Source organism: Rousettus aegyptiacus, unplaced genomic scaffold, assembly GCF_014176215.1.
Source record: "Rousettus aegyptiacus isolate mRouAeg1 unplaced genomic scaffold, mRouAeg1.p scaffold_m13_p_2, whole genome shotgun sequence".
NCBI lineage: Eukaryota > Metazoa > Chordata > Mammalia > Chiroptera > Pteropodidae > Rousettus > Rousettus aegyptiacus.
The window spans coordinates 112,530,373-112,674,551 of NW_023416295.1; the positions used below are offsets into that span (position 1 = coordinate 112,530,373).

At 36.3% G+C, this 144,179-nt stretch overlaps 1 long non-coding RNA gene, 1 other non-coding gene and 1 pseudogene across 2 annotated transcripts; 1 reads left to right on the forward strand and 2 right to left on the reverse strand.

The window, feature by feature from the left end:
• Positions 1-31,645: 31,645 nt before the first annotated feature.
• On the forward strand, positions 31,646-116,832 carry LOC107500338. The gene is made up of 4 exons (XR_004955550.1): positions 31,646-31,793; positions 95,695-95,853; positions 111,995-112,070; positions 113,089-116,832. It is a non-coding gene; the product is annotated as an uncharacterized LOC107500338 (long non-coding RNA).
• On the reverse strand, positions 37,955-38,102 carry LOC118614498. Its single transcript, XR_004956087.1, has one exon. It is a non-coding gene; the product is annotated as a small nucleolar RNA SNORA57 (small nucleolar RNA).
• Positions 99,998-100,116, reverse strand: LOC118614865 (annotated as a pseudogene).
• Positions 116,833-144,179: the final 27,347 nt, after the last annotated feature.

The following is a 144,179-nucleotide window of genomic DNA, read 5'->3' on the forward strand; positions in this document are numbered from 1 at the left end:
ATTGTATGTACTGGTCACCAAGCGAGGTGGTTTATATACACTGCCTTTTAGAGCAACCCTACAAGATAAGCGTTATCATCTCCATTTTACAAACAAATAAACGGAGGCTCAGAGGACTGAAGAGTCTTGTAACTGTTGGCAGAGCTGAGATTTATAGTTTGCCCCACAATAAAGCTTATTTTCTTCCTGCTTTACCATGTCGTCTTAGATGTGACGTAAATAGAACCAGGCATAGACAAAGAATAAAAGAAGTGAAAAATATTAAATAGAAATAAAATACATTTATTTTTATTGGAATAGGTTTATATGAACTTATTTAAGAAATTCATGATAGCAAAAAGGAATCGGGTTAAACAGACAAAGTAGAGCTGGACTAGGACGATCTCCCTCATCTTTGACATCTCTGTGCCTTGAATACCCTTTTTACTCCTAACCTCAGGCCCTTCATCTGGCAGATTTCTACTTGTCCTTCATTGCTCAACTCAGACATCATCTCTGGGAAGCATTTCTTCCCCCGTGAGTCTGAGCTAGGTAACCCCTTGTGCCCACACAGTACCTTTACTCACTCTGACCTGTAGCACTCAAAATTATGTTGTAAGTGTTTGGCTCTGCATTTCCTTTTTCCACAAGGCAGTGTATATGAACATGATAGAGATAATGGTAGTGGAAAAGAGCAAGGCCAAGGCCAGCATATATGGCCATGCTGGTTACACCTTACACAAAACACTTTCTACAAACAGAGTTAATGAAAATCAGACTGTGGTTGCTGGCCAAGTATTGTGTCCTGACAGGACACAACCTTCCTTGGGCCCTTTATTTGGCCGATTTCTACTTGTTCTTCAGAGCTCAGCTTAGTTATCATCTCCGGAAAGCATTTCTGCCCCCTAAGCCTGAGCCAGGTGTCCCTTTGTGCCCACACAATACCTTTACTCACTCTGACCTGTACCATTAAAACTGTTATGTCTGCCTTTGCATCAACCTTTTTCACAGGGCGTCCACTTCTCCAGGACAAGAGCTGGATCTTATTTACTGTTGTAGCCCAGAGTCCTTTCATAGCACTTAACAGTCAGCTGGCAACATAATTTGCTATTGGGTAGACACAAAATCATTCAGTTAACTATTCCCGAAAATGTGAAGTTTAGGGATGGGGAAAGAAGAGTGGAAAGAAAACCACTTTCTGGCTTGAAGATGTTGAATGTTTCTGTGACAACCTCCCCAAGAGGATCTTGATCCACAGTCTTCCCCTTCTTTCTCATTCTGGGATGGCACTGGAATTCAGACTATTTTCCCACACCTGCTTCTGTGGTGTTAAGTGACCCTAAAGGAATGAATCAATTAAGCAAGGAGTAAGCCATTAGAAATAGCTCTGATGGTGTTATTCCAAAAGGGTCTGCATTTGGAAATGAATAAAATCTGAATTGAGCTTTTTTAAAGTCTCATACAACCATTAAATCAGGGAATGTGGCCAATCAGAGGCCTGCAGGTGGGATGGTTGATATTTAAAACACTGCATTTTGGAATTTTCAAACATTCCTCTTAGTGAAAGAATTATTGCCCACAACAGGGTATTAGGGCCCTACAGGGATTCAATTAGTTCTCCAGAGCCAGAAAAAATATATGTTTTGGGGGGGAGGCACTTAGTAATCAGGACCTAAGTGAAAACAGCATCCACTCAAATCCCTTATGTTTCCCTCTTCATATCTGAACCACCAGGATAATCCTCCTGCTCTCATCTTTTTAAAAACCTGCCCTCTGTCTTCCTAAGTGGTGAAATCAATTGCCATGAAACTGAATGAAGGTAACTGACTCTAGTCCCCACTCTGCGAAGACTATACTGACAACATGACATGTGGGATGATAGAAGACTGTTAGCACCTGTTATGGGTACACAGGAGAGAAATCATTTTGTTCAGTTCTTTCTTTTTTGCCTTCATATCTCATCAATTGCAATTCCTTTTCTTTTTTTACCATGTGTGTTTTTCTCCCTAGAATACGGGCAACAAACTTTTTCTGTGAAAGGCCAAATAGTAAATATGTTAGGATTTTCTGGCCATAACAGTCTGTTGTAACTATTCAACTCTGCTGTTATGGCACAAAAGCACCCATAGACAATATGTAAATGAATGGACATGGTGTGTTCCAATAAAACTATATTTATAAAAATTGAAATTTGAACTTTATATAATTTTATCATGTTGTGAAATATTATTCTTCTTTTGATTTCCCCCAATCATTTAGAAATTTAAAAACCATTCTGACTTGACAGACCATAAAAAAACAGGTGGTGAGCCAGATTAGGTCTGTGGGCTGTAATTTGTTGGCCCCTGAATTAGAATATCAACAGGAAAATGACAGGATTGGATTTGTGCTTTCAGCCACTTTGTCTTGAACTTAAATGCACCCATGAATCATCTAAGGGTTCTGTTAAAATTCAGGTTTTGTTGTGAGATTCTGCATTTCTAAGCAGCTGCCAGGTGACACTTGCTGCTGCAAGGTGTAATTAATGCGCCACACTTTGAGTAGCAAGGCTTTCAAAGATCACATGGTTGAATACATTGTTGAAAGAGAGCCTGAATTGGAGGGATACTGGGTGAAGGTAGAGAGGACAGTGGTAAAGATTAATTTGCTTTTATAATGATCCAGGAGTGGACTTGATTGCTGAAAGGGCTTGGGAGCTGAGAGAGAGGGAGAAGGTGAGGGTAATGACAATGTTTTGTTGGTTAGTGGCACCTGTAGCAGAGATCTCAGTGATCTGTAGGGAACTAGGCACAGAGTAGGTGATTGAAAAATATTTATTGAATAAATAGAGAGGCAGGGAGAACAGATTGGGTTGGAAGGGGATGAGACAGGGTAAGATAATGACCTCGATCTGGGGTAGTTTGAGTTTGATTTGGCAGAAACCAAGAGAAAGTAGCAAGCAGGTAATGTTTTCAAGGCAGAATGCTGGTCTGAGAATGGGTTGTTCTCCATCAACTGAGAGCTCTACCTAGACCAATGGCACTACTAGCCAGGAAGAGCATAAACTATACTGAAAACCTTCTTTTCTTAGTGACCAAAAATGGGCTAGGGGCATTCGTCACCTGGAAAGTATTCTTATATAAATGTTCAACTTTACTCTCATTTTAAAATAGAAGTTTATTACCAAAATTCCCTGAAGAGTCAGAATTTTCTTGCAAACATTTTAAAGCTCTAGCCTAAGGATCAACTTAGCATGAAAATTATACCATATGGTCTGTTGTCTCAGGTTTTATTATCCCTTATGTCTAATTTAGTTGGTTCTTTTACCGAAGACACTAAATATCTTTCATATATCAAAGGAATTGGTTCTTTACATGCTATCATGGAGTGCTTTCTCAGATGAAACAGGTTTTTGTTCCTTTTTTTTTTTTTTTTAAACCTACTTTACCTTTGCAAACTGATGAAAAGAATGTACTGAATTTTCCGGTGATCTGTTTGTCATTGGCCGTAAAAAAAAAAAAAAAAAAAAAAAAAATCCTTAAGCAATACCCATTGATGTTTAATCAACAACATTAAAGGTCTCTCTTAGTCTCTGGTCTCTTCTTCTTTTAATCCATTTTGCACACTTTTGTCCAATATTTCTGAAACGTATCCTCAGTTCTATTATCACCTTGTTCAATAAACTTAAATTACTCTCTGTGGTCTACAAATGAAGTCCAGACCTTTCAGTCTGCTTTTCAGTCTGCTTTTTTTTTTTTTTTTTACCATCATATGATTTCCATATATGTTTCCAAAAGATTTTCTATTACTCACTTTCACCCACCCCACCCCATGAGCAAATCGAACTCACTGCTTCCTTTCAAGCCCTGTCCTTTCTTGCCTATGGGCTATTGTGTATGTTCCACCCACCCCGAATCTTACCACACGTCTCTGAACCCTGAGGTCCTTTGAGATTCAAGTCAGACTTTCCCTTCTCCACAAAGGCTTTCTGATTTCTAAATTGAAAGTAACATTTTTTTTTGAAATTCCAAAGCTCTTTATTTGTGCAGTAAGGTATAGTAGAAGGGTATGGGTCTCTAGAAGGTGAGCTCAAGGCGGAGCTTACATTTCACTCATTGCTATGTTCCTAGTACCTAAGCAAGTGCCTAGTACATAGTGAATGAATGAATAAGTGAATGAATGAGTGAGGGAATAAATGAAGGTATGAGTTTACTTAAATTCAATGGTATCATCACATGCAAACAAACACCTAGGACAATGTAGGTACTTAATATGTTAGCTTCTATTCCCTTTATTCCTTTTATTGGAAGTTTTAGATTTCAAATATATGTATTTCTACAGTGCTTGGAACCCAGTGGGAGAAGGGAGAGAAGTAAATCTATCGAGCACCTACTGTCCATCAGGTAATACACTGGATGCCCAATATTGACACCTCATGTTAATCCTCTACAAGAATTCTCTATGGTAGCTGTTATTCTATTTTATGAATGGTAAAGCTAAAGCTCAAAGAAACCTGTTCAAGATCACAGATCTAATAAGTGAGCAGAGCTAAATTTTAAAGCTGAGTCATTTTGACTCGAAAACTATGCCCTTAACAACCATTTATACCAGTGTAGGTTATTAGCTAGTAAATTACAAAGCAGGATGCAAAACCATGTTTACTGTACTTGAAAAATCCACATTCTAGCTACAGTATTATAATGCCTCTCACTATGCCACTACATAACAAGTGCTTAATGAATAAATTTTAAATTAATTAATTTTTAAATAAGTAAATCAATTTAAAAATAATGAATTGCTACTGAAAAAAAAACTAATGAGTTACGGAAGTAATGGATTAAGAATAAACCACTTTTCTGGTAGAGAAAATCATGAGGTTGCAATGATGTCGGTTAGTATAGAATCAACAACTGCTTTTGCTCAAAGAACAAGGTTATTGACAAAATGGAAATAAGCACCTGTTGCAATACTCCCTTGCCATCTTGGTGGGAGTTGAGAAGTTCTGCAGCAATCACTGAAAGCTGCACTCTTAATTACAATCCCTGCCATGCCATTTTAGAGCCTCTGGTCTATAGCTGCCAGACTGGATAAGCAGCAGCTACAACCTTGTTGTTTCAAGCTGTCATCTTACAGCATAACCCAGACCATGGTAATACCAGCTCCCGGGCAAAGTTCAAATCAAAAGCCTCTCTGAGCCATCGCTTCAGGCTATTCCAATGCAAAATTAACAAAGTTGGGGGTAGAGGAACTTTCAGATGAGAAACTATTGAGAACTTCAAGTTATTCACATGCTATCATCATGAGTTATCAAACCATGATAATCAACAGTGATTCTGCCACCAAAAATATCTTCTAAAACCTTGAAGGCTGTGTCTTATTCAGCCAATGTGTGACCTTGGAAAGTTGCTTAACCTCTGTAAACCTCAATTGTCAATTATGGACAACAATGGATGCCTTTAAAAAGGAGTTGGGCGGGGGAGGAGTATATAGCATTTTAAACCATGTTAAATAAGGGTTTTAATTAAAAATATGATGTTGTAGTGACTACACTACTGTCAGCATGTTTGGGGATTTCTCCTCTAGTGTCACTGACAGTTGGAATTAATCCCGATGTTGAAAGACCCTGGTGTGCATTTTGTTTGCAGCACGATTGCAAGGAACTAATATCCTGAGAGTCTCTCTCAGGTGTAAGCAGCCATTCCCAAATCCTTTAGAGGACCTCAGAATCTCTTTCAGGTATTTGCAGTACATTGTCTATGAGTTACGACTGATTTTTATCTGATTTGTATAGGAATAAATTCTGATTCTCATTGTTAATACAATAATAGTAAAAGTTACCTTTTATCAGGCACTGGGTGTTTGGTATGCATTATCTCATTTAATTCTTATGTTTGTAGGGTAAAAGTTATTGTCCTCACTTGCAGATGTACAACTCGGACTTAAATTAGTTTATGTGACTAAGTTGCCCGACAGCATAGACAGGGAGTGACGGAGCTGTGCTATAAGCCTGGATCTGACTGATTCCAAAGCATGCGCCTTTCTGTTGAACTCCACAGCTGCGGCACTCCTAAATACATGGTCATGATCCAACATATTCATCTGATTATTAAGTGATGAGTGGTGTAGCAGTGTGAACCCCTCTGCTAAGAGGTATGAAGATAAACAAAGCATGGTTCCTTAAGGATTTAACAGTTCAGAGGGGAAAACAAATGAATCAAAAAAAACAATCAGCCCTTTTTACGGTGTGAAAAGGGCCCAGCTGATGTGTACTTGGGAGGGACTGGATTAGGTAAGATGTTGGAGGGAGTGGTGATTCCTTAGCTGAGTTCCGAAGAATGAGGAGGCATTCGTCAAGTGAATGAGCAGGGCCGGGGTGGGAGGGAAGGCACAACATATGCAAGATCCATAGGGAGAGAAATGGAGGCCCTGCAAGCAGTTCGACATGTTTGGAATATATAGAGAGAGGGAGAGAGAGTGGAGAGCATGAAGCTTTAGGGTGAATTTAAGGAAGTTGGACTTTATCAGAGTGTATATTTATATTGATACAGTATGGGATTCAGTTTAGGAAATGAGGGACAAGGGAACTAGAGTGAGGTAAAAGTCATGGACCAGGAAGGACAGGCTAGGTGGAAAGTGACTGAAGGCTGGAAGAGGCTGATGATAATTTGAAACTGTGACTCAGAAGAGACTGGGCATACACCTTGCTAGACTCTCATTGCTCCATGTGTCACATCCTGGCCCACAGTGGAAGTGAATGAGACACTGTTCCATGGCTTATTATATTTATCTCTCTCTGTCTAGTCTTAACCGAGGACTTATAACACAAGAACAGTTTCTAAACCTTGTTTATTCAGAATCTTCACTAATTTTTCCCAAGAGTTAGTCTTCACTAGAAACTGTTGAGTTGTACTCACTTTGGCAGCACATATACTAGAATTGAAACTGTGGAGTTGAGCCAAGGTGAATGCCTAACAGTATGAGTGAGATCAAAACACCTGAGTCACTGAAGATCCAGAGGGCAGGTGACCTGACGGGAGCTGAATGAAGAATCATTTTCCCTTCAGAGGCATATGGCTTTTATTTGGGGAGGAGAACTTCCCAGGATTCACTAGAACTTTGTGGGAAGGAAAGCAAAGATGTCTCAGTTCCAGATGAAGAAGAATTACTTTGTAGTGCTACCACATCCTTTAGAGCAGCAAGGAACAACTTCACAACAAAGGTGTTCTTTTGCTAGTAAAAGGAAAACGCACCAAAACAAAAGAACTCCGAAATGATTTGCTAAGGGGAACGCTATGGGTCAAACTTGTTTTTACTCCTTATAACTTATTGTTGCTATTTTGTCCTTTTTGAGTTCCTGTACTTATAGGATATAGTAACTTGGAACATGGATGACTTGGTTCCATCTGTCACACTTATATAGAGAGCACTTACATTATGCCCAACGCAGTCCTAAGGACTTTCTATACCAACTCATTTAATTCTCTTATAATCCTATGCGTAGGTACTACTATTATCATCACCTCTAGTGATTCAGAGTAATATGCCCATGGTGAAACTGCTATTAGCAGAATTGAATTTTAAACCCAAAAACTCTGGCTCCGGAACCTATGCTTGAAACCTAGAGTTTCTAAGTTATAATGCGAAGTACGAACTTTAGGGAAGTGTGTTAAAATGCAGAATCCCAGGCCACATTCTCAGAAATTCTGATTTAATATGTCCGGGAAGAGTCTGGATATTTACACTTTTAAAACTGCCCCCTATGCTTATGTGTAGGTGCTCCTCAGAGAAATACTCAGAGAAATACTGTTCTAATTCATAACATTAGCCTGTCTCTTGTTGCTGTTGTTGAAAGTCTGCTTGTCCTCTGACTGTTTCTTACTATCCCAGTATACTTTTAATGCAAAGAAAAACAATGTGAAAATAATGACATTTTAAGAATCATCTAGCCATCCATTCATCATTTATTTGTTCATCATATATCTTACAACATTGGTTCTGTCTACACATATAAAGCATTCAGAATGAAACTAGTTTTAAATCAAGTTTTTAAAATTCCGTATGATTCCAAGTATCTCTTTGGACTAATATTTTAGCCATTCATTTCCATGCCCCACAGACCCATTCAAAAATAAATTTTGTGATGACTGTAAGAGGAGAAAACTGAATATTTTTGCAATCAAAAGGTGACATTCTTTTATAAAGTTTTAGAGTTGGAGTGAGAACTAATGTTTGCTGCATTTCAGTCATTTTATAATGTCCTTTTAATGCATGTAGCTATGTTTTGAGAATGTGAACTGAACTACAGCATCTTTCTATCCATTCAAGAATGTCTAGTATTTCTTGAGTATTTTACTATACTTCTGTTAACTCTCTACCATAATTCCTACAGAATTGTGGGGAAAAAAAAGATATACTGTCAGAGTAGAATGAATATTGATATCAATGTGAAAATGATCAGTTGAAAGATACTATTTGGAATCTCATTTTTTTCTATCTGAAATAAAGGAGTATCTTTTTACAGTCTTACCTTTATCTAAATTTGGGTATTCAGAAAATGTATGTTTTGGGGTTAAAATTAAAATTCACATTTATTTTATAAAGAAAAAACAGTAGAAAGTTTTATTTAATCAAAAATTTTCACCAGTTACAATTGAACCCTTTAAAATGATAAGGTCCTAGATGGCTTTATCCTCTCTCTTAAGGCTGATGCCCTCTGATCTATAATGGAGGGCAGCTTTCCTGGACCAATTTGGCCACCCCGCTAACTGTAACTCACTGAGTAGGAGCAATGTGTGAGAGACAGGAGCTTTTGCTTGTAAAAAACGGGAGAAGGACACAATATTAGCTACAGACTAGAGTAAAGACATATTAACAAAAGCAGGAGAAGCTCAAATTGCTCAATGACCAAAGGATACAGCAATTAGAGAGTGAGAAAGAAAGGAAGGAGCTTTGAATGAATGAAGAGTAAATTCCTTTTCGATTTTCCTTTTTTTCTTTAGTAGGCCCACAGTTTCATGTTGTACTCAATGTCTCCTTGGAAGCTGCTTTTCTCTGCCTTTCTCCATGTGACCATGTTCCACAAAGTTCTGCACTTCTGGGCCTGTGCACTGAGGAAGAACCATTCAGTTTTCCTCATTTTCCAACAGAAGATTTGTACTCTTTGGGCAGCCTGGGTAGATCCTCCTAATTCATAAAGTTTTCCTGTAAGAATACAATGATTTTATTTGTTCTTACGCATTAGATTGAGGGTGTGATGTAGAAATAAACACTTTCAAAAAGAAGTAATTGAGTCTCTTCTGGCCTAGATAGAGGAAAGGAGCCAAGTTTACCCTTTACCCAGAAATAACAATCAATCAATCAATCAGGCAAAAGATAATTTAAAAAAGGTTGTTACGACATTCGAGGTCGGGCAATGAAGAATAGTGATACCTGAGGGATGAGGATAAAATAAGGTAAGCACTATAATTGCGCCAGTTTACTTACTTAACCCATTTCCCGCTTGCCTCAAGAATACTCACCGGGGATGCTTGTGGCTGCAGTGTTTACCCTGAGGTAACTCACAGTTTACAGTCCGAACTTTACCCCCAAAGTTTGCCATGAAATATCTTGCTTTTATTATTTTCACATTGCTCTAGTATATCGTCAGTTTTGGAAACAAATGACATCATTCTATTTATAGCATTCTGTTTTCAGTAATGTTATTTCCATTTACAAAATATAGTAATTCTCGATCGCTGAAAATGTCAAATCCTAGATATTTCACTTGTTGTCGTTCCATGCTTTAAAATTTACTGCACACACAAAAAAATTATTAAATACTGATCATCATTTCTATTACATTAAGATTAGAGACAAGTTCTGTTTAGAAATAACTCCAAGAACAGTTTTTATATTTTATTTTTACGTTGAAAACCAGTCAGATTCGCGTCAGCCTCAAAAAGCATGTTTATATAAAATGAAATTAATGCTGGCAGTGAGCTGCACTTTTTTCCCTAATGGGAAATGGGTTAAATAAGTTTCCATGTCACTGTGCAGGCACAGGAAACCCAGGTGGGGCCAGTGGACCCTGCGGGTTGAGGGACCGAGAGGCTGGGGAGAAAAAGGCAGTAAAAGTCTGCAGGGAAGAGTTCTGGAGAGAACTGCAGAGAAAAGAAGCTCAGAAACCTGCTGAGGAGCCTTTTCAAGTTTTAAACACATTTTAAAATGTTGATCAGTACATGTGTCTGAGAAAACTACTCTTGGCTGTGGGAAGAACTTCCCAGAAAGGTTAGAAGAATAAGTTCCTAGGAATAGTGCTTGTTCCCACAAACCAAATTGGAAAATTTATAATTCATAAGGCATTGGATAGTGTACTTAGAAAGACATCGCCTTGGTAATGGAGAATAATTAGCCTCAGACTAAATGCCATTCTGAGCCTGCCTAATGAATCCTAAAAAATAGGATTTGATAGTGTCAAACTTTTTCCAAGTAATGTAACTGTGTCTCAGAACAAAACTCAACAATAATTATAGGAATGCAAAAATATTCAGTACCCACCAAGGTAAAATCCAAAATGTCTGGCATCTATTAACAAGTTACCAGGCATGCAAAGAAGTGAAAAGATATGATCCATACTGAGGACACCAAATCAGAACTGACGTAGATGCCATAATTGGCAGACAAGGGCATTTAAAAAGTTATAGTAACTGTATTTCATGCTCCAAGAGCTAGAGGAGAGATCTGGAAGATAAAAAGGCCCAAACTGAACTTACAGAACTGAAAACTATGTCTCAAAAGAAAAACACACTGTGTGGGATTGATATCAGATTAAACATTGCAAAAGAAAAGATTGGTGAACTAGAAGATATTGCAATAGAAAGTATCCAAAATGAAAGATAAAGACAAAAGAAATAAAAAGTAAATAAACAGAGGAGTGGTGAACTATGGGACAACTTTAAGAGCTAAAAGCATGCATCATTTACCTATTAGAATGGCTAAAATTAAAAAGACCGAGTACACCCAATATTGGAAGTTTCTTAAAAACAGAATAGTCTGGCCATTCTACTCCTAGGTATTTGCCCAAGAGAAACGAAGACATATGTCCACACAAAGGCTTGTTGATAAATTTTGCTAGAAGCTTTATCTGTAAATAGCCCAGACTGGAAACAAACCCAAATGTCCATTAAGAGATGAATGATCGGTATATCGATCCATTTGTATGGTATAGCCATAAAATGAACACTACTCAAATAAAAAGGAAAGAATTCAGACAACGAAGAGTAAATACTGTATGATTTCATTTATTTAAAATTCTAGAAAGTGCAATGTAATCCATAATAACAGGAAGAAGATCAGTGGTTGTCTGATTCCAGGGCAAAGGTGAGGGAAGCAGGTAAGGGTAATAGTGAGGGATTTAAAAAGGGCATAGGAAACTTCTTGGATGGTGGATATATGCATTTTCTTAGTGGAACTGATGGTTTCATGGATGTATACATTTGTCAAAAGTTAACAAATTGTACACCTCAAAGATGTATCACTTATTGCATGCCAGCTATACATATAATAAAGCTATTTTAAAAAAAGAAACAACTTTTTCCAAACTATAAACCACATATCTTGTAGAGCAAACTCTAAAATCACTCAAAAATAAGATAAAATGGGAAATGTTTCTTCCTCGATAATTGCTAAGAGTAGTCTTTTCTTTAAGTCAAAACCCTTTGTCTGAAGAGCTGAGGAAGGGCTAAAGGCAGAATCTCTAGGCTCTGCAAGCTTAAACTGCCCCCTCGGTCAATACCCAAGAGACAGTCTCAGGGCCATCTTGAAGGGGACAGTCACTGAGGGAACTGAGCAAATGTTGTGCCAGGAGAGAGGAGACAAGAATAGACCAGAGAATAAATGAAAAGGGTGGTGAACTTGAGGGGAATATCGATCAGCCAGTGTGCCACATGAGAAGCGCCAGAAGAATCTGAAGGACAGTGTGAGGAGGCCAAGGAGCTGAAAGGGATTAAATAGAGGTAGAAAGAGACAAATCCACACTCAAGCCAAACGGGGATCCTCTAGTGAGTCATCCCTTTGGACTTCCTCTGGTCAGTGTTTAATATGCTCTGCTTGTAGGAGCCAAAGTCTGGAAGCAGAAGAAATGCACTTATTCAAATACCATAAGACAGTACATTATTTATAAACATCATTTTCTTGTATAGGTTATAGCAACATCTAAGTTGAAACTCTTGATGGATGTGCTGGACAAGAAAAGGAACATGAAATTGGCTTAAACATCATTGGCAGAAGGTACTCAGAAAGAGTGTTTTCAGGTCTACCACAAGGTCCCGCCATTTTTTTTAATGGTCTGGGCTATGAAATAGGAAAGTTTTTAGTCTATTTGCCAGCTGGGACTTGGTGAGAGTGTGCAGTTAGCTGTGATAGAAATTTTATTAGTACTGCTTTATATTTGCATAAAATTCATATATATTTTTTATCTTGCTCATATAGAGATACCATTTTTATTAGTGACTAATTATTACACTGATAGAGATTAAAGCTATTCATTTATACCAAATAACTTGTGAAGTAAATTTCATGGTAGGCAGAATAACAAGAAAAAATCACTACGGGTCATTAGTTAGATTTAGAAATCATCAAAACAGGACTTTTAGTAAGGAACTTTAATAAAAATTAAGCCTGCACTGTCCAATACAGTAGCTACTAGCCACATGTTTGCTTTAAGTTTAAAACAATTAAAATGGAATAAAATTAAAAATCCAGTTCTTCAATCATAGTACATAGTGCATTTCATGTGCTGCTCAATATGGCTAGTTACCATCATATTGGATAGCACTAATACATAACATTTTCTTCTTTGCAGAAAGTTTTACTGGACACTGTGAGTCCAAACTCCTCTCATTTTCAGTGGCTGAAAACACATTTGATAAATTAAGTTTAATTTTAAGGTTGAGGAATTTGAGGCCCAGGAAGATTGAATGATTTATACAAATTCACACAAGAAGAGCCTACAAATAAACCCAGATCTCCTGACTTTTGTGAAAGTGATCACTTTAGCACCTCCAAACTTTTACTTGTATGTCTGCTCTTGCCTAAGAGAATGTTAGATACTTCAAACTGGCAAGTAATCAAACAATCATTTAGGTTTTCTAAATTTGTATTCTGTACTTATATTTGAAGTTAGTCCAGAAACTTCACTCAAACAAAATAATGATGTCACGCTACAAAGACATGGTTTGGAGAAACTTGGGAGCCATCCAGTGTGCCTGCTCTGTACTTTTATACAGTCCCTGTTCAATCCGCTCTATCCATGCTGTGACCAGACAGTTTGTTCATAGGTTAGCAGAAAAATAGGCAGAGCTGCCTCCTTTTAAAACATCCCCAGAGAACCAGGTGGTAAAGGGCTTGGGTTTTCAAAAGCTGCTCAGCAGGGCTTTGAAAATTAAAGAGAGCCAGATGAAATGTGGGGAAAGCATGCAATTACATTTAAGAAGGTGCAAGCTTTTGAACCGGGGGAATTCTTGATGAGATGGCAAAATGAGTCATTAAACAGTAGGTTGTCAATGAAGCTGAGACCCAGATTTGCCTTGAATCAGCTGCAATGCCTATAATTTACCAACCCCCACCACAAAAAAAAAAAAAAAAACACCATGAATGGACCCTGGGCAAACCCTTGGACCTATTTTTATTACAAGTTTATAGCTCTTATTTTTCTGAAAATAGGTAAAGAAAGGAGCAAATATATATTGAAGAGTTGCTGATGAAATTCAAGAGCTCTTTAAAAAAATAATACATTATGCAGGGTCATATTGGAAGGTTAATACTGTATAGGCCCTTTACTGGCTTCAGGGGAAAATGATCATGTTCACATTTGAATTTTAGTAAAAGTTGTTTCTCCTGGACCACGATTAAATTTCATCCAGCTTTTGGCAGTAATTTCCTTCCTGGACCCTGTTGGAGTGCTGGCTGACGTACTGCATCTTCCAGGGTGCAACAACTGTTCTATCGAATTCTGGGAGAGCAGCCTATTTTTGTTACCAGACGCTAGAGGATGCGTGACATGTCATTAGCCTTCAAAACTGGCTTTGCACAAGAGTATTGTCAACAGATGGTGACTCTGAGGCGCACGTTCTTCTCTCTCTCTCTCTCTCTTTCTCTCTCTCTCTCTCTCCCTCTCTCTCTCTCCCCCCCACTCCTCTCCTCTCCCTGCCTTCTTCCCCATCCCCAGGATATCTTCTGGCATAGAATACTCATTGGTTCCAAGGGGAAATTTGTGTGTGAAACAGATATTGTGGAATGTGAAACAAAGACTGGAACAAGTTTTCTTACATTTATAACTGAGGATTATAAATAATAAATGGGCAGAATAAACTATGAATGGTGTTCACCTGTAAAGACAGGCTTAGCAGTGATGAAATGAACATCTATGCTGAGAGGCAGGCTACTGAGTGCCAGGGAAAGATAGCTGGGCATTGAGTAGAAGAGCTCCAAGTCCGCATTGGACTTAAAATTTGGGTCTAGCCGTTTAACTTTTAAAGCTCTCATTTTGCCTTTGTCAGTTTTATCAGTGGAAGTCAATAGTAATTAGGACATTAATTATCAACCAACCTGCTTTTATCTTTGGAAAAAAACGTCGACTGATTGTTTAAGCAAATATGTATAGGGTGTTTATGATATACCAAGCACCATGCTAGGTTCTAGGGATAAAACAAGAAATGAACTAAAATGCCTATCCGCAGGAGAAAGACCAGCAAATGGATAATTATAATACAGCTCTAATAACTTCTGCTGGAAACACCTGTGACCTATGACATGGGGGTGCCATTGGGTGCAATTCCAGAGAACACAGAGGACCATGTGGTAAATGTGTCACATTTTCCTAAAGCGTCAATTTTCTTTGGTTAGAAATGTAAATAGTTTATCTTAAAATAAAATGTTAAAAAAGTAGAAATAAATGTTCAAATAACTTTCTTTCATTTAGCCCAGAATGTTTCACTTTCCATTCTCCAATGAAGACTTCTAGGGAAAAGTTGGAGATCACTGGTCTAGGCCATGATCATCAGCTTTTTGTTCAGAAGTCAATGAAGCTGTAGGAGGCCCTTGGAGTGCCATTTTGCCCTCAGGGTTAAAGGTGTCAGCAGTAAACTATTTTACATTTATATGGCATTACATAATTTACAAAGTGCATTCAGTGGATTTTGTACCTTACAGTGAATCAGCATACCATTTACCATAAAAGCAATGAGGAAATTGAAGCTCTATGAGAGTAATTCATTCAGTGACAGTCACAGACCTGGTAAGTGACAGAATCAGAGTTTACCTTGGATTTTCTGACACAAGATGCATTATTATTTTACTAAATCATATTGCCTCTCTGTCTAATAATTAAAACTTGAAAGACCTTGGTCAAAGATCTCTATCTAGACCTTCTGTGGCTCCTATCCATTTTCTTGCTGTGTCTTTGGGAATGGAAAGTGAGAGTGAGAAAGAGTAGACATTGGGTGATGCTGACGTGAGATCCTGAGAGGCTGGGCGAGGCAGAATACTTCGCTTAATAACTGAAAGTCTTAGGACAAACTGCATGAGAACTAATGAAGGGGGAGCTTGGCTAAGTAGAGAGTGCAGTGGTGACGAATTAGGGATCTATTATGAAAGACTTCAAGATCTGTTGCAAGATTTTAGTTCAGTAGTTAGGCGACCATTGCATTTCTTGTTCTCACATTGATGCCTCATGACCTTGGCTTGCTGTTTTGACTTTCCCATTCATCAAAACTAAAATACGATACTATATGCACTGCTGACATTGCTGACATTTTGGAAGGATATATCATCCCGAAAATGTTTACGGTTCCTCATCTTAAATTAGGTAATCTGGAAGCACCATGAACCTTGTCGATACTTACTGAAAAATAAATGAGACTATGATACATATTACTAGGCAACTAAATTCCCGAATTGCTAATATATATTTCACATATATCTCTGTCATCAGATAAGCAAGGCATTTGCTTGTAATAATTGCAGATTTGATTAAAATCATAAACCCTGTTTTAAGATTTAAGAATTAAATGACTGAAACTAAGAAGTAATAAACTAGAGGAAGCCACAGTATGCCTGCCAATTATTCTTGGCAGGAAATGAGATGACTCATCCTGAACATGTGCTTTCATCGTTCAGGACAATGGAGTAAAATGAAAATGTTCAACATATTGAATATGGTGAACATTTTTGGCATTCAGTTTGTAGGAGACAGTTGAAATACAACCACAGACTCATAAAAATGCCAAAGTGACCCAATACTTTCATGTTAGAAAACTGATGATGAACATTAAGAAAAAGACATGGACTATTTCAAAATAATCAATGGATGTACTATGTACTAAAAGAGACTGTGTGTGATGGATCCCAGGAAAGTCCAAGTGAAGAAATTCCAGAAGTGAAGAAGGAAACATAATACTGGGAATGGGAGGCATGACCCATTACCAAGAGGGAAGGAATAGGATTAATTGTTGGGGAGAAGTAAAAAAGTATATTTTGGATGTAGAAGAATGGGGATATTTCTAAAGTTCTTTCCAGTTGTGACCCTGATAGGATACCCTCTCCTGTCTGTTATCTCATCTTATAAAAATATCTGACAAATAGAGAGGGGAAAAAGGTATTAATTTGGTTTAAACTACATGAACTAGCCCAGAGCTACTAAGCAACTTAAAAGGACCGGAAGGCATGTGTGGGGACAGGAAGTGTATGGGAAATCTGTACCTTCCACTCAATATTACTGTAAATCTAAAGCTGCTCTTTAAAAAAAAAAAAAAAGGACTCAGAGGTGTTGGCAAAGTCTGCAATCAAGGCAATCCTGATTTGGCCAGAACACATTAACTAAAGCTCAGGTTTATTTCCTAACTGCTTCTGTAACCTGAGGTAAGTTTGCCTTTTTGGGCCTTTTTGTATTTTGTATCTATTAATGAAATTGTCCTCAGGGTCTCTTTCAGCTAGAAAATGCTGTGATTCATGTGAGGAGAAATATCTGTGTACATACAACAGTCTTAGAAAAAGTGCAGTTTTGCTAACAGATAAATACGTTGAGTCAGTTCGCCATTTCCCCAAGGAAATTTGCACTCTGTTATTGCAGGTTGGCAATAACAGGTGTGCTGTTGGGGGTGGGACATAAACTAAAGGAAATTGTGAGTGGGGAAAGAGGATATGGGTGGAGAGGATTAGCCATGAAGATTGTGCTGGGGATCATTTTTCACTGTAACCTTAGCCACACTGTCCGCAGGGAGATCATAGATTAGCATTTTCTCATTCGATTCATAGCCCAGAAAATGTTTGTTCCGTTCATGCTCCCTTTATGAAAAGAGTGCTACATTAGTCCAGAATCGTAAAAGGAAAACCCAAGAGGTGGGTAACCAGAGCCCTGTGGTTTGTTCTACAGTGGTGTGGATGTGGCATGCACTGCCCCTTCAAGGCATGCCTGCCTTTCCCTGCATGAGTCCATAATAACACCACAATGAACATTGCAGGAAAATGCTGCAGTGTGAAGAAACACCAAAGGCATAGAAGCCTTTTGGAAACAAATCCTTGCTGCGATCTTGGACAGTCTCTAAATATCCTCCCAGTTCATTCACTTAAACATGAGAGCATCTGTGCGTGAGCCAGCAGAGCTTTTCATTCGGAATCATGACACTCTGCAAGCAGTTACCCTGAAGGGAATCTTTTATCTCAGCTTTCAAAAAGCTCCATTAGGCAGATCCGTTTTCCTCTTTTCCAAACAGCCCCCTACTTATTTTGGAGTAGGTATGTTCTCAACAAGTGCTCTTCCCAAAAGCACTGCATTGTAATTCAAACCCAAGTAACTTGACCAGCTTTCGACATTATCAGATGGGAGAGAGGAACACTTCTGCCTGAGGCTCTGGTCACAAAGGTGAATGTTAAGAGCAGAGCTCTGCAGCATAGCTTCTCAGTGGGTCCTCTCCTCTCAAGGGCTCATTTCAATTTTTATGTTAGAGCTACATGTAGAGACCTATCGGATAGCATAAGAAACAGATGTTGGTTTCTTGACTCAAATCTCCAAGGTTTCAGAATATATGAATACTGGTATTCATATGACATTTATCTTATAGTCCCTGGGATGGTCTTGATTTCAGATTATTTTTCTTGGTCTTCGATATTTGAAAATGTGTTTTACATTAGTGGTTCTCAAACATCAATGTACAGTAGAATCCCCTGAGAGTGCTTATTAAAAATGAAGATTCACATGCTCTTATCCCAGAGATTCTGAATCAAAAGATCTGAGATGGGGTCAGACATTTCCATTGATGTTTAAAACTTTTTATTGAGTTGTCACATACCCATAGTAAGGTGCTCTTACCTTACATGCATAGGTCAATGAATTTTTTTAAGACTTTATTTTTTCGGAGCAGTTTTAGGATTACAGCAAAACTGAGAGCGAGTTACAGAGATTTCCCGTATTCCCTCTGCCCCCCCACACACAGAGCTGCCCCCACTATCAACATTATTCACCAGAATAGTACATATTTTACCAGGGATGAACGCCCAAAGTTCATGGTTTACCTGAGGGTTCACTCTTGGTGGTGTACATTCTGTGGGTTTGGACAAATGTATAATGGCATGTATCTAACATTATAATATCGTACAGAGGATTTTCACTGCCTTAAAAATTCTCTGTATTCTTCTTATTCATCTCCTCACCCCTCGAACCCCAGTAACCACTGATCTTTTGTTTTCTTAGTTATACCTTTTCCAAAATATCATATAGTTGTAATCACATAGTATATAGCCTTTTCAAATTGGCTTCTTTCATTTAATACGATGCATTTAAGATCCCTTTATATCCTTTCATGTCTTGCTGGCTCATTTCTTTTTAGTGCTGAATAATATTCCATTGTCTGGATGTAGTACAGTCTATCCATTCACTTACTGAAGGCCATCTTGGTTGCTTTTCAAGTTTGGACAATTATAAATAAAGCTGCTATAAACATTCATGAACAAGTTTCTGTGTGGACATGTTTTCAATTCCTTTAGGTAAATACCAAAGGTCTTTGATTGCTGGATTGTATGATAAGACTATGTTTAGTTTTATAAGAATCCACCAAACTGTCTTTTAAAGTAGTGGTGCTATTTTGCATTCTTGCCAACAATGAGTGAGAGTTCCTGTTGCTCCACATCCTCACCAGCATTTGGTGTTGTCAGTGTTCTGGATTTTTACTATTCCAATAGGTGTGTAACGGTATCTCTTTTTAATATGCATTTCCCTGATGACAAATGATGTGGAGCATCATTTCACATGCTTATTTGCCATTTGTATATCTGTTTTGGTCAAGTGTCTGTTAAGGTCTTCGGCCCATTTTTTTTTTTTTTTTAAAATTAGACTTCTGTTTCCTTATTATTGAGTTTTAAGAGTTCTTTGTATATTTTGGATAATAGTCCTTTATCAGATATGCCTCTTACAAATATTTTCTCCTAGTCTGTGGTTTGTCTTTTAATTCTTTTGATATTGTCTTTTGAAGAACAGAAGTTTTTAATTTTAATGAAGTCCAGCTTATCAATTGTTTCTTTCAGGAATCATGTCTTTGATATTGTATCTAAAAAAGCATCACCATACCTGGGGCAGTTTTCATCTATGAGTCTTTGTGATGGTAAGCTGGGACTCCCCTGTTCCCCTATCTATCTCTTCAATCCTGAGGCCAGCAGTTTGCACAGTTTGCCCTGTGTCCTCTCCTTTCTAACGGATCCAAGAAGAGTTATTGATTTCTTTAGTGTGTCCAGCTTTTTACTTATTGTTGGGATGAAATAGCAGCTTCTAAGCTCCTTACATGGACAACCAGAAGCCAGAAGACGGCCAGTTCAATGAATTTTTACATATTTGTACATCTGTGTAGCCACCGCCCAGATAGAGCTGTGAATGTTCCAACATCCCAGATGTTTGCTCACTTCCCATCCTAGGCCAACCCTACGCTGACCTGCCTGAGATAATCACCATTTTAACGATTCCAAGAGTCTGTATTTTTAACCAGTTTCTCAAGTGATCCAGATGCATATGCTTTTCTTCATCTTTTGAAAATTGGTGGTTGTAGTATGGATGTAGTATGGATGTACCATGGTCAGGAAAAACTTACCTGCAGTTCTGAGGTTGAAATTAGTAGAAATAGTCACATAATGAATAAACTTAATATCCCTGCAAATTAACCTTCCCCTGAGATTTAGGAAACTCCAAGACCAGAGGTGGCTGCCAGCCACAGAAAGGCATGCCCAGAATGTGATTGATGAAAAGGAAACTGTAGCCCCATTCAGCTAGATTGTAATTTGCCCATCATGATGCTAGGGTACTCAGTGATGTTTTATGAAAATAATTTTGAGAGTAGAGGTTTTAATGTCTGTCAAGTACTACTATCTAGGCAAAGGATTTTTGATTCCCTAAAACCTATTTCTTTAGCTAGAGACAGTAATAGTTAATATTGTTTGAGCATCTCATTAAATTTTCATGGCAACCCTGTTAAGATAAACTTTTATCCCAGAAAACCAATATCAGTTTTTAAAATAGGAATATAATAATGGCTAACATTTATTGACTATTTCCTATATTTCCAATCATTGTGCTTAGTACTTTTTAAAAGTATTATTACCATATTCAGTAGAAGAAAATAAGCATTGGTGGGTGTTCCCAAAGTAACTAGTAGGTGGTAGATGAGCTTTAAACCCAACCATAGTCTCACTAAGATCCTAATCACTTAGCTTCTGTGCTGGACTGTTTTCCTAGAGAAATACAATCCATTTAGTTCTGCACTTGGCGTAATTTTGATGTCTTGAGACACAAGACATCAGCTCCTTGATTTTAATTTAAGCCTTTTGATGAATAATTTGGAGGTCTGAGTATTCATACCCATGGGAAGACAAAGCTCCTACCAGGAGATAACTTCTACCATAGATTTATAGATCGGCATTCTGGTTTATACATCAGAATCTTGTGAGTTTTGTCATTGAGTAAACTGGCCCCTATAGGACAGAAAAAGCTCTGTGTACCATTATAAATACTAAGTTTCAGAACTTGAAAACCTAAGGATAATGGCCGACCCAGGATAATTTCGCCATGGTATTACTAGCAAACTCAGCTCTATTTCCTAATCAGTTTTATTTCCCTATACTTTATTCTCTCCAGCCTCAGAAGATTTCTGCCTTAAAGGATTCGTATATTCAAGTTTTCTTACTTGAAAATCTCAAAGAAGGAAATTAGATTCAAGAGAAAATTTTATTTTTTCTTTGTTTTTGTTGTTAAAATATACATACAATGACGGCAAATACTAGTGTTGAAAAGTCTGATCCCACTGTTTTATTAGTTATACAAAATTTTAGTGAAAAAAAAAATCACCTCAAGGATATATTTCTAGGCAGGCTTAATATCTTTTAGAAATGAGAGTTACAGGTGCCAAAATCTCCATTCATGAATAATTCCATTTCCTTTTGTTTACTTTTGGTAAGCAAAATCCAAGTGTATTCTCATAAATGGCTGACCAGTCTTCTTTTATTTTGTAATCACATTTAAGCACAGAGAACATCTGGTACTTTTTAGATACATCTGTTATCACTTACAGAGAAGTAACAAATGCCCTTTTCACTTTAATACCTTCCCTTAACTTTAATCTTGAACTCCATCTATGAGATCTGGCTTTCATCAGTGTAAAGGGCAGTTGATCTCAATACCAGCAATAATCGTAGAGCATGAAGATACTAATTCTTATGGGTCTACCCATGTTAAGGTAAACGTACTCTTGCGGCCTGTGAAGCAATGCAATAGGGACTTGGGGGCTCCCATATTCATTTAGAATTTATTTAGCCATCTAGCTATTGTTCCATGCTCTCCATGAGTATAGGGATTTTAATCTGCTTTGATCGCTCTATGTCCCCTAGTGTCTGGTACATAATAAATGCTCGATAAATATTTATTGAATAAATTGATCCATTCTTCCAGCCACTCATCCATCCATTCATCCATCTATTGCTTTATTTCCTCTTGCATCCAATGTTTACTACCCATCTCAGCTAAGGTAATAATATATCTTTAGGTGCGTAGAAGGAAAAATGCTGGCTTCCCCTAAGGTGACTAAGAAGCAATTTCCCTGCCTGACATTTTATATAGCTCTGGTTCAAATAAGTACTGAAGTATATCGGGCTGCCATATTGATTTTTCTTTATTTAACCACCCTGCTGCCCAGGAAAGTGAATTATTTTTCTGACATAGATCATTTGGACTTGGACTGTATATTTGCTAAAAAGCAGTTCTTGGTAAACTTTCACTCAGCAACATCAGTTTCTTCTTTTAATTCCAGCTTTCATTCATTAAAATACCAATCCATTTGTTTTGATATCCAGTAATCAAGGGAGTTATTTATCCCTAAAATGAGTATGATTTACTAATAGGATAGACAAGTCATGAACAGAGGAACTAATCCCTAAAAGGCCACATTTGCATTGGATAGATATTGAAGATCAGATGGCTTAAAGGAAGGATTAGAAGATAATGGCAGAGAGAACTTTTGTGCATCTGAAGTCTCATCCAGGTTTGTTTGCCTAAGGAGTAGCAAGCGATGATGGTGATCATATTTCCTCTCTTCTATGCATTACTATCAGGCCAGGTCATAAGCGAGTAGAGATAGACGGTTTAGCTGTGTCTGAGTCTCCATGAAACAGTTTTGATCATGAACTCTCTCAACACTCACTTTATAACTTCAAGCCCATCACTTCCTCTGGTTTATTCTTTATCATATCTCATTGCCACTCTGATACATGCCACCCTGTGCTGTTAAATTCTGTGCGGGCCTGGAAAATAAGCATATTCTCAGATGTACTAAATGATTCTGCTTTGAGCAAACTGGAAGTGCCCAAGGCTAGACGAGAGTGACAGGGTGATGGGAGTTCTGTAACTCCATGCCCCTACTGGTTGTCATTGAAGCACTGTTGCCACAGAAACAGGGAAATGCTTCAATCCAAGTCTCATTTGCAAATCCCAAGGGCTTTTCCTTCAGTGCTAGTGGAATTAATTATCTCAAAAGCTCAGAGACATAATCTTACAGAACCTTGCAGCCATAGATAGTCAAACTCCTTGCAAAGCCAAATCTTCATGGATCATTCAAGTTAATTAATACTGAGTGATAAATGCCACTAAAAATTCAGGGCCTTGTGTATGGCAGAATTTTATTTTACTGTCATTCTGGAGTTAGGTTGATAGATTAGCATGCACTGGGATGTGTTATTCACAGTGACGAAGTGAATGCAATGAACTGGAAGATCGGAACATTATTACCATAGAATGTTATTTCAGCCTGCCAGCAAACATAGTCAGCCTCAGTGTCACTTTAGTGACCCTGTGGGGATTCTGCTCTTGCTGTGTGCAGATAAAGCATCTCTTCTGGAACAAACTCCTATTCTTTGGATTCAGGTTTCACCATTCATGGGAAGGGACACAGCACCAGGCTCACAGTCATATTCATAGGCCACAGTGTAATGAGTAAAAAGTCGGATGCTACAATAAGGCTGCCCAGGGCTCTAAACTGGCTCCCCATTTGAACTAGCTGTGTGACCTTGGACAAGCACCTTACCCTCTCTGAACCTCTGTGAGTAACATCTGTAACTCAATAATAGTACTTGTTTCATAGGATAAAATGGGATAATACATTTTTCATGCTGGGCATTGTATCTGGAATTCAGAAAGTACACAATAAATACTGGCCATTACATTATTGTTGTTCGTCGTGGAATAGAACCTGAAAGAAAAGTAGAGCTAGAAAAAAGTGAGCAGAATTTTGGGAAAGACATTTGACAATCTGTTCTTATAGTTATTCATTTTTCTAACTAATATGTATTGAGCAATTACTCTGTGCCATGCACTATTCTATGCATTTAGAATGTGGTATTTTTGCCCCTGTGGAACTTATAGTGGATTTGGATAGGGCAGTTGTTAAGCAATAAACATAATAACTAAAGAAATTTTATAGTATGTTAGAGAGCGATAAGTGTCATAAAAGAAAATAATGAAGTCCAGTAAGAAGAATCAGGAGCACTGAGAGGTGGGGAGGGGGACTGGGTTATATCTAGCATTCTGTTCATAACCAAAGTGGAATAACTCTGCCGTTCAGAGCCCTTAAATGTGAGCCCTCGAAATGATTGGATTTGCTTCTGTCAAGAAAAAAAACCTCAACTGAAAATTTTCTGTGTCTAACACTATTCTAAGAGCATCACTTATAATACTTTAAAAGTGAAATCAATCAGACAGAGAAAGACAAATGCTATATGATTTTTATTTATTTATGAATCTAAAAAGAAAAATAATAACCTAAGGCCAATGTGTTATGATGAATCAGTTTTCTGACTAGAAGGAAAAGAAGGTAAAGAATATGCTAATTGACGATGTCTATTTACAGAGAAGGCAAGGAAAAGAGGAAACAGGAAAAGAAAATAAAGGGGGGAAAGAGTGGTAGGGAATAGAAGCTGTGGCCATGGTAGTGGAGCAGAGGAAGCTGGGTGGCAGGTTGCCCGCGGGGTTGGGGGAGAACGGAGCCAGCAAGGAAAGCAGAAATGGCAGAGGACTGCTTCTATTTGACTGCTGTCTCATCAGCCCTTGTAAGAAGAGGCATTCAGCATTTTCTACTCCCTGGGTTGGGTAATATCTAGAGACGAGAGTGTAGAACATACCTCTGCAATAATAACATAATTCTCTAGTCAGTGTTTACTATGTGCCAGGTGTGTTTAAAGTAGATTATCCCTATGTTGTAGGTGCAGAAATGGAAGCTTAAAGAGGTTAAGGCCACTCAGCAAATAAGCAGAAAAGACTCCAGAACCTCCTGTTTATTTATTTCCTCCCTCCATAGCTCTTGATTCTTTAGTCAACTTGTTGGTAACAGGGAGACAGACTATCAACTAGGACAACTGACCGTAATTATGTCACATAACAGAAGTTCATTATAGATTTAAAACAAAAAACACTGCTCTTTTATTTTTCTGTTTGCCAGAATGAATTGAACAACCAACTTTTTAAAAAAGTCAAAAAGATAGCATATCAAATGCAATAAATCTGGCATTTGATAACTTTCAGTTAATTATGGATGACATTTGTTTGACATTTAGGTAATTTGAAAAGAGTTATTGCACATTAGCAGCACTAGCGGCAAAGGTTTTTCCAAGCCGCTGGAACTGTGAGTCAAGGTAAATAAAGTTCCCTTGGTTAGAAAAGGGCACAAATAAAGCTCTTGAAAAGTAGTTCAATTTGACTTTGACATTTTATACTTGGGAACTTGCCCAGTTTCAAGGTGAGTCTATTGTGATAGGAAGTACAAACGATATTACAATTTATGGGGTTCCAGTTAAATTATCATATAGAAAGGCTGAAATTGTAAGGAAAGTCAAGTATGAACCACAAAGATAAAGGAAAGAAAAGTTAGAATCAGTTTTAACTTGTTATTCTCAAGCCCTTCCTACTAAATCCTACTCAGAGAGTAAATGGCCCAAGTAATAAATGTATTTCCCTTGAGCATTACCTAGCAAGTTGTCTTGTATGCACTTAAAAACAAAAAAACAAAACAAACCTCTGAGATACTGATAACATGTTAATGAATTCTGGCCAAATTACATTGGTGTTAAAAAATAAAACCAATTACATATTGCCTGGCTGATTTATGACATTTTTCTACCTAAACAATGAGCGTTTTGAGAAGCTGATATGTTGCCACACAATAAAAAGAACTCTGGTATGAAGGAGGGAAATGCTGCATGTGAAGGATCAATAGATAATTTCTATGATCCAACTTTTATCTCCCTATTGTTTCCAGTTTTACTTTTCAGATACTAATCTTAGCATCAGCTTCTTATTTTTGTTGACCAGACAAAAGAAATTGGGAGCTTGCTGGAAAATCAAAGTCAAGAAAGGAGGACATTTGTAACATAAGTAGGAAATGCTTGCCTCCAGTCAATCCAGCCTGGGTTTTCCTTCCAAGCAGAGCATGCATTAGTCTACTTTCCCTAACTCGGTTCCAAGTAACTTTCTAAACATTTAGTTTTGCAGAGAATACCTTTCTTACTCCACAGTGGAATACAACTATGTCTGAGATGCCAGAAACAGATTCTTTTCCTCCCTCCACATGGCTAGAAGAGCAAGATTTTTTTGTAAGCAGATAATTCAGCTGTAGTGGTTGGTTTGATTCAATTAGTAATGGGGCTAACTTCAATTTCCACATTCCAGAAGGAGGGGTTGCCCTTTTCACACTGAGGCCGCAGACCATGATCCTGACGAGTTTCGTCATTTCTTTGTAATTAGAGTGAGGGATCAGACAATGATCCATGAGTAAGGAGTCAATGCCTGCATACACAAATAAATTTGTCCAACTGACCACTAGCCAGCAGAGAGCAGCCGAGCCAGGAAATATTTAGCAGGTAGAGATGTGCCAAGCACGAAAGTAGGGTGTGTTTCTTTCATAAGTACGTGACTAATTCACTGGACTCAGCGTCTAATGTCTAGAGACATTTCTCATATACTTTGGGACATTTCAAGGCATTGCTAGACTAAACTATTGGCAGATTGGAGATTTGTGGTGCCTTCTTTTCTTCATTTACCCACTAACTCAGTCTTGTGGATATATATGGAATTGAGGACTCTTCCAAAATTATTAGATATTGGTGTTTGGATAGCAACTCAAGGAAGAAAAAAGCAGCCAGAGCATTAAATACACACATGCCACAGTAGCAGGTAGGCCATAGGCAGAAAGTTAGGGTGTATAATTCTCATCGGTATTTGAATGTTTAACTAGACAACAAATCCCTCTGTAGAAAGTAAAGATCAACTCTTGGCTGTAAAAGGGCATGTGCAAATATATGTATTAAGAAGGAAAGGCATGAGCCAATGACTGTGTACAGTAGCATAGGACCTAAGGGCTAAAATACCCCTGATTTCCAGAGTGGATGACTAATATTTTAGAAGACAGCTTAAAGATACTGGCCTCTCATGCACTGGGTGTGGAGAAGTACCGAAGACTTTCTTAGGTTCCGCTGCCAGGAAATCTAACCAAGTGGGCCAGCCGTCTTTCTCAGAGACCAGCCCTTCTTTAGGGCAGAAGAATGAGTCAGTATAATCACAATCACCTGGAAATAAACTGCAGACAGAGCTGCTTTTGTTCTCCAAATGAAATCTTCCAAAGCCGATGCATTACTTCCCTAGCTCCCTTTCCAAAAAAAGAACAGTTTTCTATCACATTTGCTGCACAATTTAGTTGTAATTTTCTGAAAAAATGTCACTTGTGATTTTATGAACATATAAAAATAAAGACTAGTACCTTGCTTGCCCTCCATTCTATGACAACACCCATCTCTCCTTTTTTAAAACAATTTGTCCAAAGATCAACTTTTTAAATATTAAATGTATTGGAGGTGACATCGATTAATAAAATTATATAGGTTTTCAGCGTGTAATTCTATGATACGTAATCTATGTATTGCATCATGTGCTCGCCACCCCAAAGTCAAATCTCCTTTCATCACCATATATTTGGCCCCCTTTACCCTTTTCTACCTCCCCTCTTTACTTCTGTTGTCTGTGTCTACGAGTTTCTGTTCATTTGTTCATCTTATTTGTTTGCTGCTTTCACTTTTATACCCTACAAATGAGTGACATCATATGGGTCTCGACTTTTCTATCAAACTTATTTCACTAGTATGATAATCACAAAGTCTATTCATGTTGTCCCAAATGGCAGTATTTTATCTTTTCTTTTAGCTAAGTAATATTCCATTGTATATATGTACCACATCTTCTATGTACAATAATCTATTGAAGTGTAGTTTGGGACAACACTCTTCTCTTGACCTCTTTGCGTTAAATACTTTGACAGTTTAAATGAGAACAGACATTTCCAATCCATAGAGGTTCTGCTACACTTAAAACTTTAGTTCTTTTTAAAGTACTTCTTGGAAGTAACTCATCATTTAAAAAATTCCAAAATTTATAAAATTTGGTCTGAACCCTTACTATTTTCAAAGCAAAGAACTGATTACTTTTAGTGCCCAATTCTCTGGCTGTCTGTCACCAGCTGGATGGAGTTCAAGCCACGAGGAGCTCTGTGCCTGGAGGGTGAGGGGAGGAGCACGGGGAAGATGGGGACAAATCCTTGGAGAGGCGGTACGGAAGAGTATGTCATTTTTATAGGCTCTGATGATTGTATTATACATTATAGCAGCTTTGCATCCACAACTGAAGCTCATGTTTGTTCCTCTGCCCGATATAAAGGCCCTCCTTTGAATATAATGAAAAACTAGTGCCTCTGACTCACCAGTTATAGGACATGTGTTAGAACTTTGTATTTCTGGCAATGATAACAATGTACTAACCCCTGTTCTCTGCGTTCTACTAGTGACCAGTAGGGTGAGTTTCTAGGTTGACCATGGAAGGGGAACTTTGAAATTTAGGTCTATAAAAGAGAAAAATTGGGCAATCGGAAGGCATGATCCTGACTTCATTAGCACTGTGCTTTCGTCCTTAGAAATACCTGCAGTGATTTCAGCTTTAATTTGGTCCTAATTCTGGGATGAGTTCAACTCAACTAACTATTCAAGGGGGTAGAAATACAGAATAATGAATGTTCAGAAATCTGCTCTTTTCTTTAACATGTCAAGTTCATCCTTGTTCACCATAAAGACTTGGACCAAATTTCCTCCTGACTTTCTTCTATCTTCTTTCATTGTGATTTTAAAAGCTGTTTTGCTACACAGTGAAAAAAACACAGGACACTAAAGTCAGAAAGGCTTAGGTTTGAATTTCAGCTTTGCCGTATATTGACTATGTGACTTGAGGCAAACTTTTCAATTTCTTAAGTTACTATATTCACATTTGTAAAAATGAAATAAATAATGTGACATAGAGGAGAAAATTTTAGAAGCAAAGAAAATTAGTTTAAGTTCTAGTTCTTTAACTTCTTAGAGCCTAAAAGATGTTAGTACTTATTTCATTGGTTGTTATGAGGATTAAGTGCTCTCTGCCTTACGAATTCATAAGTGTTAAATGGAATGAATAGGTGAAAGTTTTCAGGACTATGTCTAGTGTACAGCAAAGAGTACACAAATATTAATTTTATTATTTGTTATCTGGGCAGTTTTGTGGAGGTCAAAAACACCTTTGTTTTCCAGGAGCCAAGGAGCTCGGCTCATATCGTCCTCAGTGTTTTGAACCAGAGGACTGGAACAGGTAGCACACATTTATCTGCTTTACTCAGTGGAAGAGGATTCTCTAGTATCTTAATCCATTTGGGTAGCTCTTATAAAATACCACAGACTGGGCTGCTTATAAACAATAAAAATTTATTTTTCGGAGTTCTGAAGGCTGAGAAGTCCAAGATCAAGGCAATGGCAGGTTCTGTGTCAGGTGAGAGCGACCGTCTAGTTCACAATTGGCTGTTTGTTTGTTTTGCTTTGTCCTCACATGGTAGAAAGGACAATGGGCCTCTTTCATAAGGGCAGTAATCTCATTCATGAAGAAGTTTCCACTCTTATAACCTACTTAGCCCCAGAGGCCTCATCTCCAAACACCATCACATTGGGTATTAGTATTTCAATGTATGGATTTCGGGAGACACAAACATTCAGTCCGTAGTATATGGGTTACAATAAAATCTTGGAAACATAGGAAAATACGCATGATATGGATATTATGGATATCCATAATATCGATATTACCTTATAACATGTGATTCATTCACTGTCTTTTCTCATTTACAAGGTATAAGTTAGTGTGCTATGCAAAATTGCAATTAACATGGTGGACAACATAGCTTTTCCATCAGTCTTTGCACAGGCCTCCACTCTGGAGTGGTGAAACATCCTGACAGAATCACTCCGGATAACATTCTAGTCTATCAACTAAAGGCGTTATTTAGTCACTTAAGTATGGCAAACATTTGCCTATGTTTCCAGACCATATGGCCACTCTGTGGTGAGTTTCAGCATTTGAATAAGATGACACCTCCAGAGTTTGCTCTGCTTTCTGTACTGTAGAAATAACAATGTCATGGTAGCAGCCTGCTCTCCCAGAGACAGGAAGGAGCAGAGTTAACTCCTGAGTGCTATTTCGGATACAGTTGCTGAGAGGACCCCTGCTAAGAAATATTGTCCCTAGTACACTCAATTTACACATAATTAGTGATTTCCTTTTTGTTTTTCCTTAAGCTGATAAATGACTGACATCCGGCACAATGAATTACAGAGAGCTCTTGCAAATTCACTATAATACTTAGAGGCTAGACAGATAAAGTATAATGAAGGACTGTGAGAAGGATTAGACGGTGAGGCAGGAGAAAAGGCAATAGGGTGTGAAGTTCCAGAACTGAGTGAAGAAAGTGTTTTTCAGAAAGAGGGAGTGATCCATCATGCCAAATACTGCTTATAGGTCAAGATGAAGATAGCAAACTGAATATGGATTTGGCGTGACTTAGTAGAGACTATGATAAGGGCAGTTGTCCGTGTTGGGACCAAAAGACTTATTCAAGAGAGAATGGCTTTTAAGAGAGAGAACAAGAGAAGAGGACATTGATTATAGACAACCCTTTGAGTTTTGCCATTCTTTTACTTGTGTTGTACTCAGTGTAAGATTGTTTATTAAAATCATTATGTCAATAGACATTGTATTTGTGGTATAGAATCAGTACTATCTCTGATTTATATTTTCTTTGATCATAGTTTGTTAAATTACAAAGAATACATATCCTCAGCCAATGAATGGAAGTTAAGAGCCTAGATAGCTTCTAAGATCCCTCCCAAATGAATAATTGTGGAGCATTGCATGTCCCTGGGCTTCTTGCCATAGACGGCTCTTATTTACTTTAAGCTTGTGAATCTAAGGCATAGTTTTTACAAAATTATTTAGGTATATGTTTTAAGGATCCAAGAGGGCAAAGCAAGGGCTAAGGGACTTGACACAGTCGCAGCTAAAAGAGAAGCAAATATCCAGGATGGATGTTTCTAGGTGCCACTCTATTTTATCCTACTAAACATCATCCTATTAGGCCAGATGGAAGTGAGTTGTCTGAGGGGCAATATCTTATAATAGCATCACTTTCCACACGGGAAACCTACTTTAGAAAACCTTTTAAGGTGTATCTTTATACATTTACCCCAGAGATATCTGCAATTACATGATTTGCCTGCTAAGAAAATTCTTTCCTTAATTTTTTGGAAAACTCTATTGAGGAAGCTGTGGCTATTGATAAAGAACATATTTTCTCATCTGTACTGTATCTGCTTATGTATATTTTTCCAAATATTTCACTCTTTCATCCCACTGTACTTTTTTAATATCAGCTTTTCTAAATACAGGTCATGGCATTCTGTGTTATGTCATTGTAACCCCGACTGCTATGTAAATGCGGGTTCTGCAGTGTAGGAAGCCTGATTACAGTCAAGAGATAAATCTGTTTTCTGGAAACTGCATTCCACAGCAGCCCCAGCCTATATGATTCTTAAATAATCTCTTTGTTTATTCCCCAAACAGAAGGCAGTCAAGTCAACCAGTTTATTCTTCCAGCATTACAAGAGGACTCCCATGCATTTTCCAACTCTTTTTTGTCTCCCTTTGTGCTGCTGTTGTAAAAGTTTAGTGTGTTTGGGATGTGTCATCTCATATTTCTTAAGGGTCAACTGAGCTGAGAGAGAGAAGGTCAACCTAAATGGTTCTCAGATTTCATTTCGGGAAATTCCAGGCCCCAGCTCAGCTTGTTCTGTTCGTGTCCACCTATCAAGGCTCAGCACTCTGTTGTTGCAGCTGTTGCTGAGTACAGAGCCCATTTATTCCCAATCAGCTGGAGCTTCCTGTAAGTGTTACCCAGACGCCTTTTCCTACTGCTATTCAATTAAGATTTTTTGCAAGACTTATCAAACAATTTGAGCTTCCTAAGACTTTTGGAATTTATACTTCTAATGTCTGATGACTTCTCAAAACTCAGAGGCAATGCTAGTGGCAAAGTATCAGAGATGTCAACAGTCTTAATTTAACCTCCGCCATTTTCTAGGTGCTTCCATATAGAAAGGGGAAAATGAAATGAGTTAGAATGAACATGTTGTTTCTTTCATTATACCTCTTACCCCAATCATGTTGTAGCTGAGACCTAGATAATCTTAAGACTGAAGGAGAACTCAGAATTGGAGCTTTGACCTGAGCTCCCTTGTCCCAAGATAAGGTCATATAGCTAAAATGCCATTATCTTATAGTAGTATACATTTGGTTTTGGGAAAAGAATCTCAAGGCGATGAACAAGGAATTCCTTTTCACGAAGAAATTTTTTGTCCTTTTTGTTATTTATTCTAGGGGCCGTGAAACATTGTGTTCAATGGTGATAGGTTTAATATGATCTGTTCTTTCTGACTTGTCAAAAGTCTACATTTTGATAAGATAGAAATATGTGTGTATTCTATATCTATATAAACACTCATACAAATGCATGTGTTTTGCTTCTATTAATAGTTCCTTTGTCTGCAGGAACAAGAGGCAGACGTGTCTGAATTGACACAAAATGAAAACATCAAAGTAGTAAAATAAACTGACCCAATATATACTATATGAGGCATTTAAATTCTGATAATTTATATCTGATATAACTGCAAGAATATGAAGCAGTATACATTAATCTCCCCCTTTTCATGAAAGCTGGAGCAAAAATGATAATATTCTAAAATAGGGGAATGTCATTAAAAAATTCAGGCCTCATCTCTTACTCATTCTTCCCCCTTTGCCTGATAAAATGCAGTCCTCTTACTGATCCTCATGATTTTGAATCCTGTGATTTAAAAATCTCTGCTAGTTTCTCAGAACAGTACTCATACCGTTTTTGTTTTTATTATCTTTTAGAGACATTGGATCACTGGGCAATTCGAGCCCAAAATTATTAGCTGTATCTTTTAGCTTGCTGGTTAATACTAACTCTAAGAAAGAGCTGGTACTTTGCTCACTTTTCCCCCTAGCTCCCTCCAGAGCATTAGTCAATTTACTTCTTAGTGGTTGATAAAATGTACTCTGGAGTCAGATTGCATGAGCTGGAATTCAGGCTCTACCTCTTGTTAGGTAGGCAATCTTGGGCTAGTTATTTAAACTATCTGAGTCTCATTTTTCCATTTTTAAAATTGTGCATAATAATAGCATCTCTCACATTGGATTGTTGGGGAGTTCAAATAAAATAGTCCATGTAAAGTGATTATTCCTCGCTGCAAATTAAAAGCTTTATAAAAAGCTGATATTACTGTTTTTATTATTATTATCACATATGAAATTAGGTATTTTTAATCTTAGAGAGATGGAGAGGGTCAGATTACCTAGGTTTTCCAAAAGGCGCACCAAAATTGAACAATGGGCTTCAGGGCCAGCCAGCAAGCACAGGTGTTCAGAGTTATTCTGTGGACCTGTCAGTCATTGAGTTGTTATTCTCTCCTGCTCTCTTGACTTTCAAAGGACTAAGAAGAAAGCCCATTGTTAGCCACTGAAAGATATCCATTGGTCTGAGTATTTCTGACCATGGTCTGTTATGGAACAAAAAAAATCATTCTTTATTCATGTTCTAACTTCCCCTCCAGGAAGTTAAACAATGCAATACACAACAACCTTTTGTCTAAGGTGAGTTCAGGCTAGATAAACATATAAATAGACAGAGCTGTGCCCAGTTTTCTTTTTTACTGTCTACCATTATTACAAATGTATAAGATTGTTGATAGGATTTCCCAAGGGTAAATGCCCTTTATATACGTTTAAATTTCACTCATGCATCTTTCAATAAACCACTCATCATCCCCAAAGGTGACAACTCCTCTGATTTTTTTCATTTTGTATTCGTTTTCTAGAAATTCACATTAATTAAGTCATAAAATATGTTACTCTTTTGCGTTTGGCCTTCTTCAGACTCTTGAGAGAGTTCGGTGGCATGATTTATGCAAAGGTACCAACTGTGTGTTACTAGTTTATCTTTCTTTCCTTCTGCTTCCAAATGTCACTGCTAGGTAGAGCCACTTCTGTTGAAAGGTTGAAATATGTATAAGTGGTACTCAAAATACATTCTCCAAGAGGCAAGATGACAGAAATTTTAGTCAACTGTAGTTGAAGTATATCAATAGTATATTATTCAGATATCTTAGGGATTAACAGGCTACAGTCTTGGAATCTAATAGCCATGGACACCGGTCTATGATTTAAAAATGAATAGGGCATCTCAGCCAATCCAGTAGCCAGGGCAATGGTTAGGAATACTCTGGTGCACCCTGGTACCCCTATATATCAGTTGAGTTGTTTAATTGTTTGCTTACCAAGGGTTAGTTACTTGAGTTTAACTTTGTTCTCAAACATATAGATGTCAGGTGTACTATAATTTTAATTACATACTTTAACAACTATATAAATAATGAAATGTGAATGTAAAAAGAAAGACACTTACTGATTTTATGGCAACTAAATTTAATATTATGGAAAGGCACAATAAATTTAGGTGGCTAAAAAAATCTGTCCAATTAAGTTTAGATAAGACAAATGTTAAAGGGAAAATTCTATAGGAAAAATCATAACAATCTGAAACTCTGCACAATAATGACTTTACATCTATCTTTATCTTTCTACTTGAAATGTAAACAACTAGAAATGTATGACGTGATTTCTGTAACAAAGACAAAGCAAAACCAGAGAACCTGTGATTAAAGAAAAGGCTACTACTTTAGAAAAATTGGTGAATCTATGTATGTCATTTCGAAGCTTTTTATTGGGAAAAATGTAAACAAATACAAGATAAACAGAATAATATAATAAACCTACATAGGCTTATCACTCATCTTCAATAATTATCAACATTCTGCCTTTCCAGTTATTGTTATTAAAACATCCACCTACTTCTCCCAACTCAACCAATCCCATTATTTTTCTGCAGTTCCTTTTTTTTTTTTTTTTCGAGGTAAACTTTATCTGCTTTGAAATGCACAAATCTTAGCTATATAATTTTGACAAATAGATATACTCATGTAATGCATACCCTTAATCACATGTAGAACATTTCTATCTCTCTCCCAAATTTTCTCATGCCCCTTCCAAGGGTATCTCCCCACCCTAATGGCTCAGATATGACCACTTTTCTGATATTAAAAAAATTTTAATTCATTTTCCAGAATTTCATATAAGTGATATCATAATCTTTTTGCTTTAAAATCTATTTGATTAGATATTAACATAGCTAAGTTATTTTTTGTTAACGTTTGCAAAGTCTTTTTCGTTTATTTTTTATTTTTCTTTCTCTCTCTTTTAGGTATGTCTCTTGTATATAGCATATAGATTTTTAAAATTTAGTCCAATAATATATCTTTTAATGGGAGCATTTAACATTTTTTGTTCAATGTAATCTCTGATCTAGTTGTATTTAAATCTACCATCTTATTATGTGCCTTCTGTTTTTCTGACTATCCTATATTTCTTTTCTCCTTCTTTTGGATTGATACTTTTAATTTTTTTCCATTTCCCTTATCCATTGGAATTTATATACTCTTAGTGTTATCCTAGGGATTGTGACATGCATCCTTGACTTATCAAAGTCTGACATTAATTGTTACGTTTAACCTATTTTCATAAAATATAATAATCTTAGACCATTTTAGTGCCTTTACCACTCTCACCTTAAATACTACTTGTGTTAATTTTAACTATTATTTTATATAATCAATATTAAAATAAATTTACTCATAAATTTACCACTTTATTTTCTTTTTCTTTTTTTTAATGTTTTACTTTTCACCTGGTTTCATTTCCTTCCACCTAACAATGCCTTTGAATATTTCCTTTAATACTGATCTTCTGGTAAATTCTCTCAGTTTTTATTTTCCAAAAATGTTTTTATTTTACCTTTATTAGAATTATAAATTAGCATTTATTTCTTTCAGTGCTTTAAATATACCATCATTCTCCGGCTTCCATTTTCTTGAGAAGTCAGCTCTCAGTGTGATTATTGCTCTTTTTGAAGTAATCTTTTTTCTCTGCTGTTTTGAAAACAATCTCTTCTTAATCATAATTAGTTTTACTAAGATGTGCCTAAGCATGGATTTCTTTTTACTTAACGCACTTGGGTTTGTAGTGTTTCTTGAATCTGTGTCTTAGAATGTTCAGTTTTGGAATTTTATCAGCTGTTGTTGAAATATTACTTCTACTGCATATTCTATCCCTTCTTTGTTTGGGACTACAACTTACAGCCAGTTTAACCTTCGTATTCTATTCTTCACCTCTCTTATCCTTGCTTCTGTATTAAAAAAATTTTTTTGTCTCTTTATGTTTCTTTCTAAATTGTTTCTTCTGGTTTATATATCACTTCACTAATTCTCTTCATTGCATCTAAGCTAGTATTAAACCCATCACTGAGTATTTAAATTTGTCAATTGTATTTTTGATTTCTAGAATTTCGAAGTGTTTTTAAAATGTACTCTGTCCTTTTTCACTGTATCCAGCTCTGTTGAAATTCTCAATTGTATCTTTATAACCTCAATTATAGGAAGCATAGTTATTTTAAAATCTGTGTCTGCTAATACCAACACCTACAACCCCTGTAGGCTTTTTAAATTGCCTGTTGTTTCTGCTGGTTCTCATTTATTTTATCTTGTCCTTTCACATGTGTGGATGTTTTTGGTTGTGAGCCAGACATTGTACTTAAGAATTGTTTGTACAAATTGTGTCTTGGTATAATATCTTTCACTAGAGATGATTTACTTTTGCCTACAGTTGCCTCTGGGCACTAGCATTTAGGATCACCTCAATTTGATTTCTGGTATTAAAAAGATTGAAAGCTTGGCTGTAGTTCCAATGAAGGACCACTTCTGGTTTCCTCTTACTCCCGTGTAACCCTTCAGAACTCCAACCCAAAGTGCGTGGGATTTATCGGTCCTCCCTGTATTCCCAGGAGCTCCTGGACTCCAGCTTTTGTCTACCTATTCCTGGAATATTGTTGAGAGCACTGCTCACCTCAGCCCCTTAGAAGTCTCTTTCAGTATTAGCCAGTGCCCCAGGGAAAAGCAAGCTTAAATCCTAACCGCACCTCTCTTGATTTCCCTAGTCATTGAGTCTCCAGTGCCTTAAAGCAAATGCTTGTTTATATTTTGTACAAGATTGTCTAAATTCGGGACTCTGTCATTACTGCAAATTGAAGTCCAGAGCTCTGTTAGCATCTAACTGTATTACAGTTGAGGAAGAGAAGTGCATGCCCTTGAACAGCTCACAATATGTTTAGAAATACAAAATGTGTGATATAATTAATTTCGTTGATTATATATTGATGGATTCCAGAGTACTATCTGAAAATTGAATATAAAGCAAAATAGATTTAACCTGCAGGATGAACCCCATTATTAGATTAATTAATCAGTTCATAAAAATTAGCATTAAAAATAAAATGGCAAATATCAAAATATATCTTATGTATTAAGGTAATTATTGTGTGTCAAACATTTTTTCATGTATATATATATACACATATGCAAGAGTGTTTTTATTAGGTCGTGATATAAAATGTGCATCATGTGCTGTGAAAATTAGATCTTGATCTTGTTCTTGGAGTGTGTGTGTTTGTACAACCCCTTGTAGAACAAATAGGGACCTGGAATGTAAAGTAAGCCTACAGAAGACTGGATTTGAAGATGGAAGAAAATAAAGATTGAAATACATAGACTGTAAATTATACTTTATTATATTTAGCTTAGAAAGTGTAGCACTCAAGGTAACATTAATCGGGGGGTGTTTCATGAGCACCGTTAGGGTTTCCTCTGGTTTCTTCAAAGAAGACGTGTTTGACACATGGCTGTTGTCTTTCATTTCATGAGGGAGATCATCCTATGAGGTTGAAGGAAGTGCCAAATAGGGACTTGTTGAGCTTTTAGTACTACAGTCATGTCACTCTAAAATTACAGAATAACTAATTACGTAAAAATTGCTTCTGGCAATTCTTCGCTCTGTTTTGTTTTGCTTTGTGCCCTGTGTCCCGGTGCTTGAAGAGAGAATTGGAGAACTGGAAGCCGCTGGCACCAAAGGTATGACGTCAAGGCGGCTGGAGCCCTTTCCCTCTGCCTCCGTACAGTATGGGGATTGGGAAACATGCCCCATCCCCGCCAACAAGAGGAGGGTGCTTTCAGCAAATCTTGTCACTTAGATCTAATATTCAACTTTTCCATTTTCATTTTCTTGCTGTATCACCAGTGCATATTGTGTCATTAGCCTCAAGTTATGTAAGAGTGACTAGGTAACACACAGGTACATTTTCCTTATGCTATTTTTAATCTGCAATGTCAAAAGTCCTAAAAGCATGGTAAGCTTGGCTATAGTCCACCTCAGAGGCTAAACCCAGCTTGGACAAAATTATCTACCTACTGTCCTTGCATTATTCCAGTCAACACAGCTCAGACTGGAAACGTGCTGGTGAGAATATTACACTCTATGGATTGTCCAGAAAGGAAAGGAGATGGGTTATAATACCCCTCTCTAGATACAAAACAAACAAACAAACAGTACTTCAAAATGTGGGGGTCCATGAAGTATAAGACTTGAGACAAGTCCCTGTTTGCACAGATTTGAGGACAGTATGGCTCCATCCCAGCCTTCATTAATCTCAAGTCTGAGTTCTAGTAAAGGGGTCTTTGCAACAAATATGTTGCATAATAGTCTTAAAATAGCTTTCCTGAGGCATGGAACCATAGATCTATGATAACCCAAAGCAAGGTGAGAAAATGTGACACAAAATTATCAAAAGAGGTACTAAAAAATAGGTTGTGTGATAATGAATTTACCATCTCAAAGTAGAATTACTGATATGTTGGATTGGACCTGTCGTTATGGACTGAATGTTTGTGTTCCCCCAAAATTCACTTGTTGAAGCCCTAACCCCAAGAAGATGATGTTTGAGGTGTGATCTTTGGAAGGTAATTAGGTTTAGATGAGATTTATCAGGGCGGGGCCCCGTGATGGGATTACTGTCTTTATAAGAAGAGGAAGAGATCAGAGTGAGCTCTTTCAATCTCTCACCCTCCCTCTCTCTCTCTCTCTCCTCCCCTCCTCTTTCCTTCTTCCTTAAGGAAGGAAGAGTAATGAGAAAAGGCATTAGAATTAATTCAGTAGAGGTCCGTGCGAATCCACTACTACTCCTAGCTCCCTAGAATTCATCCTCGATCTCCTCCTTCTTCTTCTTCTTCCTCTCTTCTTCTTCTTACTTTCTTTTCTTCTTCCTCTCTTCTTCTCTTCTCTCTCTCTCTCTCTCTCAAAAATCTAGTCCTGAATTTCTACTTGGAGTATCCTTTTAAATTGTTATTTGTTTGTTTGTTTATTTATTTATTTATTTACTTACTTACTTACTTATTTTTAGCACAGGGACAATTATTTATACAGTTTTATTTTGGAGCCCTGAAACATTCATTGGCTGTTTAATGATGGTGGTGGTGATGATCAAGCTAAATAGCATAAGAGTGGGAATCTTTTCAGACAGGAAAAACTGATGACCTGTCCCTTTTACACGTTTATGCTCAGAGGTGACCTTTTCCCCTCACATAGCTAATAAAAGCTATAATTTGCATTATGAACTCCCTATTACATGAATTCCTAAGAGTTGGACCATCTCGACCTTTAAATTATTAATGTCTTTTCTCTAATTACAATTATATTCTTAACACCTGTCCTACTAACTGGCAATTTTCTGATAGATTGAGTTTTCATTCTTCTCTACTTCTATACCATATAATAATAGAATCTTCAGAACAGCACTTTGCCAACTGCAAAGGTTATCAAGTGCTAATGAGCACTTTTAAATGGCTGTTAACTCATTACAAAGCTTTTCAAAGTCCCACATTTCTTTTACTATTTCTCTATTCTTCTACACATTCTTTTAAAGTATTCCTCAAGATGATTATAAATATTCTTAGAAAAAATTAACATATTTAAAGGTCCTTTATATGTCAAGCATGTCCACATGCTTATTTTATTTATTCCTTTCAACAAGCCCAGTGAGTAAGGTGTTCTTGCTCCTCTCTAGTAAAGGGAAGCAAGGACAAAAAATGATAAGTGATGCGTTGAAGGTCAATGGTGGGGTAAGGATCTCAGTGCAAGTTTTTTATCCTCAAAACTTATGTTCTTGTCTTTACTGCAAGAAGCTATGTCAAATGTTTACTCTAAAAACAAAATAAATGGGGAAAAGCTGCCATTAAATAACAATGAAAGGCCTTTTCCCTGTCAGGTGCCATCATGGCTTCTTTCATCATTACTATCTTATTTCACTTTTTTTCATTAGTCTACTCACTTCTTGACTTTATTCCTTCAATCAGACATAACTTTGAATTCTTTTCTTTTTTCCAATTTGTCAGGTAATATGTTGGAATTATGTAGGAACCATTTAATTATCCAGAAATTCATCCATAATGTCCAAACTTACTTATTACCATTCTATCTCCACTAGATTTCATACAATTTGAATTTAAACATAACAAAAATACCGCTTTAGAATAGTTTTTGTACAAACTGTATAAACTGTATCACTACCTGGGGTAACAATATAATCATGTCTTATTTTTACAATTAACTGCTCAGGATGCTCCTTTGCCCTTCAGCAATAATTCTACATGTTCTTATTGAGACCTCCAGTGCCCTCCACCCTAAATTGCCCAAGGATTCTGAGGAATTGAGCCTGGAGTCAATGGAAGGTAGATTGAGAACTAACATTTGCCTCTGTTTCAGCATTATTGTAAACTGTATCCACAGAGCAGATGCAATTTTGTCCACTGCTGTAGATTGACCCTGCTTATCCGGATCTTGAATCTTCCACATTTGGGCACTGAGATGACAGTTCTTTCAGTTCATTTTCTCATGCTTAGCTATTGCTACTTAAGTGGACCATAATGTCAAAGAGACTGGGTAGGGATGAGCGTGCAGCTTTGGTTGTCTGCTATGTTAGAAACTGCCTTCCCCCTGAAACTTTAGTTGAAGAACTACCCAGGTCACCAGTCTAGACATTTCTTTCTCACCTCTGATACCCTTGGTAATCTTTCTTGCCATTGAGATAGACGGGGGAGTTTCTATAGATAAATGTGTTATAAAACCTTAGAATATAATTAATAAAAATAATTTTTTTATGATTTTCATTAAAAGGACTAGATATTTCATGTTAATTATTAGAATTTTTTGAAGTACTTTTTAAAATTGTGTTTTTAATTCCTTGGTTTACTCTTTTTAGGAAGGTTGTGAATTTGCCTATAATTGTCATTTATCATTCAGCAAATAGGTCATGGAAGTTTCCTCTAGCTTTGCTATAGTACATTGGTCATCTTTTAGCCTGTTTAGGTTTACAACCCTCATTTGTGAAATGAAGGGATTGGATTAATGTAGCACAATCTATCTTAGGTGTCTTTTTATGGTTCATAAACTCTTAAATTCCTTTTAGTTTTTAAAAACCATTTCGTCATCTTATATATTGTATAATAAATAAATAATTTTAAATTTAAAAACACAGATCAATATATTATTACATTATATTCTTAGTATTATACCAAAAGTTCTGGTTTACTCAAGATAAGTCTGGATTTTATATATTATTCTAGTGATTATGAGATGTTCCTTCCACTCTCAAAACTGTTTTAGTTTAAATTATAAATTATATGGTTATCTTAATTATTTGGTTGTTTAAATACATTGTTATTAGTAGTTGTATAAAGATTTATTTTTTTCCTAATTTAACAAGTAATATCTACTATTCAATTTTTAAAAATTTATTGTATAACTAAAAGCATTATTAAGAGACCAGAAATGTAAAATAACATCCATCAAGTTTAGTTAGGGACTAAATGTATATTAAACTGCAGATATAAACTTAACTATGTGTGGCAATGTCAACAAAACTGCTTCCTTTTAAGATAGAACTTCTTACACTTTGCTGTTAAAAATATGAAATGTCTTATTTACATAATCCTGTTCCTACAGTAGGAATTGAGACAAGAATTTGTTGTTATTTGTCAGTCCTTGTTCTCAAATAAATATTTTGTTATGGATAATCTTTAATCCCACTAAACAAACAAGCAAAAACTCAAAATTCACATTATTGGTAAAATGTCTTCCTTTTAACGCTGGTTTTTGCAGAACTAGAGACGTCTTGATCTATTATACATTTGGTCAGTCTAATGCAACCTGTGTGTTTGGTAAAGAAAATCTTAAGACAATGTATAGAATTTGTATTTTAACATTGATGTTCTTTAGCCTCCTGTCTTTAACCAATGATATCTACCACAGACATATATTAAGCAATGGATAAGAACAAAAACAACTGAAAACTGTGTTCTGATGATACCCAGGGTGAGGTCTGACTCATGAACCACTGCACGTGCTCACTCAGCATTTTCAAAAAGCCATTAGGCTTGTTCTCACTATTCACTAGTAGAGCAAGAGCTATCAGTAGGTCCTCATGACAAGGGCAACTGCAACCACTGGTGCAGATGCCAGTTGCTCTGAAATCTATCTACAGCTGCTCTTTGTTGCTGCAGTGCCTCTGTGAGAACATCATTCTATGGGCACAGTTTTCTTCATCCATGATTGCTACTGCCAGTGCCACCCTGGCCTTGGGAAAAGGTAGACTATGCTATTGGACTAGTGCACTCCAACTCTGGGTACTATGTTTTCCTTTAATTTCCCTCAGTAAAACAGAGGTCAGGAAGTACATTTCATTATTTTATGATTTTCAGGACTTTGAGCATTTTAAAGATTGTTCGAAGATAAGATAAAGTTTTGTTGATGTTGCCACATGTAGTTAAGTTTATATCTGCAGTTTAATATACATTTAGTCCCTTGACTAGACTCGATAGATATCATTTTACATTTCTGGTCTCTTAATAATGCTTTTAGTTCCTTTTTGGGCAAGTTCTTGCTCCTAATAGCCAGGGATGGCTACTCTCTACCAAGACAATAGAATCACTGTTATAATATTCAGGCTTCAGTGTTCACACAAAGATGAGTCCCTAACCTTAAAAACAAAAAGGTCCCCTTTGTCCTCAGGGACTGAGGTGTATCTCTCAAGCTCTCCATTCTTGTTATAGGATTGACTGCTTCACAGGATGATTGGCAGTGAGAACATCAAATTTTTTTCCAGGGGAACTTCACTCACCCACATTGCATTATATTAAGGACTTGTGGCTATATTCAATACACCCATTTCCCTGTATCAGAGTAGCATAGTCACAGATAACACCACTTTGGATTTGCTAAAAGTTCAGTCTAGATGGGACTTATCCAAATTCAGTTCAGTTTCTTTTTCAGTTTCTCTTCAGTAAAGAGTCAATCTGTATTGGGATCTAGTTTTACTTATGTAACCTTTAACAATACCCAGAACATGAGTTAATCATGCCAAATAAGCTTTTTCCATTGTCATATTGCCAAAAACATTCTGGTTATCAAAAAACAGTTATTTTCATGTCCTTTAGTGGCAGAATGTAAATTTGGTTAAAATCAGGCAAAGTTTACTTTCATAATCTTCAAAGTATGATGACTTTTTGTGGAATGTGTAATCTGGTGGATTTTTAGGAGACAACACTCCAGTGGAGAGTGCAGAATCTTAGAGTTCATCCACTTTTTTCTCCTCCTGACATTTAATTCCCTAAACAACTCCCCTGCCAACACAACCTCTGAGACCAACTGTGTTGCTCAAGGCTGTTACTGTATGGATATAGACACAGAGACCCTTCGGTGGACACAGAGGGATTGTGTGAGCCCAAGGGAAGAAGGTAAACTTATGGACATATGTGCAAAAAACAATTTTAAATATATTGTACTAACAAGCTCATAATCAGTAACTCTTTTATGAATGAAGAGAATGCACATCTATGTAAAATTTCTTTTACAAAATGCAGAGGTCAAAATAGTAAAGAGTTCTGTGGAAAAGGAGCTTGTGTCAAGAAAATGTGAGAAAACTTAAGAGTGAAGAAAAAAGTAAAAATAAGTTGGATTTAGGAAAAAGATTTAAAAGAAGTGGCCTAGGCTGAGGCAAGGAGAAGGACAGGGGAGTTAAAGAGTAATGCGATTCAGCCAGACCAGCCCCCGGCATGTCATCTTAAGGGAGTAGAAGTCTAATGGGATTCAAGGGAGTGTGCAACTCTAAGAGCTCCTGAACTTAAAATATCTGCATTTGCTTGGTTAGGGCTTAAAGTTTTCATCAGGGAAGAAATTCTCCATAATAGGAGATAAATAATGTAAAATCAAAGTGGAGAATGGAGGACACAAGTTGTATCCTGTTAGTCAAACAGTCTGTGCAATTATTTTTAGGCCACTATTATCTCTTCTGGATTATAGTAACAACCTAACTGGTCCCCAACTTGGCCTGAGTGATTTTTCTGAAACTCATATCTATTCATGTGTTCCCTAAATAAACCCTTTAATTGTCATCCAGTTGTCCTTAAGATTGAGTTCAAGCCTTTGACATGGCTGACAGCACTCAGCGAAACGCAGCCCCAGCTTCCCAATCCAATCCCACCTTTGCCACTGCTTCCTCTGCTCCTTCTCCCACCACCTTCTTTTCAGTTCTTTTAACAGGAAAATCTTTGTTTTTGCCCTTTATGCCTACTGCTTTCTCAAATACTCTTTTCCCATTTCCCTATTTTAAGTTTTAGCTTAGAGTCTTTTTGCCAGAAGCTTTTCTACTGTCTTTCCCAGTGGGAGTTAGAGGTGGCCAAGGCATGCTGTTCTCATCTTAGCTCTTATCGTGGTATTGTAAAAGCTATTTTACTTGTCTATGTTTTACACTAGATTGGGAGTTTCTTGGAGTTTCTTATTCCCCCATTGTATCCCCCAGACCTAACATAATGCTGGCATGGATTAGACACTCAATAAATAGTTCTGAATGGATGACCAGGTGGATGAATGGATGAATGAATGAATGAATGAATGAAGCCTTCTGTTTAAACTATTAATTATCCATTTTTTTCCTCTGTTTCCCTCTTGTCAAACAAAATAAAGCATAAAATAAGAAGGTTAAGCAGAGTGTTATTTGAGGGTTCCTTTTAGCCTTATATTCTATGACTTGAAATGAGTATTCTATACATAATAACACTAAATTTTTAAAAGATTCCCACTAGTGTTTAATTCATCCTTCTGGTTCATGGGCTGTTATAGTTTCGTGGCTGTTTCAAGCAGTGTTTTCTTTCCTCCTTTTTTCATTCCCATTATTTTTGTATTGGTCCAGATGTACGGCTTCTACTTCAATATATCCACACTTGTCTCAGAATAAAATGTTTAAAATCTACCCAGGAACTAGTCCTTGCTAAAAGCTGTATTTCCTACTACAACTATCCAAGATGGGTGTAGTAATTGTGTTATGTAGAGCTAAGCAGGTGTTTTGTTGCCAGAAATATTTTTACTTGCTTCTTGGCTTTTAAGTTGATGTTCAGAACACCTACTCCCCAGTGCTCTGCCTGAAGGAAACACAGTTTACTGTTCTCTTCCTAATACTCAGCAAAAAAAAGGCCAGTTCCAATTAAACGATCTAGGAAATTTGAATTGAATAGTGAATACTAGCATCTTTCAAAGCTAGACCACCTGCCTTTAGGCAAATTGTGGCTTTCTATTCTTGTGCAGTACAAGTAACAGACATTTAACAAAACAAAAAAGAATTTAGGAAATAAGGATGAAACATGATTCCTTTTCCAAGGGGGGAAAAAATCACTTAATTTGAGTATCTGCTTAGTTTCATTCCTATATCTGATCCTTCAAGGAGAAAACGTGGAGCAGCTTATCCGCAATTTTACCTTCCATTATTTGTTTATTAATTGGCTCTTTTGTGTGTGTGTGAGCAATTTTTATTTGAACCGTTAATCACTATTTGGAATATTTCTTCTTAGTTTTCTACAAATTGATAAGTATAGCTATGGGGGTATCTATGTAGAAGTTCTGTTTTCAAAGGTTTGACAGTTTTTCTTTAATTAGCCTTTGAGGTATTTTGGGTTTCACTAAATTGTGTTTAACTAGATGGGAAAAATTTTGGCCGCAGCAGGAACATTCTTCTGTTCCCAAATCAGAGAAAGCCATAACCTAAACACTCAGGTAACCCTCTTTCAAATACATGCAACGAACACCAATGTTCATAGCAGCATTATTCATGGTGGCCAGGACATGGAAGCAACCCAAGCGTCCTACAATAGACGACTGGCTAAAGAAAATGTGGTACATATATACAATGGAATATTACTCAGCTATAAGAAGGAATGAAATACTGCCATTTGCGGCAACATGGATAGACCTCAAGATAATCATACTAAGCAAAATAAGCCAGACAGAAAAAGTTGAAAATCACATGATATCACTTATATGTGGGATATAAACTTAAAAGCAATAAATAAATAGAACAAACAGAGACTCACAGATGTGGACAATAGACTAGTAATTACTAGAGAGTAATGGAGGAGAGGGGAGGTAGATGGAGTAAAAAAGGGTCAAATATGTGGTGACAGAAAGAAATCTAACTATGGGCAGTGAACACACAGTACTATTTATATGCTTTACTGTTAAATTATACTCTTATAACTTACTGAATTTCATTAACCAATGTCACCATAATTTAAAAAAAGAGAGAGAGAAAGAAAACCCAAATACATGCAATGAGACTTTTGCTTCAGAGCAGGGCGTGAGCTTTAAAGTATCATTTAAACATAGGAACGAAAGTTACTATAAGAAGATAAAAACTGAGTGGATGTGTTTTTGCTTGCTGCTCTGACACTGCTATTATAGGCCAAGGGAGAAATGATGCTCTGAGCTGATGAAAACAGATGCCAGAAGAAGCTATGATCAAGTTGTGGTTAGAGAAACAGAGTGAGAAAATAATTTTACAAAGATTCCAGAAGGGCTTGTACAAGCTGCACACAACCAGGGACAATATAACATCTAAGAGAAGAATCAATGATAAAAATGACACTCATATAGATTTAAGTATTTACAAAGAACTATGGGGTTGAAAAACTCTGAATTCTTTAAGATGAATACTTCTTTATAAGGAGGCAATATGGCTTCAGGGTGAAGAATCTGGACTCTGATATCAGACAGACCTGGCCGATATCACATCTTGGGCAAGTTACTTGATTATTTTCTGTCCCAGTTTTCTTATTTGTAAAATGAGATAATAATAATCCCTCTCTCATAGACTATTTTTGAGGATGAAATGAGATAATGCTTGTCAGGTCTATAGTTAAGCATTCAATAGTATGTGTCAGTAAATGATGTCTATCATTGCTGTTGTTACTAACTAGTTGTGCCTTGGCAGAGACCCCACCTGCCAAGTTCCAGAGCATCAGGTCACAAATCGAGCTTTGCAAATACTATAGTCTGTTATAGCCTGGAACTGGCTCAGAAATTGCATTTTCCAAAGACTTTAAAGATAGTAGATTATACTTTTCAAAATGGCTGCAACAATATTTCTCATTCTGCTTACTCTTTGATAATGTGAGCTCTGCCACTGCCTCCATTAAGAGGGGGGGTGTGTTTCCTCCTCTAGAATCTGAGTGGGTTTGTGACTGTTTCACCCGATAGTGTGGTGCAAATGGCATTGCGTAACTTCAGAGCCTAAGTCAGAACACTGCTTTAACTTGGTTGGCTGGAATGCTCATCCTGGGCACCCAGTGTGATTCCCCTGAGGCTGTCATGTTGTGAAGAAGCCAAGCCACATGGAAAAGCCACATGTAGGTACTCTGGTTATCAAGCTTAATCTTTGAATCATTCCAACCTAAACACCAGATATGTGATTGAACACATCCTCAGATGATTCCAGCCGCCAGACATTGAGTTTCTCCCAGCCTTACAGTCTTCTCAGCTGAGCTCATCATTATGAAGCAGAGAGAAGCCAGCCCCACTGGGCCTCTATCAAATCCCCAACCAATAGAATCTTTGAGCATAATACAATAATTGTTTTAAACCTCTAAATTTGGGAGATAATTTGTTATGCAGTAAAGATCACTGACATAGAAATTCTTCCTGGTTTGGCCAGTTTTCCATCTGTGGATTCCCCACCTTAATTAATCAGTATTTACATGTTCCTCTTTATACATGGCACCATGCTAGAACAAAAATAAGCCAACACAGTCAAACATAAATTACACATAAGGATAGAGCATGTTATAAGAAATCATAGCAATGAGTAATTCAGATATGATCATAGTAACCATCCAAAAGAACAAGATTTTACCATGGATGAGGCATTCTGGGAAGTCTTCATGGTAAATCAAGAAGTAGCTTGCACAGGGCCTTAAGGAATAGATGAGAATTTGATTAATAGAAACTGAAGACAAGAGAATTCCTGGAAAAATCTGAAAAAATAAGACTTTGGAAAAATGAGATTCATGCATTGTATCTGTAAGTTAATCTGTTAGAGCAGTATTTCTCTTATTTGTTACTTTTAGTTATGTTCCTAATTCTTAGAGAATTTAATGAGTACCTTATATATGTTGAATTAACTACAAATATATCACTGATATCTTAGTTGGGTTAATTTACACAGGATTGATGAGCAAACTCTGCCTCCTGTAAAAACATAATATACAACCTTACTAGAACACACGAAATTTTCCACAAATTCCAACAAATATGTCTTTTAATAGACATAGTCTCAAATTTACACATTGATAATCTTTAGAACTGTTAAATCAAGTAAAGTTATAAAATAGTTCTGTGTTATTTTCAGGAAATATTTAAATAAAAACTCAGATTTTTATAATAAAATGTAAGAGCTATAACTTAAATTTAGGATAACTAATATATAAATATTTACCAAACATTTTTATTTATTTTTTAAACAAAACGAATAACTAACCCAGGCCTTTGCAATTTCAAGGTCCCCATGACAACTTCTCATTAATTGCCATTGAGATGTATGAATTCTATATTAACTATAATTTAAAATTTTGAAATTTTAGATTTTCCATAATCTGCTTGAACATAATTAGTGGCTGGAGTGCATCACTTTTCAAGTAGCAAAATCTCATGCTGAACAGTTCAACTTCCTACTCTTGCTTACATTGAGATCACCTGATCGTCCTTTAAATTCTTCGCTTTGATCTTAATTTGGCCTTTAGAATAATGCAGAATGACAAGACTCCCTCTTCTACCTGACGATCATTCAGATGCTGGGAGGCAGCATCCGTGCGACATTTGCACCTTCATCCTGATTATCGTCTTCCAAATCATTTTCAGAATGTCTCTCATAATGTTGCAGAGAACTAATTTAATATTCTGGCTGTTGGGAGAAATGATTTGATTTACAGACAGTACATTCTTAGCTTGGTCTGAGTCTAACAAATGGGAAATAAGGGGTTTTGGTTAACGCTGAAAAAAGTGTTTTATGACAATTAATTCGGTGGTGTAAAAACATACATCAACTTGGATTCTGTGAGAACATCTCAGAATTTATTGGAAATCCTAATCCAAAAGAATCTTTGCAACTTCGACATCATCCCAGATTTTAAGCAGATTTTGTTAGATTTTTATTTTTTTATTTTTCTGAAACGACTAACCTAGCTTCTCCCTGATTTAGAGCTTTCTCCTTCAAGGAACCTAGAGTCTATCTCCATTTAGTGTCTGTAGTATAGAGTATGCCCGGCTCTGCCGCTTTTCAGATCAAGATATGCCTGCAGTATTATTACCTTTGGCTATTCCAGTATTGTAACCACTAGCTACATATGACCATTGAAATTCGAAGTCAAATCAATTAAAATTAAATTAAAAATCCATTTTCTCAATTCCACTAGTCACATTTAAGTGCTCAACAGTCACATATGGCTAGTGACTACTGTGTTGGACAGCACAGCACAGTACAGACCATTTCCTTCATTGTAGAAAATTCTATTGGATGGTAGTACCCTTGAATTTCACTCACACCGCCTAAATAAAAATGTAGAATATGGGGGATTTTTGAATTCTTAAAATGGAAAATGATATGATAAAATAGGTAGGAATATAGACTTTTAAAGCATTAATATTTTGTTATTTTATATGGTATCTAGTTTGATATTTTATAAGGGAAGCCTTGTTAATAAGAACTTAGGCTTCGGAGACAGACTGTCAATAATTTAGGTCTTGCCATCACTATTCACTACCTTTGTGACCTTGGGCAACTTTTTAACCAAGGCCTTAGTTTCTTTAAATGTAAAATAGGTTTAGTGAATTTCTTAATGTGATTGTTAAGCTCAAATGAGGTAATGCTTATAAAAGTACTTAGCACAATGTCTGACACTTATAAGCTGTCAACATAAACATAAGGCGTCGTTGCTATTACTATTTATAGAAATGTAACTTTTAGCCCCACCATACTAATCACAGAATATATGCATAAATATAATATAACACTTTATTAAATAAATTGGACTTCGTCAGAAGCAAACAGAATGCAACCTCATCCTTTCCCCTTCTTATCCCTTTAAAAGCATTCTGCTGAATCATTCTTCCCTTCCCTTGAGTGAAATCAAGGCCAATATCATAGCTTTTCATGTCATGTAAGTATCATTTCCAGGTAATTAAATGATCGAGTATAGTTCAATATATAAACTTTAATCTCTCATCTCATTCGCCCCATCTCAGTTCTGGCTAAAGCTCTGCTGGAAAAATAGGCTTGGGTGTTCTCTCTTCCTTTTCCCAGTTCTTGTACTCCTTCCTCATTTATTAGCCTGCCCCCAGATTCTCTGAGATTGGGGAGAGGAGGATGGTGAGAGACAGAAAATGTCTTCCCTAGCTCTCTTGGCTCTCCACTATCTCCACCATGGCAGACATGCCAATAATGGCTCAGGTGAGATTTTATGAGTTATTAGAAATACCCCACCTAGGCTTGTCCATCAGCAGGTCCCTGAGACAAGCGATGCTTTCTACAATCATTCATGCATAGTTTTCTCCTCACCCTCTGGCTTTCAGTGCTCCATGCTCTTCAGCTTTTCTCTGTGAGCGTCACTGCATTCTTCCAGGTGGGCTTCTTATTCAGGATCTTTTTTAGGAATCCATATTTGGTCCTCGGAATATATACACCTTTGCCCCATCTCTAGTGGGAGTACAATTCCACTATAGTTCTCTTTTCTCAATCTGCTCTCAGGATCAAGATATCATGTTTAAAATTTTTACAGGTGGAAGCCAGATACAACACCCTGTGTTGCCTAACCTCCTGGAGACACAGGTGTAGCTCTCCAGGTGAGACTCTGAAGCCCTTCTCTTTGGTTTGGTCACTGGGGATGTAGAGGCACTTCCTCCCTCACCATTGTGTGTGGTAGGGAATGCATAACCCACTGACAAGTCTAAGGAAATCTTCACAGAGCTCATTCTTAAAGTAGAGGTGATGAGCCAGTCTCCACCTTTGTGTGTGTCAGGAGCTCACACATCAAGTGTTATAACATCTTAGTCCTGAATTAACAATTTTCACTCAACTGGTTTTGGCCTAATTGTACTCAGCACTAGAATCTCTGCTAAAATTCTAAGACCACAGGAAAATTGATTAACATTCTGTTATAATTGTTCTCCTGGAGGCTGTAAGATTGATATTTAAGTAGACGAAGTGGTGGTAGTCAGTTTTCAGGGATTCAGGAGTCATCACTTTGTGCTCAGGATACAGCTGTTGACTAATACTTCACTGTATTTAGACAAGAACAAGAGCAAAGGGTATTTTTCAAGAGGGTCATAGAAGCTGCATTGTGGTAAATGGAAGTCTACAGCGATTCTCAGTGAACTCAAGACCTTTTCATGCTTAGAGCTTTTTTCTGTGGCAACCTGTCTTTTGACAAAGCTGTCTCTGAACTCCAGCTTTTCATTTTTAGGACTGGTCTGGATATTCATTCCTTTTTCAATGGGTAGTGAAAGAAATGTTGATCCAGTGACAAAGAAAAATAACCTGTTCTATTCTTTGGCTGTATCATAGCTTCTGAATTTAATAGGTCTGTTAGACTTTACTCTTTCCTTGTCTATGTGAGAGATGCCATGCTCCACTGCCCCTAAACCATTTCCTTGTTTCCCAGAAATGCAACCTGGAGCTTAGGTGATCCTCCAAATTAATGAGCCTTCTGTTCACACATAAGATTCCCAGCAGATTCTTGATCTGCTCTCTTACTACCCTTCTAACTAGAATTAGGTGTTAAGACAGAACAATCTGCTTATAATTATTTGAAAATTATATAAAGAGAGGTAGTAATTTTTTTAAATCTGGAAGCCGGTTGGAAATGATGATGAGGAGCATATTACTAATGAGAAATTAAGCCAAGAACATTCCTGTAAGCATGTGGGAGCAGTTGTTGGTATTCCTCCTCCCAAAATAAATAGCTTTCCTTGTACCTATGGATCTAGGTATCCTTTAACTACGAGTTGAGGGGCAGATGTCTAGATGATTGATTTTAGCGATATTACTCCTTTGGTATATCATCCAAATCTGTTGACTTATGCCAAGATGCTACCAATAAAGTTTTCTTTGAGTCTCATTAAAATAAAAAGTTCTCAGGATCTCAATTTCCTCATCTTTTAATGATCATATTGGAAGAGATAATTATAAAACTCATTTTAATTCCAAAGTACATGATGTTTTTAAAAGCACTCCTGGGAGTGTTTCAAGCTGTAATTAGTTAAAACCATTATTTAGTATATGTTTGTTATTGAATGAATTTACATCTCAATGAAAATAAATTTTAGATCCCTTTTTAAAATCAGGCTTTATTATGGAGATGGGAAAGATTTTTTAAATGCTCTCATACTACATGGAACTTAGAGACTAAAAACAGAATAAACAAGCTTTACCCAGTTCATAGTTTTCCTAGGACTATGTCTACTCATGGATTTTAGAGAAGTTTTATTCAAGAACCAGCTACATGAAAGAATATACATGAGGAAAATCACTGAATTTTTTTACTTATCGGTGTGTTAATTGACTAAAATTTCTCTATGGTCATGCTCAATACCTGTATCATATATATTCAGTGGCAAAATATAACCTGAATGAAAGAGAAGGGAATATATGAAGAGAAATAACATCTATGAAGGGTTTAATATGTGTTAGGCACTATGCTACATGGTTTATGTAGGTTTTTTAATTTAATAGTCACAATAACTCTGTCAGATAGATTCTGTTATAGACCTCCTTTTGATAAGGAGACAGCTCTAAGAAGCAAACTGATCTGCCCGAAATCATACACTGAAAGCCAGTATTATGAGGTTAGATGGTCTGACTCTAGAACCAGTAGTTTAACCTCTACTGTAAAAATAAAGAGTGTCCATTGGATGAATGTCACATGAATTGCATATGGTGATCTAATTAAAATAAACAGTCATAAAATAATATTAAACAGGCATGAAATTAAAATAATAAGTCATTTCTTTTCAAGAAATTGCAGGCAATATTTATTCCAAGAATGACTTAGGTAAATTTAGAACGACAGAGCTCTATGTGGCTTCCGCATAACACTAAACTTTATAATTTGGAAGGCCCTTTTAGAAAGCAGCTCCCAGATGTGAAACTGGAGTGGCCCTGGAAAAAATGACCCGAGTCATGTTGTGGCTCTACTGCTCAAATATACCCAGATTTAGGCAGCTTTCTATTTTCTTCTTCCTTCACCTATAAACACAGCCAGTCCTTGTGGGGGGTGTGATGATTAGTGGAGTTGATGTATGTACTTGGAAGCCTATAAAAGCACTGTGAAATATGTAATTTCAATAGTAGGTAAATATAGATAGAGTGGGATAGAAAGATTGCTTCAGGTGAAGAAATCATTACATCTCTGCTCCTTAGTACAATAACTCATCTATTTTGTTTATTTGGACACTTTAGAATTATCACATCTTTAGTCATATTAGATGCTCCATAAATATTTATAAATTTACTAAAAGATTGAACAAAGGCCATGGGCAACTTACTGTTGGAGAAAACTAAGACCTGAATTCTTCTCTAGCAATTCAATAAATATACTTGACAGGTTATTTTGGATAAGACACTATGTAAGGTACTAGATTGCTCTGTAGTAGTATAGAGGTGGCTCCTGTGTCTTTAGACCTTACACAGAACTAGTCCAGAAAGTATCTTTCTATAATTGGGATTCCTAGGTCTCAGTCTCAAAAAGTTACTTAGTTCTGGATTGTGTTCAGCTATCAATCCATTCAGCTCCAGAAGCTGAAAGCAATATTATTTCAATGGACTTTCAGTTGTATATAGAGTCTCCTTGATTCTGGGGAAGAACGCACTTCAGGATTTTTTCTAGAGCCTTTAAATGCTGGGTATCCAAAAACAGGTGTGATTTTCCAATCTCAGAAAATACTTTATATCTAAGTAAATAAAAAAGAAGAGAATAACTTTAGCTATTCATATTAACTGAGGGATGGATTTTGAGGTAACCAAGAGCTAGAAGTATACCTAAATCTTGATTTTGGAAAATCAATGACAATATTTTATAAGTACAGACTGGTAGTCTAATAATGATAGTCATTTTAAGTCAGAGTATTTTAATATAGACAGACTGAATAAACAATGATAGTAAACCTCCACTAATTTGAATAAAATTAATATAGTAACTAAATTAATAAAATCAATGCTAGCTTCTACTTATAATACAGTCAAATTACTTTTATGTTAATTAGTATATGGCATTTGAAAATAGTTTGCTTAGCAACTTTCCACTTTTTTGTTTAAAATGATAACATTTTTTCATAAGTATAAGAGATATATTTCAACATAATTTTCAAATTATTTTGTCATGTGTCCATGTGTATTTTTTGTACTTGATATTCATCATGGAATTAAAAATGCTTTATAAATCACCTCATTAACTCTTAATAAAATAAAATTAGATTTTTATCAATATTTTGGGGTCCAGGGGGAACTGATTCAACTAAGTTATGAATAATTATAAAGACTATTGCCAGGTTCAGTGATGCACTCTCAAGACCCTTTACTTCCTATGGGCTGAACTTCAGAGGGGGGACATTTAAGGCCCATGAGATCTTGTGCCAGAGCCCTTCGATTTCATCATTCAAAAGACTTTCAAATTTTGAACTAAATAGACATGAAACCATATCCAGCTTACTGGAACAGTAACTGTTTGTCATAATCCCTGCCAAATTTGTATGTCGTCATTTTCTGGGGCTTTCCTGACTAGAGATACTATTTATCTTTTTTTTAATCTATATTTTTACAGAGTAATGTCAAGGCTTGGTAGCCATGGACATTTAAAAGCAACCAAATGGTACTAGGCACTTGACCACCAGCGCATAGTGGATTATTATGCAGTCTGCAACCCAACCTAGGGTGTGAAAGACAAATTTGAGTTTTTTAAAATGAAAATACACCACATGTGTTTTCTAGAGAGAAAGTTTAGGACCTACTTACTGGTGTCTCAAAGATGAATTCAACTGTTTGCTGAGTATGTTGATCTCCACTGTGTTTCCTTGGCATTTGCCTCACGTTTCTTCTGATGTGCAAACCAAGCAGTAATAGCATAATATTGATCTCGGTCTTTTTATACTTTTAGGAATGGACCTTTCCATTCATTTATTGTTTTTGCAGGCATGCAATTACAAGGTTTTGACATTTGAATAAAAGTAAATGTTACAGCAGAAATTAATTGTTAGTAATTTTCCAAGAGCTATATATTTAACATTCTGGTTATGTTTTCCATTCTTGGATGAGATTTGTGAGAATATTATATTACTTAAAAATTTTTTCATTTAAGGATATAAATTCTTTTCTTTTTTTTTTCTAGGCTAAGTTCATTAATATCTTATTTATCTAACAGAGCCTAATTCTAACACTGGAACTTTTTTATGCCTGTCCTTTACTGCTAAGTCAGGCATTGAATAGTAATTAAGAATGTGAACTATAGAGTTTTCCACTTGGGATTTGGTCTTGACTTTACCACTTAGATGACCAGTCCACTCAGCTTTATTCTAAATTTGATAGTGAATATAGATTTGCTGAATTATTTAGACTCTGGTCATTGATAATAAAGTGCTTACAATGAATGGATAAGAGTATATTGACTTGTTATGCAATACATTGAATGGAAAAATGTATGAAAACTTTAAAAAGATAGAAAGCGTGATTATAGGTGAACATTGTGGGTAGAAAAGTAGTTAAAATATAAGAAGGAACTTTGTGTGGGATGCTGAGTGAGTGAATTTTCAGTTTTGAAGTTTGAAGTCTATGCTATCATGGAAAAAATGAAAAGCAAACATTCTGTTGCCTTCACAGAATGAAATTAAAAGAAAATTGTGTTAATCAAGATCACAGGGAGTCTAAAAGTAAATCTTTTTTATTTAAGCAGTGGATTTGTTAACAAAGGAGTAGAAATATATGTTTGGAGAAGGAAAAGATTATAAAAAGTAAAGTTTTCATGAAGTAAGCTGCTTGATAAACTGGAAAAATTAAATAACATTAATGGTTTTCTAAAAACTTATATAGCTCATTGAGTTATACTGCATTTCAAATTTAATAACCTCTTCTTTCCGCTCCTTTCCCAAGCCTAGTCTCCACCAAGTAAGTTAAATGATATAAAGCTGGTCTCTGAACCATTCAGACATTGTATGATTTTATTACGTATGCAAAATTTAAAATACAGGGGTATAAATTATAATTTAAAAAATAAAATTATACTCTTTAAAGAAACTTATCATTAAAAATAATTCTGGTGTCAATCGTATTGTAATTTTAAGTGAATCAAGAAACCTACTATTTAAACGTACTCCCAAGTGAATTCTTTTACAATTTTAAATAATTTTAAGTGAATAAATTTATGGTTTATATATGCAAGATTTAGAGAAGTAAACTACTAAATTCTTTTGAACACTAATTGGAGAATTAGGAATGCAAATGCTGAGTTTGGAAAACCTTCCAATTCCAGAAGTACCGCACCACTTTTGCATCTATGGAACAGCTCTGAATGGAAAGAGCCGAGCTCTTTCCTTGCAGCCCTCAGGGGACTTCAGGGGACTTTGGGGCTCCTCCTCCTCATCTTGTTCTTCTTCTGGCTCTGCACAAACAAGCAGCCCTCACTAATTAGACTGCCTCTCAGGAGGGAAAGGCTGAGCCTCCCAGATATCAATTACAAACCCTGGTTAAGATTGTGGCCTCTGCTGAACCCCATTAATTCTCCAGGCTGCTTAAACAACATCAATCAAAAAAAAAAAAAAATCAAATTATGACCTTGAATCGTAAATTGCCTTTAGCTGAGAAAGTGTGAGGATAGTTTATTGATCATTGGACACTTGCTGTCATAGGATAGCACAGCATTACACGTGCCATAAATGTGATTAGATATATTTAGTGTAAAATCGAGAGAGACAAGGTCAAAATCACTATTTTTTGATATTTTGGAAGCCTGGGGAATACTTGGCTATGTGTTGTTTGGGCATTTAAATAGATATTGACATGTAATTACAGAGGAGTGCCAATTAACTTTTACTACTAGATGAGCAAAGTGGTAGGCTTATATTATCCTCTAAAATAATATACAAAAGACTATAAAACGAGCCATGTCCTGCTGGGTGAAAGGAAAGATTTTGAAACACCCTGAGAATCTCTACCAAGAATTTTGTAACTAGCAGACATCATATAGCGAGAACCTCCAGTGAAGATAAATTTCAACATGTTATGGGATAGACTGTTGAAGTGATTGCATGATGGTAAACGCACAAGTTAAAATTTTCTATTCAAGGCCGCATCAGCTACCTTCGATAAAATTGCATCAGAGCAAAAGCTACATACAATTTAGGCATAAATATATATAATTTGCATTGACATGGCCTACCTTCAAACCCTGATGAGCAAATGAAAATACTTACAAAAAGTGACATTTTAGGAGAAAAAAAGTAGCTGGAGGAGTTTTTTTTCTATTATGGAAACAAATGAAGACGTTAACCAAAATAATTCATATATAGTAAAAACGCATACAATACTTTATAGGTTGTGTTAATTTCTCAGTTTTAATGATACTTAGGTCTTCAAATTGCATTATAAAATGCAGTGAGCCATTCGTTTCAGAGATTCAGTGGATAAGTAATATTAAATGAACTGAGATATGATAAAAAACAAGAAGTTTTTTCCTTTGGCCCAATATTTAAAAGTATTAGCTATGGAATGAGGAAGGTTTCATAAAGGACATTGGACTATATTGTTTTTGGCAATGGAGTTTGAATAAATGTTCAAAAAAAAAATGTACCAGCTATTAGCCCTTCACCCAGTGTTCAAAGCACTTCATAATTCCAGCCTACTTCTCTGATTCTATTTACCTGAATGTCTCCAGTACCTGAATGTCCTATTTTGTAGCCAAGAGGAATTGCTTTTCTTTAAGAAGAGTTGTGGATTGTTGTACATACCCCATAATCCTCACCAACATGTATTTGCTAGCATACAGTCCACTGCCCATCTCTGCATGCCCAACCTGCTGTTTAAGATCCTGCTCAAGTGTCTGCCACATTTACTCAAAGGTGTTTTACACACCACAAACTTTAACAATTCTTTGCCCTTGTATTATAGTTTGCCTTATATCAGACTTCTGAGTTTACAAAGCTTGTCGATTCTTTGAGGTCCATATCTACTGCTACCTTCTTACTAAGGTCTTTGTTGATTCCACTCTTGTGATTAATTCCTCCTTTTATTATAAACCCATAATATTTTGCACCGTTTTTCATAGTTCACATTTTATTTTGAATTTTCCAGGATAAATATGGTCAGTCCACCTTTACCTGCTATAATTGTTTTACTATAGACAAAAGGAATAACGTGCAGCATCAAGATTAGCAGATTTATAAAGGCTGGGTCTCCCAAAGGCAAAGAGTGCTATAGCTTGAGGGAAAAGATAATAGATAGTGGGACATAGCTTACTAGAGCTGAACTAATGTTGTCATTTATTTTACAAAATTTAGCTTTAAGAGTAACAACCCAGAAGAGATATCTAACTCGGTACCTTGTATACAGAGGTAACTCAATCAATAGTTGATGCCCAATTTTTTAATTTTTTTCCTTTACTTTTCACCTCTTTCCAACATTCACTTACACACACACATATGCACACACACACAGTTTGGAAATGCTGCTTGAATTATATTACCAAGATTTGTTTAATATGTATTTAATCATTCAATAAGCTTTCAAACAATTATTGGGCTTCATCTAGTACCAGGCATTAGTCTACACATTAGGGAAACAACAGTTAGAAGGGGATAGAATGGTGAGAAGGATACTATTTTATGCAGGATGATAAAGTGACATTTGAGTATAAACCCCAAGGAAGTGAGAGATTGAAGTATGTGAATATCTGGTGAAAGTTCTAGGAGTAGGAGAGAGCAAATACAGAAGCCTTACAGTGGGAGCAAGATTGGTGTCGGAGAAACAGTAAAGAAGCCAGGAGAGCTAGCATGGAATAAACCAAGGGAAAATGGTAAGAGATGAGGTTAGACAGGTAGCTGGGGATAAATGGTTATGTGGTGGTGGTAGGGCTGGTTCAGCAGGAAGAAGAATCAATAATTTAGTTTTGGACACACAGAGATTGAGATGGTTATGAAACATTCAAATTGAGATGTCAAATGGGAATTTAGCTTTATGGAGTTTAGCAGAAAGGTTGGGTTCTAAAGATATAGATTTGGGAGTTAGCATATAAACAGTATCTAAGAGATCAACCAAGGACTAAATACTGAATGTGGATAGAAAAGGGAAGAGGTCCTAGGGCCAAGTCCTTCAGTTCCCCAGCGATGAGAAGACCTTGCTCATCTGAAATAGTACATTCTATTTCACTGATCCTTCGGCAGAGTTTCAAGCTTTTGGTTCTGCGCAGGAGTAGGGCTCACTGCTGACTTAGTTTGCTGACGGGAGGCACTTTCTCCTGGGAGATTGGAAACAAAGTATGGTAAGAAAGAATCTGAGATAAAACTCAGCAGAGGAGCCTGACTAGTAATGGGGAATTGTGCTGAATCTCTGTAAGGCTTGTGTGAAAACCAGCTTCAGAGGCTGGCAGACCCTGACGGCTTAAATGAAAATGAGCGCCCATCAGCCAAGAGGGAAAAAGAAGCCATCTTCCCACTTGAATCCCTACATCTATATTTTTTATTGGCAGTATTTCTGAGAACTAAAAATTGCAGACAAGAAGTTTGGAAACAGCAATAAAACTTTGAATAAAAGATAAGATAGAAGAGTTAAATAAAGATGAAATGATATCGGAAACTAGGTTAAATAAATGACTTCTCCTACAGCAAGAAAACCATGAGCTAAGAACAGTTAAAATAAAATTTAAAATTAAAGGTCAGAGAGAATTAAAGAATAATCCAAACAAGCTAAAGTGATTAAAAAAGAGAGAGAGAGAAAGTAAATAATGATTTCAAACCCAGGAGTTTAGCTAAGAAACACCTGCCAAATTAAATAAGTGATAGTACAGGTTCCGAAGACTGACCCAAGAGTCCCTTAAGCTAAGGCCAAGAAGCCCGAAACACGCTTCTTCTCTGTCCTGGGTTCTACAGGTAGCTGTCCCCTGGGCAGCATAGGAACCTTAATGTTTTCTCCATGCCTCTTCTCTTTAATTCCTGACATCTTTTGGGGGTTCTGTAGCAGATAGTTTCCCCATTCTACTGAGGAACATGTCTCTAGTAGCCATTTCTCTGCTGTGACTCTACCCTCTGGCTGTAACTGATGGAGCAGAAGTGAGCACCTGACCCAAACTGGATCTATCTGAATCTCTTTCCTAAAAATCTGGACTTGTGACTGAGACACACTCAGTTAGGGCTGGCTTCTTTAATAATATACCAATAGCAATAAAAATAACAATAGCAATAATGAATAATATTTATTGTCAATAGGACATTAATTTTTAGATGTGTTTTCTCAGTTAATTTCTTAGTAACCTTATGAGGTAAGTGTTGTTATTGACCTGTCCAATGTCACTTAGCCACTAACCAGTAGAATTAAGATTTAGAGTCACCTCTGACTCTGGAGCCCATGTTTTTAGCCTCCATTCCAAGATGGACTCTTTGGAACAGAAGAGATAGAAACTGGAAACTGTGGGATCACCATCTTTTGCCCACATGAATAGAAAACAAAGAATAAATTGAACAGTAAAGAGCATCTAGGAACCAAGATGAGAGAGGAAGACTCCTGAGCTTCTCTTTTGAGTCTGGGTTCTGTTCTACTACCACGTATCATGAGTCTTCCACTCCCTGCTCCCCCATAATAAATGTTCCCCCTTTGATGTTAAACTAATTCAGTTGAATTTCTAGAACCTGCAACCAATAATCCTAATACTGGTACCTTTTCTTGATGTGAGCCAGAGAGGACCTCAAAGCTCCAAGTTTTTCTTATTTGTCATGCATCTCTTGCTTGCCAAAAAAAAAAAAATGTGTCCTCTCCTGTTTAGCAATCAGTCTGCTTTCTCTGCTACCTTCTTCCTAAATTATGGGTCTTTTGAGTGAGTACTGAGGGGAAGCAGAGATTGCCACCCCAAACTGTGCCTTTTGGGATATCTATTCTTTTAAGCTGGCTATTTTTAAGAAACAAGAGATTCAGAAAGACACTTTGATCTTCCCATACTGCCTAAAAGAATCTAGAGGACCTGCTCCAGAGAGGAAGCTGTTATCATAGATAACTATAGTTTAATGTGAACTTGTTCATGACAGACAGGAAGGAACTTAGCCAGGCGCAGTTTGATGAAAGTCCTTTCTGTGTCCCATTGTGGAAGATGGCCCAGCAAACATCTATTTACCAAACATTTGCTTTTCTATCTGCATATGAATTGCCTTCCTGCCTTTTGAAGTCTCAAACCAACCACCCCTCCCAGCTTTCTCCTTAGTTCAAGCTGGCAAATAAGCCTCAACTGCCCAATCTGTCCTTGGGTCTCATATTCTTATGGAACCTCTGTAAGTACATTTGTAATAAATTTGATCATTTTCTCCCACTAATCTGTCTCATGGTAATTTGATTATTAGTTGAGCCAGAAGAATTTAGAAAGGTGGGAGGAAAATTATTATTTTTTCCTTCCCCACAGTACAAAGACAATTAATAGGCCTGTTGTGTGCACTTCAGATGTTTTGTAAATGCCGGTTCTAATGAAATACTTGTTTAGGTAAATTGATATGATAATGTTAAGAAAGAAATTATAGGCCTAAATAGTCATTTGCCCCAACAACAGCCAGACTTACTTGTAGTTTTAACCTCTCCCAGAAATGTGACCCTTAAACCATCAATCTCAAATTTCCTGGTTAGCGGTAGTGAGGTACTCTGCATTATAAGACCCCTAGGCTTCCCTTCTTCCAAAAAGCTGTCCTGGCCTGAAACCATCATTTCTTTTCTTTTGCTTATAACTCCTTGCCTCACCCTCCTTCTGCTTGTAAAAGCCTTCATTTTTTACAGCCACTTAGGGTACATACTCACTAGATGGGATACTGCCAGATTCATGAATCATTCAGTAAAGCCAATTAGATCTTCAAATTTACTTGATTGAATTTTTGTTCTTTAACAATGTATATGTATTTCCTTATACAAATGTGGCTTCATAAAATATATACTTGGGAAAGATGAAAAGTTTATCTTCTCCAAATTAAAAGATCACATATTATATGATTCAATTCATATGAAATATCCAAAATAAGTAAATCCATAGAGACAGAAAGCAGATTGATAGCTGCCAGAGACTGGGGTAAGAGGGGAATGGTGAGTAACTGCTTAACAGATATGGGATTCGGGGGGAGGGAGGACGATGAAAATGTTTTCACACTAAATAGAGGTGATATTGTATTGATATAACACTGCAAATGTACTAAATTCCCTGAATTGTTCACTTTATAATAGTTAATTTTATATTATGTGAATTTCAACTCAATTATAAAAAATTAACAATAAAAAGTTATAAATTCTGAAATATAAAAGGCTATCTTTTATTCAACTGGCAACCATTTGAGCTCAAAGTCATTGTATTGTGGACTCCTGATCAATTCTAGATATAAAGACAGGGTTTTCTCACTATTGTTATGTCATGTTACAATTCCTTCTTTTGAAAAATAAGAGTCAGAACTCTCACCAGGGGGGCATAGCTCAGCAAACCTTACTTTGTTTAATTCCCACAAGATAATCTATGTGAATTATGCCCAAAGACTGTAAGAGAATGGAACTTTTCTCTAGTGTTCTTTATGAATGTATTGTATATGATGTCTTGCATTCTATGGAGTCTCTACTTTATAATATCTATAATACTTAAGTAAGAAGTACATCTGTTAGTTCCCTGAACGAAAAAGGAAAAGCACATGTTTTTGCCACCACTGTAAATCATTTGAGGTATAAAACTGGAGGTAGGTTGACCTCAAGGGAGGATCAGATAGTGTCCTCTGTGCTTGAAAATGGTAATCCTCTTTCTATCAGCCTTCTAGAATAAAAATAATCTGAAAGCTCTGCCTGGAACTCTAACAACAAAGCAGGAGATGGTCTTTGTCATCAAAGGCTAAGAAGCCAATATAGATGTCTACTTAATGCCATCTTACACATTAGACAGAGACTTTACTAGAAAAACCCACTTGTGGACACCTCTCTCTCTGAGAATTCACCTTACCAAATTATAAAAGGAACCATTCATTTATTACTTTTTGAACCAGCAGGGAAAAAGGACCCTCCTTGATTTTGGGGCCAAAATTCTCCTAAAGTTATGTCTTTATTAGTGTTCTTGGAAACTCATTTACAAAGTTCAGGTGGCTGCTGATTCTTGGCCAAGCTCATGTTTATCAAACAAAATAATCAGAATGAATCACAGACTTTTTGAACTAGAAAGTATGCAGCTTCCTCCTTTTCAGAGAAGGATCCATAAAATGAGATTTAGAGAGGTTAACAGGCTTTTATGGGGGCAGAAGAGAAATAGTGGCCAAGAACATCTACTCCCTGATGCCACAATGTCCCCATTAGATCAGAGAGCCTAGATCTTTGGAACGCTTAGCATTAGATATTTTTTGCCTGTTTTACTAGAGAAGAAATAAAGATATTTGAGGAACTCAATACCCTCTTTATTCCTTTAAAAAAAAAAAAAAAGCACTATCTATATTACCAAAATTGAACAGGATATTTCATAGGGTCTTAGACCCATGGAGCTCTCCAGTCTTTTCAGGGTGTGGCCTGCGCAACCCTTTCCCTGACACGTTGCTTCTTAAATGCCATTCCTTCTAAGAGACTGACTGGCTTCTGCTCCAATATTTGGAGTGACAGGAAATACCATTTCATAAAGGAGCACATTTCATTTATGTGTGTTTCTGCCTGTATTCTCTTTCCTTATATATGCATAGAGCTGGGATCACAGCATCTAAGTATATATTTCATAGTCTGCCTTTTTTTTTTTTGCAATTGACATACCACACACATTTTTCATATTAATATAAAGTCCTCATTATGGAAATTGTAAATGGCTTCACATACTCTATAGTTTCCTTAAATAATATATAATCATGCCTTAATTCTTTACTTTTACAGGAAGAATTCAATCCTATTTTGGTTTGGGGCAGTTTGATTATTAGACCATAAATAGGTCAAGATTTAACTTTTATTCCTTGATTCTAATTGCATTTTCTGGAACAGCATTGACTAAACTCTCTTCTGTGAGACAGTTCTTTTTAGTGTTTCTTAAAAAGCTATCTTGTTTCCTCTTAAAATGTGTGTTTTCCAAGGTAAACATCCTCAGCTCTTTCCATCTTTCCTTGCAAGTTGCGGTTTCCAGACCCTTCACAAGATTGTTTGTTCTCCTCTGGATAAACTCCAATTTGTCAATAATTTCTTTGTCAAGTATGGTGCCAGAATTAATTACAGTAATAACAATAACTGTAATAATAACCACCATTTATTAAGTGTGCACAATGTTCCAGGAAGTGGGCTAGAGGCTTACCTCATTTAATCCTCACAAACCCTCTTATATATGTATTATTTTTCTTATTTTTTTAGATAAGGAAACCAATTTTAATATGTTAACTAACTTGTGCAAGATCACACAGATAGAAAGTGACAAAACTGGGACTGAGATATGTTCTGTGTTCTGAACCACTTAAAATGCTCCAGAATTTTCTGGCCATGCAAAATCTAGGGCCTGGATATTAAACTTCTGTGAGAATGCCTTATGACTGCATTCTCCTGTTTGGTGATTCTATATTCACAGAAAGTATGACAGAGCTCAGTTCTTCCAGGAGGCTTAGAAATACCAATTCATTCATTTGTCAAATATGTATCGAGTGCTTACTTCCTACAGGAACTATTTTGGAAGGTGATCATACAGAGATAAGCAAGGTGGAAAAAGGTCCTTTCATGCAACTGACATTCTGTTGGAGACATAATGTCCCCCACATCTAATTCATAATGTAGAATTAGACATTCTATAAGTAAACAAATAAATAAACATGGTAATTTCAGGTAGCGATAAATTGTATAAAGAGAAAAAGACAAAGTAATGTGCTAGAGAATGACTATGTTGGGGATTAGGGGAGAGAAAGATGGAATTTGGTGATCAGGGAAGGCTCCTTGGAGGAGGTGAATTCTGGTCTTAGACCTGAATGATAAGGAATCAGCCACATGAAGCTCTGAGGAACACTATTCAAGGCTCAGAACAGCAAGTGCCAAGGTCTTGGGATCAGAATAAGCCTAGTGAGGTCAAGAAACAGAAAGATCCACGTAGCTGAAAGCAGAGCAAGTGATGAAAGAGCAGAGGAGGATAACTTCAGAGATACAGGCAGGAATAGAACGTATAATGCCCTGGAATTCATACAAAGAATTTTGGATTTTTTCCAAGTGTATTGGGAAATCTATGCTGGGTTTTATGCAAAGAAGCAGACTGATCTAATTAATCTTTTAAAAAGATGACATCACTACTGTGTAGAGAATGAACTCTAAGGGGCAAGAATGAAAGCAAGGGGATGAATCAGGAGGCAAGCTACGACAATGGCCCTGGTATGATGATGGTTCAGATCAGGTGGTAGCTGATCCAATTGTGACTCAGATCAGTGGAGAGAAATGGATGAGTTCATAAGAAATGATGGAAGGGTAGACAAAATTTCCTGGCAAATTGAGTGGAGTGTGGTAAGAGATAAAGAAATACTGATTTAACTCTTAGATTTGGGGTTTGGTGAGAGTGCTGTACATACTGCGTGCTAAGTATAGTATATACAATTACAAAGAGATATACTATATGAAGACCTCTATATACTTCATACAGGTCATGTACATATATTGACAACTTATTTCTTACCAGAGTCTTATGATGTAGCTAGTATTTCCCCCAAGCTATTTCTGACCAAGAAACAAAGGTTTAGAGAGGCTAAATAACTTGCCTTAGGTCATGTAGGTAGTAAATCAGGAAGCCAAGATTTGGACCCAGGTGTGCCTGACGTCAAAAGCAGTTGCAATTTCTCCTATACTGCAGCGCCACCCCTGGAGCTCAGGTTGAGACTGCAGCTACCCACAAGGTGAGGGGTAATTGAAGAATCTCACAGTCAAACATTTATGGAGTCACATGTGAGGACATGTTCTATTATCAAGAGTCTCAACCTTGATAATAGAGCCGGGCCTTCCTCTGGTTCCTTGAGGGGCTATACTTCATTTTTGGAACCTTCTGTCTAAGGGATGTAGGCACATTGGGTGGAGTTAGAAGTAAATGAAATGATTAATCAGATGGGGAAAATGACTTCTGAGAAATGATGAAAAGATTGCAGCTTAGCTCAGTGATGACTAAAAAGGACATCAGCCTATAAATATTTCAGGGGTGGAAACAGCAGGAAAAGGGGATTTTTATTTTTTCAGAAAGTAAAGGAACTGCATGAAGAGACAGGCAAAAAATAGAGTTCCCGAATCTGCTCTTAAGTCTATGACGTTGGTGGCTTACATACTTACATAACTTCACGCCTAAATATTTCCATCTCAAAGGAATGAGTTATGATTGAATGAAAAACAGGTATTATCCCTATCAAAAAGGCATCAAAATCCACATAAAATGTTTTTTTTATCCTTTCATTCATTCATTTGATAAATATTTATTAGCCAAAATATGGGTGTGCATTTTTCTTTTTCTTTTTGCTGGTTTGTATTTTTTTTTTCTCAAGAAAAAAATTTTTAAATGCTGCAAGTTAAGGAAATTCTTTTAATATAGCATTTTAGGTTAATTGAACTTTTTTTCTAATTGCAGTAGACATACAACACATTAGTTTCAGGTGTACAACAGAGTGATTAGACATTTATGTCATTTACAAAGTGATCACCCTGATATAATGTCCATTCCGAATATTTTTATTTTACAATGAAACCTTTTTTTTAACGGGATAACTATTACCGTAACAGTTCTTCCACAATAATTGTCTATCCGTAATCAGAATTACTCATACACTGAAACATATTAGCTATTGTACTGTTCTGGAGTTTTAAAGGCGTCAGCAGAGAAAGGATAATGCTGGTACCATGGATCCCTGTTGCCTGAATAATACTATACTCTAAAGAATGGGGCAGCTTAAATTTCAAACACAGGCTAACAATTTCCTTGCATTTGCCACAATGTATGTTTGTCTGCACATTTGTTAGTGAAATGAGAGAACGGCTGCCTGCTAACACAGGGACAACTGTCAGATACATTGGGTGCATTATCTTCCCACATACAGTATGAAAATTATATCTATCAAACTGCAAAGTCGGAGAGCCTCAATTTATCAGCCACATCCGGGCTGCTTGCAAAACAGCTAAAGCTGTTGAGGAAAAGGCTTCTTGGAAAGTGCACACCTGTCCTTTTCAGACATGTCTGAAGTATTATATTCTTTTTCAGATGTTTTTGGCCCTCCACCCTTGCTTCTCTAGCATGGTTGGGAGGCCATTCTTCAGCCTGAAGGTTAAAGAGAAATCCAAGTTAATGTGTTGTCCTAATGGGCTTTAAATGAACTCCCAAATTGACACTTTCCCCCTCAATGTTGCTTATAAAACTTATACCTGCAAAAATGGGACTGAGTCCAGTGAGGAAGGACATACCATTTTGCCTGAATATGTTAAAAATGAGTGGGGTGTTGTCTGTATCCCTGTAGGCTCTGGGAAGTCTAGTGCACATAAATGAGCATTGTTTCCTGCGTGTGATCTTTGAGTTGAAAATGAGTCACACACTCATGGAAAGAATGGTACTATCTTCTTTTGTCTCACTCTATATGCTTTTGTGGTTACTGAATTTGTCTTAATGGAAGTCTTGATTGTTTTCCTTTTTGAGGCGAGTTACTAGAATTTGTTTTTAATATGCAATAGAATTCATTTAATATATTGTCCTTGATTTATAACTCGATTCACAGCCAGTATATACAATTATATGAATTTTCTATGGAGAGGGGGTGAAATCTTTTAGGTTCATATAGTCATTTAGAAGCATAGATTGTTTCCCAAGTGTTTCAACTAGTTTGCTTTGAAAACAGTAATAAGTATAATATGTTGAGGGTCTACTCTGTATCAGTTACTGTGTTATATGTTTTTTATAATTTTTTTTCTATCCATACGACATGCTTAAAACGCAGTTATCAATAGCCCTTCTTTATAGCAAAGGTGAAAACAAGGGTCAGAGAGACTAACTTACTAGGAGTCACAAAGCAGGTCAGTGAATAAACTTGGATTCATCTCATTTCTGTCTAACTTCAGAGTCTGGGCCCCCTCTATTATGATACCTTGCCTCTTTGAAAAGGTCATTTGATAACAGATTTCCCTCAATTCTTATTAGAAAGAGAAAGATCATAAAATAAAAAATTAAGAATTCCCCTTAATTTTTATAAGAAAATTATTTGTAGATTAGAAAATGTTTCTAGCCTTTTCTGGTTGTGCAAAGAGGCCTGGGTACACATGGATACCAGAATAGCCCCATGATTCAGGGACCTGGTTCTAGTCTTGGTTCATCCAGCTCTGCATGGTCTTGACCTTGAAACTCCAAGGTCTCAAATATCTGTGAGTAATCTGTAGCATACACATATGAATTCTTGCCCCATTTCTGTGTTCTTAGACAGATGGAGGAATAGGATATGGGTCAGATTCTCAGGTAGGTTTGCGTGAGGATTTTCAGACTGCTGGAAGAAAAAGAAAAGATACCAGAGCAGTATATTTAATGAGAAAAAAAAAGAAGAATGTATCAAAAGGAAACATCTGAAAATTGTCAGCAAAGGCCGTGGTATCTAAAACTACTGCTGAACTACTACCTGCAAGTATAAACCATTATTTCGGAAAACCTGTCAGAGCCGCTAGCATGTTAGAGCCAGAACTAAGAGTGGCACAGATGCGGTTACTAAGGGCAGTTTCAGACACTCTTCTTGTTATTGATACCTGGAGGAGGGCACGCTTCTGGGAGTTTACCATCTAAGTTCCAGGTTTTTACTGCCTATTATTTTGGCATTTCCTTCGCTTCATTAGCTCTGTTTCCATGTTCATGCAAACCCATGTGGTGCCACTGAGTGTGGGGCTAATGCCCTCTTGTCTAATTATTGAAGAGTAGCATCTCCAGTCCGAGTGTACCACACATTTCTGACTTTGATTGGTTTGTTGTGTACATTGACTTGGATTCTAGATATTTCTCTTAATTAATTACAGAATATCACCCTCCCTAATTAAAAAAAAATTACATTTGATAGTCAAGATAAATTTTTCAAAGGTTGTTCATGGCCATGTAATAATCTGTGCCTGATGTGTGGATTACTAGTAATCTGGTTTACTCACTTCTACCTTCCCTGTGTTCTTCCAGGTGCAAATTAGAGAGAACTTCCCTTTACCTGTGTTTCTATTTTTACTACTTGACATTTACTTCCTCTAGCTACCATATCTGATTGAGGAGCGGACACCAGGCTGGCTCAGCAAGCTGATGCAACGGGCAGAGTCTCTGCTCACCAGGAAACACACAAATTCCTTTCTATAACTGTCAGACAGAGGGAAGGGCAGGATCATGCTCAGCCAGTCCTAGCGCATTCCTGCCCAGCTGGCCACACCTTCCTTACAGATGACAAGGCCTAGTCTCTTCCTCACTTGCCACGTTCACATTTCCTTCAAAGGTACTTCTGAAGAGAGATACCTGAGTCACCTTCATCAGCTACTCCAGTCTTCTCTAATTTTTCACTTCTCTGGTTTCTCCAGCATGTTTTGCCAAGTTCCACTCTCAATGAACACCTACTTGATCACTTTGAAGGTTGTCTCAGTTACAATGCATTTAATTACCAATATCAAAAAATGCAATTCAAATGAGCTTAAGCCATAAAAAAAAGATTTACTGGTTCACATAACTGGAGGTCCAGAAATACGTAACTGTCAAGATTGGTTTGACCTAGGGGCACAATGACATTACCAAGGACCTGGGTTCTTTCCTTTCTCTAATATTCCATGGTATCAGCTTCATGCTAAGGCTGCTGTGCTGTTGTGGTCCCAACACGACTGCCAGCAACTCCAAGGTCTACCTACTTTAACTTCCTGAAAAATAAATTACTGTTTACTCCAAAGCCCCAGCAAACCCTCCCTGAAGTCTTGCTGGCCCACATATATATTTGGGGCCAGGTGGTAGGAATACTCTGATTTTCTTAGGCCCTTGGAAGATGCCCTTTTCTTGCAGTCATAGCTGGAGTCAGCATCTCCCAAGCTCATGGAATGCCCTCATGACAAAAATATGGGTAAGAGAAGGAGTCTGGATGTTGTAGAGGCGAGCTTAAGGTCCATTTCATTAGACAAGTGCAATCATGTTCCTACACTGCCTTGCAAGTTTAAAACTCCTCATGTCCAGAATGAATTTCAACCCTATCTGGATATATAAGATCTGTCTCTATATTAAGTTTGGGTCTGCTTGACAGTGGTTTGATTCCTGTGGCCGAATACTTATTCTTGTGTTGATATCCGCTTCCTGGTGAGTCTCATGTCTCCAGTGTGTATCTCAATCTCCTACACTTCTCCGTAATAGGACTCTCATTACCTGAACCTCTTAAATATCCTGGGAACAGAGTTTAAAATACAAGATTCGGTTCTTGATTTAAAGGGACACTATTTTTTAAAATCCACTGCTTTCTGGGAATGGTTAGAGATTATGGATGCATTCTGAATCACAGAGGGCTGACAGAGGTGGGCCGGAGCTAGCTCAGACTGGCTCATGAGAGTTGATTAAATTTTCAAGAACTCTGTGAGATTGTTGCTAAGCATAGCCATTATTAAAAATTAAATTATATATCCATATGTATACTATGTACACAGTGTCTTACACTGCACATTGATGTGCTAATATGCAACTCTCTCTAACTCTACATTTAGTGACACTGCGATGATAGCTTGAAATTGGCCAGTATGGGATTACTGATATTGTAGAAATCGGCAAATGCTATAAATCAGGGCTTTTTTAGTTATTAAGCATTTACCAGCACACTACTGGCTGCTTTTTCAAAAGTAAAACAAGAATGATAACAGTATTTATATTATTAGCTTGGAATGAGGTCATAGTAATATAAGTCATATAAAGAATCAAGCTCATAGCAAACCAGTTGATGAATCTTGACTATGAATGACTATCTCCTTCCCTGCTTCGTTAATAAGAGTATATTTAACACCATATGATCTTTAAGTACTAGCTCAGGATGATTGTTAGGCGTATGAAGTAATATCACACTGTGAGGTTGGTATAGTTATAGGAAGACATAAAACCCTGTGGGGTATGGAACAGAATGGCCTTAGCACTGGCTCCTATGTGACAAGTGGGCCCCACTCTCCAGCCCACAGACTCTGGTCCTGGTACCACATTAACTCCCTCAGGGGTATCTACTCAGTCTTCATCTGCTTCCTCACCTACCTTTCTTTCTTTTCCTCTTCCATTTTTCACTTCCTACAGTTGCCTGTGCCTTGGTCTTCAAGGGCTATTGAGATACTACCCTAGTGTAACTTTTGTCTATCGTCTTACCTTTCTGAGAGTCGTCTGTTACCGATGCAATTGCTGCTTTATATTATGTCGCCATGGTTGATCTCTGTCACTCCAAGCCATGCGGGCTTTTCATCTCTGCAATTTCCTTTTCTCTGCTTCGATTTTCTCATTTCTTTTTGGTCCCCTATTGACACTTCTTGGTTTGGGCACAAAACAGAAATCGTTTTGAGAAGCTAATACCCATTATCCTTCTGTTTGGTAATTGATTCATTTGAAAACTATTTATTAAAACCTTACTGTACGCAGAGCACATGTGCTTGATACATATCCATGTAGAAAAAGTACTTTGTACAAATAAAGAGTAGAAGCTATAGAAAAAAGAGGAAATAAGTCACTTCTTCCAAGGAAATGAGAAGGGGAAGGCACGCAAGGTCGATATCCTTTTATTTGTGATTTTGGAAATTTTCTGGATGCTTGGCAGTGTTGATAACTAGACTTTTTGTTCACATACTACTTTATGTGTTCTTAATTATTTCTTGAATGTCTAATCTCTCTAACTGGGTGGTATTGTAATTTCATTAAGGTCAGAGGTATTTCTATTGTTCAAACCCCATCTCACTCCTAAAGGACACAAATGTACTTAAAGATGGCTTGTGGATAAAAAGTTTGCAACAAATCTCTGTTACATGAAAGAATGAATAATTAATCCACATATTCTAACTTGATTCAAAGATTACATATCCTCTATTAAGGAAAAAAAAATAATTATGTGTTTAGAGAGCCATAGAAGGTATGACCTTAAGAGTTACTTGCTTTTACTATATACTTAGAACTAATTTAAATAAATAATTTTTTAAAAAAATAAAGTTACTTGCTCTAATGATCTCTAAATCTGACTATATATTAGAATCAATAGGGGTGGATTAGAACAGGGTAACTTTAGAATGCAGTCTTCTGACCTCTACCTCAAACCAATTGAATGAGATTTTGTGTGTTTTGTGTAGTATCTGCTGGACTGCCAGGTTTGGGACCTAAAAATGAAGTTCGACTTCATCCGGAGTCTGAAAACCCCTGTTCTTCTTCCATAAGATTGTAATGATAACACTCTCGTGAACACTGGGGTTGCAGTCTGGATGTCCCTAACTTCAGCAACTAGTCCCCAATCGTCCAGACAATACCCAGCAAGCCCAACATTTTCCACCAAAAGATGCATAAAATTCCAAGATCGTTTTTTTGAAATCTAAACAGGAATAAACCATGCTCTACCCAAGAAGGCAGAAACCTCTTCAATTCTGTTTATTTTGATAAAATTTATCTTTCCCAGTATACCCACCTTATAGAGTTGCTGTAGTGATAAGGCAAATATCTAAAATTCATGGCAATATCACTTGCAGTCCTAAGATTACATAATAAAATAACTTTGTCACATAATCCTCTCAGAAATTACCTTAAAATAACAAGAAAAATAATAAATAGAAGCAGAAACTCTGTCTTTAATGAAAGTAAGTGACAGCTATGACACTGAACTACAATATATAAAAACATAAACCAGAAGGAAGAGTGATAACATAGTACTTAATTCACTTTAAACCTCTGCCTTCAGGTAAGTATGCTCCATTCACAGTTATTCCTCATGGTATAATTCTATATTTTATCTGTATCAGTGAAGCTTAAGGGCCCATTCAAATGTTCCCCTCCCCCCCGCAAAAAAAAAAAAAAAAAAAAAAAAACAAGAATGGGTCTGTTCAGATGTGATTCTCTTGCTTATATGATGACAACAGAGATAATGCCCACTGTAGAAAGAGTAATTTACAGAGTCATAACCCATTCTTTGGTTTACCTATTCCTATGGGAATGGAGGGCTTCCTATCATCAAATACAGCATCCATAGACCTTCAAATTGCACATGTTTACCTTTTGGGTTAAGTAAAACAGGATTCAAGGGAAGCATGGTTTTGAAAACCCCACGATGCTGCCTAGCTTTTGCCTTATTGGTCCCACTGGGCATTGCTTTGAACCCAGGTATGTACTTCTGTGGGATTTCTCACCAAATCCATACCACAGTGGCAGAAGTGCCAAGTTGGCTTAGTCTATAGGACGTTTGGGAATTTTCTTTACTAAGAAAGTTCCACTGGTCTTTCCCAGGGTAGTACAAATCAGGACAAGATGCTCTTACTCCTACATAATAAATATCGATAGAGGAAGATGAATGACAAGTGGTTTCACATTTTACCCTTCAACTCAGTACTTTCCATTAAAAAGATAAGCAGATGATCAGACATGCAGAACAGGGAGAGACGCAGAGTCAACTCTTCTTTTCCTCTGTTTCTATATTAACAGTAATAAAACAAGTTGAGAAATAGTTTTCTCTTGCAGTGTTCCCTCCTGCCCCATAAACATTTAAGTGGAATCCTTTCTGATCTGTATTAAGCCTCTCCGATCACCCTCAGAGGGAGTTCTGTGTGGGAACATCTGCAAAATATTTGATAACTAATTGTGGTTTGCTGTGGTTTGCACATCCAAGAAAGAAAATTTAGCCTTTGCATTCTGGGAGTTGACTGGCCTAATTATTCTATTCAGACCTTTCATCATGAGAAAACAATTTATTCTTCTCTCAACCTTGCATACGGTTAATGGAACAAATGAGAAAAGAGATTGTGGGAAAGAAGCTGAATTAATTGCACTAAAGACATAAGCTATGGCTAACACTTTGGACTAATTAAGGGATAAGGCTTATTTTAAAGAGTGAAAATTCTGATTAAGGACCATTTTAAAAGAAGTGTCACCTTACTTTCAAATCTGGATAATTATCACCGATAGTTGTTGGAAAACAGGCAGAGAGGTCATGGCGGGCCTGCTCAGAGGAACAGGAAAGACTGTTACTGAATTTGCATGTTGCTTGCAGAAACTGTAGTTGAAGTGCTTGTACAACTTTGCATGTTTAAAAAGATAAAGCTTCTCTTTCCAAAAACAGTAATATCAACATGGGCTCTTGCGACGCCTAGATATTGACTTCCTCGTTGCACTTGTTTATTCATTTGACATATTTTTTGAGAACTTTATGTACGTCAGGCACCGTTCTTGGCCATGGATATTCAATGCTGAATAATAAAGGGGAAAAAACTATCTCTCATGAATTTTTGGAGAAACAGGCAATAAACAAGTAAGTATTTATAATTTACACTATGTCAGATGTGTCCAGTGAGTGCGAAGAGAGACAGGAATTGAATGAGAGGATAAAAGGAAGGATAGAGAGAGGTTAGTATTGCAGTTTTAAATAGGGTGGTCCATGTAGGCCTCTTTGAGAAGGCGATATCTGAGCAAAGACCTGAAGATAATCAAGAAAAGAAAGCCATGTGTACATCTGGGAGATGACTATTTGAAGCAGAAGAAAGAGCCAATGCAAAGGTCCTGAGGCATGAGCACATTAGGCAAGTACCAAAAGCAGCAAGAAAACTGGTGTGGATTTAGTAAGTGAGAGAGTAGTAGAAGATTCTATAGTAAAGGAAATGGATGGGTTTGGGAGTGGGGGTCCAGTCCAGATTGCATAGGGCCTGCTAGGTGATTATAACAAGTCCATTGGTATCTTCAACCATGAAGGTATACATGGTAATAAGTGGATCTTGTGAATTTTTGTAAGTTGAAAATCAGATTTGGTCAAACATTCCCTAATGGGAGTCTTAAGCATGCTGAAAAGGTAACTCCTCAAATAATAACTACCTTAGTCATGGCCGTGAGAGTTGCCCTGCCAGTCTAAAATTGCAGATTTCACTCCAAGTCAAAATCACTGGTCAAAAGTAACATAAATTAACTGAAAGTGTAATTGTCTTCTGAGAGGAAAGCATGGTTTAACTATGAAAATATTTAGGATTAGTATAAAAATGTTTAAAATAATCACAATACCAATTTTGTTAGGGTACGAATTTGTGTACAATTAGTATTTTATATATCTGAGGAAATATGGTGTCTTAAAATGATAATCTTTTAATTTTAGTTTCAAATATGTAATTCAATAATTTATTTTGATGAATATTACTAAGGTTCCATACAGTACTACGGTATTGAAAGGACTCAAGTTTCATCATATTCATAAAGTTAATTTGATTTATCTGAATTCCGTTAAGAATTTGGAAGGGTTTGTCAATCAGACATTTTTAACTGAAAATGAAATAGAATATATTAAATCTATAAGTGATGTTTACAATATTTGAAAGTGTTTAGGTTGCCAAGTTTATAAGTGGGAACTAACTAGTATCATTCAAATCTTCCCTTAACAAATGATTATAAATATTTGCTAGATTTGTATAAAGAATAATAAAATGAACATAACAGCTTAAGGAAGAATATTATTATTTCAGCATCTGTAATGTTAATAAAAGGATCTTAAGAAATTATCCTGAAAATCTATCCTGCACTTTAAACTACTCCTAACTGTACAGGAATGCTCACCTTTATCAGCAGTTGTTCACTACTTGGTTTCTAGAGATCCATTTCTCTGCCTTCTTTCTTCCACTGCTGTTTTTTTTTCACTCGCACCTTCATTTGCACTGTGTATCTTAATGAAATGACTATTTAGGAAAAAAAATTCTTGTGGATTCTGATAAAATACTGGGCCGTACAGGGGTGGGGGCGTGCAGCAGTATGCACACTCTTTTTCCCTCCCACTTGGTGGCTTTCCTTTGGTAATAATTGTTCTGGAATACTGGAATGTAGCCCAGACAGAATTAATTTTCAAGATTACAAGCTATGCACATCTCTTCTGGAACAATTACTTTTCCATTATATACCCTATTTCCTAAAATGTATCATTTTATAGCAAGAAGTGTACCTTGTGTAATACAGAACAGTGTGCTCTGGCTTGTGTCAGCTTGTGACTAATGAGACTCAATTAAAGGATAATATTTATTCACCTAAATTAATTGAATAACTATGTTGTTGCATTAGGAGGAGTTCTTAAATAGTCTTGAAAATTACATTATAATCTTCATTTTTGGTACATTTTAAAGTAAAGCCACTGCTTGTAAAAAAAAATTACCTTTCTGTATTCTTCGAGCTCCATAGCTATGTTTGGGTCAAATTTCAGAGGTCTTTTGGGTACCTGACGTTAGGAATGGAGATAGGCCCCTAGAGTTTTTTGTATGTTTATATACACACGCATATGTATATTTCAAAATATAATCAACAAGAGAATTGTAAACATCTAAAAAGATGAGCTTAAATACTGCTCAAAGATTTATAAATTTAACTGTAATGTTCATCCTCCTTACGCAAGTCATCGATTCATGATTTTTAATGTGTTATCGGTAGTATGGCTTTTTGTTTTAGCGTGTCTTAACATAAGCACATGTTTGTATTAATATTTGTGGAGGAAGTGGTGGGAGTGGCAGCAAATAGAGAAAAGGCTACCTTAATGCATGCCAGTGAAACAAAACGCAGAGGAGCTATGTGTATAGGAACCATCAAATACTGTCGAGAACTTGTGAAAGACTTTTTTAGAAAAAAAAAATGTTCGATAAAACCAAATACTTTTTGTAATTGTAGACAAAAAATGTTGGTCTTTCATAAGATTTGATCTTGGCTTTTTCTGGAGGGATTCTTGGCATCATTAGCAATTTCATTTGAAGAAAAAAGAATTTCTTGATCAGCGGCACTTCTAACTCTGTCCTTGCCCCCAGCTTCCCTCTCTCCTGGCACACCCTGAGTTGTTCTCTTTTTCATACTTCTATAGAAACTTATGCCTATTTTGTTATGATACTTTTTAAATTACTTATTTTTATTTGTTTGTTTACTTATTTACTTATGTATTTATATTTCATACTTATTAAGGGTAGATATTTTCCATAAAAATAAGAAGAAAATTGGGCATATGACAGATTAAAATATTATGGTGGATATAAAATAAAAGCAGTAAACTATAATGAGGTTAAGATCACATAAAAGAAAGGCAGTATTTTTGCTAATGATAAATAATCTTATTGTTAAACACACACAATATGTGCACACATACATACACATACATACAAAAGACCCATTCATCATCAAATATTTTGCACCTGAAACCATCTCAGTTTGTTACTGAATTCTTATTTAAATCATTTAATAAATGATGAAGATTTTTTGCAGATTGGCCTCAATATAAAGAGAATCATGAATTTCAGTTATCATTTTGTTCTGATGCAAAGCTTCTTCCTTCATATCTTCTCGAAGACAGGGGAGAGAATTAAGAAAATAAACTATTTCAAAGTGCACTCAATTGAAGGGTGTAAGTTTGGGGGAAAATGTAAGAAGTGAGGAAATAGGGGCAGCAAAAAGCTTTCCCAGAGAAGAGCAGCCTATGTAAAAGACTGGAAATAACAGAGGGAGATCAAAGTGTCAGAACTGTGAGTATTTCTGATTGACGGGAAGACAGAATTTGAGACCAGGTGGTGCTTGAGAGATGAGATTAAGATCATGAAGGTCCTGGTAAATCTCACTAGGAGGTTAGACTTTCTACAGATGGCAATGGGGAGCCAATAAAGGGTTAGAAAATGAAGGGACATGATCAGAATTTATTTTAGAAAGGGTCCTTGGTTTCAGTGTGAGAGATGCATTGAAGGAGGATGGATCTGGAGGCAGACGGACCATTTGGGAGGTTACCACTGATCATTTATGTGTTCGCCGTCAGCAAGCTTTTTAAGGGAAAGGGACATTGCTTTAGACTGAGTATCTGTGTCCCCCGCCCGCCAAATTCATTTGTTGAACTCTAATCCCCAATGCGATGTATTAGGAGGTAGGGCCTTTGGAAGTGAATTAAGTCATGAAGGCAAAGCCCTCATGAACGGGATCAGTGCCACAGAGAGCTCCTTTGTCTCTTCTGCCATGTGAGGACACACCCAGGAAGTGGGCTCTCTCATTAGACAATGAATCTGCTGGCACCTTGATCTTGAACTTGCCAGCTTCCAGACTGTAAGAAATAAATTTCTGTGGTGCTTTGTTACAGCAGCCTGAAGGGACTAAGACAGACATCATCTTATTCACCAGAACCAAATTCCTTAACTCCGCAAAATTACATACTCTTTTCTCTACCCCAGCACAACTGAGGCCTCTCCGAAAATTGCCTCATAGTCAATGGGGGAAGGGAAAAACTCATGACACTCAGAAGAGGAGAAGAGACCTTCTGATACTCAGCAGGGAGAAGAAGGTCATCCTTGTGGTCATAAGCTAGTAAACTTCAAAGCGGCTATTTGAAAAGGGTATTGATAGATTACATTATGAAAGGATTACAGTATGTATCCAGTAAAACGTTAGGGAGATGTTTTGTTGGGTTTCACATCCTTTCTTGAACTACTGAAAAGCAGCACTGTCTTATTGTTGGAAGGGCTGACTTTTCTCATCAATCTCTAGTGCCCAGAACAATGCCTGGAATATGGTTAGTGCTCAAGAAACATTAATTTATTTTAGTATGTGCCAGGCACTATTGTAAGGACAAATCATTAATGACAACACTACTCAGACACTTCAATTATCCTTATTTTAAGGGTGAGAAAACAGGCTACGAAATCCTGAGATTCAAATTGGTATCTGTCTGACTACAAAGCCCGTTTTAACCATTCTATTATACTACATTTGTGGAACCTGTAGATTATCCAAGTGATAATATCCAGCAGATAATTGAAAATAAGCAGCTGAAATTCAAGATAAAAATCTAGCACACGGATGCACATTTCACAATTACGGGCATTAAAACTGCAATCGAAGGTAAAGAAATGGAATAACATCACCTGGGCAATGCCTCTCAAACCTTTTGTGTACAGTCAGAAATAGGTTTTTTAATAGTGACCTGTTACATACACACACACGCACACACACACACGCACGATGCATGTGCATTGCTTCTGTAATAATATCTATACTTATTAAACGTGATATATTCTATTATCTTCAATTCTACTTTCTTCTATGTAATTCTATGTCATTTAGAAACGCTATTTCTTGCCATTCATTAGGCCGACTACATGATCCAATAATAGGTTGTGCGCTGCAGTTTGAAAACCACTGCTTTTAGCGATCTGTAATGACAAAGCCACCAACTTACCATATCTGGCATAGAGGTGTGTTCTCTTCTCTTTGGCTGCTTTTTTTGGCATGTGGATGTGTTATGCTTGAGCAAAATTTTAAATATTAGTGATTTCATTTGGAAGTTTGAATTTCCAGATTCTTTTGAGAAATGGAAAAATTTTGCTAATAGTCACATTACCTATTGGCAGAGATTGACGAGCTGAGAAGCAGCTGTTTCCTGGTTCCCCACAGACTCAGCAACTCCTATAATCTCCCTGACACTGAATATCAGCTGCCATTTTAGAGTGTGCTTGTGTTGTTTTTTGTTTACTTGTAGGAGAGAAGGTAGTTCATCATGTATCCATGAGTAACAGAGCCACATTATTTTTCTCACATACAACCTGCTTTATTTATTTATATTATCTTTAGATACCTCTAAGCACATGGGTTTGTGATCCATAGTATAGATTGTAAAAGGCAAAGAGCTAAGAATGGAAGCCTGGGCAATAGCAACAATAATAAAAAGAAGAAGAGGAGGAGGAAGAGTAGAAAAAGAGCCCTAGAAAGTTACTAAAGAGTAATAATCAAGGAGGAGCAAACTCATAATAGGGTGTAAAGGAAATGAAGTTCGAGAGCATCCAATTCAGTCTGTATGATCTTTTAAAAGTCAAAAGCATTTATGGATTTAATTGGCAAAAGCTGCCAAGAAAGATTCTGTTCTCTTTAGTTGTTGATTCAACCCAGTGTCTGATCCCCACTGTCAGGAAGAAACATAAATAAAAGATTTCTAGGGGGGACCCGTCTTAACATGCCAGGACTTAGTGAATGAAGATACTAAATGCAGTAGTCAGATATTATTTTCGTGGTGTTGTTTTTTTGATTGAACAAGAATGTGGCTCCCACACGTGTCTTGCTATTTAGAGTAAGTTTCCTGAGACAGAGATGGTAATGAAAGCCCCTGGTCTCAGCGTGGATTGGGACTGAGCATTCTCGCATAATTTTAACCATTTATTGCATGTCTCAAATCACCTCCCACTCGTGGATCCAAGAGCCTGGCACAATTACTAAGTTCAGAAGTGTGGTACGGTATTCTCATTAAGCTTTGAGTTCATTCTAGTGGTGGCTTACCCTCATGGCACATCATTGGGGTGAGTATATAAGATGAGTTAAAGTCCTAAGAATAAGGCTTTGAGAGGATTTCCGGACATATCAGGAAGTCATTTACAATCAGCATTAACTGAGGGTACTCCCTATAGTGCCTGGAATAATAAATAGAGCATTTCAAAAAAAAATGGAGGTCTTAAATTTTGATTGCATCACAGAAGAATCAAAAGTCGCTTGGAAATTAGCAATTGAATATTGCATTAAATTATTTGAAGGAGAGAGACAAGCTCTGCTGCAATTTTCAAAAAAATAATGAACTCTTACCTCAAAACAAAAATAATTTTAGAAAGGATTTCCGCCTTACCACTAATCTTTTTTGTTTAATACTAATGGAAGAAGAAACGAAAAGAAAAGACAGAATATTCTTGCCTAAATGTCATTCCTGGAAGCAAAGGAGTGTTTACTTTTCTTTTGTTCTTTCAAATCACAAGGGTGAAATGCAGGCTGGAGCTTCTCTTTGCCTTTTCATCTGCCAGGAAATAACACACAAAAGCAAGATTTCTCTGAGCAGGGCAGAGACATTTGTGTTTTCTTTTCTTCCATTCCCTGTTGAGCTGTTGAGCGGAGCTTTTAAAAAAATCTGCCTGCTGTGCTTCTCTTGTGTCGTATGTACTGTGACTTGTGTTTATCCTTTATATATTACATTTTCCATGTTTTACCATGTTAGCAAGTTAAAATAAATGCATATTTCAAAGTGTCCACAAGTAGAAAGAGTACACTTCTTTGATTACAAATAAAGGTAGAGTTGCTAAAATAATCTAAGGGTAAATTTACCTAGAATTAATATACATAAAATACTCCATATGTTACACAGCCATCCATAGCATAAACTAATCAAATCTCCAAGACCCAAGATTTTACAATGAAAAAAATAAAGCATACAGATAATAAAAATATAATGAGAATTTTTTTCCCTGCAGAGATAATAGGACAAAATGGCCAACATGATACAGAGGGAAAAAATGACTTAGTAGTACTTATTAATCTAAAAAGGGTCACTTTATTACCTTAAAGGTGTCAATCAAAATAAATTCTTCCTCCCCTCCAGAGGGAGATCAGTAGGCTGGTTTACCTGAAATCAGTTCCTCTGAAGCATGAGACCAAGAAGGAAGGAGGAGGTCCTTGAGAGGACCTAGTGTATCTGGTAGAGATCTAGTAGAGATGCGTGAATTCAGAAAGGTTGGCAGGAGAAGATGAAATGAGAGGATGAGGGGCCATGCACGTTTGGAACACATAGCAAGAGGTAAATAAATCATAGTTCATATGATTAGGGTAGATATGGCCTCCAATTGCAATGGTGTCTTACTACTTATAACAATAATATTGATATTTAATAAGTATTTTGCAAATCTTTTTTCTTTGAGGCAAAGTCGTGTATTGTCCAATATGATCCTCAGAAAAACTTGGTGAGGTAATAATAGAAGGCTATTATTATTTTTATCAATATTCTCATTTTATAAGTAAGAAACCAAAGCTTAGAGACCTACCTGCCCCTAGTTACTCAGTGATCATGTGTGGCATCCGGATTGAGTCCAAATCTTCCATGTCAGCTGTGAATGGGTGCTCACAAAGGGAGAGCACGTGCTTGTAAACTCTTGGCCTTGCAGTGGAAATATGTCCTGTCATCAATCTTTTAAATATACCCATAGATACCTGAGATCATTAAGATTTAGTAGGGCTCTCTGTATTTTACAGGGTTAATTATAACCAACTTTCCATAAGCATTCATTGACTAAGTAACTATTATGAGAGAAAATAGAAAATATTTGATATATAATTATTGAATAAATTGAAAGATCTGCCATGGGTATAGTGAGATCAATGTCTTTCCAGGTCACGTCTAATGATAGAATATAAAAAGCAGTGATTTACTTTTCACATTTTATGATTGTATGTTAATAAGACCCACCTTCTACTATGAAAGACCCAAAGGCAAGAAACTATTTTTTTCATAACTTTCTCTCAACTAGGGTTCTATATATGTGGCTAAGATCATTGCTGCAAGGAAATTTAAGCGTGGAGAAAAAAAGGAAGCAAAGAAACACAGGCAGTGAGAGTTCAGTCTGATGGTGAAGGAGGAGCAACCAGCATCTGGGTATAACAGTGGTAGGGCGTCCAGTGGCCATGACCAGCAGAGCTGAGGGCAGCAGCATTCTGGTGATACTGTTTCTTGGCATCTCTCTAGTAGTGATCCTGGTCCTCCAGCCGTGGTTCCTGACTATTATTTTCTAAGTCTATTTTTCCATCCATCCTAGCTATTTTATGAGCGACTTGGCATTCTTCCAAAAATACCTTTTTGCTTAAATGGCTGGAGTCAGTTTCTATTGCTTGCAAATAAAAAATCCCAATCGATGACTGGCACAGCTGAATTTATTTGTTCATATAACAAATATCTGCAGACCGAATAATATGTGCTAGCACTGTCCTAGAGGTTAAGGCTGCAGCAAAGTCAATATGATTAACAAGATACTCGCCTTTATGGAGATGAAATTTTAGTTAGAAGTAAAAAGACAATAAATAAGGAAATAAATAAATGAATAAAATAATGTCAACCAGTGATGTGTTACAGAAAAAAAACAAAGTGGGCCTACAGGAAAGTAACCAGAGAGCATGGCAATTCTACTTTGGATTGGAAGGTAGGTTAGAAGACCGCTCTCTAGAGATAGTATTTGACCTGAGCCCTGAATGCAAAAAAAGAGGCAGCCATAGGAAAAAATTGAGGCAAGACATTCCAGGTGGAGGGAAAAGCAGAAGCAAGGATCCTCAAATAGGAATGAACAGTGTTTGAACAGTAAAAAGGAAACTGTGGGTGGAGCCCAGTGAGGAATTGGGAAATTGTGCGAGACTATGTCAGACAGAAGCCAGAGCTTATAGGGTCTTTTAGGCCAAGGGAAAGGTTCGGATTTTATTCTAAGCACAATAAGCAGCCTTTTCAGGAAGTGAGAGAAATCAATTCATCTTTTGCAAAGATGGTTCTGATGCTCTGTGGAGAATGGATCATAAAAAGACAAGGGTGGAAGCCAGGAGACCTGTCGAATAGGTGTGCAGGTGAGTTAAGGCAGACATAAAGGATTTTTCCTTCAAAGTTGGACCTTTAAGTTTGTACCAGATGGAGAAGTTTAGCAGAGACAAAATGAAGAAAGCATATGCCTCAAGCTGCTTATCTTACACCTCTAGAAAACAGTTTATATTAATCAAGGGCACTGTGAGCCAGGGCCACCATGTCAATGCTTGAATAAACACTTCCATTTCCAAGCAATCGAGAAGGTCAAGGCAGTTTATTTGTTCATTTTTTGTGTGTAATTTTCAATTCCATTCAGCTAAAAGGATAGGCAGGGAAACTTTTTCAGCTTTGTGATAGAGAGAAATAGAACATAATGTCCCCCAAAACAAAATTTATATTCTTCACACTGGGATATTTTCTTGGTTAATTCAAGGTTTCATGACAAAGAATATTTGCTTGCGATTGTAAAAATATAGGTTGGTCAAAGTCACTGTACAAACCGTTGTCTTAATCTAAAATATTTATGTGCAAACGTATAGTACTGTTTTGTGTATATTTAAACAAGCCAGATAGTTTAGAAACACAGTGCCTGGTATTCCCTCAGTAAACTCAATAAAAAATTATCAACAGCAAATATTGATTACATAGCACTGTTTACTGATTCTATTAATACTTTTGTGAAACTATTCCTAATCTTAAATAAAGGAAGAACATACAAGAACAGTTTGTGAAATAATTCAATGAAAAATGGTCTTATTTTGTCCTTTACAACAATATAGAATTTTTCCATCTTTTACAAAATTCCTGATAGAGAACAAAATGGGTAAGTAGGATATTACCTAATTAATAAATTGATCCACTTTAATTGTTTCCATGTACAACTGGTTTGACTTTTAAATAAAATGATTAGAAAGTTAGCGAATAATTGCCAATTCAGCTAACATAACTTTTAGTCCTCCTTGAATGGATTGTTTCTTCCTTAATTAATTATGCCTAAAGGAGATGTAGTTTTGTATTCAGTTGTATCAAATGTCATCTTAAATTCACCTTACAAAGATAGGACCTTATGAAAACAAGTTTTAATTGGCCATAGTGGAAATACTGGCGACATGAACTTGATCATAGGCAAAAGATCAAATCGGAGAGATCAAAAGATAAAATTCAAGTGTTAGTAAGGTGACAGGATTTAACTTTTATGAAAAACCTACTCTCTGTTAGATGTAGTGCTAGGCACATTAAATATGTAAGCTCATCTGTTTCAGACAAGAGCCCTTCTCGGAAGAGTTTGTAGCCTATAGGTAAGGAAGCTCCAAATATGGCATATCTATTGAGTGGCTGAATCAAAACTAATTATTCAGCTCCAAATATTTGTGCTTTCTGCATATTCTTGTTAATTCTCCTGCAATGCTTTCTACAGTGGTAAGTCCAAGTTTTTCTATTACTTCTACTCCACCCCTACCTTAATTAGATTCTTTCACACCATACGTGAGCTCATCTGATCCCTTAAAAAATATTGGTTTTTCTTTTGGTTGTGAGAGTGATATATACCTGCAGAAAACTTGGGAAACAGAGGAATAAGAAAATAAATAAATTAGTATCACATTTTCTTAGCTACATAAAAATAAACCTCTGTAAATGTTTTGATGTCTTTAATGTCTTTCTCTTCAGCATTTTCATACAAAGTTGAGTTCATGTTTCAACTCCAGCTTTGTATTTTGCTATGTTTATATATTATCGTATCATTATCTTTTTTCTATGTCACTAAATATCCTTTGAAAATGTATTATTTACATGTCACAAACTACTCTTTTAAATGAATACACTAGAATATATTTTAATCAGTCTCCCATATGTGACTACCGTAATTTTAATAAACTTTTTCTCTTATCAATCATATTAAATCCTATTTGCCTACATTGCTAATTATCTGCTAAAAATATACTCCTATAAGTAGAATCACTGTATTAAAAATACACATTTTTTAAAGGCTTTTGATACATCATGCCAAATATCTCTGATTCCTCTCCATAAAAGTTTCAAAAATTTGTTCTCTTATCAGTCTTCAGTGATAAAATAACCCACACCCACAAAATAACTGCAAATTTAAGAAGCAAAAATGATATCTAATTGTGGTTTTAATTTGAATTTTAGCTTACTTGTGCAATTACATCATTTTTAGTATGTTCATTTGTCCTTTGCATTTCTTCTGCATCTTGGCCTCCCACATCCTTTAGCTTTTCCTACTAATTTGAGTTGGAGAATGTTTGTTCTGTCTTTTTTTATTTTCTTGAAGGGTGTTTATAAAATTGGAATGAACTAGGTTTTGAACATTTGCTAGTACTCCCTTGTAAATCCTTTTCAGCTGATTTATGCTTTGCGGGTAAATTTTAAAATGTTGATTCAATTTGTTTAATAGCTTTGATACACAAAAGATTTTTGAGTTAGTTTTGGCAAATTATAGTTTCCTAGGAATATATTAATTTTATCTAAGATTTACATTTCATTGGTGTAAAGTTGATTTTTCATATTTGTTTGGAAATTGGGTAATTTTTCTTTTTTATTTGGCTTTTAGTTTTACTTAGAATTGTTTTGAATAAACATTAGTTTCTTGGTGGTTTTGTTTTAGGTAGTTAAGCTTATCATTTTTTTTCTTTCGTCTGCCTAAAAAAGATGTCTAATCAAGTTTCCCTTAAGTTTTTATTTATTCGTTTGTTTGTTTTGATATAATGTCATATTTATAAAAGTCTGCTATGGAGCTCGAAGGAAGTGCCTGTCCCGTGCACTGACAGAGTTCACAGAGGTGGGCAGCTCCCCATCTGTGTTAGTTTACTAACACTGCTATAACAAAATATACACTCTGGGCGACTTAAACAACAGTAATTTCTTTTAATCCCAGTTTTGGATACTGGCAGCCCAAACAAGATGTCAACAAGTTTGATTTCTTCTAAGGCCTCTCTCCTTGGCTTGCAGGTGGCCGCCCTCTTAATGCCTCTTCATATGGCCATCCCACTGTGTGTATGCACCCCGGGTGTCTCTTTGTGTGTCTTAATTCTTCTCTTATAAGAGCATCAGTGAGATTAGATTAGGGTCCACACTAATTGCCTCATTTTAATTTAATCACCTCATTAAATATATGTGATGACTAATTTCAATTTAGAGGTAAGAGACTGTGTCGTGAACTGCAAGAACTTACCTTTTGATCCAACAATGATGTCAGTAAAAGAAATCCCCAGTGAACTTAGATTCATGATCTTCTCATATCTTTTATGCTTCACTGCTCTTGCCAGCTTTTAAACTTTCATTGCATCTTTTTCATAGGGATTTTAATGGGTAGCTCGTAGGCATACTCAGGCAGGCCTGGCCTACTTCTTTGTTTAGTTACAAATCCCAAATCTCCCTTATTTAATACCCATCAAAGTGATCCATGCCATCTGGATATACACTGACTGCTTTGTCTATCTTGCTATCTATCACCATATCATTCTCCAAAGTTTATATTGTAATTATTCTTTCCATTTTTCCCTGACTCAGAAGATTACTAGGACTAAATTCTCTACCTACATTCCTTTTGTTGTTCCTTCTCACCTCCCAGGGTACTAGTCTCCACTATAGGGTTTAGGCTTTCTAGGAGGTGCCAGTGAACAGTCTTTGGGGGAGCAGAGAAAAATACTTGAACCGCTAATTATGTTTATTTTTGTCTCACCTTAAGTTGTTTTGGTTATGGTTTATAATTATATTCTATAATGTATACTTACATAGTACAGGTATAATTTACCAATAAATAAAAACATGTGTAAATGGTTTATTGAATGAACAGGCGTCATCGGGGTGTGCCACAGATTTCGTGAATTTTGTGCAGCAAGTTTGTTGGTAAATACTCTCAGGTAGAACACCTCTGGGAGTTGAAGGGAATAGTCTTGCTCTGTGGTCCAACACTGGGGAAGATTTTGTACCCCAATATATATTTGACAACATCTGGATATATACTGGCAGCTATGGGGTAGAGGCCAAAGATGGGGCTAAATATCCTATTATACACACAGTAGCTTCATAACAAAAAAATTAACCAGCTCAAAATGTCAACAATGCTAAGTGTGAGAAACCTTGAGGTAGAAGAAGAAGCTGGGTGGCAGTCACAATCAAGACTTCATTTCATTTAATAGGGAGTTCTGGAGGTGGGCAGTTGCTTCACAGTGCCCTGCGTGGGCCAGTCATTGGATACCGGCTGCTCCAGGAAGGGAACTCTACTGCAGGAATGGCCTGTTTTTGAAAGCTATATACATGTCCACAGCATGTATTCTTCTATATATGGCTTCTTCTGCTCAACATTATATTTGTGACATTCATGTTATTGTTGTGTGTAGCTGTAGTTAATTCCTTTTTATTGCTGTAAACTATTCCACTGCATGATTATATAACATATTATTTATCCATTCTACCGTAGATGAACATTTGAGATGTTTCTCATTTTTGATAATTACAAATAACACCCCTGCGAACTTTCTTACATACATCTCTAGCTACACATGTGCATGTGTTTTTATTGGGTACGCATCTAGAGTGGAAGTGCATATTTTTAACTTTGCATATTTTTAACTTTAGTAGACGATGGTGTAGTCTTCCAAGGTGGTTGGACCGATTTACACTCTCACCTGCAGTTCATGAATGTTCCTATTGTTCCATGTCCTTGTGAACACCTGGTATTATCAATCTTTTTAATGTTATCATTTTTATGGGTTTGTAGTCGTTCCACAATGTGATACTAGTTGTGTTTTCCTGACAACTGATGAGGATGTCATATGTTTATGGGTCATTTGGATATCTTATTTTGTGAAAGCCTGCTTAAGTCTCTTGCTCGTTTTTCTATTGTGTTGCCTGTTCTTTTTCTTATTGACTTAAATAGTTCTTCATTGTTCTGCATACAATTGCTTTAACATTTATATGTTTTGCAAATATCTTTCCCAGTTTTCATTTTTTAAAATCTTTTGATAAAAAGAAGTTATTAATTTTAATGTAATCCACATTTTTATTTTTTTCTACATGATTAGTGTTTTTTATTTCCTGTTTAAGAATTAGCCTAGATCATGAAAATATTCTCCAATATTCTCCTCTAGAAACTTTGCTGTTGTGTCTGTCATATTTAGACCTACACTCTACTTGGAATTGATTTATGTGTATTTTAGGAGGCAGAGAGTTAAGATTCAATTTTGTTTCCAAATCAATGTCCAATTTATCCAAAATCATTTATTCAAAATATAAAAACTTTCCTTACTGTTCTTCATGCTTACATGTTGAATATAATATCCATAAATGCAAAGGGTTTTTTTCTATTAATTTTTTTTGGCATATTTGTTCATGTTTTTTCTCCTTAATTATTGTAGCTTTATAATAAGTCTTGATTTGCAGTGTAGCAAATCATCCAATCCTATTTTTCATCTTCAAGGGTGTATTGATAGTTTTTGGCCCATAGCCATTTTTATTAAAATTTAAAAATCAACAGAGGTCTTGTTGCTGTCTTGACTGGAAAAAAACAGATATTTTTGTAATGTTGAAACCTGTAATCATGCACAAGGGTATCTCTCCATTTATATTGTTTTTAATTTTTCTCAATAATATTTTCTAGTTTTCTGCAAGGAAGTCTTGTATACCTTATTGCCAGGGTATTGGCATTTTCAGTTTTTTAAATGTTATTTAAAATTTTTTATTTTTCTAACTTTTTATGGCTGGTACATAGAAATGAAATAATTTTTATAGTGACCCTATACTCAGCAACCTTATAAAATTTACTCATTAATTCTAGATAATTTAGAAATATTTTGGATTTTTATATACACAGTCATGTCTGCAAATAATAAAATTTTATTGTTTTCAATTTCAATGATATGCCTTTAATTTCTTATTATTAAAGAACTTTTTTGTCTTGTTAAATTCACTTGAACTTCTAGAACAGTGATGAATAAAACCAGTGACCTTGTTTAATGCACTGCCTTAAAAGGAAAGTTCTAAAAGAATAGCCATTAAATACATTTTGTTATAGTTTGTGTTTGTGTGTTTGTATATAACTTATTCCAGTTTAAGGAAGTTTTCTTCTAGTCCTAGTTTCCTAAGGATTTTATAATGAATAGATTTTGCATTTAAAAAATTTCTTTCTGCAACAATTGGATCTATTTTTTTTTTCTTATTCTGCCAATGTGGACATTATATTGATTGACTTTTAAAGTTTTTCAATGAACGACCACTAACATTTTGTTCACTTGCTTTATTAGATCCATGTATCTGTTATCTATCCATCAATCCATCTCGTCTATGTATTAATTTCAAAGTACTTCAGATTTACAAACTTCCGCTTAAAGACTTCAGTTTTCGTATCAATAGCTAGAGTTCAATGCTTTCTACAGGTTTCTTTGGTTTAACATACAATTAAACATGCAAATCTTAAATATACTGATCGATGAGCTTTGAAAAGTGTATTCAACCACGTAACCCAAAATCTTATAAAGATATGAAACATTAACATAATCTCAAAAAGTTGCCTAATCTCCTTTCACCAGCAGTCTTCACCTCTACACTTCCAGAAGGACAGTGTTCTGATTTTTTCCCAGCATAGATTAATTTTAATTCTAGAATTTCATATAAATGAAGTCATATACTATGTACTCTTTTGTGTAAGGTTTCTTTCTTTCAGCATAATTTCGAAATTTGAACACAATATTGCTTATATCAGTTTTTATTGATTTTTCCTGCTGAGTCATAGCACATGAATATATTACATTATGTTTATCCATTCTCTTTTTGATAGACACCTGTGCTGTTTCCAATTTTATAATATTATCTATGCTCTTATGAACACTCTCATATAAGTCTTAATGTAGACATATCTTTTTATTTCTTTTGGGTAAATACCTAGGAGTGGCGTTGCTAGGTTATAGAGTAGGTACTTGTTTATTTTATAAGAACGGCCTAGCGATTTTGAATGGTTAGCCCATTTACATTCCCACCAACATCTATGACAGTTCCAGTTGTTCCACATCCTTGTGTTGTCAGTCTTAAAAATTTTTCCATTCTGGTGGTCATATAATAAAGTTTCATCGTGGCTTTAATTTGCATTTCTCTGATGAATAATTATGTTGACAGCATTTTCGTGTGCTAACTGGCCATTTATATATTTTGCTTTAATGGTCTATCCAAATATTTTGTCTATTTTTTAGATTGCATTGTATGTCTTTTTATTACTGAGGCAGTTTTTAATAGATCATAGATACCAGTTTTGCATTATTTTTCTAGTCTATAGGTTGCCTATTGATTTCTTAATAATGTTTTTTTGATAAGCAGTTTGTGACACAGTATAATTTATTAATTTTATTTAATTGATACGACATTCTGTGGTCCATCTGCATTCTCCTACCTTTTCTTCTAAAAGCTTTATGATTTTAGGTTTTACATTTAGGTTTATGATACACCTCAAATTAATATTGATGTATGGCATAAAATAAGAAATGATGTTCAGTATCTTCATGCATATATCCAGTCGTTCTAGAACCATTTGGTGAAAAATTTTCATTATCTAGTGGGTTCCTTTAACATTTAACATAATTATTGACATGGTTGGAGTTAGGTCTACCCTCTCATTTTTTGTTTCTGTATGTTCCCTCTGTTTTCCTTTCCTGTTTTCGATTTGCTTATTTGAATAATTTTTTAAAATTCCATTTTAATTTACCTTTTGACTTTTTTAGCTATACCTCTTTGCATTAATTTTTATTAGTTGTTGTAGGAATTAAAATATATATTCTTAACTTTTCACAGCACTTTTAAAGTAAATATTTTCACTCCACATTATATAGCAATGTTGTACCAATGAGATATATTTCTATTTATTCCCGCTCCACTCAGTCCTTTATGCTTTAGTTTTCATATGTATTACATATTTGTTCTAAACCCTATAAAATAATATCTTCATTTTTAGCTCAATTGTTATATTTATTTTAAAAGGGTTAAAGAAAAACTTTTTTTTCAGTATTTACTCACATATTTACCTACATGGCCAATTAGTTACTAAGTTCTTTCAAGTCCTTTTTTTTTTTAATGTATCTTATAACATTACTTTTCTCTTTATTGTTTTCATACTCGTCCCTACAATATGTCATGACAGGATGATGCCTCCTAATTGATCACATTTCCTTCAGACTCTTCATTCTCAATCTTCTCTTTCAAACATTGTAATGAGGAACGGGGTGGCAGTGAGGAATTCCTGAACAATTTGAGGCAGAGAATGAGAGTCAACATGTAAAATCTAACTCATTGAATTGCCTGAAAGTGGAATCTCTCTTAGACAATTTTGTATTCTATGCATTGCCTGTATAGAGCCTTGAACAAAGGAAGCACTCAATGAATATTTATTAGATTGTTGGATGAACAAAGAAACTCTTTTTATCTTATCCACAATGAAGGAGAACCTGTGTTGCTGAAACTAAGTTATCTCTCTGAAAACCAATAATGACAACTAACAAGAGATACAGTTTTATGTTATTGTTTCTCAGTGAAAATAAGTAACAAACATTTATTTCACTTTGTGCATAAAATAAAGAACAATATGGCCAGTTAAGAGAATTCTATTGGAAAGGAGATAAAAATTATGAATCTTCCAGAAATCTATTATATATTATATTACATATTATGTTGTAGCATATTCTATCAATCTATCGATCAATCAATCACAAGGCAGTTTAATTTCAGAATGAAGAGATCTAAAAGTTGATTATATTTCAGACATTAAATTCATCACCTACCACTGTTGCCACAAACATGGTGTCAGCTCATGAATGTTTCCAAGTACCTGTTTTATTTTCGAAAAGATGCAAATTGAGATCCTAAATGGTATTTTCTTTTTTTTCTTTTTCCCTTTTTTTTTCTTTTTGTGGAAGCAGGTACATTTTTCTGCTCACTTAGCTAAATTGCTAGATTTATAAACTGAGAGGAGACTCCTTGAAACAACAGATAGGAGGAGGTCCCAGATTAACTCAACAGCTGGATTTCTACAACCATGACTTTTTTTTTTTTTTTTTTTTTTTTTTTTTTTAATGAGCTATGGGGAGCTAAGGAGAAAAGGAGGACAGTTTAATTAAAACTGGCTCGGGATGGAAACCTTAACGAATTGCAGTCCTGGAGCTGAGCAGTTCTCCAGACCCAAAATTCCTAAGGGAACTGTCAATAATAAAGATGCAATTACCTGAACTGATTGCTCACGAGACCCAACTTGTTTTTGATAGTGCCACGTGTTGTTTCCCAGGGCATAATATTTGGCAGAGAAATAACCTGGCAGAGTATGCTGAAAATAGCTGCTTTATAATTATATTGCTGCTTTCTGTAATCTGATAATGAGGTAATACCTGATATGCAAAAATTAATCATGTATTCAGAGAGTCCTTTATTAAATGTCACATGAGTGAAATTTCCTCTCAGTAGATGGAACCTAGTCACAAAAAACCTCTGCAAAACTGAGTTCAAAAAACCAATTATGGGTAAAAGAAACCAGATTTGCTTTCAAATCTACAGTATCATTCTTATTAGATCAGAGAGGCAAGTCGCTCTGCTGAAAGGACACAGCCTCGTGCTACCCCTGAAGTGTCCTGAATAGATCTGAGGGGCTGCTGAAGCCTGATTCTTTGGAAATTCCTACAGGAGCCCAATGTGTTAACACTGTTGTTAATTAAAGCTCCTATGTTAGTTTGTTACTGCTTCCATAATGAATTGGACAAAATGAGTATTATAATGATAAAAGTTTATTGTTTTACAGTTCTGGAGGTCTGACTTCATTATTTCCAAAGGTGTTAAGGGAGAATCCATTTTCCTGCCTTTTCCAGTCTTTAGAGTTTGTCTGTTTTCCTTGACTCCCGGTCCCTTCCTTCATCTTCAAAGCCAGCAGCATAGCATTTTCTTTCCTCTCTGACACCAGAATAAGCAACTATTAAAAATAACCACAGTGTCTCCGCAAATCTTTATAATAACAAATATTTTTAAATAAAAAATGTATAAACAGACCCAAATGATAGTTATAGTTGTTGTAGTTCTTATCGAAACAAACTAGCTGTTTTAAAAAAAAAAAAAATTGAATCAACAGGTTGTAGCATGACTTTGTAAGAACAGCCTCTTCTAGCACACACCACTTTTCCAAGCACAACCTTCTCCCCTATAGCTACAAGGCAGCCATTTTGTCCAACATGCTCACGGGGCTGGTCCATAGTTGATAGGTTGGTTCAAAAATCCCATTCTTCTTGGCCAGAGTCAATTCATTTCAGAATGAACAGCTGCCTCTGCCTCTGGGTGGCCCTGCTGGAGCACGCGGGTGTGATGACGTGTGATGGTGAAGACCCAGGTGTGGCAGCTGATGAAAACTAGGCAGTCTTTTGCCTCAGAGTTTTAGAGTTGGAACTGAGAGACAGGGGATCGATCTCTTCCTGGATGGCTGGCTTATAACACGTAAATCAAGGAGGAATGGATCTCCATGTTTCACATTTTGACTGGGGAACAGAGGAAGCTAGCTTTCAGAGGCAAACTATGAAGTAGAAGAGCAGAAAGGAGCACAGACAGAACCCTTGTGCTAGATCATTTTTGGAGCCCGGCCACACTCTGGTGCTTGGTTTGGTCATCGGCTTTTAGTTATTATGAGAATACTAGGATTAGTTCAGTGTAGTGTTCTATTATACACAATATAACTAGAATTGAGCTATATAAAATGTAAGATTATTAGTGATCCACAAAAAAAATTATGTCTATGAAAAGACTACTTATGTTATAATAAAAGAAATTATTTTGATTAATTCAAAAGCAGAATTATAACTGCTGGACTATAATTAATCAAACTGTTGTCTTGTTTCTTCACTAATTCTTAATGCATCATACTTACAGCAAAATATAATAAAGTATTTGCAATAGCAATAATAAAATTCAGGACATATGCATAGAATCTGAAGAAAGACCATAATCAAAAAGGAACTTTGAAGTAGTTTACAAAATTTAAATAAATATTAATTTCAGACTTTATTTCAAACCTCTGGGATAGACTAGAGAGGATTTCAGTGTAATACGGAAAGATTTATTATTGTCAAGGTTTGGTTTGGGATTTGCTAAATTTAAAAATTTAAAAAAATGCCATTTTTCCATTTCTCACAGGAAATCATCTTTTAATAAATATGTGAGATATGTATTAATACTTTTAATAGTTCATTTTAAGATGCCAAAATCTGACAGTTCAGAAACCAATTACATTTCTTTTAAAATATAGCTATAGTTCTATAAAGCACTAAAATCTGTGTCTGTAGAGGTAAGAGAATGTACTATATTACATATTACACTGCTAATTTATGAAGTTTCTTCATAAAACTGCAAGCAGAGCTGTCTCAAACATCTTGTTAATGAGCCTTATTCTGCCTCCCTTGGGAATGCAGATGGGGTTTTGCTTCTAGCCCTTCTGGTAGCTCATGAGGAAATGGGGCTGATTGGGTTATAAATCCAGATGAAATCCTCATATGAAGAGATTCTCATTTGTACCATCTGTTCAGGATGAGCTGGAGATGAAATATAAGGTGTCATTGGCACAATCCCTGGAGCATTGTCACCAAATGATCTTCCTACAAATTTGCCTTCAACTTAACACTAGCTGCTTTCATTTTTTTCTACAGTGTTCATCATCATGTCATCTGCCTTAGATTTCCCTACCAGACACAGCTGACCATCCCTTTCCTTGAAACGTGCTTCTTCAACATGGGACTTTCTGGACACACTTTCAAAATTTTGATCGTCTTTTCAGATGCCTGTTTTCCCTCTCCTCCCTGTTCAATGTAAGCATTTCCAAAACTTTTATTTTTGGCCACCTCTTCCTTAATCTCTGTACTTCCTACCTGGAAGACACATCTACTCCTTTAGTTTTCACTGATGTCTTTGTGCATATTCCCAAATCATCACTTGAGTTTTATTTTAATTATTTCACAAGCCAACTGGACACTTCCAACTGGAATGGCCCTTCAAATTTAATAATGAACAAACTTCACACATCTTTGAACCCCAAAACAGATATCCTCCTGACTTTCCTAGTGCTATTAATGGCAACGCTACATTTACACTCTCACAAGTTTTAAAAAGAAAAGTAGATTTTTTACTTTGCCTTATCTTTCCCTTCTTATTTGGAAAATTGACACATTCTGGTTAGTCTTTTTTAGCAGTTTGTCCCTATTTATTCCTTCCTTTTTACGCCAGTTTTTACTGCCATAGTTTGACCCTTGTTAGCTTACATTTAGATTATGATGACTGTTGGAGGACTCACTGCTGCCATTGAGGCAGAGACTGAGATATCCCCTTGACTGCCTTGGATCTTGTGTCCATGACTCAGCCACTGAAGGATGCTCCTGGGCTTTCTGAGTACAAGAAATAAATCTCAGGTGCTTTTGAACTTGACACAATCCAATGCTTACTTTATTGTAACACTCCAGAGGTCAGACTCAAAGGGAAAACAACAGAGAGGACTTCTTGGTATTGTTGGTATTTAGCAAGGCAGAAATTCTGCTGCCTTCTTATAACTTGGTCATATCAGAATAAACGCTTTTTAATGTAGAAGAGGAACTTCTAATGAACTAAGACTCCAGCTACTTGATAGTCTTCAGAGGTGCTTCTTTAGCATCCTTTTAGACCAGAGGGCTATTTTTAGCTTTCCTATTTACCTATGTTTTTTAATAACACTAATCAGAGAGCTTGGTGGATAGTTAATGATTGTTTATAAGATGAGCAGCCTGGAGTAAGGAAGCTGCTCTACTTCCTTCTACCTGTATACTTTGTACTCTCTGTATAGAGTAAGAAGACCTCATTAGATGGTATTTAACCTATGAAAGAAAAAAGGCACCAGCACATGTCATAGATAGAAAAAGTAAATTTTGGAGTATATTCTAAGATTGTCACTGTGGAACATGCCTTTTGAAATCAAAAAGCCAAACAATTTCTGGTATTAACTTTGTTTACAGACTTAATCCTGTAGTTTTCTGTCTGATAAAGCTGTTTTTGTGTATTCTGCGTAATTTTGTGGTTTGTCTGGCAAAGGACGTTAATTTAAGCCTAAATTATTGAATTAGCTTATGCTTTTTTAAATTAGGAAAAAAGCACATTTACTAAAAACATGATAATTATTTATGTATATTGGTATGTATGATGTAAAGAGAAACACCATTAATTCAGAAATTTTTGTATCTCTTTTTAGCAGTAGTAAAATTTCTTGTTTTAAAAAATTCTGTATAAGACACAATCCCCTGTTCACATGAATCTGTCTAATAATTTTAATATTTTTGAAAAGTATACTGATTAACAATATAAAACTTAGACTTAAAATCTTAATTAAAAGAATTGTATTTTAGAGGTGGCTCCATAGTGCAGTGGTTAGCATGTCTGCTTTACATACAGAAGGCCCTGGGTTCACACCTCAGGTGGAGCCACAGACTAGGCCCTGGGTGTGCACCCAGAGCATGTGGGAGGGGACACCCCACCTTCAGAGATCCAGTTCTTAAGGGGAGATGGCAACATCTGTAGGTCAGGAGTGGAAGCGGGTTGGGGGGTGGGATTAAAGAGGGGAAGAGATTGTATTTTAATTATAAAATACATTTCATTGTATTTAATTGCTTCTAAAATCTGGATGTATCTTTTAATCAATGTCAAATGAAACTTTCCAGCTACCAGGGACAATGTAAGTTGATAAGCAGTTGTCAATGACCAGGCACAGACAAATTTAATATGTGTACAAGCTATTGATTGTTTAATTGTCATCTCAATGAAAAATTTGACATTAGTAACATCATGCTCTGATAAATTTTAAATTAAACTTAAATCTCTGTCACTAAAAATTTCTTTTAAAATTAATATTATTAAGCTGTCTCAAAATAATTATTTTATACCCAGAAATTATGTGCTTTGCCCTATCTGATATATTGAAAGGCAGTAGAAATTGCTGGTGGGCAGAGCTGGGGTGCAGAGATAGGTATCATCTGCAGCAGCCTGGATGATACCTATCACTGGTATTTAATGGCTTTACATTTCCTTAAAGTTAAATATTTGAACCGTCTTTTAAAACTTTATGCTACTGGCCCCCAGGACATTCTTTCCTAAATTCTTCTTATCTTGTCATTTTTGTCTCAAGCTAAGCACACCTTCCTCAGAAATGCCTTCCCTGAACACCTTAAGTAGGTTCTCTCATGTTCCCATCTCTTTCTCAGTAACACTTGCCATCCCCAAATCTTTCTGATTATTTGTTTACATATTTATTTCCTTCTGCCCAGCACCTCTGTGAGGTCTTTTTTGTCTTATTTCTGATTGTGTCCCCAGAGCCTGGAACAGTCCTGGCATGAAGTGAATAAATTTTGAATGGATAAATCAGTGGATGGAGTCCAAACTCCTTAGCTTGTCATATACTCTCTATACTTTCAAAATAACTGAAATACATTGATTTTTGTATTCTTGCCATGTGGAGATTAACGGGATGGGGATATGATTTGTTTAATTTAGTTAAATAACGTTCTAAAAGCAGAGTTTTAAAAGTTAAAGGGATAAGCAATCTTACTATTTATAATTTCTCCTTTATTAATATCGAGGCAGTTATGAAAGAAGTTGCATTATACAGAAAACCTAATATATAACATAGTTCTCTCACACAAATATTTTAATTTGATATAGCAAAATATCATCATGTAAGCAATATAAAAAGTGTTTACTGAGCACATACTAAGTATCATGCACTATATTAGCCACTGAGGCATTAATTGTGAATGAGTTAAGTGCAATCTATGCCCTTAGGGGCCTACAATCCCACTGGGGATCCAGATACTGTTGAAAACACATATGGTAAGTGTGACGACACAGCATATGGAGTAGTGCTTATCTCAGGATGGGGTGGGGGTGGGCGATAGGTAGTAAAGTCTAATCTGAGAACTGCGAATGAGTTAGCTGAGCCAGAGGGGGTGCAGATGGAGACGGAGCATGAGGCAAAGAATCAGCAGGTATGAAAAGGAAGCCTATGAAGAGGTCAGGCCAGAGCGACACACCCTGCCCACATCGCACAGGACCAAGATCAGTTAGCAGGGTCTGGGCCACTGGTGTCAGCAGCAGCCCGTTTCCTGTAACTGAATTCCTCTCACCACCATTCTAACATTTATGTGTCTAAATCCTTTCCACCAATGCGTAGCTTAAATGGCACCTCTTCCAGGAAGTTTTTCCTGATCTTTCACATGGAAGAACTTCTCTCTCCTTTGTCTGTCACTTTATTTACAGGCTGTCCAGATGACCACACAGGATGTGCACTGCACAATTTACCCAACCACATATGACAACTCTACAAATACACTCATATGTATGAATGCACCATATCTTTTCCACTTGTCTTTAAGCAACTAGGGGTCGCAATTCTTATTGGTTTTATCTAATTGCCTCTATCAGTGTGGATTTGGAATGTCAATGATCTATTAGGTCAGTGAGAAACATTAAGAAAGTTTAGATATATTTTTCTAAAATTGATGAGAACTTGTTAAAAGTGTTTTTTTAACAGTGTTCAGATGTGATGTGAGTGAGATATTGACCTGCCATATTTGGTGAAGCTCAGTTCATTCAGCTGTTTTTTGTTTTTTTTTTTAATTTTAAAAATTCACTTTATATCGTCTCATGACTATTTCACAACTTCAGAGGATTTACAAGAATCCTATCTGTTGATGTTACCATCGAGTTTATTATTTTTGGTAACTCTGCAAGTGTGTCGTGTCTTCCCATTAAGAACTTCTTCCAGTAATGCATATTTGAAACATCGAATTATCAGTACTATCTACTTTGAGAGATTCTGTGTCATAGGAACTACCCCACTGTTATTTATTTTTTCTTTTTAGGTGAGGTAACCCTTGGGTTGACCTCATAGATTGCAAGGACCTTGTCAGTTTATAATCCCTTATTTTTTATTTTTTATGTCTACAGCACCTGGTCTTCCTAGGTGTTCTCTCATCCAAGTACTAACCAAGCCCAACCCTGCTTAGCTTCCGAGATCAAACAGGATCAGGCGTGTTTAGGGTGGCGGAACAGTAGACCCACTGTTATTTTCTTTTTTCTTTTCTTTTCTTTCCTTTTTTTTTCTCCTCTTCTCTCCTCTTCTTTCTTTTTTAACAGTGTAACAGCTATTTGAACTATATATCTGTTAAAAAGAAGTTAACTTCAACTCTTAACTGCTTTCCTGATGGTTGTATTGAAAAACTTCCACACCTCACTGCCATCTGGCGTCATTAACCTCTGAAATCATTTTTAGGCGATCTGTGCTAAAGTGTGTGTGTGTGTGTGTGTGTGTGTGTGTGTGTGTGTGTGTGCGCGCGCGCGCGCGCATGTGTGTGTGTGTGTGTAAAGACATTTTTTTAGGGAATTTTTTCTTGAAATCACTTTCAGTAACTCAGAAAAGTTTAAGTTGTATCTGCTGTCTTTATTCTACTAAATTCCACACACATACTGTTTGTGTTTTTGAAAAGCAAAACATCTCCTAGCTCTATTTATTTATCGTGGTGAATCTGAGAGACTCCAGGAAGTAATTCCCAGAGTAATATCATTTTTGTGCTGTTAATTCCTTCTCCTAGTTCATCTTCGAGGTTACAACACTAAAGGCAACTGTTAAAACACAATGTAATCTAGAAGTAGTATCACGTTAAGCCCTGAGACCTTAAATTAGTTCATTAAGGGGGCACATGGCCAAGGAAATGGGAAGCAGCACAATTCAGCACTGATGGAAAAAAGGGCAAGAAAATGCCAGATGGTCTCAGTGAAAGCCCTGGGCATAAAGTAAAAACGCGTAGAAAAACATATATACAATATTGGTATCTTGACAATAATCTATACTGTATTTACAGTTTGCAATGGATTATATACCATTTATGAACTTAAACAATTTCTACAACCAGAAAAGTTTTTAAAGATCACCGCATTTCCTTCCTTACAGACTCGAAACTAAATCTATTGAATTCATAGAGAAATGAAATACTCAGGTTGTAATAAATCTTTTCCATTTCAGAAGTTGTGCCCAAATTGAAACAGAATATGTCATCAATTTTACCAAATTTGGAGAGGCAATAGTTTTTCTGGGGATGGGAATGAGGAAAACATGAAGAATTATCAAGATGAGTTCCTACCTCAAAGGATATGCACATCTTATCCAAAGAATCAAATATTTAACAAAGGACAAAATTACCCAGATTTAGATGTGGGTTCCTTGAGGGCTTTTTCATATAAGTGTATAGAGACACTGCTTGACTAAATTGTAAGTGGTTAAGAAGAGTTGCTATATTCTCTGTGTCTGGTCAAGAACAGTGATTTCTCAGAGTAAGCCCAAATAAGAACATTACAAGTGGATTTTCAGTAGAAAAGATCTCTGAATTTTTGAAGGCATCTATGGATACATGCAGCATTTAGCGGTAAATTTTTTTAAAATTCTAAGTAGTTCTTCCATGATGCAGAAATAATTTTTACAGTGACAGCCTTACTATCATTCCTTTTCTCAAATTATGTTGAAAGAAAATTTATTCAACGAATATTTTTTTATGTGTCTATGATGTGCCAGACACTGTTCTAGGTGCTGGATTTGAGGAAAACAAAACAACAACAACAAATATATACACATACATATTTATATACATGGAATGTAATATTTGAATTGAGGATGTTTTGAGGTATGATAGGCAGTTTTTGAAAAGTCAATTCTATTTATATATCAGAAAGATAAAGCAAAGGAAAAACAAAGTTATTAAACTAAATGAGAATTTAAAAGTAAAGATTTTACAAAGATTTTACACTTTTTTTTTCAATAAAGCTACCCAATTGCCTTATATTCTATGAGAATCAAGACAAATAATAATATAACAGTGTCCTGAATTATGGTTGGTGGAAAATACCAACTATGAAGCGGGAGCCATGTCTTCCCAGGCTGCTCTGCAAGAGACACCTGTCTTGGGGTGAAATAAGATTAACATCCAAATAGCAAATTGGCCCAGAAACATGAAGCGTTGGCCCAGGAAGTTAGTGCAAAAGCCTTCTCCGGGGAAAATGTCTGTCTCTAAGGCATGTCAGGTCATGATAATAATACACTTTGCTTAATTGGGAAGTTAATTTTTTATTTAAAATTTTTTTTATATATATCATGGGCTGAAACCTCTTATATTAACTATCCAGATCATTCTGAGAGACTTGGCCAACCTAAGTGAAATGTAGATAAAATTATGTACCAACCCACCTGGTTATCTGCAGAGTCCCTCGAAAAATGGTGGCACTCCGGGTGGGCATGGAGGGAAAGAAGAAATTTAAGCAGAGGGATGAAAGAAACAAAGACAAATGTGGCTGAATTTACACATTTAACTGGGGTTGGCCCCAAATTCATTCTGAATACCCTTCCATCATTGAACAGCTCAGGGAAATATTGAGTGTGTAGAGAAAACAAAATGCTGAATTTGACTGGAACCACAGGGTTATGAAACAGAAGTAGTAGCTAGAAAAATAATTTGGCACCTTCACAGAAGGGCTCTAAGTGGCCTGTCAAGTTATTTGGACCTCATTCATTTATCCACTCACGGAGCATTCACTGTGTGCCAGAAGCTGTGTTAGGCAATGAGAACTCAATGGAAAATAAGATGGAGAAGGGCTCATTCTTTTGTTTACTGGAGATGATGGGGGTGGGGGGGAGGTCGACAAGAAAAACAAGTAAGAAAATATCCAGCGGTGAAAAATGCTATGAAGAAAATACAATGGACAGCGATAGAGATAGCAACATGGATTAAGCTGCTATTAGGTGGTTGATGAAGACTTTTCTAAGGGGTGACATTAAGGATGAGACTGAGATGACTGACAAGAAGAAGGTGTTGGGGAAGAACCGTCTAGGGAGAGGAAGTCAGCTCTAAGGTGAGAATGAGTTGTATGGTTGGAATATAGTGATCAAGGAGGAAGATCAGTAGGAGATGATGAGGTCAAGTGAAGCGAGCAGGAGCTAGCTTATAGAGGACCTTCTAGGTCATGGTTAGGAGTTTGTGTATTTCCCTAAATGCAATGAAAGGTAATGGAATATTTTAATTGGGGATGTTTTGAGGTATGATTGACAGTTTTTAAAAAGTCAGTTCAGTTGGTCTTTTATGTGAAAAATGGATTAGAGATGGGTAAGGCTAGAAACAGGGAGAAAATTTTCAGTAATTAACAAGGAGCCTATATGTATATTTGAATGAAGAGTGCTGGTTCCTTGGACTTGGGAGGTAAAAGAGGAAGTAAAGTGAAGTATCCAGATTTGGGGTATATTTTAAAGCATATCTGATATGACTTAATCATGAAGGATACAAGAAAAAGAGAGGAATCAAGAACAACTCCTGTGTTTTGATTTATGGAATAGAGTAGAGATGGAAAAGACTGGATGAGCAGATTAGAAGGGGAGTCTAGAGTTCTTCAAGTGATGGGAAACCATTGAAGTTTTATTTGGTTTTTGAGCATGATTAGTTATACTTCAGGAAGACAATAGGTATCTGTGAAATTCTAAGTGTAAGAATTAGAAATGTGAGTTCTTAGTTATAATATTAGTCAGCCGTATGACAGTAAAAGTTACTTAATCTCTCTTTGAATTACTAACATTCATAATCATTATTAAAGCTTTTTAAGAAACTAAGAAACTAGGAGCTTGAGTACCAATCTGAATGAGACATATTCCTTAAGAGAGGAGCTTGCACTGTACCTGGAGTCATAGCAAGAGCACATGTAACTATAACAGTGAGTTTTAATATTCACAGTTGTGTTTCTGATGCAAGACCAAAGTGCTGTGGGAGTTCCCAAACTGAGAAGATCATATCCATCTGGAGTGGTTATGGTGGGCTGGGGGAAGGTATTTGATGAAGTTCTTAGGCTTTAAAGGATTGGTAAGAGAAGAGGAACTCGATCATTATTTAAAAGTCGCCCTAAAGTCCCTCTGCATGCTAATTAGATGTGGTCTTTATGATCACCACCGTTTCTGCATACATTTTAATTTTTCCATCTTTTTTCCACAGACTGACAACTTTGTTTTTTATTTTTTTAAAGGTCTTTAGTTACCATTAGGAGGAGATATTATTAAGCAAATTATTAACAGATGACACACTCTCATGCATTCAGATGTTGAGCCATTTTGTGGGTAGAGGAAATACTATGAATAAGGCCACTGAGCATGAAGAGAAATTGAGAGCATCAGATGTGGCAACTGCTTAAGGTAAAGCAAACTTCTCTTCCTCAGTGACTCATCGGTTTGCATTTTAAGAGGCTTGAAGCTTTGCCTTCAAAGATACTAAATTTTTCCTCTCTAGTCCAGGGTCTAGCACAGTAAAGAAGAGGCACTCAAGAAAGATCACTGTTTCTTTGGGTTGGCAAATCCTGTATTTACTGCTGTTGTTTTTGTTTAATCATGCCGCTGAAGCTGAGACAACTTGATGGAAACAAAAAACAGAGATGGAGTGGAGCAAAGGCAGTCAATCTTTGGCTTTTCTTATATTGAAAACAGCTGTTGAGTAGTTTTCTTCATTTTTCAGCCCTTCAAATTGTTAACCCTTTTGATGGCAACAGATTCCTCAGGGCATAGTCAAAAGCTAGCAGATGTCAACTTCTCTTTTGACCTATATGAAGCAGCAAGAATGAAAAATGCAGAGGGCATATTCTAAGCAGAGGAGCTGCTGTCAACAAGGCAAAGAGGTGCCTGTGGGCCATGTGCCATGTTGCCCAGTGGCAGGTGGTGTTTTTAATAGGATTGTTCCTACTTACTCTAGAAAGAAGGCTGCATATTGTTATCATCCAACTCCATTTTTCGTTTATCATATCCACTTCTTTTTCCCCAGAAAGCCTTAATTTTCTGCTTAAATAAGAATCATAGGTGGGCTGGAAATGGAAATGCTCACCTGCAGAAAAACATATGAGAAATACGTATTGTATCTTCGTGTTGTCTTGCTTGGTCATCATGTCTCTGCTTTTGTAAGTGACCCTGTCCTCTTTTTTCCTTTTTCTTTCTATTCCTCAGGTCAGCACAGTAAAATAAGCATAATTAATTTTTCCTTTATTATCAGAGAAGTACGTCTTTAAAACTCTTAAAATATTTATAAGCGTAAAGATTCCTTGTTCGATAGGGGAAAATTAAAAATACAGAACACCATATATCACTATTGAACTCACAGATCAGTGTGTCTGTGTGTGACATGCAATGATAACTGTATCATATTGGATAGGAGTTATGTTTTCTTCATGTGCTGCAATAAATATACAGTGTAACAAAACTATATTACAGATTCATTACAATTACACAATGGTTTTTCACTTAGCACAATAAAATAAAAATAAGACAATGCTTTTTTAAAAAACAAAAGAAATATGGATAAAGATAGATAGAATCACTTATAATCTCACTTCTCAAAATAACTATTCTAAATATATTGTAAATAAATTTCCTGTCCTTTCCAACATGTGCATACACATAGAAGCAGTAAATTACACATGTTCATCTATAAACTGCTTTTCTCTCTTAACGATCTATCAGTTAATGTTTTCTAAGTGTGATTGTACAATTTCAAAACAAAGTTATGTAAATTTTGAGCTTTTCTCAAAAAGTTCCCAAATATTTCTGAGAGTTTCCTGGTGGGGGGCAGGTGGGGTGTCTTATATGAACTCTAAAAATGATCTTCTTGGCTATTGTTCTCTCTCCAAAGCATTAAGCTCTTTTCTCCTTTATTATTTTCTCTTTTGCAATTAAGAGCAAAAGTGTGGCTATGTTCTCTTACTCTCCTCCTTCCCAGTGACAGCATCTTTGCTGCTGGTGGTGGCAGCTAATGTCTGAGAGAAAGTTCTTAATGCTTGAGGCCCGAGATACAGATATCTGCACCAAGTGTGCCCTGTCCTACTCTTATGAATATGATTAAAACTAACAGAGATGTTGAATTTTGTTCTCAATGCAGCTGATATTTTGTTCTTTATTCTATCTTTTAATCAAAGCCCCTCGTCCCCGTAGTACTCATGCAATCACCTGCTCACTCATTCAACAAGCACATGAGCTAGGAAATCAAAATAGATATGATCCCTGGGTTCATGAGCCTCTGGTCAAATAGAAAATCAGGCATTAAGCAAATAAACACACCAACAAATACTGAAATTTTACTAGAAAGGGGACTACGGATGCTCTGCAGGAAAATAATAGAAGGAGCACAGTTCATCTTGTAGACTTTGGAGGCTGCTCTCAGGAAATGAGTCAATGGAGGCTGAGAAACTGATAACCTGCATTGCCAATACATTTTTCCCAGAATCATTTCACCCTGATGCTCCAGCCCATTTTCCTAGATGTCACCCACCTTCTAGACCCATTTCTCTTCTTAGAATGACCTCAACTTCCAAGACCTTTCCATCCTCCATAAAAGGATTCTGCTGGGCTGTTCTCTACATCTCTAACTTTCTAGAATCCTGGAATGAACTCAGCTTATAAACAGTTTCAAATCTAACCATTTTTATACCTTTCCATACAAAGACGGTAAGAAATAGCTTCTCAGATCTAATAACCCAGGCTAGATGATTTTTATAATTGAAACAAATATCTATATCTATATCATCTTATAATTGAGGAAGTATCTATTAGAATGCTAATACTACTCAGTGCTGTTCTGTGGTACCAGGATCATACAGTAGCTTTCACAGCTGTAAAAGAATAATGAATTAGAAGAAAAGAGACATTTTATTTTTTCTCGAAGAGGTTTGCTTTTGTCCTTTGAATAATAAAGAGTTTTCACATGAGAAATAGAGGAAGCAGTGAGATAGAGGGAGAAAAGGAGGGGGAGAAGAATTGAGAGAGTGAGAGAAATAAACAGTTATAAATTTTAAATGCTAAGGTTCTTACTGCTCCTTAGCCTTCCTTGGCTTAATAACCTAATATAAATGAGATACAGTTATACTTCAATACCTTTCATTTATAGAGCTAGGCAAATGTTTCTCACTCCTTCTTTTTGATCTATTTCATTTTTCTTTAATGACAATTCTCTGTGCTCTTCTTCTCTATGCACAGACCAGGTGACTGGGGCTTCTAATACATAATGGGTTATTTCATAACAGAAGTTCACGATAACCTTGGCCTCATAAAGTCTTTTCTATACATAGGAGCCATTTATGAAAATATATGAAGATATCATAGATCTGTTATGTCTTAGGAGAATGGCATCTAACAGCATGACATTTTAAAGCAGCGTGCGAACTTCTGAGCATGACTTTTGTGTGGAAATAAAATGATATACACATACACAGCTCAGTGAGCTGTAAAAGGGAACGTTGTAAATTAGAGCAGAGCTCAAGAGGGTCACAAAAATTAGAGGCCATTTCTCTGCTCATTGCTAAATGTAGGATAGTTTTTTTTTTTAACTTTAGCACTTTACAATCTTAAATCATCACCTTATCTACATAAAAAAAATCTTATTGAAATATTTTATTTCAAACTTCTTAGGTTATAATTCTCTATTTTACAAGAGACATTTCTTATCATTTCAGTTGCCTGAAAAATCACTTTCTTATATTACTGAATTCTGCTGTGTTGTTGAATTTTTAATAGGCTTTCCTAGACTTGATCCTGCAGTGGGCAATGAAGTGAGAAGTCAGAAAAGTGAAGCCAGAAAGGCAGATGTAAATGTACATGCTGACCTTGAAGCAGCTCCTCAGCTCTCGCTGCTGTCAGGTGTAGATGCTGTCAGAGCCAATATGTCTCCCATTGGGCAAGATGGTGGAGATCCTACCTCTTCAACAACACTTCCATTTCCCTCCTATAACATCCTACTCTTTTATCTATTACTCAGAAAATATAACTGCCTATATTTAGGACAGTAATTCTGTGGACCATCAGTCATTCAGCAACAAGAGAGGTGATATAGTGAGACTCATTGTGGTGATATTATTAGCACAGGATATGTAAAGCCTGATTAAAGAGACTGCTAACCCCTAAAGTAAAATTTTGCCTTTCATAAAAAAAAAAAAAAAAAAAATCCGTCAGTCAGTTGGTGTAGAAACCTGGAATCTCTTTGTGAAATGCAGTATGCCTAAACAGATTTAAAATTTACCATTTTGCTAATATAATTGCAAGTGCATTTCATCAGAAGTAGTAGTAGCTATACCATGTATTGATCATTTATTCTCTATCACACACTATGTTTAGTGCCTTCTATGTGACCTTATTTAATCCTTACCATAACCTTTTGAGTAAAGAAGTCATTATCCTCATATCAAAGATGGAGAAGCTGAGATTTAGAAAGAAGAAATGAAACGTTCAGTCTCATATCACCAGAAAGTGGTAGAGCCAGAATGTAAACCCTGGTCTGTGCCCTAATCACTAACTTCAGTCTCACAGAATTCATATTAAATGACAGATTTGGTGAAATCATTTGATTACCTCCAAAAGGAATATGTTTCTGAAGTAAGAATACCATAGATTTTTTTTCCTGAAGCATTAAGGGAAAGTATTCATGCTCATTAATTTTATGTATGATATGCATTCATTAAGATAAGTACAGTGTGCAGCTCAGATTATGCCAGTTTTTTAATAAGCAAATATTGAAGGATTCCAAAACTGGAAAAATAAACTGGCTTGGAATGGGCAAGAATCCAGGTCACCTAAAAATACCTCAATGCTTTTTAGCTATTTTAAGTTAAGATATTTTTGTTCTGTGTAATAATGTCGGTAGAACATATTTGATGCTCACAAGAGCTAAAAAAATCTCACAGTGCTTTCAGGAGAAAGTTTTCATTATTCTATTTTGTGTATTAAAGGACAGATATATTGAAATATGTCATTTTACTGATTGTGAAATGACGGCAAACATTTACTGAGCATGTACTATATCCCAGGCACTCATTTAATTCTCACAATCAGTCTCTGAAGTAGATACCCCCATGTTACAGATGATAAAGCTGAGACAGAGTTACTTAACTTTCCCAAGGTCATACAAAGTATCAGAGCCAGGATGGAAGCCAGGCATCCATTTCTGGAATCTGTGCTCCAGGTCACTCTGTGGCATCATCTCTCCTTCTATACATGCTACTATATTTACATATTAAGCATACCATATGTTACTATTATGTTTAAACATTTATTTTCTAATGTTGCTCTCCATAATGACTGAAATTCTTAACCCTGGCTTAAATTTCTTTAATTATCTAATCACTTCAGTTGCATTTTTGGTTTTTATTTCTATCCTCACAGAATGATTGTGATGTTATACTTTTTCAGTTTCTTCGTGAAATTACTCAGACAATAAACATTCATTCAGCACATAACACAAGTATTATCTATAACCCACTTTGCTATGCATTGGGGAAGTTACAAAGACTCTACTACAGCATCCTAGAGCTGACAACATAAAGTAGGATTGGTGTAATGGATTAAGGCTGACTCAAGTAAGGCTAACTTGACTACAGTTTAGGATAAGGTATTACCATAAAATAGGTGAGAAACACTATAGGAGTGAAAAAAAGAAATTCATTTTATCGGGACAGAGATCAGGAAAGATTTATGAAGGAAGTGGAATTGAGATGAAATTAAGGTTGTCCTAAAGAATGAATATTTGCTATCAGAGATGTGACATTCAGAAAGGACCTTAGAGAAATTGTACCTGATTCTCTCATCTTGAAAAAATAACAAGAACCAGAAATGTTAATTGATTTCCCAAGGTCATCTGTAACTCCTGCTTCAATTCCAAACCAAAATGCTTGCTTAGTACTTTTTTCAAATAGTTTTGACAGATTGTCCTGAATTCAGTATTCATTACCTTGCTTAAATCTTAGCTACTCCCAAGAGGCAAATAAAATAAAACAGATCTTTAGTAATTAATAAAAATAATTAAGGAAAAGTAATGCTGATTAGGCAAATCTGAGGTAGAGCTGACAGATTTAGTGCCAAGACAGGCTTGGAAGAGAAGAAGAAGTAGCAGATGGGGTTTTGTGGTGGTGATGACAGCAGGTGGGAAACAGGTAATAGCAAACAGATGGGCCTCGTAATATAGAAAGACCACCAGCATCAGATTTTCCACTGCTTTGTTCCCACATGGTTATAAGATTCAATATAGTTCACTGAAAAAATCTTACTAAGCACAAATTCTTACAAAGGTATATAATACGAGGTGTTATCAAAGGAAAGTATTAAAATAAGGATGTTTCTGTGTTCAAGCTCTATACTGAAGCTCAAAAAAGTAGGAACTATGAAACAAGTACAAAAAGAGGGCAATATCATGCAAAAGAAGACAAATAAATGCTACAAGAGAAATATATAAAGCATTCATGGAGAAGATGACACTCAGGATGAGTGTTGTCTATAGGGGTGAAAAGGTCAGCAAAGCAAAGGAAATTCTCAAGATAAACCGAAGATCAGAGGCAGGTAAATGCTGCAGAGGACTTGCTTAACTGCCAGTGGCAGACAATGCAGTTATAGACAAACACATGTCATGGGAACCTATATAATAAGGTGGTAGAGGCTCCTGATTATCAGTATTGGACTGGGAACAGATCACCTAAACCTCTCTCAACTTTTATTTCTGCTTTTCTAAAATGAGATAGTTCCTACAATCTTTTCCAAGTTTAGGAATTAGTAATCTCCTAACTAGAGGCTTGTAATTGCTTAGATGAATATGTCCCAAAATATGGGACAGTATATGCTACAAGTGGAATGCAGATTTTAAGTGGTATATATGTAATATTTATGTTAATAATTACATAAGTTTTGCAGAGCTTCTTTCTGTTTAAAGTATACGATACTGATTTCCATTGTTTTGTAGTATTAGAAGTTTTTCTTTAAAATCTTGGTGTAAGTGAAAAATGTAATATCAAGTTGTAGAAAAACCTTAAGTATTTTTATTGATGTGTTGCAGTTAGATTCATACAACGTTCTCAGTTCACACCATAATATAACTATGCTATAAAATTTATTCATGGACTCATTCATTTATTATACAAGTATTTATAGAGTGACAACTATGTAACCTCCTCTAGGTTCAGTGGTGATAATTTGGTGAACAAAAACAAACAAAATCTTTACCTTCATGGAGCTGACATTTTGAGGTGAGAATGACTACAATAACAAACATGATGAGTAATAAATAGCGTGTTGGTAGATGTTAAGTGCTAGAAGAAAAGATTAGGGAGACAGGGTAAGCAAAAGGTATCCGTTAGTTGAGGTGGTCAGGTAGGCCCATTGGAAAGGTGACACTTTATCAAGAATTTTAGAGAGGTGGGGGCTTGAGCCCTGCGAATATCTAGGAAGAAGAATAATATGTTTTACTTGGCACCGAATAAAATTGATGTTCTAAGAAAGTGTGTCTTAATGCCCCTCTGGAATCCTGCGTCCTGAATTAATGCACATCATGGTCATGTCACCAACACCAGGGAACCCAGAAACTAGAGTATTGGGGAGGGAGAGGAGAGGAGAAGACAGAGGAGGTGTATTTCATGTGGAACATGGTTAGAAATACTAGAGAGACATCCCATGGAAAAATCCAATGAATTGTTGGAGATGTGGGTGTAAAATTTAGAGGTGAATTTGGATTTGAGGAAGTAAATTTTGGAGTCATTTTATAACATTTAAAACTGTGACATTGCATAGAGAAAAGAGGCAAACAGAACCCTAGAAACCTCATTTCTGTAAGGGATCAGTTGTGGGGAGCAGGAGACTGAGAGAGCTAACATGCACTCACTGCTCTTGAGAGTCAAGCCCCTGACCGAGAGCAAAGCAGTTTGTGTGTGTTACATACTGATTGCAAAGGAAGTAAGCAGTGAACATGCAGTAAACTTATCCTTCAAGGAGCTTTGTAGAAGAAGCTCTAAAGCATAGTGGTAATGAAATGTGTGGCCTCTAAAGTTAAGAGAGACCTGAGTTCAACTATCCACAGTTTGGGTGTAGGTACTTACTTCACACTCTTCCTTGAGCAGGCGAGTGACACCTACATCACGAGGTCATGAGGCTTCAACAAGACCATGTATGTAAAGGTGCCTGCTGTAATGCTTGGTAAGTATTGGCAATTGTTTAAGTAAATAGATAACACTGTAGCTTAAAATAGTAACAGAAGAACAGATTTTGTAGCTGTATTTTAACTTATGGGAAATTTGGGTTTTGGGTTTTTTTTTTTTTTTGTTTGTTTGTTTGTTTGTTTTTTTTGGTGAGGGGTATTATTAGTAGTGGGGATAGAAAGTTCAACTATATAAGAGTTTCCAGGATAAAACAGGTTCTTGTTTTTGCAACTATTACACAATTTGAATAAGATAAGTTATATTTTTCTCTTTAGTTACATATTTCTTACTCTTTAAAAAACAATAAATCTCTTTTATATGGACAATAGCTGTTCTCTGCAAAAAAAATTCATATAAATGTCTAATAGATGGACTCAAAATTTGGAAATAAAACAAAAGGATGACTGTCATCTCAAAGTTTGCTAGAGCTATGTCTAACGAGCCTGACTTTAACGTATGTAGCTTTGTCTGATTTACTATTTATTATTAATCAGGTCCTACTGCTCTAAAATACATCTTAACTTGTAGAAAATTGAAGAGATGCAAATGATTTCTGTCCAGTTGAGGTGCAAATTATTTCTCTCCAAAAGAGAAGATAATCCCAAAGGCCATGCTCTGATTATCATGTGGAATATTAACCAGTTTTGAATCTAATTTAGCCAAACATTCCAGCTTTCTTTCTTTTACTTACGTCTTTTATTGATCTCTTGTATCTTTCTTTAAATTAACTTTGTCACCTTGCTGGTTCCCTCATTTATAAGGTAAGTAAATCTTTCCCATGCTCACCATATATTTGTATGGAGTTATATCTGTAGCTTTTAAAAAATTATGCCTTGGCAAACAATGTATTGGTTAGGGTTTAAGCAAAACCATATTTATATTACGTTATATATATATATATGTTTATAAAAAATATATAGTTAATTATAAGGATCTAATCTTACTGGACTGTGGAAGCTGGTTAAGGGTTAAGAGGTCTAAGTAAGGATGTAAAGTTGTTTTTGTGTCTGATGCAGGCACCTGAAGTGCACACAAGGGCGGTTGGGAAGAGAAGATGAATGTGAAGCACAGCAAACGAAGACAAACAGAATGAAAAATTAGCCGGTGTCTTCCATCATGGAGCTAAATATGCATCTGGTCCAGGAGTCGGGGAAGCCGATCTGGCAGGAGGACCTGGCAAGGGTGCAGCTGCTGCCCCAGACCAGCAAGGCAGGCTGCAGATAAGTAACGCTATGTCTGAGTTCCAACAGTGCTTGGTCCCCTGCACTCGCCTTTCAAGCCTAAAAAAGTACAAACAAAAAAATAAGACAGTCACTGTTCCACTTATACTTCTCAATCTTGTATAAAATGTCTTTTGAAGTCCACACTAACCTGGAAAGCAGCAGAGAAGGAATTCTGGAAAACATAGTTTCAACTTAGCCAAATTGATACTCTCTGGAATCCATCAGATTTCTCCTAAGATTTTGTGGAGTGGGTGTTCACAGACCCCTGAAAGCTCATTGATGGATAGCCTTGGGGTTATGAACTCTGGGTTATTATAATTTTTTTTCTTAGTTGTACATGATAATAGGAATTGTATCAATGACTCAGTTTAGAAAACACTGCCTTTCAAATTTAGGCTTATCAGCGTCAATGAGTTTTAACAGCTGGAAGAATCTATATATTTGACTTTCTAATGTATTCTCTACCCCAGAGCAAAAATTTTGAGATCATCAGTCTTCTCTAGGTCCTAAGGAGTCACATTCTTGACAATGTTCTTTTTTTAGTTTGTTTTGTTTTCCAAATTTTCAAGCAAACGCACATATTTTTTTAAATGCACATATTGTTAGAGATTTATTTCATATGCCACTGACTTCAGTCACAATCAATTATATAAAAGAAATGAATATTTTTTTCTTTGACATCTCATGTTTCAAATATTTTTAAGCTATGGAATTGTATTGAAGATATTGCTACTTACTTTGAATTTTTAAATTTCTTAAACACTGGGTACCTTTTCATTCTTACCCTAGCTTCTTGGTGTTGAGTCAATAGGAAACATTTTAATTAGATTACCTCTTGAACTTTTACCCAATCTTCAACTCCATAGAAAGGAGGCAGACCCTGGCCATCTGCTCATTGACCGTGGCAAGGCTCTCTATCACAGAGTTAGATAATAACACCCAAGATATTGGAGATTTTTATGTCGTGCTGCTTTATTGCTATGGGAATTTGGCTACTTTCCTTTCTGAGAACTGTTTTCACAGAGAAATTGCTTTGTGAGATTTTACTGAACATTTACTTTTCCATCGTCAGTTGGTTCTGAAAGTCTTACATCTTACAGTGGATATAATGACAAAAGTACACATGTGCATAAGTAAAACAGAAATCCTTATCTTTTGACCCATTTTCAAATTTTTACCTGAGATTTCATATTTTCTGGTGTTATAAAAAACTTTATCATGAGGGTGAAAAATAGCAGTTGATTGAACATAATACCAGAGCAAAACATTATTTTAGTTTTTTAAAATTTATTTATTCAATAACTATGTCCACTGAGAAAATAATTCTTATAATATATTTGGTTACAAAGCAAAAAAGAATGCTTAGATTCTAGCCCTATGATCTATACAGAAAGTTTATTTTATGTATGTTATTTGTAAAATTATATTTTTAATTTCTTAATTTTTATATAGGATGACCTAATTTTAGTCGTGAGTCATAAATTTACGCGCAGCACAGCACCCAACAATAAGCAATAATAAATACTTGCTGAATGGAAAAGAAAGGAACAAATGAATGAATACATAACATTTATAATGCTGTATTTATCTGTTTAGAAACCTAGTTTCTAATATCAGTTAACATATTTACTACTAAAGCGCCTTCTCAAACCGTGACACAGCCTCGATTGCACCCTGATGCAGCATACGCTGCTGGCGTTCAGAGGTACAATGGAAACAGTTCTTGTGGCTGGTCTATACCATTCTGCAAATAATCTAGGGTCCAGAAGTCCTGGTCCATCTTCAAGAGACCTCACTAATTGTAGGAAACAAATAATATTATTACCATCACAAATGAGGACAAACTCACCTGAGGCCTGTTTGTCATTGCCGCACCTCGAAGAACCATAAAACTATATTGGCCAACAAGACTTCTCATTTTAAAAACTCATGAAATGTCTGCTAATCTTCCCTCCTGCTTTCCCATATTAAGAGAATTTAGCATAATACACCCAAGCCCCCATAATTACGCTCAGTATCAGCTTCTGCTTTACTTTACTCTGCAATATCTTCATGTGTTATGATAATCTGAGCCTTCTTACACATTTCTATCCAGAAGATAACAGACAGAATTAGCTCTACAGAAATTGAGAAGAAGTCACTGTTTGCCTTGTGCCGCTTACCTTTCCTCTATACCATGTCTTGCTTTCAAGCTCCAAAACTTCACCGTTAATCAGATATATGATTATCTTTTAAAATGTACGTCTGGTAATCCCCCGTGTGCCAACTTTAAGTGGCTTGTCATTTCTCTTAAGGGAAAGGCCAGCCTCTAACACGGTCTCCAAGCCTTGCATGCTTTTGTCACAGCCTAGCTCTCTGACCCCATGTCTCTCGTCTCCCCATCGCCTCTGCCATCCGGACACACTGGCCAGCTTTTAGTTCCTGGAAGGGATCCTGCTCACTCGCACCAAGAGGAAAGCCTTTGAACATATTGCTCTTTCCCCCCTACCCCTAATTGTGATAAGATACACATAACCTACAATTCACCATTTTAATCATTTAGAAGTAGACAGTTCAGTGACATTTTAGCAAATACACAATGTTGTATAACCATCGCCACTATCAAGTTCCAGACAATTTCTTCGACCCATACTTATTAGACAGCTATTGCTCATTTTTCCCTACCCCCAGACCCTGCAACCACTAACCTAATTTCGGTCTCTATGGATTTGGTCATTGGGGATATTTCATATAAATGGAATTATAGAATATGTGTCCTTTTGTGTCTGATTATTTCACTCAGTGTGTTGTTTTCAAAGTTAATTCATGTTGTAGCAAATATTAGTACTTCATTCCTTTTTGTGGCTGAATAATATTCCATTTTGTGGGTATGTAACATACTGTTATTTTGCTCAGAATGATTTTCCATCTTTATCTTCACCTAGTTGTCTCCTGTTCCTCCTTCAGCAGTCAGCTCAATGATCACTTTCTTAGAGAACTTCCCCTAGACCCCACCTAGATGACGTCATGTGCATGCTTAGGCCCACCTTTACCTTCTGCATAGCTCTTATCTCTGTCTGTAATTAAACACTTATTTAAGGGCTCTTTGATTAATGGTCTTCTCCCCGACTATAATCTAAGATCCAGGATTCAAGAAATCATACCTGTGCTAGTTCTATAGTCTATCCTTAGTGCCTATTACAGGGCGTGGTCCATAAATAAACTTTTGTGAAATAAATGTTGCAAAATTATCTCCCACTAAAAAAGTATATCTTTCATTCCCAATGGTGTTTTGAATCAGAACAGAAATAACACTGTCATGGAGAAATTCCACGGAAGAGTTTCCCCAGCCAGGAGTAAGAGGCAGCGTTTGTTCTCGGGGAGGGGCTTGCTGCTGTAACACCCAGTGCCTACTGCACCTGTAAACTCAGCCCTCTGAGTCACCATTCTGTTCACTCTAATCTATCCTGCTTCTACTTCAACTCAAAAACGGAGTATTTGGTTCCAATAGCACCTGTATCTTGTCACTAGAAAAGTAGTGATCTGCTTTAAGCAATTATCTCTCATCCATCTTTTCTCTCCAATATTTAAAGCTGATTGAAATTTGATGAGTTTCTGTAATGCCTGCAACTGAAGCATGCTCTTCTCTGTAAATAGGATTATAATTATGTGTTGGAATGTAATTTTCATTACCTCAATGGTGCTATTTCTTCCCAATCTTTTCCTGGTATTTGTAATGGGCTTAGAAGTAGTATTTCCTCTATGGCCATGCCACCCTGAACAAGCCCCATCCCATCTGATTCAGAAGCTAAGCAGGATCGGGCCTGGTTAGTACTTGGATGGGAGATTACCTAGGAAGACCAGGTGCCGTGGGCTTAAAAAATAAAATATAAGGGATTGACAAGGTCCTTGCAATCTGTGTGATCAACCAAGAGTTGCCTCACATAAAAAAAAAAAAAGTTGTATTTCCTCTTTTATGCTCTTACTTTATCTCATACATAAACCATATCCTTTGTGCAAGTGTTTGCAGTCTACACAATACTGTCCTCTCTTTGGGTAATTACATCTGGAAAACTGCCAGTCATTATCTTCTTAAAGTGATGGCAAATTCTTCTCTTGTATTTACAGACAGATGACAATTAAATTGAGGCCCTGATACAGTAAGAGTACAATTTAACAAATTTACTTGGTGGCAGCATTTTATTTAATTTTTGTATAATTACTCATGAGAAAAATTCCCCCCAGAATGAAAGTTTTATGCTGCAAATGAGCTGCTTGAAATTCTCAATGAGGCATCAGATTAAGGGACCGTTGTGCCAAATAAACTGCTTCATCTGCATGTAGAATCAGTCAGTTTTTATTTATTATCTGATTTATTATGTCAACACAAAGAAAACTGGAATTTTTGTTGGCCCAGATACAGCTAAAACTTACAAATGTTTCTTTTCTCCTCTAGGTGAGGGTGTGGGCTAGATGTGGATAAAGTTAAAGGCAGTTCTCTGAAGGTCAAGCTATGAACATACAATGGCTGAACACAAATTTGTTTCAATAAACTTAAAACAATAAAAATAAAAATGAGTTCCTGGCCTCAAAGACTATCAATAACCTAATTAATTATGCAAATGCAGTAATTTAAAAAGGAATTATTTAGCCACAGAGGCACTGGGAGAAGGAGAGCACTATAAACATTGGCTATTCATATCTGAAAATTCAAAACTGATGGAAATCCTGGTCCAGTAATCAAGACCAATTGATTATTTGGCCCAAGCAATCAGTTCCCAATTGTGTGGATAGCTATTAGAGTCCGATGTGGTATATTTTTGAATAATTGCAAAATCTTCATTGTTCTGATTATAATTTGACATCTCATAAAGCTTATCTATGGGAAGAATGCGTGCTGGTTCAGTTAATTGATTGCCTATTCAATATGAATATTATAGTTTCTATTTTATAAATTTAAAGATTGTTTTGGTTTTATATGCATATTTGTGATGTTTGAAAGAGTAAGAAAGATGTATCGTAGATGGATCAATTCTGGGATATAAAGCAGATTAAATTTTGAGCTTGCAAGATTGTGCCAGCCCCACAGCAGTGGTGAATTCACCAGGACAAAAGCCAGTCCACATGTTCTGCTCCTGACAGTGGCCGGTCTCCCTCCCATAACAGCATCCCTTTCTCTCGCTATAGGTATTCTTTTAATGTATTTATCTTCTTCTCTTTCAGATTTCTCTAAGGAGATGGACAGATCTAATAAGAAAAAAAAAAGTCTTTAGAGTCAAAGGATCCCAAGTTATAATATTCTTTCTGCCGGTGTTAAGTAACATTAGGCAAATTATAATTTTTCATAATTTCGATTTCATTATATCTTTAAACTGGAAATGCAATGTTGTGATTTCTTTTGAATATTAAATTAAAACTGTTTTTGAAGTGTCAGCCTAATGTGACACTGATATATAGTAGCCCTCAATAATTCATCTGGCTGGGCATCAGCTGATTCTTCTTAAAAAGTTGACAAATATATAGAATTCTTTGGTTTGGAAAAGTATGATTATCAAATTGCATTCATGGAAACCAACTGATTTATTTTTTCTGGGAAAAAGGCTACAGATAGACACCTATGTTTTATCATCAGATGTCCCCTGATGTCTGGACCTAGAAGATTAGGAGCTTTTTGATGTTTATACCACTACAGACCAGATGAGTTTAGAGACAGCCTCCAAGCATGAGCATGTGCCAGGAATCTCCTGACACTCTGAGCGGGTAAAAACAAACAAACAAAAAATCAGGAAAACAAGGATGGTCACACGCCAACATTTAGTTCTGGAGTATGGCTTTTGGATTAGCATATGCTATCTATTTCATATCCTGGTCTCTTCTTTTAACATCCAGACTTTCTAATTCTATTCCCTGAATAACCAAGTACCAGATCAACATGATCAATATCCTCCTAAGATGTCGGGCTTTCAGCTTTTAACCTGCTCATTACCGTTTTTAAGTTCACTCTTAACAAACATCCTGTGACTGGAGAAAGATCACTCATTTCCATGTAAAGTAATAATCTGTGAAAAAATCTATTGAAGGCTGCACATCAGAAAAGAAACTTATTTATTCTAAGTATCTTTACATGTGGGCACATTTTTTTTTTTCTTGAAGGTGGGATATTTTTTAATGTTGATGTTGGACGACTCCACAAGTGGCTTTCATAATTACGAAAGATTTCAGCATAAATCAACGGACACTTTCCTGGCCTGATCTGCCTCAGAAAACCGTCTCCAGCCAAACGACCAATTTAAAGGTCAATGTAAATGCTAACATTATTAAGCCGTAGTGGTTGAAGGAAGACATTCAACTGCAGTGGAATACTGCTGGAAAGGGGAAATAGCAGTTTATATACTGTTCCTGCACTTATTCCCAGAAAAATGTTTCTTGGGTTTCCTCCTTTTGCACACTGGGGTCTATTGCTTCACATTGTCTGGGGAGGACGAAATTTGGGTTTTTCAATACATTTTTGGAATTTGGGTTTTAAATTTCATAATTGGGGCTCTAGGGAGCTAGCAAGGAAGAAAACCAGACTCTCTCATTATTTTAACGGCTTCCCTGAGCTGCTGGAAAGGGGCCTCATTATAGCTTCAAGTCTCTCTGGGGATTGTGCAGGTGTCTTTTTGAAGTTCAGGAGTTCAGTGAGGAAGCGATGTCTAGAGCATGCCCCCAAAGAGCACAGGCTGTTCCACTGAGCTCCCTACGTACACACATGTTATTTCCACTAATAAAAGCAGAGTAGTTCAGGTACCAAATCAACCATGAAACCATGAGTTATGCTAAATGTGAGCGAACATGCCATTCATGCCATACATGATGATAATTCTTAGCTAATACAGACTTTCATTCAAGCCCTCACACCTACTCAAGAAGTCTTTGGGACCTCGCTTTCACTTCATATTGTTACTGTTTCAATCTTTAGTTTCAGTAGTTCTCCATCTCTGTGTGGAGTGATTCTGTGTGTGTGTGTGTGTGTGTGTGTGTGTGGTGTGCATGTATGCTCATAACACACACACACATATATATAATCTTCATATCTTCATATTTCTCTTCTGGGCATGTTCTCATGGCTCTCCCAAACTGGCTTCAACATTATTTCCACTCAAATGTTCCTTCTTTCTTGTGTCTCAGGTCTCAGTGCAGGACGTTGTCATTCACCCATGATGTTTGCCTTCATTCCCCATTCATTTCTCCAAAGCCCTTTCCTGATCTACTCCCAAGGCAATATCATGGTACCCAGTTCATTTCCTTCAGCATTTATCGTTTATTTATATGATTAAGTTAATTTCTAAAGGAGGCAGAGATCTTTTCTGTGTTATTCCCTGCTATACTCCTGGAACAATGCCTGGAATGTGGTAAGCACTCAATAAATGTTTATTAATTAAATGAATGAACCAATAATTATCTCATTGATTCTATCTCTGTAATGTATTGCAAATCACGTTTTTCATCCCTGCTGCTGCTGCCTTAGAGTCAGTATAATTTCTCATATTGGTGGCTACAAGAGCCTCCTAGCTGCTCTCCTAGCTTTCACTCTCTAAATCATTATCTACTTTGTAGCCTGGGGTCTTTCAAAACTGCAAATTAGCTCCTGTCAGTCGTCTGTTTAAAACCCTTAAGTAGCTCTCATCACAATACACTTCGCAAACATTTCTACAAGGATCCCCTAAAGTCAGAGGGGAGAGTGGTGTAGAGATACACCCTGCTGTTACCCAACACAAGCACAAAATATTTTAGGAATCTCATAATTGCCTTACAAATGTATGCAGATTTTGCATTCTACTCCTTTAGTAACAAATATTTTAAAATACTCACCACTAAGAAGAACCAAAGCCCCAGGAAGACATTTGTTGTTTCTCCTGTGGTTTGGGGATATGGGCCACAGCAGGATATCAAAGTCTTGAGAAACATGAGGGCAGATGAAGGTCAGATGAACTAATTTGGTGCACAAGGCCTTTCAAAATCTGGTGCCTGATTATCTCTCACTCCTCACCTCTTGCCACTCGCTCATACATAACTCACATAACCCAGCTCATCTCAACGTCATCTTCATGTTCAAGGCTCGGTTAGGTCTGCCTCCACTGTTCTCCCTCAGGACCTCGTGCATCTTCTATTTGTCCATTATCAGTCCTTATTGTTTATTTCTGTGTTCGTAGCACTAATTTATAATCCCTTAAGGAAAGGAGATGTGCCTTATTTATTGTAACTAAAACCTGGCACAGCACCTATCATATCTCAGACACCCAGCAAACATCTACAGAAGAAATTGGCGAGTGAGTCAATGGATTACTGTTTCAAGCAAATGCTCATTTAAAGCTTCAAGGGCCTTTATATCTGAGAATAAGTGATATTTTATTTCAGTAGCCTCCCTTGCATATTTTACCCCTTTTTTCCCAATACAGACATGTGAAAAGATAAACTTATTTAGGGTTGATTTGACTGCCCAAGGACTGAAAACTACTGTACTGCTCAGGACCAATACATGATCCAAAATTACTAGGAGACAAATAAATTTCAAAGAACTATCCGCTCCCCTGGGAACCCGAAGAGATTTTTGAAAGCACAAAGACTCCCTAGCTTGAAGCAGAAACTGAGGAACAGATTTTTGATGACATTGTTTTGCCTAGAAGGCCCCTAGGAATCAGATGGCAATCTGCAATGGTTTCGGAGGAAAGTCGAGCCCATGTTTAAGAAGACACTGGACCTTGCTGTTTCATTTTCGTAGAGAATCATAACTTGTCTACCTACCTATCTCATTTGTTTCTAACTTTTACTATAAAATGTTGTCACTGGGACTGTAAAGTCTGATTAACTAAGCTTTATTTGAATAATTTGATGAGCTAATTCTAAGATTCAATGTTTAAAACAAAACAAGAAAGCAGTACTTTGTCAAGGAAGTACAAGCAGTGGGGCCCCTATACCTCAAAATTCTTTTGGAATTATTTTGGCTAAAGCCAAATACCATCTGCATTTCATGGAGTTTTTAGTGTTGCAATACAGATGCTCAAGAGGAAAATTTTGCAGATGCAATCTTTTTATGAAAGGAAGTGGTTTGCTCTTATTAAAAAGTCTGAATGGGGGGACCAGAGGGAGAATGAGGAGGAACAGGAAGCAATGGAAAGGGATCTGGGTCCACCACCATCCCTAGGTGCCTCATACATATAGTAATTGGCGGAGAATTGAAGTCAGGCAGCTGTGAGTCCCAATCCTCTCAGACCTCACATCCTGGACCAACGCTGGCTCAAATACATGATTAAACACTGCTCAGCCAATTGTACAAATATTCAACAACAATCGAAATAGGTGTATTTATAGATAGAAATAAAAATGCAAGCATTATTAACCAATATTACCACAGCAAACATAATTCATTTAAAAATGAAAGCAAATAAGGTAATAGTTACCTACTCCCTTCCACTGCAATATAGAATATAAATTAAGATATACTGCCTTTATAAATAGCTGCCAATAAACTCTTCCTGAACTACTCTGCCCTTTCCTGGCTCACAGGTATCCTTTTCTGTGCATAGGCTGTGATTCGGGGGATGTTTAACATAAGATTCATTACATAGAGTGTTGGCTAATTTTGCTACAGTGTTTCCAGTCAGTACAGATTAGTAAGAGGGATTTTATATTTTAATTAATTAATGATAGTGAATAATTTCCTCTGGTTTTGAAAAAGGCTGGAGCAACCTATCTGGTGGCTGTTGCACAGGCCAATGGGCAAGCATTTCCTCTTGAAACTGGCAGAAGCAGCACCATGGCGACTCAGCCACGCCTCTTCAGCCACTGCTATCCCTTTACCAAACACAAGATGGAGACACGCAGAGCCTGCAGGGTGTGGGCTTCTCCCCAGTCACAACAGAGCACCTGTTTTTATGTTACATTTTCAGATAAGACTTGTTTTTAGATTCTATCGCTTCGAAAACATCTGGAAAACTACTCTCAATAAATGAAGAGAAAGAGGTAGATAGACAGGTGGTATCCATAGAACATTGTACATTGTTCTATATAAAATCTGCTGCTTCCAGCCATAAGGCTTTGTGAATTTAAACTTTTTCTCCTTCACCAACGCCCAAATATGTTCAAAATCTTTCTTCCTACTGTGGAGGTTGAGAGCAAATGTCCCTGAAATGTGCCACCCCGACATGCAGATTATTTCAAACTAAAATCAACAAACTCGGGAAGAGTTTTTACTCACCCTTGTTCTTAAAGAGATTCAGATAGAAAAACCTGCTTTAGGAAGGAAGTCTTGGCATAGTCGCCTTAAGGAACTTACACCTTAGCATCGGTCAGGAAGACTCCAAGCACATGTACTACACCACCCCACTCCTCCCCTCCCCCTTTCCCACCCTGTGTTCCAGCGTTTCTGAGTTTCTAGCAAGAATTTTCCTGCCCCTGTATGTTCGCTCTTCCTCGACAATCTGTAAATATCCCTTTTTCACTTCCGATATCTAATACTTTGTCCCCTCTCTTCTCCTTTGTCCAAAATGTCTCATACACCCTGTGTTGCCTCACTGTCTTGGGAATTTTCATGCTTATGTGAGTTTCTTACATGCATGTATTAAATATTTGATTTTCTCCTGTAAATTTGTCACTGTTAATTTAATTATTAGCCCAGCTACAAGAACTTAGAAGTTGGGAGGGAAAGTATTAATTTTTTTAGCCCCCCACGATTCTTGAAGCTTACCTTTATTCTAAATTTCTTCTTTCCTCCATTCCTTTTTCCTTAGCTAAATGATCAAATGAATCTCCTGCTACTTTACATTTTGCTGATAAGCAGTTCCTGTAATTAATAACCTTATCTTTCTGCATACGAGAAAAACAAATTTAATGCATTTTAATAAGGAGGCTGGAAGGACAAGGAGACATTTTATTGCCGTGTTGATTTTGATAAGACTAGGAATGATCTGGTGGGCTGGTGACTGCATGTAATAAATAGTGTTTGCACACACATTTTTTGTTACTCTTGATAGTGGTATTTCAATATTTCTTATAGACATATTTCTGAATATTTTTATAATGTAGAATTCTTTAACAAGCAAATCTCATTTAATAACATGATAGTTTTAAGGTCATTGTATCTTCATATTTTATTTCAGTTGTGTGTTTGCAGTTCTCAGCTGACAAACCTACAGGGCTGAAAATCAGAAGGCATAGTTCCAGTTCTCCAAAAAACTTGCTCTTGACTCAGGAAAAACAGCCTGATTATTATTTCCTTATCTATAAATTGGGAAGGAGGAGTTTGTGTGTGCTTAGAGGTCTCTAAAATCTCTTCCAGATACAGCATTCTACAACTGCAGCTAATTCATTTGGGGGCAAAAAAGCCAATTAAAAAAAATATATCTTTCAGCTTTTAATGTTAAAAATCCTTTGAAATGTGAATAACCAGGTCTTCATTTGTCTGGAGCTAAATTTTTGTATATCCAAAATGAAGGCCGAACAAAGCCTATTCATTTGAAAATAGTGAAGTCTAGGAGATCATAATGGGTCCCTAACTGAAACAGCTCTGTAAGGGGCTCAGAATGATTTCTACCCTTATTTTCTTTAGTGATTTCATTCTTCAAAGAGGAGAATTGTGTTGGTGTTGCACAGAGTGGTTAGTTGTCCTGGGCAGGGGTGTTTAGAGTCACACAGCTACGGAGGAGGGTTGGACAAAAATCCTGATATTCCAGACTATGGTGATTTTTGCTACAAATCTTGCTTTGAGGGTTCCCAGAACCATTTCCTTCAAGTCAAGGGCAGAAATTGAATGAGAGTGAATACCCAGTGTTCACTGAGTGAATACTCTTCAGATTGGGTTGCTCTCCAACTAGGGAACTGCATGCTTAATTGGGTGTCAGGGTGTCTTCTCCACTAGACTATGAGCTCATAGGAAGAAGGCACCCTGTTTTATTGAATCGAGATGAGACTAGTACCCGCCATTTCCCCTCCTCACATCTAACCTTTCCACGGGCATTGTATCTTTCATCTTCCATTTGTACTAAAGAGTGTATTCATTATTCTTCCAGGGCAGGGAAAAGATTGACAATTTTTGTAACCTCCTACAGTACCCAGACTGTGCCAGGCTCTCCAATATCTTCCAGTTCTCTGACTCCGTAGGCACTCAATAACTGCTTGTTGATTGATGGGTGAATCATCTGGGCTGACTCCAGGAAAAATGGGATGTTTGGATTTTGTCCCCTTTGATAAACTCCTACTTGAGTCTCTCATGGTATTCCTTCCCTCTCCTACCTCCATCAGCCCCTTTTGAAACAGATAAATCCTCAATGAATCCCTCAGGGTCTCGGGCATCCTTGTTAAGCAGAGGTCAAGACCCAGAGATGGTGGGCTTTAATTATGGTTTAAGGAAACAGTGCCTCCCCTTTGGCTGTCTGTCTAGTTAGTGACACTCTTACTAGAAGATTCAAGCAGGTAACCAAAGGAGGTTCTTGGCAAGATTCTATAACCTTTAAGTCCATCTTAAAATAGTATTAACCACTGCCCTTCTAGCACTAATCTCTTTCTTCATAGGGTAAAACTTAACCATCACAAAACATTACACATTTTTTTTTGAGCTTGTATTTTGAACTGTATACCACATGTGACTATTAGACTGATGAAGGAAAAAAAATGTTTATCGAAATAACTTGTTACCACAGTAAATTCTAATGATCAAACCAGAGCAACAGAAATTTTTTCTGAGCATTTGGTCATGGCTTCAACAAATATCTCGTCTTTAAGAGTTTAGTGTAAAAAGGCTTCACCTATATTTCTAAGGATGTTTTTCATTTATTTTTTGGCAATTCAAATATTAAATTTTACTGGTATTTCTCCTTCTCTGTGCTCAACAGGTTAAGACAGCATTGTCACTGATTTCTGCACCATGTTAAGGCAAACATATTTATTTCTCTTTTTGCCTTCAAAGATATAAAATCTTCATGTGTTCTGCATGTGGGTTAGGGCAAGTAACAATGAGAGAACTGTTCCCGTCCTTGATGCTGCCTAACCTCAAAGGTAAGGACTGTTATTCTTTCAAGCACTGTCCTCTAGTGGAGAAAATAAATATTAGTGCTTTTAGAACAAGCACTGTTCAAGTAAGTACTAGCACTTGGAAAATGCCTTCCCCTAACCCACCCAGTGCTTTCCTTGGGAGAAACCGACCCTTTAACAATGTGAGTTAAAGTAACTGTTAACAAGAAAAATTCTGACAGCACGTGTACTTTTATCTAACAGTGTTAGGTCATCAAAAATAACTGAATATGTGGGAGAAGAGGGCTTGGAGTGCACCATCAGTCCCATGAGTATCTTGGTAAATGCAAAATAATAAAAGGGAACAGTGCCTGTATTTTAAAAAATTAATATTTTTACAAGAAAGACAGTCATGTTGACAAAACTTGTTATTCTGAAGTTAACTGCAGCGTGGGGCAAACGTAAATTTCTTTGAATCCATGTGCAACTCAAGTCGGGCTGGCTATCTAATGCGATAGTTCAGGATCTGTCTTTATAAATTTCCATTTGGGATTCGTGACTATTCACATTTTACAGGTTATTATGTCTTAATTTTATTTGATGTAATGCCTGACTTTGAAATTATGAATAAATATTCAACAGGGTCTATCAGTTAAAGTTTTGGGACCCTAGACTCAGACAGACCTGGGTTAACCATTCATTGGTTAGTTGGCCTTTCTAAATCTCTGTTTCTTCAACTGTAATATATAGATTATAACAATGCCTTCCTCAAAGAATTGAATAATGAACTTATGAGATGATGCTTGAAAAATACTTAACACAGTGTCTGGCTCTTTACAGACACACCAAATAAATATTAGGTATTTTTAAATGTCTGTTGTAATTTTTTTTTTTTTTTTGTCATGGCCTCTAGAGATCTCTTTATCTACTAACTAAGCTGTCGTCTCCCAATGGAGCCTCTGGGAGACTATTTGAAAGTCATTACAGAGTTCATTTTTACCAGCTCAAGTCTTTGCTTAGTGTGCCTGCTTGGCTGGACTCATGCTTCTTCCTCTCTGTTGAATTTTTATGTTTGACACCTCCTTAGGGGACAGTTTTATATCAGGTGTCATTTCAGATCAAGAAGCCAAATTTTGTGACTGCTCCCATACACTCAAGAGCAAGAACACAGCTGAGCTGACTATTTCTGCTGTCAGTTCCCAAAATAGTGACCCAACCTCCAATGCCCAAAGGAGCATAAACCACAGACTCATAAAAGGGGTACTCCTGGGAGGCTAAGCTTGGGATGTACTCTGTGAAATATTCACGTTTTTCATTGCTTCATAGATTATGTCTAACCCCCTGTATGGTTATAAAAGAATTTGCAGCACATCTCCATCCTTTCATAAACCAGGCCATCTGCAAAGCTGGGAATGTTTCTGCAAAGACGACAATGGCCGACGGGAACTTCGGCATAGCCAAGCCCTTGATACAATCCTCCCCTCTGCTTTTCTCTGAAAGGTGCCCTTGAGTCCTCAATCTTGCTCAGTGTCCTGTGAAAGATATCGAAGCTGCCATCGCCTGGTCTCACTGTTTCATTATCGACCACTCCTGATCTGTCAGTTGACTCTTCCCTGCTTTTTACCTCCTAAACAAAGCTCAGCTCTCCCTTAGGCTGAAGAAGGGGTCAAAATTGACGGGGGAATCCAATTACTTTTTTGCAGAGGTAAACCTGACACAAATTCACCAAAGGCAGGTATACTGACCTGCGCTCAAGGTGGGAGAAATCCCAAATGGAAAACTAAAGGAAAACCATCAGGCGAACAACTTCCAAATCTGTTTCTCGTAACTAACATCCTGGCACAATTTAGAGAAATGTCAAAGCATACTATTTGTACTTATTAGAGCTCATGAGCTCCAAAGAGAGTGGGAAAAGGAAGAACTGAAAGGCCTTCCTAATATTGAAGTAATTCTTGTGAAAAAAATTAAAAACTTCCTGTCTTCTGGCTGGGATGTGACACGTTCACGGACACTGAGCTCATACTGCTGCATGTGGTTCTATTTTAAAAACAAAATGAAAATAGCCTAGTACTTCAGGCTTTCCTCAAGCAAATTGTTGAAGCAGTTTAGACTATTCTCCTGAGAGTGATTTCTTTCCTTGGACATTACAGACAGAATCATTATTGTGCAAAAAGTCACTTTAAGTCATGTATTTGGTATTGTTTTCTATAGCACGAAAGCAGTCATGAAGATTAACAAAGAACTAGTTTTAAAGAATCAAAATAAATCTTTCATTAGAAATCTCTAAAAAGAGAGAAGAATAGTAGTAGTGATTTTGATAATATTTTTCAGAGGGTGACAGATCAATTGTTGATAGCATTAGTGAACTTCATTCCTAGTTATTTTGACATTGACATATTACATCAGCATTGTTTTCCTCATACCAAGAGATAGCTTACAATTAATTGTACACGCAACACGTATTTTTTTTACAGGTATACTGAGTGCTGAAAACAAAGCAAGATGTTTTTGTTGGAGTGGATTAATAGGAGAAAAAATTTCCCTTTAAAATATCTCTTAGAGATAGACAGAGGGATAATGAGTTATGTTTGATTATTCAAGTATGGAATTTACCTAAATGCTTCTGCTCTATGAGGAGATTCTAGAGGCAAAAGAGAGCAAAGTACCTGTGAGTATAAAACCCAAAGTTCAACAGCTAGCTTCTCTCTGTCTTATGAACTTCTATCATCTTCCCGATGACAAAATGTTGAGAAGACAAACTAAAAATGTTAAGACCACATTTTGATGCTTGGGGCCAACCTCCTTATTAGATAATATCCTGCCCGAGGGATAGAGTTAGGGATTTGGACACACAGTATTAGGCAGCAGGTGAACCCAGGTAAGATAAGTGACATGGCTTTTTATTTAGAGCTAGGAGTTAGGTCCCTTTTCCAGTATCCTCTTACTGTGTAGCCCTTGTGATCTTACAGTAAAGTGAGTATAGAATTTCACCAAATCTAGGGTGCGCCCATGTTTCGTTTCTTTGACTTCCGTTGAGGCTTCATGATACTTTTGCTTCATTGCATTTTTAGTGGCTGAGTTAGGTTTTCAAGAGCTATTAGGTAGAGAGCTGAAAATGCATCTTGCAGAAGTAAATCAAGGACACAATTCAGGAAGTAGCTCTCCATACAGTTACATTATTCATTCGGTCAGCAAATATAGAGTGAATGCCTACTATGTGTCAGTCGCTGTTCCAAGTTCTGGAGATACTACAGTGAATAAAACAAAAACACACAAATATCCCTGCTCTCTTAGGCTTTATGTTACAGCATTGTTATTATTGTTTCTGAACTATAATAGATACTCATTTAAACAAATAGGGTTCTCCTTTTCACTTGGTCAGAAGTCTGGATATAGATCATCTGGGGGCTGAATCAGCAGCTTGACCACATCGTGGGAGATTTAGGCTCTTTCTGTCTTAATTCATACTTTGCCATGTTTAGCATGATGCTTATTTCTTGTAATTCCAGGGTGCTTGCTGCGGGTCCTGGCATTATGTTCATACTCACAGCAGGGAGAAGAGGAGACAGGTGTGAAGCCAATTATGTCTATGCTTTACTTAAAGAGAAGAAAATTTCCACAAAAACTGTACAAGCATGTTTTATTGACCAGAGCTGTGTCACATGACTACCCATATCTGCAAGGGAGGCTGAGAAATTGATATAGTATTTACAGCCCTAATAGTGAAGTCAATCAAGAAAGAATGAAGTTGGGAATAGGTATCAAGTTAGCTAACCTAAGGTGTAGATCACAATGCTGATTACAAAAACAAAACAGAGAATCCAAGGCCATTTAAACATAAAACTGGTTTATTTTTGTATCTGCTATTTTTTTAATGAGTGGCTAAATGCATGAATGCCTTTCAAAGTACATAGTATCCTGCATGTAGAAGCTTGAATAATTGAATAAATGAATAAATGACTGGTCTGATGCAACTGGCAGATGCCAAAGATTTTCTACAACTCTACACGGACAACTGTTTGACCATATGACTCATTTGATTGCATATTTCAGTGCAAAGTATTAATATGCCTGAATATAACTTTTAACTATCAAAGTTGACATACTTTTAAAAATTCCATTCAACAATCGTTTATCAAATGATGGCTATAAGCCAAGGACTATACTAAGCTCGGGAGATGCAAAGAAAATAAGATGAGATTTCTATGCTGAAAGAGCGAATGGTCAAGAATGAGAAAAAGATAAGCAAAGGGTTGCATAGGATACTAAAGTGAGTCATCTACTCCGCCTGGAGGAATTAGAGTTTTCATGAAGACCTATATATGTTTTTTTCATGATGTGTGGAGAGGGGGACAAAATTAAAGTAAGGGAGAAGAGGCAGAAGGGAGGCTTTTTCAGGTGAAAGAAACAGCATGTGAAAGTCATAAAAGCATGTGAGTACACAGTTCGTATTTTGGTATGGCTGTGTGGAATAGCAAAATGTTAATGGATGTAGCAATCAGTATACCTGAGTTTGAATTCCAATTCAAGTTCATCCATGTTGCGAGGCCTGTTAAGCTCCTGAACATCTCAGTTTCCTCATCTCTAATGAGAATAAAAATACCTCCATCATAGGGAACTTGGGGGGTGATGTGCACAACACCAGCTACAGTGTTCAAGAAAAAAATGTACTCAGTGGCAGTATCTGTTGTTGTTATCATTATCATCTTATTATCAAGGCTAGAACATTGTTTCATGAGAAGAATGGAAACAAGGAAGGTGAAGTCAGCAAGCATAGGTCAGGAAGAACACACATCAAGGTGTGGTGGGTTGCAGAATATGTCTATAAATTCCTCACAGCCCTTCCATTGCACTTCTTTGTAATGTGATGTTGCCGTTCCTCCCATCAGGAGGTGAAATCTATTTCTGTAATCTCTCAAACCTGGGCTGATCTTGTGACTTATTTTGACCAATAGAGTGTGGAAGAGGTCGTTTTGCTGGTCTCAGGAAGCATTTCCAGCTCTCACTTTTACTCTCTTGGAATCCAGCTGCCTCATGGGAAGATCCCAGCTAGTCTGCCAGAGAGTCCACGCGGAGGACAAATGAGCATCCCAGTCAAAAGCTCCAGGCAACTGTCCTCTGGGGCCCGCCAGTCCCTACTTGACCTACGACTTAACCACGAAACACACGAGTAAGCCCACAAATATCACAGGGAGCCCAGATAAGCTGGCAGACCCAGAATTGTGAGCAAACATGGGGTTGTTATTTTAAGGCTCTGATTTGGGGGTGGTTTGTTATGCAATAATAGATAAATGAGAGAGAAGCCTAAGAAGAAGTCTTACTTTATCCTAGAGATGATAAGGAATTATTGAAATATTTTAAACAAGGTAATTACTTCAACGGATTTTTATTTTAGAAATCTCATCCCCTTGCCAGCAGAGAGGATACGCTGAATAGAATGTTACTGAAGATAAGAGATGGAGCAATAGTTAGGTAAAACTGTATAAGGATTTGGAAGATAACAGGAGAACAGCAAGGATAAGCAACTTTTGCGAGCATGAAATCCTAGAAAGGGTTTAATGCTCTGCAAGATCTTGAAATTCTTAATAATTCTGAAAAAGGAACCCGCAGTTTTACTTTGCACCCTGCAAATTATATCACCTGTCCTGAGAAAAGAACTAACAGTATCAGCTCCAGGCCCTCCCTACATGTCAGCGTGAAAAGAACCTGATACCATATATTCTTGATTTTGGCAGCTTTGAATTGTGCAAGGCCAAAGGGTTGAAGTATCCAAGTTTGAGTCTCTCGGTAGCAGTCAAGCTTTGATTAGTCCACCGCTAAAATTAGTGGCAGTTCCACACAATAGAAACATCAAGAATAGGAAAAGCATTTCTAATCTTCTCTCACAAAAGCTGTCTGAATGGCTTTGAGTGAGTCAAGCTCCTTCAGCTTCCTCATTCATGAAATAAGGCGATAATCCTGTCCCTACACAGCTCACAGGGTTGTGACAATTAAGCAAACATGTAAATGAAGCACTTTGAATTCCCCACAAAGGAATGCATTTGACTAAATAGAAGTACTAAAAATAATTCTAGTAACAACAATAATCCTCATGCGGTGTCCTTCCGAGGTGACTATGACTGCGTACTCTTTAGAATACTCGGAATCAAAATGCCTGATATTTTTCTAAGAGATAAAGAGAAGATAGTAAATAGATAAACACTCGATCTGCCAAGATATGTGTTAACATGGCATTAACTCCCTTTTGTTTATTAACACTGTCTCATAGTTTAAATTGTCTACATACATTCATTCATTCTTCAAACATTTATTAAACATTCTTTATTATGTATCAGATACCATTCTAGGTGCTGGGAAGGAAGAATCAGTAAGAATTCCTCCCCTCAAGAAACTCATAGTATGTACACTAGAGACTAATTCAAAAAACAACTAGAGGATAACGTGGCAGTGTGAGAACAGAGTCATAAACCAAGGGTTAGTGGAATACACAGAAAGGATTAATAGTGGCTGGAGGAGAGAATGAGGGCTTTCCTGAGGAAGTGTTAAGTGGCCAGGAATTAATTTTGTCATGTTAAGAAAAATATATATATAATCACTATAGAATAATTCGTCAAGATTGGAAAATAAGTCCAAATATGAAAAATAACCTCACACTGATAATGTTAAATACATATGGGCATTATTATCATTTTTCTACTACCATATTGTTTTTTTCTAAAAACAATGGATTCATTATGTATTTCTTCATAATTTAATACTGAGTTGCTGTGTGACCTTTTTCTTAAATCTCTGATCTTCAGTTTCTTGTAAAAATGAGAGGCTTAGTAATAGCAAATGCATTAGGTGAATTTAAGATGAAAAAATTCCAACCAATTGATTTTTAAATGAATGTATCAGTACTTACATTTGTGAAAAGAAATTTCAATATGGCTACTCTGGGAGACTGTCCTTATATTCCAGTGGTGTTACCATTGTTCAAAATATGTTTTGCAAGTATACTTTGAAAGTGATTTTTTAACTTGAGGAGTTCAGTGGGAACAGCCCAAAGAATGGGGGAAAATTTCTCCCTGGAATAAGAAATCCCTTTGGAAATTGGAAATCAGGGTTTGCATTAAGCTCTATCTCTATCTTCCTGGCCCTCAATTTCCTCATAAATGAGATCTTTGAGCACGTACCCTGCCTAGCCTAAAGAACCACAGGGAAGATCAAATGGTAAGGTTATGTGAAATTGTTACCATGAAACATAATGCAAATATCTTCCTTTCAGGATGAACTTGACTTTGTATCTGAGCCAAAAGTCATTTTGAGTAAATGCAGGTAAATAGAGCAGATACTATTTTAGAATGAGCAGTGATTTTTGAGACTGACTTTTTATGAAGGTTCTGAAGGTAACTCAATGAAATGACTTTTTAGAAAGTACAATGGCTTCCTTGTTAGTCTGAAGATACAGTATCCCCAGATGACTTCTTTTTAAACATTACCAATTTAAAAACAACCATAGTACCAATACTTCAGTCATAACTTACAAAACGTGTTTTTATATATGCTTTCTAAAAATGACCAATGATGGAGATAAGTATGGCAACTAATTTTTACAAAGGAGTAAGCTGCTCCCCAAAAGCCCAATGATAATTTGTAAGAACTTTAACCATTTTAAAATGCTTTTCATAAATCATTTGAGCCTAATAACAACACTGCGAGTTATATTTTAATTTTATTCTCAGTTTACAGATGAGGAAGTTGAGGATTATCTGTAAAATGATACTGGACCAGTTGTTAACCTTGAGACTTAAATTAGTCACAGGGAAGAGTTTCAGTCTCACAAATCCCGAAACTGAAGCCCTCCCATGCTCACGCACATATTTAGACTACTAGACATCTTCATTTCACTGATGAATTTATTAAAGCTATGCCAGGCTTTTCTGGGTGTCTGGAACTTTCTGAACAACCGCATTTTTTTTTGCCCCCATTGAGACACCAGTGATCAGGGTTCATGACATGTTTTAATTCGTTGAGAAGGGGTGGGGCAGTTTCCTATCCAAAGTCTTCACCCGGTGGCCATGTGGCATGTTGGTAATATATCCTTTTTCAGATCTATAGCGTGGCTAGAAACAGACATTTGACTTGCCTGTTTCTGACCTCTTTCTTCAATTGTGCGAAGCTCTGGCCTTGAAACCGGGTGCCCGTAGTTAGAACTCACACCACATACTAAAATATTCAATGAGGTGGAGTCCGGAACGTACTCCTGGGCCCTAGCTCTACTTCGTCCTTCTCTGGTTTGCTAGCTTCACCTATAAACTCTCTTGTCTTCCTTTCCACTCTCATTCACTTCCTCCTTTTGTCACACACTCTAAGTGTCCACAGATGTCAAGTGTAGAAAAAAACATGTGGTGTTAATGCTTTAGTGCTGGCACAAAGGCACTTCCTGAAGAAGATATGACTCCTCGCAGAGTTGTTTTGTAGGCTGCCCGTCTATATTTATCACTGCCCAGTGCTGATTCCTGATTCAAATAGCCTGACAACTTTTGAGCTGGCATTATGCCACCCAGGATATCAGTCAACGGGCCATCTAGCCATATCGAGTGCGGCTGTTAAGGGCAGAAATCCTGGCCAGGAATTTCTAAACTGCTGTCTGTGAAGAGGTTCTATGCACTTTGGCTGCGGAAAACTTCCAAAAATAAAAACTAGATACCGTGACCATTTGTTTGGACTTTGTAGAAGAGTTATTAGTCATAGGAGGAAGGGACAGTATGGCAGAGAACACACGAAATTAAATCTAATTAATCACTCTGACAGGTAGACAAGAACTGAGCCCACCCTTCCCAGAACAATTGTTGGAAATCCAGAAAATGGGGAGGGGTGCAGGGAATGTAATTGTACCAAACTGTATTTATTTCTTTGGAAATTGGAAAGCCCAGATGAAAATAAGTGCATGGAAAGTAAACAATGTAGTAATCTGAGGAGTGTGCCCACTCTTTCTTAAAATTTAGATGGAAGAGGATCAGAGTGAAGTTTGATTTAATCTTTATAATTACTTACTTCCCATAATTTTTGCTAATTAAGACCTTCCTGATAGGGTTGCAAATTCATTGCTCTTTTAAATTGGAGCTGTGATTGGCTTTGAGGGTTGTGACTCTTTGAAGGTTGTAATGTCACTGGCAGGGTAGAGGTGGGCGGGGGGATATATTGTTTTAAAAGCAGCGGCATTTGAGTGAAACAAAACTGGAGTCAATCCCTGCTTTCCTACCAGGAACGTTTTCCTTCTCTATGGCTCTTTCACTGTATGTCATAAAATGATAATAGCAATACAACTTCATAAGACTGTTGTAAAGAATAAGAAATGAAATATGAAGAGCTGCATGGCAGTTAATTAGTTCTCAATAAATATTAATGAATCTCTAATTGACCTCCTATATACATGACTCACATAGGCTAGGAGTTTTTGTCTTTGCAAGTTAAATATTCTTGTGGCTTTTTGTACCTGTTTTCTCTTTCTTGATCTCACAGTGGTGTGCTAAAGACAACTTGTACTGGCTTGCAAGGGCCAATTGTTACATTTTTAGGAATATTGAGATCTGGTTGTTAAATACTGCCAATTTTTAAAAGTAGATGGAAAGAAACATGATTACATTATATTTAAATGAAAATTGATAAATACTTAAAATGTATCGCTTCCTAATTATTTTACTGCATTTTACTATTTTCTGTATTCTTGAAGTTATATGTGTCTATTTTATATGTATGGTAAAAACACACTTTAATGATGAGCTGCTGTGCATTTCTTCCCTGCTCGTGTTCAGTGACATCCTTTAATGGCTTAAAACTGGTCAAGTGGCTTGAAAACAGACATCCCTCTGGTGGCTTCTCTAGGTCATTGTCCTGCAATAGTAGGCAAATACTATTACTCGAGACTTTTTCCTAAAGAGCCAATTATTAAACGTTTTAACAGCACACAACTGTCTCTGACCATCTAAATATGCAAACCAGTAAAAACAAACGGTTGTTTTCAAAATGAAGTGTTTATACACATACGAACTAAATTGAACCACTTCCTATCATCTCATATTATCTGTTTCATTTATTTATGTTACTTATTTAAGTCCTATATGAACTTGAGGTTACGACATTTTTGATCACTCTCTGTGAAATGATCTCCAAATTCTTAAAGTCTATTTTCCTCAGAGCCCTGCACCACATCTAGCATTTACATGTTAGGCATTTCATAAATATTTGTTGAAATAATGAACTATATACTAGTCATAATTTTATCTTTAATTTTACACATAAAAATTAGATTGTTTATGTGAGCATACATTGAAACGTATTCTGATAAAATTATTTTGCTCTGTAGGATCCAACTTTTAAAAATGAGTCAAACGTACTATGTATCCCAATTATAATTCTTTCTTGAAGTAAAATTAAAAAATGCCAAACAAAATTTCAATTTTGAGCGAAAATGTAATTTCTATACAATCTGACGCTTAATAAACTTTTAAATGAGTATTCTTTATTCATTTATCAAACATTTGATTTCTTATTGGTTATTCTTTAAATATTGAAAAGTTTACCTATTCATGACTGTAGGGAATTATCAAAATTCTTAAAATTATTTGTCTTCAACTATATAAAGATAACTTTTAAAATAAAAATATTAATGTGCACCTGTGCATCAATGCTAATTTGGTTTAAAAATAAATATTCAACCCAGAATCTGGCACAGATTAGAAATGGAATGAAACAGAGAAAATAAACTGAGATTTACCTTTGGAAGACTTGGGTTCAAGCCCTGCTCATCATTTAGTGCTATCGCCTTGAGACAGAAATTAATTAATCTATAAATTTATCATAACATGGTATGCTAACATACCATTGAGTATTGTGAAGATTATATGAGGGAGGCTGGCATACAGTAGATTATTCAATAAATATTAATTTTCTCTGGTATTATTTATTGGTGAAATATAAGTCCAGAACAACTGATTATTAAAGAGTATGTGCAAGTGAGAAAATCCAGAAGACCAAATTCCTTGAAAATAATTCACTTCCTTAATTTTGTCAGAATAAAAACATTTGTCCCCTAATTCAATAATCTGATGTCTTCAGGCACCTTTTTTTCTCCTTGATTATTGTCCACCACCTACAAAAACAAATTTTGGACTCTATTCTCCCTGGACTCTTTTACCCGGCCTCCAGAGTCCTCCAAAATCCTTCATTCTGCTCTTTCTTATCTACTCCAGTGATCCAGCCTAAAAGCTCCATTCCAGCCATGCCTGGTCCTTATTCTTTAATTTAACCACACTCTTGGTCTCGCTCTCTTCTCTCTCTCTCTCTCTCTCTCTCTCTCTCTCTCTCTCTCTCTTCATCAAAATGTCATCCTCTTCACTTTCCCATGTAGGAAAATAATGATAACCTTTACAGTCACAATCATTCTTCCTCATTTCAAGACTTCTTAGTGATCTTAACGCCATCAGGGCTCACTCTTGATTTCCTGGCTTTGAGTTCCCGAAATCTCTGTTAATGACATCTCTCATTGCTGCACTGTTTTTCAGCCAACTGACATGAATATAGCCATCTCATCACCTAGAGAGCGAACTCCTTGCATAGTTTTGGTTTTCTGTAACTTATTATCCTTATCATCTGTGCCTAACACTGTGCTAGACAAACAATGTACACTTAGTACATGTTGGAATCTGTATGTGTCTGGTGCCCAATTAATTTCTTTCCTCCCCAACTATTTATTTCCTTTCTTTATCCTTTTGTAGATTTGACAGAAAAACTGCAATCTAGGAGCCCAATATTCTCAAAATATCTGGTTTTCATTTAATATAAAACATTGAACCTCTGGCTGTTCACTAGATTAAAATAACATAAGGTCACTAAATACTTGCTTCATGAAAGTACATGAAGCAAGACATTTTCCTACTAGTGAGTAAAAGATACTTTTTGCTTATACAAATAATTATAAAAAATGAGTTATACAAAAAAATCTAAGACCAAGATTGATAAGTCAATTTGTTATTTTATGTTTATTCAATTGACTTTCTTTACAAATAATTGGATATATCTTTAATTTACTCAGAAACTTTTTGAAATTGAGGCTTGCCTCAATTTTCATTTGAATGAATAAAGGAATATATCTCTAGTCAACAGAAGAAACTTTAAAATTTACATTTTTTTACACTCGATTCCTCAAAATAAATTACAGAGTACTAGGGTAGAATTGGGAGAGCTAATTACTGTTCATTAACTTATATTTGATTACATTTATTCTCTTCCTTTCTAGTTGATTTATTTTTCAGGTTCTGTTTAATTTAGGCTATTTGATATTCTTTCTCTTTATGGCCCATCCCCTCATTCCCAATCTTGAGAAAGTCAGAAGGAAAAATGAGAAGAAAGGAAAACAGGAATGATTTGCAATTTTCTTTTTCATTGAACTCTTTGTTCTTTTTCCCTTCTTCTTTCTTTCTACTAAGTCATTAAGATAATCCTTACAGAAGTACTATGAGTACCTGATTTAAAGTATAGCTTGCATTTTCTGAAACAATACAGTTAAAGGATAAATGCAATAGAACTAAAGTAAACACAAAGTCGAGCAGATCCAAGTTGGTTTAAAAGAAAATAAACATGTAAAGAGACAGGAAAAGGGAGAAATTTAATGTTACACAACACTAACATGATAACAGAAGATACATAGTCTTATTATGCAGGCACATCCCTCTTTGCTCCATGTACTATGGTTTGCTTACAACTAACTTCAAGGATCGAGACATGTGTCTCATTCATAAAAGTTTATCCAAGACTGAAAAACAGTTTATGGAAGGGCGTATAGGAAACAAGAGATTTGGTAAAATAAAACTTCAGCTGGCTTCAAACATGTAAATTTTTCATAGCAGATTGAGAGGGCATCTTTAATTGATAATCGCCCTGGTGTTTACGGAAATAGAGTGAAGAAACCGCTTGTTCTTTGCAGACTTTAATTATTCTGTCTGATCCGATCAGAAAATCATGAGCATGTCCTTTTATAAACATGAGGATTACATAGCAGTTAGTAAGTAGTCTCAGTGGGGGTGTCCAATGAAAGGTAATAGAATGAAAAATTCTGTTGTTATCATTTCTGCTTGTTAATTTCCATCTCAAAGCCCCATATTCTATTTTTGCTTTGCACTAAGAACAAATTAAGTCAAATTGCTTCAAACAAGTGAGTTATTTTAAGCATATAACTGAAATAACAAAAGGATCCCACCGTTACAGGTTCTCCCTCTGTCCGATTCCCCTTAATTTTGTTTTTTCACTTTCATTTAAAAAAAAAAATCATATACTCTTCTCCTTTATAAATGTCTCTGGCTTCATTCCTATTTCCTGACAATTTGCATCTATTTTAAAATGAAGTTTTGGCCCATTTAGAAGTAAATTTGGCTTACTGGCTATTTCTATGCCTGCCATGTATATTTAGTACAGCAACTCAAATAGAGGCACTTAATGTTTTAGAAGAAAATGAGAACAGGAAGAACCTCATTTAAAGCCACTTCGTTTGACTTGTAAGTAGAAAATGAAGCAAATCTTTTTCCTCTCCCCTCAAATAAAGGCTGGTAAAGAGAAAGACCCTTGGCTACAAATTTAATCAGGTTTTTCGACAGACCACCTCAAAGCTCGAGCTGGGTCTTCAAGTAGGTAAAAGAGCAGCCATAAGAAATCTGTGGTTCATCTTCAGGTCGTTTGGTTTCCAGTCTCCTGCTTCTGGCTTACTCATTTAACACTCATATATATATGATGTCAGTCTTCTTCATTTTGTTTTAAAAGGATTATTCATACATAAGAAGCATCACGCTTAACTATAAAGTAAAAGAAAGCTACCTTAAAATATCCTTCATTATTTTCTTTTTTGACTAAAAGGAATATGTAAATCAGAAAACGTTTTATTAATTTTTGGTGTCATTCTTTTTTATAATTTAATAAGTACTTCAAGTAGAAAAAAGTTTAAGTTATAAGACATTTGGAGAGTACAGCAAGGAATTAAGTTGACCTCTGATATCTAGTTGAATTTCATAAATATTAGTTTCTGATAAGTGGAACCTGGGCATATTTTTAGAAACAAATAGAACAAAGGAATCCTAACCATTGAAAATCATGGGCATGTCCCATTTATAAGTATTTTTTTTTTTTTGCTGTCGCCTCTGTGAGCAGAACCATTAATTCTGTTAGAATCTGTTTTTATTATATACATGTTTACTAATTTTGTAGGTTTTTCTTGAAGGAAACATTTTTCTTTCATTATTAAGTCATGGTAATCCTATCTATTTTACTCCACATGAGTATATACAGCAGGACAATATTGCCTTCACCCGACCAGCTCTGAGCAACAGGCTCTACTACAGGCCTCCTTCAAATGAGTCATCAGTTTCTTCTCAACATGTGTCATAAATTGCTAAATTCCTTATCACAATGTGTGTCACCGGTTTAACAACTTCAATTCATGTCATTGGATCCTTTGACTTTTCTGTTTTTCACTAACTAGAGTAGAAAACACTGGAAACTTAGTGAACAGAACAAAACAAATAAGCAAATGAACAAACAAAAAGCTATGATTAGGCCTTGATTCAGCAGTGTTTTGCATTTTTGAACGAGCTTGCTGACATCTCATCTTACGAAACGCCGTAAATATTGCATTACATTCATCCTTACATATACTCTTTAGCTCCTCCCAATCCTCCTTGCTGTTATGTTTTTCCTAGGTTTTTTTTTTTTAGTACAGTCTAAGATGTTCTTATAGTTTTAAATGAACAGATTAGAAAATTTATAGAAATGCTTAAGCCTTACAGAAAAGGGAGACACTTTGAGGTCAAAGAAATTTTTTACTAATTTAAAGAAACAGAAGTCCTTTAGAAAATTATCCACTTGTCTAAGTCCTTTAGACCATTGAAGTGTGGTTCTCTTAAAAACCATTTATATTAAAGCCTTCTTTACCAGTTCCTACATATCACATGGGTGCTAATAAAATGTCCCTTGCCTAATGAACAGCTGTTATTATTTGTTAAGCTGATTGAAATGAGAGAATTATGACCAGCTGCAAAACGCATTCACGAGTGGCAAGAGAAACTAGCAGCTGGTATTCGACTTGCTATAAATATTTTCAATTAAAATTTGCCTCCTAGTTTTCAATTTGCGTAATAACAGGAATTTTAGTTAGTTACTTTAATGTCAAAAGGATGTCTTTCTAGTCAAGAATAGCTTTTTAACTCATAGTAACAATAACTATTATCAATAATGGTGGCGGTTTGTAGTATGATAAAAAAAAAAAAATGAGCCATATAGCGAAACTCTTATTCTTTTCTAGACCCGCACCCAAGAATTTCAAAGTTTTGTTTACTTTTAAAATTTGCATTTCTAGATAGAGTCCTTGCTACCTATCAAGAATTCTTCTAAAGAGTAAAGATAGTGAGTAGATGTATCTTAGAAGTACTGAAAAGGGACCTGCATTAATGAATATCACACACACACACACACACACACAACTTTCTTACTGAATTTCTGTCTTTTTGGCTTATAAGACTCTCATCCCACTCTCATCATTTCAAATTCTCTTATCTCATCATTCACTTGCTCACAAACATTGATGCTTTCTAGAATCTAATTTCCCAGTCACCTCTACTCTGCATGCTCTCCTCAGATATACTCAGCTTCTTCATTGTATTAACCATAATCTGTATATCAACGATGCCAAAATCTCATTCTCTAGCCTTACCTCTCTCCTGAGCACTAAGGTTGTATATCCAAATTCCCCTTAAAGCTGAACCACAAGGCTTGGAGTCACCTGAGGCTTTTCTTTTCCCCTCACATTCTTGACTACATCTTATTAGCCTCCAAGCTCTGAAAATTTTACTTAAGTATGTCTCACATCTCTCAACCTTCATCTTCTTTGCTATAGTCCTTTATCAGGACCAGAAATATTCTTGCCTAGAATGTGAAAATAGCCTCCTAGCTGGTCTCCTTATTCTTAGGTCTGAACCCTCAAATTTATCAAATTTATTACCCAAAATGAAATCTGATCACGTCACTCTCCTGCCTAAAATTTTATAATGGCTTTCTACCATTTCCAGGATAAAAAAAAAAAAAAGAGAGAGAGAGAGAAAAAGTTGCTAGCATGAAATTCAGAGTCTTCAATAATATGTCCCCTGCCTAACTTTTCTATCACTCCCTATTTCACACTCCAGATAAATGGTACTGGATTATTCAAGTCCCTCACTTACAAGCCTTCAAAAATGTAGAGTAAAAATGACCTTCCAGTGAAGTCTTCCATGGAATCGCCCTTCTCTATGATCTCACGATTCTTGACCATGTACCTCTAGTACAACATCTTTCAAAATATATTATAAGCAATCGTTTACCTGTTTGTACCTATGATTGGATCATTCTCTGATAAAGGACAATGCCATTTATTTTTGTGTTACTGCAGTGACTGGCACATGGGCAAAACTGTTTTATAATTTAAAAAGAAAGAATTTTAAATAGAATTAGACCAGTATTCTTAGGAGTCTTTACATTAAATAAACAATTGTGAAAAAAGAGAATTTTTAAAAAAACATCCATTGCTTTTCTTTTAATGAGGTGGACACTTTATAAGTGAAAGTAAAAGATCTTGTCTCTTATTTATAGAGGTTATTCAACCCAAACCATTTATTCTCCTAGAAAATGATGACATGTTGCAAGCAATACTTATTGGTTTACTTAATTTACCTTCAGTGACCTAATACTTCTGTTTTAAATATCTTCATAGATAAATACTTTTTATAATATATGATAAGAAAATCTATTGTTACAATATAAGTAAGCTTTTAACACAGTTATTTATGAAGAAACTGTATTTGAACTTTTCTTAGTGAGAACCAGAATTTAGAGATGAATCTATGGATCTGGACATATATTAATAAGCACATGATTGAGAATTTGCTTGCTTGTATGGTTTCTCAGCACTGCAGGAGAAAAAGAAAAAGTTTCGCAAAAAGGAATTTTCTATACAGTCTAAGTTTCTCTGTATTCAAGAAGTAATCTAACCTTCTAGCTCTAGCAATAATGCAGACCAATAAAAATTGGTGGAAATGGTAGACAAAATGTAACACAACCTGCAGACAAGTCTGTGGTCACATGCACACGTACAGATACACACACCCACAAATAGCTGATTTTTTTAATTGAAAGAAATCCTAAGTTATCAGAAAGGAACACTTATAACCAATGTGTACCTCACAATGGATACCTCAGAAAATCCTAGTTGACAGGATTTTTAATGCCCAAATTAAGACTGTAAATTTGAACCTTGGTTGTGAACTGAAATATCATAATTGAGATGCCTTTACATATACATGGAACATTGGAAAGGCTGCTAGATGAGTGACAAGAAAGTCTGTCTTGGCCTAAAGTTGAGTGGGAAAAAATGTTTATGGGAAAGCTGAAGAGTCTATGTCATACACTGATATGGACTCCAAATGTATGTCACCAGCTTTTCACAGGATTCCTTAGGTCGAATAGCAACGATGTGATTCTGAACCAATGAATACCTTGAGGTGACCAACAGAAACAAATATAAAACTGCTTTGTACCAATAGTTTAAAAAAAAAACAAACCCATAATGCTCAGGACTCCCAGAGCAGAAAAAAAAAATCCCAAACTGAAAATGAGTTCACAATAGGGAAAATAACCAACTATATAAGTAACATTTGTTATGAAGGAAAGTTAGTACACACATCTATTAGGAGAATTAACACTTTATAAGAACTTGAACGAAAGAACAATCTGAAAAAGACTATAAAATAATATGTTGATGGGGGATGGCTCCATAGTGGAGTGGTTAGCACATCTGCTTTACACACAGAAGGTCCTGGGTTTGTGCGCCAGGTGGAGCCATGGACCATATCCCG